Source organism: Symphodus melops (genome assembly GCF_947650265.1).
Source record: "Symphodus melops genome assembly, chromosome: 5".
Lineage (NCBI taxonomy): Eukaryota > Metazoa > Chordata > Actinopteri > Labriformes > Labridae > Symphodus > Symphodus melops.
In genome coordinates, this window is record NC_136695.1 from 10,652,572 (window position 1) to 10,796,750 (window position 144,179).

The window sequence follows — 144,179 nt, forward strand, 5'->3', positions numbered from 1 at the left end:
GTGAAGGGGTTGGAATGAGGGTCTGAGGAAAACGGTGGATTGAAAGAACAAGATCATGGACACAAGCCGCTGAAATTAGTTTCTCCCAATGGGTGGCTGGACTAAGAGTTTACAGAAGAGCAGTTTTTTCTTTGCATCGACAGGAGCCAGTTGAGGTGGTTGCAGCATCCGATTAGGATGCCACCTTGTTGCCTCCTCACTTTGGATATCTCCCTGGCATGTCAAACTGGTAGGAGACTGCAAGGTAAACCCAGAGTTTGCTGGATGGATTATTACTTCTGGAATAGGAATGCTTTGAGATCTCCAAGAGGTATTAGGACACATTGCTGGGTGAAGAGACTTCTGGGTAAACTTGCTTAGCCTGCTGCCATCAAAATGGATAAGTGGAAGAAAATTGATGAATGGATTGATGGATTTAACCAAAGTGCAGAGACAACATTTGTTTCAAGTTAAGCAAGATATTGTGACCAACAATCGTGATCCGTGAGGCCTGATTATAAGTTAGAATTAAGGTCCTGACCTTGCATTGACCAGAAGTCCAATTGACCGTATTTGAACAGAAACATTTTTCTTTGACGTCACATTTAGATGGAAAGATAAATTACATTATCTGGGCTGCACACAGTTGAATTTGAGAGCCTAATCATTTGTTTACTGTTTTCCAGACACTGAAAAGACTTATTCAAATTTGGAAATCCATTTACATTCAAAAGTAAAATATCACAGAAGAAACAACTTGCTGCTATTACACAACCATTAATTTAGCCAATTCCAAGCTAATGTCTCTGTTCTATTTAACAGTAATGGTAATAGTGAATCATTACATGCCAACATTACCATTACCGTTCTCAGCATTGTCTAACATTTACTTTAATGGAATGTGTTTTTTAAACTTGAAATGTTTTCTTCACGTTTCCTGTCCTTAATATACCAGCTCCCTGCAACAGTAAGAATCCTCACCTGAGCAGCTGAAAAATAGCTTCTGTGTGAAAATGGTATAGAGTCACAATTCTTATATAAACTATTACTGCATCAGAGAAAGAAGTTGATGGGAGATGTTCTGAGGAAGTGTATGCTAGTAAACCTCAACGATAAGCTCAATGACACTAAAAGGTTCTTTAGGGCTAATGGAGACCAGAATGTGGGCAACACTTCATGTAGCCTTGAGGATGTTTTTTTTAAATGCGCAGATTTAAAAAAATGAAACTAAAAAAAATTATTATTTATTTATTTACTATAAAGGAAATAAACTACAAAAAAAGGATGACTTAAACCTTTAAAACTTCTTAGTTTTTTGATGAGAAACCATGAGGAGAAGAATAAGATTGAGAATTATGATAGGCTGATAAGTTGGTACAATAGCATTGTTAATGAGCTATCATAAACATATGATGCTATGGCCCCCCTTCTCTTCTCTGTTTACACCACCTCACTTGGTGTATTCATGGCATTACAGTCTGTGCTAATATTTCGTCATGCTTTACTAATATTTCTGAACACTACCTTTGACTCAAACATTGATCCTTATCATCCCAGCCAGTCCCTTAATGCAACCACAGATCACACGTCCTGGAGCAGTGTGAGTGGGCCTCACAGTGTGCTTAGTCCAACCTTCACACAGAGCCCTAATTTTACCAAATCCAAATTATACTCCTTTGTATCCCCCAAAAGTCACTGCTAAATGAATTGTAGCTTTGTAGAATTTCAGAGTAGGTTTGCACTACATTTGCAGGGACTCAAGTTATCCTTGCCTTCTACATAATTAAAGTCTGCTTTGCAACAGTTTGGTCAGTATCCATGGAAAAACATCAATTGTAATTAGGGGGTACATCAGCATGGGGCTGATAGTGTTTTCCTTCGCATGGAAACCGTCTAAGGCTGAAATCACAGAGAAAGTGAAGGGGCAGCTGTCAGTCTGGTTCAGATGAAATGACATGGATGGAACAAGGAACTCTCTGGGAGGTTAAGGTTCTGCTGTTGCACTGTCTTGGGCTGCTGCCTGCATACATGGAGGGCTGAGCAGTCAGCGGTCAGTTTTGAACACTGGTTGTCTTCTTTTTTGGACCTCTAGGCCTTGTAACACTATGATAATATACAGTGAAAGTTATAGTTGCATTTTGTGCGATGCAAAACAGGAAAGAGCGATATCGTTTTATATGATATAAGCATGAATGAGGTGAAATGATAGGGTTTATTTCTGAGTACTGAAGAAACCAAAACCTCTCATGGTACGGTGCCATGCAGTTTCCACTCATTCAAAATAACAGGAAAACTGTTGACCTATAGAAGACCCTCAGGTGTCTTTATTACGTCTTTGGGGGAAAATAACATGCTGGACTCCAGAGGCGTGGCAAAAAGTGTGCAGGTCAGTATCCACACCAGTGACACTGTTATTATGACTGACCTAAGTAAATATTCTACATGGCGAAAATGGGAATTAAAGATAAAAAGGAGGATAAAAAAACGACAGATGTATAATTACATCAGGGCCAGGCCCTTTGAAGCCAAATCACCCAGTTCTGCTGAGGTCACATAAGGATACAAAGTACTGCAGTGCTAGCAAAGCATAGTGCTGTATATTCAAGTTCTCATAACAGTAAACACATAATAATTTCCCAGAGATGAGTCAATAGGCACAAACATCGTGTCAGTAATGGCTGGTGTTCATCTCGGAACATCTGTGAATGAACAACCAGGGGCTACAGCGCAGCATCTAGCTAAATAACGGCAACATGAAATACTGTCTTCATATCTTCCTTCAATTGATCTCTGGGTAAAATGTTTCCTGTGGGAGGTGAAAGCAGAGGGCGATGCTGTGTCTCTCAGCATGTCTGGTGAGTAATAAGAATGAGTGATACAGAGTGAGTCATGCTAGTTGCTGAAACTGTGTTTCCCCTGGATTTTCTGGGTTGATTCTCCAACACATAATGAGGGTACAAAAAAACCGATTTGATTTCAAAAACACGGTTATCATGATTTACTGCTGTCTAAGAGAACTGCTTTGTCTCAAGGAGTCTTCAATGTAGTGATGCAAATTTGATGGTATCGAATCATGTTGCAATTTGGTGCAGAGATGAGACAGTTTATAAGTCAGGGATTTGCCATCTGTGGTTTAAAATTTTCCTCTGTTGTCTTTAATTTGTGACCTTACAGATCAAATGATGAATTGTAGAACTAGCTAAGCAAGTTGATCTGACACAGTATGTTCCCGCCAGCGGCTCGGTATACAGATCGAAATGATTGCTACAAATTCCCTTCAGCTCCTGATTATTTCCTGGATCTCACCTGAACTCTTAAACACCGGCTGTTTGGCGTCCAGCTCAGTGGAATGTGGCGAGAATCAATTAAGGGAAACCTGGAAGAGTCACACAGAAATCTATGAGAAGGTCTAGGAAAAAAAGCTATTAAATTAAATCATAAAGCATATTTTCACTTTACCCTCTCAGCTGGTGGCAACAATGATTGGGTTTAGAGAATATTGAAAGCTGTCCCTGCTTTAATAAGCAACATATTTTAGGGTATTGGTTTATGTAAAAGCTTTTGTATTATTGCTGAATTCAACACAAATCTTAAGTAATTGTGTGTGTGTGTGTGTGTGTGTGTGTGTGTGTGTGTGTGTGTGTGTGTGTGTGTCAAGATGAAATGTTAGTTCTCTCACAATCAAAATAACCTACACATAAAAATCCCATAAACAATGGAAAGAAGTTAGAGTATGTTTAAAGACAAACTCATCACAGAGATAGACAAAGAACTGGGTTAAAAGTTTAGAGTGGCTCAAGTGTATTGAGACGTGTCAAACTGGATATGTGGAGATAAGAACCAGCATTCAACCAGAGTAACCCTGATGAATTGGTGGAGAAACACAAACACAATAAATAACTGGAATGAAGTGAAAGTAAGATGGATGGGACCGACGGGAGAGGCAAAACAGAACAGAAAAGTCAATGGGTTTAATCTATGACTCATAACATGTGCAGATATATTTAGAAGGGACTATTATTTCTGTGAAGAAAATACAAAATAAGGTGGCGCCACTTCAGTCAAATCATTTACCTTCTTTTTTCTGTCTTTTTTTCCTACGTTAACAAACACAATGTTATACATGACAATGAAAAAGTTGAGTTTGTCTTTCAAAAATTACATTCAGAAATGTTCATCTGCTTCTATTTTCATTCTTTCAGCAAAGAGAACTTGACGAACTGGCGAGCTTCACGTTGTCTGGTTCAGCCAGTTCCTTTTCTTCAATGAACAATTTCAAGCAAATCTGTTCCCATTCAAGTGTAATAAAACCAATCAGTTCAACCGGCCAACATCTCCAGAGGCACTGAACTCATCTTTCCCTGGTGTCTTTCTCAAAGAAAATGCCCTGAAGCTTCATGAAATCTATTTATTTATTTAGAGACTGGGACAGAGCACATCAATGAGCAGAAACATGTAAATATGCCAGATTGTAACCATGGGCTAATTTCCATCTGTATTTCCTTGGCAGGTTGGTGGTACACATAACCACAAGAAATAAACCAAACAACAAGCAATGACAAAACAACATAAAGTGTGCATTAGATGACAGAGACATATACAGGTACAAATGTAAAAAGTCATAGAGTTAGAGAAGCTGATTGTACATACATGCTCAATGAATGGTAAATGTTAAATGAACTTGATCTTTTGTAGCACTTATTTAATCTTCTGACAACTCAAAGCCCTTTTGCATTACATGTGACACTCATTCACACACTTATGGCAGGGATTTCAATGTAAATCCATCAGAAGTAATTAATTCCATTCATTTACACTTAGGGTTTGGTTAAGTGTCCTGCCCAAGGACACATCAGACATGTTGCAGCAGGAGCTGGGGATCAAATCCCCAAACTTCCTTTTGAGAGACAGTTGACCCGACCAACTGAGCCACAGAAAGGGTACTGTAGACGTTAAACTGCTGCCTCCTCTTCGATTCCAGTATAAGGCATAAGAATTATTTTATTCTTGGTGCTGCAGAGAAAACAGTATAAAAAAATAAATAAAAAAAAACAGGCTGGAGAGTTGTACAGAAGAAAAGTCTCTGTGATTGATAACATACTAATGCTAATCTTGTTAAAATGTTTATTGCCAAACATACGATTTATCATCAAAGTGTTAAGAGAAGCATGCAAAATAAATATGGGTAAAATATTTTAAAGAGTTTAATAGTACAATATGTTAGCTTAAAAATGTAGGCTGGTGAAAGTAAGTTTAGTGATTTGACTTCCCCCTCTATCCCTTTGCTGGATTCTTCTCTCTAGATCATGTGTGGGGCCAGTGGGCAGCAATCCTATGAGAAGAACCAATGCACTGAATGAAACTCAGCACTGAGTACAACTGAAGGGGCCCTCCTGGTAGGTTAAGGTTTAGGATGAAGGGATGATCAGTGGATGGTTCTCACACGACTAATACAGACTGATACGTGTGCGTGTGTGTTTATAACACGTGGTTCGTTGCCTTTTCCCCAAATATTTGTCTTGGGTGTTGGGCTGGTCAGTGGCTGAGTGTCGGGGTCGTGAGAGAGAGGGTGTGTGTGCAGTCAGCCTTTGAAAAGAAGATCAGAGAGAGTTCTGGTCTAATTACTGATGTGTTTACACCTACACATCTGGGCCTCGCAGCCGTCTGCTGAGTGACGGGGAACATGAGAGCGTGTAATGCGACCAGTACAACACAGATTCATTCAGGCAGTGAAGAAAAATCCATGAAGGCCAAGAGGTTTAGTGACAGCTGATAAACATTGCAACAAAGAATTTATATGAAAATAAGAGATTACTTTGAAAAGTGTACTGTTTCAAATTTGAGAAATATTCTTGCTATTTATCAAGGAAATGCCACAGATTTGTTTTTAAAACCCTTTATTCTTGGAACGGAAGGTGCCCAGTCCAAACACTGATTAAATCCAACCGTGTGCAGAGGACATGTTTAGGAAATGAGAATATCAACCCAATTTTGGTTTGATCATAGCTGTAACAATTTCACTTTTCAAGATTTCTCAAATTGATAATTAAATGACATACAGTACATGTCAATGCTCTAACCATTCCCAGATCTATTCAGATTCAATTTGACTGACCTCTTATGCCTTTAGGATTAAATCACTGAATAGGCATGTAAACAGTAACTCTATGGACTGCATTTCTTGCAGCTGTCCAGAAAACACACAGAAATTTAAGAAAGAAAAGCCAAAAAAAGATCAGTTAAACAGCCACTTTTTCCAGAAGATAAAGAATTGATACATTTTGTTGTGCTTCATGTTTTGTAATTGTAATAATCCATCAATGTATATCATCAACTACTTACTTACACATCATTGTTCTGACTTGTGTGTGACTTTTATTTATTGGGTTTTGGTTTTATTCAATGCACATCTTCAGAATTTCTTTTAATAAAACATAAATTAATGTAAAATCATTTCCCAAATGATGTTGCAGAAGAAGTCGAGTCCTCTATGCTCATTAGTCGATGTCATATTAGGACTGCAGACAAGTGAATATGTAGATGGTTTCATTCACTTTTGACTTTCTAAGGGTTTCGCAGCAGGGAGCCAAGAAAAATATCTGCCCTCGCCGTATGCACACTTCCTGCACAGGCGTGCCTCTATGAATGACACAAACCACAAACAGCCATCTGTATTAAGACACAGCTTCCTCTTATCAACACAGCCACAGGGAGATTAAAATAGTCTGTTCCCAAAATGCCTATTACAATTATGCCTTAAATCACCCATGTCAACCATACTTAGGGGAACAAACACTTGTGTTAATTACAAGTAGTAACAATATTCAATATTTCAGCGAGGATCCATTATTCTTTGTGCAAGGACATGCCAAAAACATTTCCTTAAACTAAATCCTTACCAGACATTGTACCACAGCTATTCATAATGTGTGTACAATACAGCTGCATGACAATCAATGCCATCAGTAAAAGAAATTAACCTTTTTTTTTTTTTTCCTCCAGTTTTTGCAATAAGTGGGTTGTTTTACAGTATCTTAATTCTCACTGGGATGCCATATTGAAATGATCGGCATCGAGTTGGTGCCATGAAGACCTTGTCGGCTTCAGGCACCCATTGTTTCCGCCATTGTTCTCCCTGGTGACTTAAATAAAGAGAGTCTCCAAAGCCACACAGCTCTAAATATGTATTTCTGCTGTTCTAATTAGAGACCGTCTGTCAGGCGGGCACTGAGCCCAGGACGAGGAACAGCTAAATATACCAAAACAAAAACAAAACCTTCCAAACGGAAAATTATAAACATTTAGACAGAAAGTCATGGAAAAAATGCAAATCCAACTGAAAAAGTGACTTTTCGTGTGTTTGTTTGAAAGGAGGGGGAACACATGCAATAACATGCGTCAGTTTGGTCACAACCTTTGAAATGCAACTGTGTGGCTATCAGTAATTTTAGAAGGGGAGAAAGGTCTCACAAACAATGCAAAAGAAAGCAATAAAGAAAAATAAGACACAAAAGGAGTTATTCCTGGTACTTTACAACGTTGGTGGCCACAAAGTTCATCCACTTTATAACAATGTGTCCCAGCTCCCAGCTCCATTTGACATGTGATTTACTTTAAATTTGCAAGCATATACATTAAGCAAGCAACACTTATCAGCCTGAGCATTTCATTAACGCCTTGACGCCTGAATTTGTTTCCAAGTATTAATTTTTTTTCACATGTTTCTGATTTCAAGTAGATGCTATATTAAGATTCTATTTATTTGAAAATAGAACATAAATAGATATTACATAAAAATAGCACATCAAATGGATGTTGTTCTGTCTCCGACTGGTCCTATAACAATCTAATGCTTGTAAAAGTGTCCCAGGTATGTATTGAAAGTGCATTAACCGGCAGTGAAGGAATACGAATGCTATTTTGGCTGCATTTGGAGCGGACGACAATAGGCATCAAAACATTACAATTGTTTTTGAATATCAAATGAATGTCAATGTTACATACTCTTCTGTTTGTTTTTTTCTACATGTTCCACTGACTTGATGACCTTTTTTCTATCTTTGCAGCTACCGTTAATTTATCCTGACAGTGGTGAGTGAAACAACACAGTGAAGTTGAGGATCTTTAATCCAAAAGAGTAACAGAGTACATTTTCGGGGTTCGATTCATTGACTCTTCAAGCTTCATATTCAAATGTCTTTCTGAACAACACTCATCTCAAACAGCTCTTAAAGGTGTGCCTTTGGGGTGAGAGCGTGTTCAGATCACATAAGCTCATGATGAGCATAGTGCAGAAGCTTTTGATCAGTATTTATGGTTGTCTGTGTACATGCACAAAAAGTGAGTCCCTGTGGTCGGAGCACTAGTACAGCACTATAAAAGGGCAGTCCATTAAGACAGACATGAGATTATTATCGATTATTATTATCCAGAGGTTTGTTGCTTGGAGCAACACCTTTATATAATACTTAGTCATTAATACACTCAATTTTAAATAACTGATAAGTTCAGCTTTAGCAGCCTCCAGGGAGTATAATAAAAGGGGAAACTGCACAGATTCACATTTCTATAGCTACATCTGCTTTGCACAATTTATTTTAAAGAACTGAAATAGCTTGATATTTACTTTCCTAGATGTTGTTGTAACTTTGGCCAACACATTTTCAGAAAAGCAAGAAAAATAAACAAAGTGATTGAAAAGAGATTGAGGAGTGGTTGAGTAATTGTACACAGATGTGTTCTGCAATAAAAGCACAGACACATATTTTTGATTGCAGACAGCCACTTCGTCATTGGTGACGAATTTGCTGTAGCATAGGTAGCATAGTTGTATGTTGGAGTGCACAAACAGCCGCTTTTAGATGGAGCTCCAATTTATGGGGAGAGAGCACTTGTGTTGTGTTTTTAAGCACACGGCAGAAAAATATGTTTGTAGCATCTGATATCTTGCAGTTTATGGCATCAACTGCCATCGACTTTCTTTCTCAATCAGTTTGTTCAATTTATGTCCAATGCTATTTGTTTCTAAGTCCTTTATCAGCTATTATGACTTTAACAGTCATTTATGTTTACCATTTTGAGCCAAGCTTTACATGCTTAAGTGACATCGTAATTATCGCATTGATACCAAACTTTTAGTGTTTCCAAAATAAGCCCTACTCTGCTTCTGATTGGCTGGTAATGTTCGTTTGGCTGAGGGCAAGAGACGTATTACTCGCACATCATTGGTAAGCATATTAAACCACGTCTGCAAGAAATATAAAGACCCAAACTGTAACAATGACCCAAAATGTTATAAAAAATGCATTAAACCTGAAATGTCATAACTGGTGTAATAACATGCTGAGCCCAAAACGTAATAACTTTTTGCTCAAAATGTAACTAGTTGATACATTTTGGGTCAGTTATTTCATTATGGAGCAGGCAAAATAGTTTTCTCCCAACAATGTAATAATTGCATTACGTCAGGGAATGAGTCAACAATATATGGATTAAAAGGCTTATGCTTCAATGTAGAGTATAGCATCATACACAAATGCTCCGGTCCTCCAAATAACGTGCCAATCAGAGTGTTGTGGGCTGGACATGAGACTAAGTAGTGAGTGAAAACAGGATGGAGGGAGAGAAACAGTTAGAGCGGAGCCAAAGAGGCGCACTTTAATTAATTTGATCTGTGATCGGTATTCTTTAGCAAAAAAAGACCAAAGTGTAGCCTCAGTTCTTCTAGATCAAATAGCTTTATTGGTATAAAAGTGTGGCCAAGGCATCAAAATCAGTTTTTCCAAACATCACTACAAAATAATGCATGAGCATTAAACACAGATTGATAGATAGATCTTTAGCCAGAGTCCTTACACGGTCAAAAGGAGAGACCACATAACTCCAGTACTTGCTACCTTATACACTGGCTACCGATAAAACTAAGAATTGATTTTAAAAGATTTTGACTGTGTTTGAGTCTCACCTCTCTCAGAGCTCCTGTCAGCCAGTCAGCGATCTTAGGTCATCTTCCCAAAACCATCTGTCAATACCTACATCAAGGACAAAGTGCAATGGTGATCATGCCTTCTCCATTGCAGGACCAAAACTATGAACATTTTTACCTCCAACCATTCGTCTCTCACCTGCTACCGATGTGTTCAAAACCCGCCTTAAAACATAATCAATTGCTTTTAACGTTCAGTAACTTTGCTATTGCTATTTTTGAGTTAATTTGAGATATTACATAACAAAATGATGAGACCTGGGTGTGAAATTCCTTTCTGCTGGAGGAATCCCTAAGCAGCTAACCAGCTCCAGATGGAAATGTATACGACAAGCTTCTGAAGGAATTTGACAATGTATGATAAAGACAAAATTAGCAGAAGCATATCAGAATTTGTCAGGAATTCCTAAAATGTGAACCAAAGAATACCTCAAGGGAAACATATAACATCAGGAAAACATCAAGACTGCAACAAAAATGTCATTGAAAACATGAAGATGTCTTAGTGACAAAAAAACTGTTATTTTTGGATTTCCTTGTAAAAAACGCAATTGTTCAATAAATCCTCAGAAAAGGCATGTGCATTTATATTAGTCTCCAGTTTTTCTCCTGTAGAATCTTGCTCACAATCCTGTCTGTGAGTTGTACCAGAGGGGTAATTACTTAAGTCTTCCAGTGCGATCTCAGCTGTGACACAGGGCAGTCGATTTTCATCAATTTCACCGCCATTTCACCAGTTTCTCTCTCCCCTGCCTCTCTCCTGCTCAGAGGAAAGGGCTCTGACTCAGCGTCCAGGAAGGTGAAATGTTTTACTGTTCACACATTACCCCTTCACTGACCTCAGATGACTCCGCTCTTCCCTCCCTGCAAAATAGCGTTCCTTGAGATCCTTCAGCACCGCTGCTCAAAGGCACATCTGACACATCTGGGAACCAAGAGTGGATTAAGTGCTCTGTGTCTACAAGTGTTTCTGAAAAATGAGAGTGCGTCAAGGACTGAAGAATGGAAGTCATGCCACAAGCCCCGACTGGCATGTTCAAACCACAGAAATATGCGACTGGCGTGCTGTTATTTTTTGCAAAAGAGCAAATTTATGAGCTTGAGGGGAACAGTTTTGTTGACATCAAGCTGTGTTACGAATTAGTGAAATTGACATTGCAAGCTCCTGACTGAAAACAATTATAACAACATGCATGTATTGTTAACTGTATAGTACACCTTTTTCCTCTAGACATGTTTGAACTGTTAAACTTTACAATATGGAATTAGTTTCTTTCTCAGATGGAAACTTATTTCCTTTATCTGTTCGAAGTTCTGAAGTTTAAAAAAAAAAAAAAGAACAGCTTGTTCATCTGCAAATACAAATCATGGACATGTTAGTGCAGTCTAAACAGCATTTTGTGGAGAGAGATACCAGTAGTTTATAGTTGTCCTCCTTAGCCTGAGCTTTCCACAGATGCACATCAAAGTGTTGGATGAAGATGAAGCATATGGGATTCAAATTCTTCTATTTATCTTGAACTTTCCCTGGACCAGCTGCTGAGCATAGTCTGCCCTTAACGACCACACATGGATGATAGTATACTTAACACTTAAAGAATAATATAGTTAAAACCTGGCAGAACTTCATTCACTGACACAACAATTTGTTAACCTATAACTCCAGTCTGAAACTTGAACTTGTGCATAAAGTTCACACACAAAGGGAAACTCCCACTCTATCGTTTCACTGAGTTCAGATCATCAATCACCCGAGACAGAAGCTGTGTAAACTTCTTCTCTGTATGTTCTGGTTGAACCATCATTTGTCCAATAAAAATGTCAGGACAGGAAAATGAAGGAAAAACTGATTGATACTGTATCATATTTAATGCCACATGAATAGAATGTTGTTTCTTTAGGTTTGAAGGAATGTGCTCTGAACGACAGACTGTATCATTTTTTCTGATTTAATATCAAACAAAAGCCATTCAAATGTTTTAAGAGTTATTAAACAATGTAATTGTTACATTGTTATTGTTGTTATTAAACTTGTAATTTTCTGCAGATACACTTTTTGATAGTTTTGTTGAAAGTGTCTTTAGGTCCTGCTTAAAGTAATAATTCCTGTGCTCTGAAAGAGGAACAAAGAAAATCTGTCAGCTGCAGCAGTTGTAAGCTTTTAAAAACTATGACCAGTGTCTGCCATGAGGTACCAATCAGATGAACCAATCGTGCCTCCCTGCTCCTTCTCTACTCCACACTCAAAGCGAGTCACACTGCGAGTTTGTCGTTGGCTATTGTTAGCAGTAAAATAGTCACATTTGTTAAGTGTTATTATGATAACGTTTAGTGTTTACTTACCACTGAATGAGACGATGACGTTTCTACACAAATTCAAGTGATGAGCTGAGGTCCACTTCTTGAAGCAATGGCGCGTGCATGTAAGTGAGGGGCGTGGCTTTTAAGGGAGAGGATATGCTACTATAAAAACTCATGCTAGTTTTCGAAAAGTTAACATCCCTGCCTTTAAGAACAGATTTGTTTGTAAGCACTGTTTGTGAATGAGGCCCATTGTGAGTCGCCATGTTGTGAACAAAGAATCTTCAGTGTTTAGCCAGCTCTGCATTGTTCTTGAGACAGCCTGGCAAACAGCAGTGTGAAGGAGCCTCAAAACATAAGAAAGTAAAGCCATTAAAAGTAATACTGGGAAATATATATTTCAACTAAATATGCTTTATTTCAAAATTATGTGATACAAGAAGCAAAAAGCACTGACGTGGTTCCTTTGTGAGCACTGCACTAAAAGTTACTTCTGGTAACTGATCTATCTGACCCATAGAGCCCAGGTCTCAACCAGAACCAAAATTGTTTTCATTGTAATCAATATTGAAAAACTCCTTTTATTAATGATGTTCTCTTCTGCAAAATAGTCTGAAAGAGACAAAGACAAACATCATGGTTTATTCACAGGCAGATTTACACAGCTGTTTGTCATAAAGGGTGTAAATGTGTGAACCTGACATGCAGAGTGCCCACAATTGGAACTGGAAATTATTGTGTGGCCACACAGACAAGCAGAGTTTACATCAGGTTAGACTGACATACTGTGTCAGAATGAAAACCCCCCTCAAACTGACAGCAAAGCCAAATTACTTCTGCTAGACCACAGAAGTTTGTCTCTTCCCCAATGTTCAACCTTAGCAACCATTTGCTATACCTAAGATCTAAATTTGAAACACAGCAATAATATTATTTTTTAAGGTAAAAGATAAAAATATGCCAGAGAGAAATCTAAATAACAAGCTTACTTGTGTGTGAGGTGAGATGGTTTGAGAGTCAGAGAGGTAGATTCACATGTTTTGTTTTTATGCAGCAGTTGTTGAGTTCTCTGGAAAAGCTAAAAGAGGCAGCGGACCAAAACATGGAAACCCAAACAGTATACACTGTGCATATGGCATCAGTGAACTAATGCACAGTGCATGCTTAATGATTCTGCATCTGTGTGTGTGTGTGTGTGTGTGTGTGTGTGTTTGGACTCCTGAGCTCAGACTGTTTGCAGGTAAATGTTTGATAGGGTAATGAAGCTTTGGATAAACGGAACAAAACAGATGGTGTTCTTCATCCGTCCTTTGTGTTTCTAGGCAAAAATTGAAGCCTATGTTTCAAGTTAAAAACACATTACACAAGAGCATGTTGGCAATGACTGCCGATTGGGGTTGGATTTGTATGAGTAGCGTGACACTGACGCAACGTGATGTTTTCTAGAAAAGACATTGTAAAGAATTGACCACAAAAGGTACTGAACTCTGAGTCCTTCATCCAACAAAGCTTTAGTTCATGTTTCCCTTGGCAAAAGGAATTAAATTAAACATTTGGTTTAGCATTAGCATAAATTCACTCAGTGTTCCCTTAAGCTTTAAAAGAGTTTAGATCTGAACTAGATGTTAGTAAACCAGACATGCCGATCCCTGCTCTGGCTTAAAGAGCAACATATCAGCGCCTATCAAAGTGGAAGTGTCATTAATAATGAAGCCTATGCTAAAGTGTCAGTGCAGGTCCTCGAGTGTCCAAGAAAGTCCATTTAGACAGCTGAGTTAAACATGTTAACAGCCTGGTAGTTCAAGTCTTTATTGGCGCACACACAGGGTGCCCCGGGGAGTTTTCTTTCTCACACTTAAACAGAACAGACAGCTAGCCACCAGTGCAAGGAGATATTCACTGAGCGTGCTTCCAGCCTATTAACCAATGCTACATTGTCTATTCAAGTACTAACGTGTGTATTGCAACCTGTTTTTAGTAAAATAATGCATCATTTTCTACTAAGACAATACATAGCATAGTAAGCATTTTAAACGTGAGAGACACTGATGCAGCTATCTACTGCTGCAACATTTTATTCATTTAAATGACTGACAAAGCCAGTAACAGTCACAACTGCAGGTTTGTAAAAAATCTGTTAAATGGAAACTAAACTCTATTTTAAGGTGTGGTGCTCTAAGACTGAATTTAAAAACATCAATGTACCAGCTTGGAGAGCAGGGTACAGAGGGGTAAGACACGCCCACTCACTCCGTTTACACTCGTCCACTGATGAGTTATTGTAGAAATAGAAGCACCCATGTGTGCGACAATAAATATTTGAAATACCAGGCTTATTGATTCTGTGTGGATGATAACACCAGAATCAATAAGCTGATCAAAAAGGCTGGCTCTGCGATCGGCATTACCCCACAGTCACTTGAGGTTACCTTCGATAAGCCAAGGAGTTCATAAAGTCTCCTTATCAGATTTAAAGACACTTGTGCGACCCAGATGTCATTTGAAGCCAATGACTTTTCTCCTCCAGTCTCCTGTAGGCTATGACAACGGCAGTCCAGAGCTGTACCTGTAAAAAAGCTCTGGGTTTAATATGATTATGTCTAACTTGCTGTTGTCTTCTTATCAGTCAAAATGTATGTGCATTTTAAGAATTAGTTTTTTATTAGATTACTACAACAAGAAGAGTGCAAAGACCGCTCTCTAATGCTGAGCTGAAATGATCCGATACTAGTGATTTGTTATCATCATATTCAACTTTAGCATGGACACATTTATCCAGCCTGTGCATGTTAGAATTATCTGTCAAATATAAAATATCAAATGGCAGGACGAGAAGTTCAGTGGAAGCAGTCCAATGATTTTGTTATGGCGCTGTAAAACATGCCCCGACAACCATTAAAATTCACAACAGGCCATATTACAGGATAAGCGGTTCTATAATCATCAGTAATTTCTGGCAGTTTGGTTCAACATGCACCAGAGAATCCTCGCCCCCCCCTGTAGCTTCACGATGTGACCTGCCACCCTGGGTTTCTGCATTTCATGTAAATATAGCGTGTAATAACACACTGTCAGAGCATAGATGCTATTATGGCCTTCCTACCAAGCAGAGGTCATCTTTGCCACCCCGCCCTAAAGAGGGGGCGCCTCACCACCGTGGTTAAGGCCCTGCTTTCACCCAGACCAAAATGACAGACAGGATTTTTTATCTTAACATTTTGAGCTGGGTTTGTGGTGGAGAGAGCTGAGAATCCTATCTGAAACTTTACAAGGATTTAGCAGATACTCGTTGATTAGTGGAATCATTTTACATTTACTTTGAAGCAGACTAAATCTGGTCTCTTCTTCACTTGACCGTTGATTCGGGGTCCTACGTCCTGCACAGCGACCAAACATTATGACAGTTCTTACCCAAACAAGGTGAGCAGGAGTCAAACAAACAATTATGAAAAACAGTATTTTGCACGCAGACACATCCCGGACATCCCAGCTTTGAGCCAATCTAAGAAGACATTAACATATGTCTCCCTTTGAAAGTTTAGATTGTTATAGGCTGTGTATGTACTGCAAACACGGTCTGGTCATTGTTACAGTGATACACCGCAGTACACTTCTATCAAAACCATTCCAAATTCATTTATTTTGACATGCCACAACACGCTGTGAAGTGGTTTTATTTAGAGGCAGAGCGGATTACTTAGATAACTGAAAAACATCAGCGGTGCAGTTTTCTTCAACAGCACGCAAAGGCTTTCCAAACACTTTTGTAGGTTGTTTACGAAGGTGCATATGGGAAGCATTTAACATTTCACTTTTTGATCTGTATACTTTCAACAAATTTCTAAAAAAAAGAAGTACATATGGTGTAATGGTCATCTGGTTTTCCAAATGACTTTTACGTTCCTAACAATAGACTCTGTAATGTCTGGTTAAAATTCAAGCTTTCCTTTCAAGATGTTTTTGCTGTAGTGCAGTATTATACAAATAGTGCCTTGGGGAAAAGATCACTCCATTTATTGATTCGTCACACTTTGAAGTCATTTCTCCTTTCTCCTTAATTCCACACTGATAGCTTGAGTTCATGACACAAATTAAAAGCAAAGACCTGGAGGTGTGGGGGCCATCTGTCTTATGCCTCCACTGTAAACCTTTCATTAGAAAGCTGATTATTCTTCCCCCACAGGCTTAAAACTCCACGAGGAGTGAATAAGGCAGTAAAAGTGTACAAAGTGAGGAACTGAAATACTGAGCTGTTTCCAAAGCTGTTCAAAGTACATCCAAACACGTATTAATAATGCAGAGGCATCTGGCCTCAAATTCTTGGACGCCCTCCTCTCTACATTCAGTAGTCCAATATTGCTGTTAAACACCTGTAGCTAATACAGGATTTACACTGATAGTTGGTGGCGCCTGTACACCACGTTATTGAATCAATACTTTTGTAGGCACCAACTACAGAATCCATCAAGCACACAGGCGCAGAGAGCGCACACACGCGCTACATTTATATTTACAGGATACGATAGAGACTTAAGGACAAATGTTTTCTAAGAAAAACACCTTGAAAACCAGGACATATGGGCTACTACCTTAAATCATGACAGTCCCTAATGTGTACAAATAATATGAGCCAAAGCCTACCTTACGCAATGGTCTTCTTCCTGGCCTTTCTCCTTGAAAACTACTCCACCAAATCATTAAGATGCAGTTCTCTAATGAGTTCTTATCCATGTTTGTTCTTTGTTTTTAGCTGCTAACATTAACTTGGTTTCACATGTAAATAATGTTATTCCCTCTCTTTTTCCACTAACTAATGGCAGGTCACTTTACATCTACTTGTTGAAATTTCAACATATCAATTAAAAAACCCCCAAAACAATTAAGGTAAAGGCAACATGAGGCTACTGTTGGTGGGGTTTTGGAGGCCCCTAGTGGTCGGCGGCCCCGAGATGATCAGCCCGGTGGATAATCAGTGACTCCATAAAGAGCTGCAGGCTTATTTGCAGATTGTCAACTGGATATTATTGGAAAAAAATAAACAAATCAAGCAAATATACAGTTCTATATCACAACTGGGAACAAAAAAAAAGGTCATTTTGTGTTCACACAACAGAGAGAAAAACAGTTTCCATATGTTTGTTTATGTACGGTTAAAAAACTGCAAGAGACACCAAAACAACAACATAGTAAAACAGACAGAACATTGTCAGTACCTGAAGGTTTGTGTCAGGGGAAAACGCTAAAGAGGTTAACTAGTTGTGACAAATACCTCATAAGCTGATTAATTAAATGTCATGAAAATATAAACAGCCCATTTTTGAGGGGAAATCCAGCTGGAAATATCAATAATTGGTTTTAACATTGTACAGCTATATTCCATTCAGTCAACTTGGAGTTTCTCCTGAAGCTTGGAAAAACGTTGCAGTCATGATTAAATTAAAAGAGAAATGCAGCTGCTCCACAGACAGGGAATAATTGAACACCTGATGGAAATCCCAGGGCCCCCAGGATTTTCTGATTCACAGATTTAACAATCACATAAAACACATTTGGAAGAGTCATTTGATATGAATTCAAATCCGTAACACAGCGGCAAGAATCCCCCCATTTAAAATAAACAATGGATCAAATGATGATGTGTGATATGAGAGGGGTCTCTTGTAGCGATAGATGCTCAGAAAATCATAACTGACCCTTCTATCAGCTTGTTTTTTTCTCTAAGCATCTTTAAGCCCATTTTTTTGGTTTAATTTCCCTAAACTATATTTCTTGTAGTTCACTTCCACGATTACTATTTCCAGAAGAAACATGTAGCTTTTTTGAACAAAGACCTTTGATCAGGGGCGCTGTTAGCCTATTGGTTAGTGTGCTCTGTCCCATGTATGGAAGCTCGCCCTCCAAGCGAGCTTTGTAATACAACCTTTGGCATGTTTCCCGCATTTCCTAAAATGAAAGCATAGAGAGACAAAAAAAAAAAACGTGTGAGAAAAAAAAAAAAAAAATTTAAATAATAAACTCCCTTTATGGAAACTTTTAAAAACACACCAAATGTTAGAAATAGAAAACTATCTAGGAAATGTCCCTGTTATTTACACACAGTATAATGTGCAACAACAAATGAATGCTTGTGCTGGTTAGAAGCTGCTTGATGTGTAACATGGCAACAGCTGATATTACCCAATACAAATCAAACCACATGCAAAGGTTTCAAATGTAATTCAAAACTGATTCCTTCAGATCTGATTCAGTTTGAACATCTCTGTCACTTCAATGTGTCTACTGCATCACTCACACGACGTAGATCCGGCAAGCCGGAAGTTAACTTTGGTGAGTGGAAGAAAACAGTAAGAATCAAAACAACATGCAATAAAACAAGTCTGTGGACTGCTCTATATGATTGTTTGCGTCAGAAATGTGATCGTATTTGGGCGGCCGTCAGAACAAAGCCTTATTGTCAATTCAGTCGACCAAGTACAAAATATATACTGTGGTTTGATTCAAAAACATTTTGGGTTATAGACCATGATCATGTTACACCATCTACTCTTGTTTATTTAAAGGTAAGACTTTAACACTTGGGTTAGGAACCGGAGAGTCGTCGGTTTAAGTCCTGACGGTTGCACTTGCCAGTTAAATTGTGACACCGGATATCTTCATATACCTCATAGAGAAGACTATACTGAAGAAAAGAAAAACTCAAGACATTAAAAAATCCTATGACTCATATAATGTGTATTCTGCCATTATCTGCCATTGTCTGGGACATTGAATACTGAGACGTGTCAACTGGTTTTGATATGTTAAGTACTGACACACAGCCTAGACAGCCACCAGCCGGCTGCAAGAAAATAAAACACAGCTATACATCGGCATTTGACTTCTAAGAGGGTCCTCAAGAACGGTGGTCTATAGAAAACAGAGGTCATGTTTTGTTTTTTTAGCATTGCTGTTCTGACATTCAACAGCACAACATAATATTTCCACTTAAACCCAGGATCCGTTTCTCTCCACTTGCTTTCGCCGTTTAACTGCCACAAACAACTGATGAGACGCAATATGTCTATTCTTTAAACCCAAAGTATGAACTAAACAGGTAGGTCGCAGATGAACTGCACATCTGAAATGGCTGTAAAGCTGCAACTTTTTAAATGACAAAGAAAAAATAATCCTACTGACTGTTGGACCTGTATTAAAACTGACCTTCAGCTTGTGCAAAACCAATCCTCAAAAGTGATCTTCCACAGACATTTCTGATTCTTCAAAGGTTTTTTGACCGACTCTCCCAAGCCATTCTGAGGACTCACTTTTTATTTTACTGCCTCAAATGATGATAGTTTGTTTTTAATCAATCTCCTTAACTCTGTCACCATATTACACTAAAACCTGTGGAGGTTAGCACGTTACCTCCTAATTTTTTCATCATATTTTTCCGATGAAGGAATGGCCAAAACTTGAGCAGATTTTAATATGACAATAGTCTGCGTGTGATTCAACACGCAGAAAAGAAAACAGGATTCAAACAACGGTCCCGTTTGCTTCTATGACTCTTCTCACAAAAATGTGTGATCGTAAGGGAGAGAAAACAAATGTTTTTCAATCACAATTCAAGGACAATTCACTGCTAGAGATCTGAATATAAGCACAAACTTCCCACAGTGGACATGAAGTAAGATCTCTGGACATTTTACTATAGTATTGATATCCTTAAACAAAACAATGGGAAAAAAAGAAGTTGAGTTTAACAAGTTGAAAAAGATCTAGTTCATCAAGTCATGAAAAACATGTCCTGGTGTTGTAAAACTCAGACTTCATGATAACCATGAAGGACAACTTGTTTATGTTTAGCTACCAGAAGGATGCCATGAAATTCTTACAGACCGAAACCAAACCATGTGTTTTCACCAATTCTGATTACTTTATTTTCAATAAAAACCACAGATCCATTATATTATTAGAATAAAGGACAGTTTGTGTCAAACTAAATGAAGATTAGAGCCGAGCTGAACACATTCAATCAAAGAAACAGCACAAAGAAGCAGACAGTCACAAAAATTCAACCTACTAATCTCCACAGAATCCCACTCTTATTAAAGAGAAAATAAACCATGTTATGTGAATACATGAGTAGAGTTCTACCAAACAGAGTGAATCAAGGCGTTTTTGTCTTGCAAAAGAATAAGGTTCTCTGATCCAGAGGTTCTGTAACAGTCCATTCACCAGCAGACTTAAAGGACATGGAGTCCATCTGGATGCTACTTCCTGATTCGATGGTCAACAAAGTGTCTTTTCCTGGCTGTTTTCCACTGATTGGATGAATTGAGAGGAAAAGAAGAGTGTTTGGAGCTCATGGTGACCAGAAGTTGGCCCTGGAAGAGGAGAGAGGTTCAATCAGTAAAAGTGGATACCTTGGCGGTCCACAGCTGATGGCAGATGAGGAGGAAAAGTCGAGCTGCATGGAGAAGGGAAGCACTGAAGTGATGTGTTGGGATGGGGCAATGTGCTTTATCAATGCTACCTCTACCTCATTATTAACAGAAAAACAATACTTGGTTTTTCAAACAGAAACTGTTACGATGATGGGTTACTAAGGCAAAACCAGTAGGTGAAGTACAGGTCCATCGGGGACACGAGACTCGGTTTTCTTTGGCTTTATTAACTGTTAGAAATATTTGAGGTGTAAATAGTCAAGAAAGAAATATAACATAGGCTGAATTAATTTTTAATTACCGTAAATTCCGTACTATTGAGCGCACCTGGATATAAGCCGCACCGGCTAAAAATAAGTAAATAAATGTATTTGTACATATATAAGCCGCACTTGATTATAAGCCGCAGGTGTCCACGCTATAACAAGAGCTATTTACACAGACGTAGGCTACCGGTAACATCCGCAAATACTGTAGCGTCCGTACGGACGTTAAAGGACGACGAGAGCGTTCAAATAATAACTTTTAATAATCCGATCACTGTCGGCCGTGACCACGCCGTTTACAGCAGAGAGCAACACATAACTTGCCGTAACAATCCAACTCTCTCCCCCAGCGTTCTCTCATACAGCCACTCAACACGTTCTCGCTGGTGCATTCACTGACTCTCCACATAATCGGAATTATGAACACATTATCAACTACTGACTTTACAACATGAACCGTTACAATACGAAGCCTAGCCGACGGTGTCTGTAACACGGCTGATGAAAAAGATGACCGTAATATATTTCACAAGAAAAAGTCCATCCATTCACTGCCTCAGAATGACTTCATTACTCACTTCCTCAGTCTCTGTTGTCGCTGTCAGTGTCATCTTAACGTGCAGCAGCTCTGTTAGCTTCTTTGACAGCCAGGTCGATTGCCTTTAACTTGAAAGCTGCATCATATGTATTTCTCCGTGTGTTTTCCATCATGAGGGTGCGTGCATGAAGCGCAAAATGACTGATATTAAGATCCGACGTGACGAAGTCAAATGTTTTTGCGGCAGAAGCTCATTGTCCCCCATATAAAATCCATGCATTAGCCGCACCGGAGTAGAAGCCGCAGTGCTCGAAGTGTGAGAAAAAAGTAGCGGCTTATAGTCCGGAATTTACGGTAATTCAATATTTTAAGGTAACATTGTTACATTAATTTCTACACATTTCCATGTAATGTTGTATTTTCACATTTAATTCTCTGTGATGGTTAAAGTTGTTTTAATGACTTTTGAATATAGACAGAATGGGCGGAAACTATACCAGAGCATGCTAGACTTCCTGGGTGGCCAAAACCCTTTGCTTCTGATTGGCTAGTACTGTTGATTAGGAGGACAGCGAGAGGCTGCGTTATTCACATACAGTACCATTGGTAGGTGAACTCCTTTGACTCAGCCTTCCTAAACTGTTACTAAAACAAGTTCTATAAAATGTGTTACTCTTGGGTCAGTAATGCATTTCAAAGGTACTGCAGCATAAACATCGTCCTTTTAATGTGTATTTTAAAGGTATATTCGTACAGAACCAGTTGTGATATAGAAGAGTTGTCTGTGTAGTTTGAGATTTTTTACAATTTATTTCTTCAAACTCACTCTTTAGCTTTATGACCAGATATGCATCTTCTTCTTTAGGGAAGTTTTACATAAAACATGTTTGCCATAGTAAATAAAACAGACTTACTTCGATAGTAGGAATATAATTCAGATATATACAGTATATATAACAAAACACCTGAATGGGTCCCTGGAATGTGCAATGTCTGGATGATAATAATTGACATGTCTTAAACAGTATAATCAAGATAAGTAAAACAGAGTATAGGGAAATAAAACACTGAATGCAATTACATTGTCTCTCCAATGATGTATGGGTAATCATTTCTGATGGCACGTCATAGTTTCCTTGACTTCAAAAAAACATTACGGGAATACATAAAGCAGATTATAGGGCAATCGTTGACAGGTCTTAATATACAGTAAGTGTTTGAAAATGACATCAAATCTCTTGAAATAATAACCTTAAAGAACGCTTTTAGATCTTTCTCACCTGAAGGGGTTCAGTACTTGATCATCCTCTTGATCGCGTCGAAGCACTTCCACTTGTCTGGGATGTAGAAAGGCTCAAAGATGTGGGGGAAGGGAGTGTCGTACCCACAGACCCTACTGATGGGAGCCTCCAGGTTAAGGAAGCACTCCTCCTGCAAGAAAAACACAATAGAGAAGAAAACTACTCATTGAATACTGTCGGTCCTTAAACATCTTTCAATCAGACAGGAGAACCCATTTGACAGACTACAAGCGCCTGATTCTTTTAGTTTACCCTGAAATCATTTTAACTGCTTAAAAGAGATAGATTAATGGTTTCCTTTAATCTATCTCTTTTAAATGCTGAGGCATATCCCAAGTTTCTGACAAAACCAAGATACAACATATGGTATTGCTTTGAAAAATAAGTCATAGGAATGTTGGAATCTGTCAAACCACTTGACATCTAGATTGGATTTTAATTGCTGTATTAGATTTATATATTACAAACCTAAGCCATTCATTCAGGCTCCTCAGAGCAGGCAAGTGCAGGCAATTTGGCCAGAGAGCAAAACAAACCATGACTCGTGTCTCTATATTGGCTCTTGACCTCTTCCCACGGAGACAAAACAGAATCAAGTTGGTCAAAACAATCCAAATGGGACAAACCCCCTGATGAGTTACTGGGACCAGGCTCGCAGATTTGCAGGAACAGACCTGAAGTACCCTCTTTCAGTTTAAACCGACCTGCAAGCAACTGGAGCAAGCAAAAGAAAAGCATACTACTCCACACGGAGGAAGTTGCACAGCATCCCCTTAGTGTGTTGTCCAACGAGGAAGCATGGTTTGTCGTTGGCAAAGACACAGCACACGTGGTCACCCACATAGCGCTCCAAGTGCCAACCAGCAAACTACCTTCAGTGGAGCCATTTTCTAAGACTTTAAGTCGCGTTTGTTGTGTTTCACACAAGGCTTGTTTTTACATTTTGTTATTTGACATTTTTAGGAGACGAAAGCAGTCTGCATGAAGATTTGTTAATAAGAGCTTTCCTGCTGACCGGTCCTGGTTTAAAAACTCAAAAGATTGCAGGGAGGGAAGCTGAGTCTAGAATGATGCGGTTTTCTTGCATGGAGCAATTAATGAGAGGGAATACTATTTAAAACCTAGTCAAGGCTGTTTCTAGGCACAGTGATGATCTGTTTTGAACGCTCCGACCTTACATCAGCATTAAAACATGCTCACAATGACAGTGTTGGCAGTGTTACCTTTGGCAGATAAGCTAAAACATCAAAGTGGCTCATGGGAAAGCCTCCTTTCACACTGCACAGTACACAGGCGGAGAAATACAACACGTAATGGAGTAAAACTGTTTAACAGCTTTGAGATATTTCATCTGGATCAATGGTTAACTGAAAGATCAATAGATGCTGATGCCCCCAGAGCCATGTTGTGAGCATATAAAAACAATGGACTTCTTCCTGAGATGGAGACGTCACATAATAACGGTATATTGCAATGGGACATGGCTGAATGGGCTGGTAGTGTCTTATTTCATGTTTCGATCAAAAGTAAACAGAGCTTTGCAAGCAACCGAGGAACTACTGGACAAGGAACTAAAAGGCTCATCAGCCTGTCAGCTATGGCTCCCTATTCACGATATAGTCGACACGCCATTTTTTAGTGCTGTCCGATGTCTAAGTGAGTTTGATCATACCCTATGTAGTCCACTCAATGTATCCCACTAGGCACTGTGAGAAGTAGTGTGCAACCAATGGTGACTATCCGAGCAATTTATCATCAAGATCATGCATGTCCATTGTTGTGTTTGTGTAGGTCATTCCAGATGTGTTTGTTCACCACCTTATTTGCCTCTATGAAGGTTTATTCTCTGATGGGCCCACTGCCCAACAGAAATGTAGTTTTGCTTATGTAAATTATGTAATCTGAATAGTCAAAGACTTTTACGATGGGGGAGAGGCGTTTGACTCGTCTGCCCTAAGACAAGACGAGAGGAGCGACCAGCGTGAATACACAAGCACAATAAATTTGCACAATAAGTTTATATTTGGAGCGTTTTGGCTGAAATTGATGATCTGTTTAATAATGAGTAAAAGATCGTCAACGCTAGCTAAGGCAGTTTGACCATCTGTGAGCATAAATATAGTTTTGGTCCAAAACATTTTTAATTTAAGCTCAACTTCATGTTTTATATGCATTTGTTTTGTGTAAATGTTTTTTGAAAATAAACTCATCTAAAAGGTGTTTTAATTTTGCTGAGTGAGTGCACTATATAGTCCACTGCATTAAACTAAATAGTAGGACGTAGGGAATGAGTGAGTGATTTTGCACACGGCCTAGGTTTCCAATATATGCTGAAGACTCCCTTTCTTCCACACTGTAACCCAGTGGATGTGATGAAACACAATGAATTGTAAATGGACTTTTCCAGTCTTCTGACCACTCTAAGAGCTTTTACTTGACATGCCCATGGAAACTTGTGGGACATGGGGTTGCATTAGCTGGGGATCAAACCTTCTGGTTGAGGGATGACTAACTCCACCAAAGAGCTGCCCAAATGACCAATAAAACAAACATGCTTTAAGTGAGTATACATATAACAGAAATGTGTAACGCACAAAGTTAGACTTTCAAATTTCCTGCAATCTGAAAGAGGCCATCCTTCAAAAAGGATGATTGACGGGGTAAAAGGCGGTTAAAAGTTCGGAAAAGTTCCTGGTCCTTGATGAATATCCTTTCAGCAGCTTTAGTTGACAGAAACTAACTTTTTGTGCCAATGATGAACCTCATAAAAATGTAGCTCATATCAATCATCAGATTCATTTGGAATGGATTTGTCTGATTAAAAAAACAAAACAAGGGAAGAGGGAAAAGGTGGTTTCTCTAAAATCACTTCCATGAGAATGAAACTCAAAGAACCAGGAAGAGCTCCACTCACTGTTTTGTGCAGGGGTCTGTCCACTGTTAGAAGCTAGACTTCTGCACTGTGGGATTTACAGTCTGCTCCACCCAGCTAATGAATAGTGATTAGATCAAATGAATGTAGGCTGAACTACGACATCAAGATTTAGAAATATCTTTTTCCACTTCACTGCTTGTTTTTTTGCCTTCTATGTGAGTCTGACAAACAACCTCTGAGTGATTCAATGAAACAGGCTGTGGCAAATCCTGACAACTTCCACTCTTTAACTGGTGAAGTAAAAGCAGAGTCTTTCAAATACATCTCTGTTCATGTGCTGACAAATGTTCATAGCCTCAGGCTTTATACAGTGTGTTCAAAGTGAGTTTTAAATTGAAAAGGTATGAGAGTAGAGGAAAAAAAGCCAGCGGTTCTGGATTGCGTAAAGCTCTTTTCTTATTTAAGGTCTAGAATGAAGACTCTCTGTCTTCTGCTCATGTGTGATTCTTTTGGGTCAAGATCTTTAGAACTGGATATTAAAGGGGCCATATTATGCTTTTTCTGGTTTTATATGTTCTTTAGCGTGTTTTCCAGAAGTCTTGTGCATGTTTAGGAAAATCTATTTGCAAAAAAAGTCTGCGGAAACGCGGCTTCTCGATGTCCTCCTGTCAGCATTAGCAGTAGCCGGATGTAACGCTAGGCCCCCTCGTTGAAAATGGGTTTGTGAAATCACAAACCCGTGATGTCACTGATCCAAGTCCATTCGCTTGTTGTAGCAAGCACAAGCTCCCCTTGGGCTGACTGCAGCATTCCCAATAAGGTAAAAGGGGTGGGACATATCCGAGAACAATTATGACCAATTATGAGAGGGCAAATCAGCCGACAAATCAGATCAGACATGGCAGACGAGGGGACCGTTTTTTTTTTTTTTTTTTTTAACTCTTCTTGGGGGATTCTCAGCATTAGAAACACAGGCAGATGGGAGCAACAGTACATGAAAACAGACACCTTGAACATTAGAGATTGTGAATGTACTACAGTAGACAAATGTAATATATGAAGCCCAAAAAGGGCAGAATATGGGACCTCTAATTAAATAAACTGGGTCTGTACCCACAAGCTCACCAAAACAGTTAAATCATGTTTAAAGTTACATGACGATACATGCTGGAAGAGATTTGTCAAAAGGTAACATGAGTTGTCACTCATCCAAAGTTCATCTAATGATAACAGAAGCTTTGGCATGCTGAAGTTGAACAGGAACATACTTGAAGAGAGTGAGCCTTGAGCAAGGCTTGCTCTGGATGTCTTCCTCTTTGAATCAACAGGCAGGTTGGAGGCCTGCACAATATTCAAATCATGAGGTTCGGTCTTGTTCCACACATTTGCTTACATGCAGGCTTGACTGAAAATGATTTTTATAGTATTATCTGAAAGCCTGATTTGCTGTAACAGTCATTGACAAAGGTTTTTTAAACAGTGAATATTTCTGCATTCCTTACCAACTAACCACTCGTGTTGATGAAACTTACAATGAGATCATCTGTGTCTATCCAAATTCCAAACCCAAGATCTTTCTCACCAAACTACAGACAACCAGTCAGACATTATGGAGGGAGTTTGCCGGTTTGTCTAGGTCACATCTGTAATCTCCTCTAAATACATTTACTGGAAGTGGGAGCAAAGTACAGTAGTCTGACTGGCTGCCACCACAGCTGGACAGAGAATGGCCACACCACTCAGATTTCATTCAAATCAGTGTTTATCTTTTGAGAAGTGCATCATTATATGCAATAAACTTAAATGTCAGAATAAAAATATGTCAACATGGCAGTAGGAAACACATGCATCCTGCAGTGGTGCAGGATTTCAAAAATACTTCAAAGTGGGAGCTGCAGTGATGATATTGTGACTACTGTCACCAAAATCAGAGTTTGTCAGAAACACCAAAAGATTGGGGGTTATGGTAAGACAAGGGTAGAAAGGTCCAATGTACATCAGCCAGGGTTAGGGTTTGAAATGACATGGCTTCAACTACTTTCTTTTATACGTTTTTAAAGCTTCCTGAAATATGTTAAGCGTAAACTTACGGAACAGCATTTCTACTCAATTGCCTTGAAAATAACTGCACAGATTTTATTCTGTAATTATGTTTACTCTTAGTCATATAGGAAGGCTCCTAAATCTTGTTTGGGGATAATTGTACACAGCGGGTGTGTATTGTAACTAATGTCTTGTGTCCTGCTTGTCTTGTATACTGCTACTGGATGCCATGAATTACCCTCGGGATCAATAAAGTATCTATCTATCTATCTATCTATCTATCTATCTATCTATCTATCTATCTATCTATCTATCTATCTATCTATCTATCTATCTATCTATCTGCTATATTCAAATGTACATTTTAAGCATTTTGCACATGTAGGCAATAAAATACACGTCAACAAAAGTTGACAAGTTAAAAGTCTCTTAGGCTACAGAGGAACTAACAGGAAAGAGGAGCTGCAGAGCACCCTTATATAACCTTCATATAAACACTTACCCAACATGGTGGTATCTGTATCCAATTCCACAGTCTTATAAAGATGACCTCTTGTATAAACACCGTCCTTTGAAGCAGGTTTCATGGACCCCTTAGTGTACATGTGGAGTGACTACCATGATTTTTACAGTATGGCCTGATGCCCCAGGCCTTGGCCCTCTGCTTTTCATTCAGAATAACCTGAAAGGAAACTGGTAGACTGGTTCTGATTCAAATGGCAGAAACAATCTGAAGCAGTCAGGGTGGAGTGACTAGTCTTTGAACCATGTCCCAAATCTGAAGCATGATTCAGTGAGATAGGTTGGATGCTGGGAATAAGACAGTCATAATGGAAAGCACTAACAGTGGAACTTAAAGCATGTAATCCAAGGAAACCATGGCTAACTCTAAGACATCCTGCAGCATCTCGATGATCTGAGTGCACAGGATGTTCTGGACGAGAAGTCAAAACATATTGGGATTTAATATTACAAATAATTTATTATTAACTCTGATTGGTAATCCACATAAACTGTGAGAAGAATTCCCTTTCAGAGGCTCTGTAATGCATGGTTAAACAATGTGACCATTGCATGTTGTTCAAAGAGAATCTTTTAACAAACAAAATAACTAACAAAACCAGATCAAGGTTTTCTGTCCAACGAATGAATCATACTGCTGAGCCTTGAGAAAAATGTAGATCAATGCAATCAGGGAACAGACTAACAACTTACATCACCCGTACACAATGTGAGAAGATGGAAACATGAAAATGAAGGGGAATGACTCATCAGCCATACAAGCTCTGCTTGTCGGGGGGGGGGGGGGGGGGGGGGGGGGGCATGCACATTTTGAGGCGGGTTGTAGAATGAGGAGATTTGTTTTGCTCACAGAGAACAGAGTCATTCTTACTGGTAATCATTCATTCAGGTTGCCCAACATGGAGAAAACACTCAACATACTTAGAATTATCATATGAAGATGCAAAAATGGATGCAATGGCGATGACTTTTTATGAACCCATGTCCTAACCCGTAAAGAATTTGTCATGAGATGTCTCTTGTATGTCTTGGATTCAGTCTCAACGTTTTTTTGAATTGCCAGGAGGAAGCTATCATTCATGTGGTTCATTCAGGTGGTTAGAGTTAATGCCTTATCTACTATCTCAGATGAGTAACATGAACTACCTAAACACTGCAGCTACAACCACAATCAGTGAGAGTGAAGCTGCTGATCTTACACCAACTTCCTTTTTCTGTAGTTTTTACATTCAGCTTTGGACACAAATATTTTAGACCCATGCTTGTTTATATTTTGGACATTAGCACCATTCGGTCCTAAAGTCCTCAAGGCTTACCTTTGATAATGACAGACAGCTCTAAATATGTTCAAGAGGAAGAATTTAAAGAAATACCGTAAATTCCGGACTATAAGCCGCTACTTTTTTCTCACACTTCGAGCACTGCGGCTTCTACTCCGGTGCGGCTAATGCATGGATTTTTTATGGGGGACAATGAGCTTCTGCCGCAAAAACATTTGACTTCGTCACGTCGGATCTTAATATCAGTCATTTTGCGCTTCATGCACGCACCCTCATGATGGAAAACACACGGAGAAATACATATGATGCAGCTTTCAAGTTAAAGGCGATCGACCTGGCTGTCAAAGAAGCTAACAGAGCTGCTGCACGTTAAGATGACACTGACAGCGACAACAGAGACTGAGGAAGTGAGTAATGAAGTCATTCTGAGGCAGTGAATGGATGGACTTTTTCTTGTGAAATATATTACGGTCATCTTTTTCATCAGCCGTGTTACAGACACCGTCGGCTAGGCTTCGTATTGTAACGGTTCATGTTGTAAAGTCAGTAGTTGATAATGCGTTCATAATTCCGATTATGTGGAGAGTCAGTGAATGCACCAGCAAGAACGTGTGGAGCGGCTGTATGAGAGAACGCTGGGGGAGAGAGTTGGATTGTTACGGCAAGTTATGTGTTGCTCTCTGCTGTAAACGGCGTGGTCACGGCCGACAGTGATCGGGTTATTAAAAGTTATTATTTGAACGCTCTCGTCGTCCTTTAACGTCCGTACGGACGCTACAGTATTTGCGGATGTTACCGGTAGCCTACGTCTGTGTAAATAGCTCTTGTTATAGCGTGGACACCTGCGGCTTATAATCAAGTGCGGCTTATATATGTACAAATACATTTATTTACTTATTTTTAGCCGGTGCGGCTTATATCCAGGTGCGCTTAATAGTACGGAATTTACGGTAAGTGTTTTTTTTTCTCTTTGATTTCTATGGTAAGTCCTGAGTACTGTGTCACGCTGAAACAACCAGAGGAGCTTTTGAAACAAATAGCACAGCGGTCTGATAGAAATGTGAATATCGCAAACAATTAATTATTCTGTGCTATTGCTAATGATACATAAAGTGCTTTCAGTGAATTTCAATTAATAAATCATTTAACAAAACAGACCAGATTTTACAAAAATACCAAAAAAAAGAATCATATTGGGACCCCAATGTGACCGTCCTTAATCCAAACTATAAAAGCATGGGGCCCATTTCAGATCAAAGTGGATGCAACCTGCCTTTGTATTGAAAATGCACAAGAAATACAGTTTTTATTCATGCTTCTATTCACCCCTAATTTGACTGGAACAGTGAGGAAAAGCTCTGATGATATTTGGGGCATGTGAAGAGGAAGTGTATTGTTTACATGGGAGTCAGTGAAAAGTTCAGGGGTACAGCTTCTCTCCCTATTTGTTACCAGCAAAGTCAACAGTACAGTTACTTACACTAGAATTCAACTATCCCTTTCAACTTATGCTGTACCTTTACCTCACATACAGTAGCTCCCTCTGTGCCTGTCCCTTCAGCTCTACTGCATCCTGATGTGTAGGCGTGCCTCTGGTTTTAAAGTCACTGCTCTGGGGCAATCAGTGAAAGGCTATTCTGACTTTATTACAAGGTTGGTCTTTTATTGAAAAAGCCATTGCACCCTATTAAGTCCAATACCTTTGAAGACCTCCTTCCACCCCTGCGAGCTACAGATCCCCTTAAAAGCCTATTAAATACAGCATGTACCTTTACACAGAAAGCACACACTTACTTGTACTGTAGAGCTGATTTCAGCAGCAAAGCCTCCGGTTACTGGTGCCTCGTGACTGATGAGCAGACGTCCGGTTTTCACCACAGACTGTAAAGGATAGAAGGAAGAAAAAAAAGGAGACAAAATGATTAATAAAGGGTTTATTGTTCCTCTTCTAAATGATTCCAAGCAAGCTGTGCTGCTTCTTGACATGGTTGCTGTAACCAACAATATCAGATATTAACTGGATGCTCTTTTTTTTGTTCCGTAATGTTGGAACAAGCTGGCACCAGAATTTCCAACTGGGTTAAACAAGTTCTATGTTATCGTATTTTAACACTTGGCAAGTTGGTCAATTCATGCACATCAGGTTTTATCATCATGGAAAGATATTGGGAAAGGTAGACAAGATTCCGCCAAGAAGCAAAATGCTGTGACTCAGTAAGAATCACTGCTGGGTATCTTTCTTCAGATTTAAAGACCTGCAGAGACCGTGACAACTGGAGGAAACATGTTTAGGCTGCACATGTGCCAGGAAATGGGTGTTACCAAAGAAGTTTGGTGAAAAAACTGCCTGCTGTGGTTTTGTCTGATACTATTCTCTGGCTGCATGTGTGTGTAACTGTATAAAATAGATATAACTCCACTGTATGAGCTGTAGAGGGCTGATTTGGACTGGCACACAAGGCCTATGGGACAATCATGGACATTAGAGGTCTGTGACTCCAGAGGCATTTGCATTTGGGTTTTCTGTAACCTGACATTACTGTAGAAGGATGCCTCCGCTCCACCCGTTATCTACCACAGCACTAAACCGATACTATACTATAATCTCATCCACTGGCCACCGGTCCAGACCAAAGCTATGTCTGCTCTTTGCAACTTCAGCAAAGCTCTCCTATTTACTACACAGTTGTTGCATTTCTGCTTTGCTTCTATGAGTGTGAAATGAACACATCCGGATTCCACTTAAACATCAGCACTGACTTTTTAAGTCTTCATTTAGCCACCTGGGGCTAAATAGAAAACACCCCTCCTTCAAAACAAAACCACAAGGCGAGCCAAACAGCCGCCATTACTCATCCATAATTCAGCTAAAATTAAGAGTCATATGTCCCCACGGCATCGTGAACTACACCTGCTGCTTTTCCCTTCAAACAGGGCTACATAGTGTCAAACTCTGGGGAGGGACACTCTGGGGCTTGATGGTGATGCTAAACAGGCAAATGTTTGCATTCTGAGGTCCTGGGTTTGGCTGTGTAGCACTAAATAACTGTGGTAAACTGTACCACTATTACACTTATGTTAGGGGCTAAATGAATCTGCACTGTCACTATTGGACAGGAAAGCCTGAACAGGCCCAAACGCAAAAAGAGACAGAGAAGTCATCACACTAAATTTCCTTCAAGTTTCCTTTATCTGGGTAAGAGCAGCGTACAAAACAAAAGTGGATGCGTAGCAGCACTAGGCCCGATTGCAGACAGCGAGCGGAAAATAGTACGAATAAATACCAAAACAACCTGCCCAAACCGTCCTACTTTGCTGCCTCGCTTTTGTTGGCTGTCAAGTGTATTGATCCGACCCTAAAGGCTTGAGCTTGACATACTGCAGTCCATTGATTGGTCAAAAGAATAGTCACTTACTTTGCAACAGGGGTAATCAGGGACAATCACAAAATGCACTACGTTTGATTATTTAATGGATTTGAGAGTAATTTCAAGGCCTTTTCTGTGTCGTCAACCAATATCAGTGTGAGGAAATGCTCCATGGATGACCTCGAAGGTGCAGACCTCTACTGCACGTCCACCACTGTTCTTCTCTATTTAATGTGGGAAGTTCTTTTTCGACAGGCTACTGAACAAAACCAGACAGCTTGGTGGGGACGGAGCATCAGCCTGGTGGGTCACGCTTTAATAATTTGAGCTATCTAGCAGCTGAGATGCAAAATTATTGACTGTAACCTTAATATAGAAAAGCTAAATTCATTGCTCATTTTAGTTCACAGGGGATACATATCAACGCAATGCTCATCGGGTTGAGGGGAGTGAGTTCAGAGTGAAAAAAAAAAATCGCTGCTTATATGACACGTTGTTCAGGAATGTAGAAGATAATAGCAACACTGGAGGACAATAACAACAGTTGGCAATCTGCACTGTGAGGACGAATCAAACGAGGGGTTGAGAGGAGGGCGATGTCTTGATATGACATGTTGCTGTGAGCTTCGCCTTAGCGTGATGACTCATACAGGTGTGGTGCTGTCCAATCTTTTGCCCCGCCCTGAATCTGAACCCATTCCTCATCTTACACACATGCTCTACAAACTATGCCTGTGTGAACATAACTTTGAATTAACACTGTGACACTAGCATCACCCTAATATCCCTGCTGCTCAGTTCCCAGAGGGGACATTCATCATCGCACTCGCTGCATCAGGAATGCATTTCTCAGATGATTTCTGCACAAAAGAATCCTGCCACTCTCATACAATATCCTTTCAGACTCTTGGGGCCTCTGGAAAACTTCTGACCCAGATAATAGACTTGTCCCAAGTCCCTGTAGAGTAAACTTAAGTGACGGTCACTGGTTGCTATAAACTCGAGTAGAAAGCTATTCCAGAAGAATTGCTACATACCAGTGCATAAAATGACAAAGTGCTGAAAAGATGTCATGTCTGGGACAGCAAAGTGGCACCTCACAGCAGACAAGGGAGTAAGTCAAACACGTACAAGTCACAAGCAAATCTCAATTCCCAACTTGTAACAGTGCATGAGGTAATGCAGTCCATATGTAGAGACACAAGTTAGGACACTTCAGTAGGAGAGGAAATAAGGAATCATAAAGTATAAAAAATGTTTTAAACATTGTTTGAACTTCGTAAGATTCCTGCAGGTTGAAATACAGCTCCTGTCATTGCTGCACTTGCTCGACCGAAGCACTGTTATCATTTTTAAAGATCGATTGCCTCCATCCGAACAATTAGCAAAAGCCTAAGACATCAAATTGAATGAATTGTTTCGATTCAATTCACCATCTGAGGTGCAATGACACAGAAACAAAAAGAAGAAAGAAAAGTGCCCGCACAGAGTCGTTTTTACATCTCTGACTGTGACAGCGCTCTAAAGTCTACATAGTAATTGTGGCTGTACTCTCCAACCCAACAGCTTCCGGCTGCTGGATTGGTTTTCAGAAGACAGGACTGTTCACTCTCATGCGTGGTTTGACCGTTTTCTCTAAAGTCATCCAGTTCATCTTAGTTGCCCATGACAGCTACCTTTAAAGTTGGTCAAATTGGGACACGGAGTGGAGGCAAAGCAGTTCTTTTAAGGACAGCAGTGGAGGCACAGATAGTCAATCAGACACTATGAAGAGATGACAGATGAAAAGAAATACAAAGACATCCACCTGCAGACCCTGATGACTTTATTACTGAGTGGCTGTGACTAAAACCTCCTCCTCTTACCAAAATAAGAGCTATGAGAGGAGACTGTCTGGAGCAAATAGCAGACTTAAGGGTTTGAAAGTGACAGAGGAACAGAGCTGATATGGCAAAACAAAAAACGAGGAGAAGACATGTTAAGGAAAGACAGAGTGGAATTTGAGGCTTGACACTCTCTGCATGAGTCTCTCAAGTTTTAAATAGATGTTGATCTGCTACCAGGGTACTGTAGACCTTCAAAAGGGAATTCTTCAACACTTCAGAGAACAGCTTTGGTTGAATGGTTCATGTATTGTATATAACAATACTAGAATTTGGAGACTGATGACATGAGTGGAAAAGTGATATATGGTGCAAAGTCAGGGAAAACCAAACTGAACGGTAAAGGTATGATATATTTCATTTTTAAATATGTGATCTAAGTTAAATATTGTCACGTTGAATTTAATGCTGCACTTCATACTATTACTGGACATTTATTTGAGTAAGTTTCCTAACAGTTAAGCAGCTGAGAAAAAGATTCTCCATGAAAGCCAGGCTATAAATTAGTCAACTTCTCATTTACTGCCTAAATTGTCCCAGACAATAATTATATGACAAAACAGGAATACACCCGAGGCCTGTGCTCCATTTAAGTGCCAGCTAGGACACTGTGGCATCACCTCAATGCCACCAGTTTCATTCCAGTGGAGAGTGGACACCTGCCAATGTAAATCTGAAAAGATAGAGCTTGTAATGGCTCCATGCTGCAGCACGCTTCTCGATATATATTATGTCAGAAAACCTGCATTTGCAAATCAGAAGAAAAGGAGAGATTTAATAATGTAGTGTGGTAGTAAACAGAAACTATCTTTGCTAGAATGCACGAGCAATTGATTGCACTACTTTCCTACATGGTGGAATACTGTTCTGTATTTATCAAGGCAGCTTGCTTCGACGTTAAAATGCTGCCCAAGCTCTGGATCAGAGTGAAAACAAGACTCCTGGTTGGTGGCTGCTGGTGGTAGTTGGGCTGGGCAACAGCTCTGGTGGCTGCAGCTTTACTACTTATTGTGCTGCAGGGCTGTCATTAGCTGCCGGAGTCGTTCCACTGGCTGCAAGAGAAATGTCATGATTACTGCCATTCCCATACACACCCAAACCTAATGAGCAGCATGGAGCTCGTCTTCCTGCATTCGTCCCATTCCTTCAAACTTCAATCTTTTTTCCCTCCATCAGGATTCTTTCCTCCCTGACTCCATCGTTACACCGTCTTGTGGTTTTGTCCCTTACTTTTTCTCATCGCGTCGCCTTCTCTCCATCCTTTAAACCATCAATTTGATCCATCTCTGTTTTTACGAAGCCTGTGCTTTCAGTCCTTCAGTCCCCACTATGCGGCCTCACCACTCGGTGGCCAACCAATGACCTGGCATGGCCTCAGAGACTAAGGTCAGGACTGTCACTCTCCCATGGCATATAAACTCAAGACAGACGCACAAAGGCAAATGGGAGCGCCGCAAAGGAATACGCTCACACCACAGCTGCATATGCACGTGCATGTAGTGTGCTCACGTAACTACCACACAGGCAGACACGATTTATGTGTCCAGCAGCACATGTATCAAAAATAACATGGTTTTATTAACAAAGTCGAATATTCAATGGATATAAATGTATGACCGAGCACTGACTCTGTGCAGAGACGTGAATAAAACAGTGGATACTTGAAGCTTAACTAGCTTGTGGTGCTGGCTAAGTTGGTTGAGAATTTAAAAAAAAAAGAAAAAAAAGGGATAATGAAATACTATATCTGTCATGCCTTAACTGTACAGTATGCACACAAGGAACTCCAGCCTTCCAAATATATGATGCCTCCTCTTCCCTCAGGCCGTCCATCATAACGCGACACGAAGGGAAAGTTAAGTTCTGTGCCGCCACCGAGGAGTCATCCTTGCCGCTGGATCCGCTGGCTCTGCTCCCGTCTGTTGACCCTTTAATTGTGCGGCAACCACAGGGTCCTAACTCACGCAGCACCATGTGATCTCCGTGACAAATGAGAGTCGGGACGAGGCTCAACTACTCGCTGGGGCCTTTAAAGTGGTACTCTGCGATTAGCGGAGAGGGGTGAGTGCACGGCGAACTGGAGGCCTTGTAAAATCCCAGCGCTGAGAGGGGAACACAAACACTCGCTCACTGCGTCGGTGCCATACAATCACTCGCTCGCTCGCCGACGTACAGAGTCAGGGAATGGAGGACTGAGAGAGAGAGAGAGAGAGAGAGAGAGGGGAGAAAGTGTAGAACAGCCTTGGTGCTGGGCAGAGAGCCAAGCCATCCTCTGGAGCAGCCAGGATGCCAGAGGAGACCTCAGACAGAAATAACTCCAGACATCCCATAAAGACCCATTAAAACCAATTCATCTCAATTACTCCCCGACTCGCACACACAAAAAAAAAACACACTGTATACCTTTCTGCCCTGCATTCAGTCATTCCGCCTCTACAACCGTGTGTACAAACAGACGCACACACGGCTACTACTGCACACGCTCTAACTTGATGACAGCTCTTTGTGAGCTTCCCACTGGCTGCTGCATGTACGAGCACACAGAGAGGTAGTAAAAATCAATCTATCACTTTCAATGGCTCTATAAAATGGTGTATAACATAACAAAGGGGTGGTTTTTGTGAATGTAACATCATCTTGTAAAGAGGACTTTTGCTCAGCAGGATAACCTGCATAAAGTCAAATGATATAGAATTAAAAGTTAGTTGTCCAGAATCTTCAACTTGTGGCAACTTTTTTTTTTCTTTTTCAAAAAATAAAAAATGTTACGTTGAGGTGTTGGGTCAGGACGCTGGAGATTCTTGTGTGGGATGAACAGTTTAGCACAAGCATGGAATAAAGTGAGAATAATGACAAATTCCATCTACTCTCATTACTGCTGTTTTTTGTGTTATTGCGTTTCTTTAAATAAAACAGCATGGAGAAAAGTGTTGGTACATTTGCAGGGCCAGGCACATCAACACAAAACCATGAGGGATCAAGTCATTTAGCCAATTTATTACTTTTCAGGTCATGTACTGTCACAGACGTAAATAAATCCAGCCTAAGAACATTGTGCACCACATTCTGCCAAAAACTTCTTCAGCTGAGTTTAACTATCACTACTACGAGGGCTCCTGCGATTAGGGCGATCCCCTTGTGTTGAACTACTGGTAAATGATCTTGAATTAAATAAATAGATGGGCAAAGGTGTCAGATTTATAGAGGAGTAGGCAGAATGATTCTTCTTCAGATTGCCAATTCACTGAAGGTTGGAGCTCTGGAGGACCAACAAAAACCCTCCATCCATCCATCCATTTTCTGCCGCTTATCCAGGGCCGGGTCGTGTGGGCAGCAGTCTAAGCAGAGACTCCTAGACTTCCCTCGCCCCAGACACTTCCTCCAGCTTATCCGGTGGGACCCCAAGGCATTCAGTCTCCACGTCTCCAGCGTGTCCTGGGTCTACTCTGAGGCCTCCTCCCAGAGGCGTCCAGGGGTCATCCCCAACAGATGCCCGAACCACCTCAACTGACTCCTCTTGATCTGGAGGAGTAGCGGCTCTACTCCTGAACTCCTCAACCTATCTCTTCCAGGGTGCGCCCAGCCACCCTGCGGAGGAAGCCCATTTCAGCCACTTGTATTCGGGATCTTGTTCTTTCGTTCACGACTCAAAGCTCAAGAACATAGCTGAGGGTAGGAGCTTCGTTGTCGGGGGCTTTATGCCCCCAGTAGGGTCTCCCAAGGCAAATGCGTCTTAGGTGACCAAAAGCAGCAAAACCCATATGAAGGAAATAAAAACAAGGACCGAGAATATAAAAAATGTATGAGTGAAGTCAGTTTTCTTTGTTGAATAAAAATGTGACGCGCTGAGAGAACCTGAGGAAGCTAAAGGCGCGATGTCCCGTCACTATCAAGTGACAGTAAAGTCATTTTCTGTGTGACATGATTTATTTATTCTTCCACTGATAGCAGTACTATCTGACAGTGCTGTTGGGCCTTTTCCATGATGACAAGTTATCTTTCACTTGTACCGTTTGCATGTCATTGCCTCGTGAATACAAAAAAGGGAATGGTGTTGGAGAGGACATAAATGTTACGCCATGAAAGTATGAATCCAACTTTCCCAGGATAATAATGTCAGAAAATAAATGTCTCCTGCGAACGCAATGAAAACAAAGTGTTGAATCACGAAAATGAAAACAAATGAACGGTTCATTCCATTGTGTTGAAATGTAATGGATGTAAAGACATTAACAATGAAAAACAGCTGCTATAGCTGTGTCTCATAGGGATGCATTATAGTATCATATCTAGAACAGCAGAATGTCATTAAAGGCACCACAGGATAGAGAACTGTAAGAGGAAGTCCCTGCTGCAGCACTCCACACCGCTGGACCACAGGAAACATGTTTCATTGTCCCAGAATCCACAGCATTCCTGCAGGAGCAGAGAGAGACTGCAGCTGGCTCCCATCAAACAGTGAAAGAAAATACTTTTCAGAAAAGTTCAGCCTGTATGTAGTATGAGGGGGCTGCATATGAATATATACACAGTATGTGTATATATATATATATATAGCTATAGACTACCATCATTATACATTATATATCTGCAGCACAGACTGACAGGGACTTACAGTTTTTCAGATCTGCTTTTTTCAAGGTTTCTTTTTCTAAGGTCAAATCTGAGACTTCATCAATGAGCACTAAAACACAATCAGCTCAACTTATCCATAAAAGCGTTCCATATCCAAGGTCAGTTAGCTCATTACCTTGAAAATCTTCTTTACAATGCAGTCCATGATTTCACTTGGAGCAACAGAGATTTGTTTGATGATGCCACTCCTGTGAAGTGATCGCTGAACTCTAGTTTTATTAGTCTCGTCTGTGAAACAATGACTGTATCTATGTGCCTTTCTTTCTTTTTGTTGTGAGCCATCAAAGCTGAATACGGGGTCAGCTATTGGTCCACCTTTCTGTGATGTGGCGCTAACACAGCATGAAGTGTGCAAGGGACTCGAGTAGCGCCACTAATGGTGACAGCACGTGTCTAACTAGTGCAATGCTAGCAGTAACAAAACAAAAGAAAGTTAGTCACAAGGCGTCATAATCAACGCTAAGCCAGAGGTTTTAGGTTTAGGAAACGTTTACAGCAGTCATGTGAAAGGCTGGATGCAGTTTGTGCTTTACAAATGTATCAGCAGTCAAAAAGTAACAAAAAAAAGCTAAATAACAAGTAAAGAAATGTTACTGTGTTGGAAACAGACTTTCAAATTAATTTAGGAAAGGTAATTAATAACACATGAGTTAATCTGTTTTCGATTACTCTGAGTTGACGATTGGAATATTTAATTTTTTCTTTTGTTTCAGCTTATGTAACTGACTTCAGGATTTACGACTAAATTAAAAAAGACCTGGCGAATCCCCGGGCAGCAGATTATCTGCCCGGGGATATCTGTGTGTTATGTCTGAGCAGAGCTCTTGGATGTCTCTGTGCCCTTGTGACACTCGGCTTTTTCCACTCCTCTCCAGCGCTGCTATCGGCAGACCTCGATGATCTCAATCTGCCCACACCTCTGGCCAAAGCTGCTTCACTAAACTGTCCTCTCTCCAGTGGAAAACCGAAGACCTGGCCCACATTAGCTTTAAGCGATTCAATCATTAGCGTCTTTTGCTTTTATAGGGTTGTTACATAACAAAACAAAAAAAAAAAGAGTCTTAGATCATTATTATCGTGGTTATTATGTGGTGTTAAAGGAAGGCTAAACATCTACGCTTTATAAGATCTATCAGAGCTGGGGGCTCATATAAATTCTTTCATGTAGTAAGAAAGGGTCTCGCACCAGAGTGCGTGACACGGAAGAATTTCAGAACTCTCCAGTGCCTAGCTGTGGAATTGATGCCAGGAAGAAGAACAGAGAAGAAGTCAGTAGCAGACAGTTCTTGAAAACGACAAACGGGTGCAATCAAAAAGTGATTGTGTGACTAGAAGATTGAATCCATTTTAATTACTTGAAGGTCGACGACTCCTTCCAAGGATTACATTTCAGCAGTTTTGCATTACACAATATTTTTCACCAACGACACGATGAGGGGGAGAGGGAGGGAGGAATGGAGAGAGTCCGAAGAGCCCGGTGTTACCATGGTAATTATAGACGGGGGCTACAATAATAAGAATGTGGTGAGGGGGTCCAAACCTCTGGCCACGTCCTTCATGTGCCGTTTTGTTCTTCTTTGATTGTTTCCAGTATGTGCATGTGTGTCTGACAGCGGGCCAAAGATACAAGGATTGATGTGGTCGGCAAGTTAGCAGATCCGCGCGAGGACCCCTCAAACGAAAGGGAAACCCAAGCATGAGCGCGGTCCGTCTGTCTGCGTGCTAATCGCTAGCAGGCTGCCATCCCTGGCCTGACTCCAGACCACAGATTCAGATAAAGGCTGAGTCTGCTCAACATAACCCTGGTGGGTGTCAGATCTGCTCAGGTCTCACCAAGGCAGAGGCCAAAAAGCTTGTTCAATCGTAATATTCCGTCGTCCTCTACTTCATCACACATGTTGCTAAAGGTTCGAGTCATGCACAGATCACCTCTCTCAAAGATAAATTTAACTTTATAATGAAACTCGGAACATTAACTGAGCAGCTACGAGCACAAGCGGAACAGCACTGTGAGTGGAAACAATGATCCACATGTCAGTGAAAGTGATGTATGACATAAAAGCAATGCTCACTCAAATAAAGAAGAAAACGCCTAAGGATTTGTACGCCAACATTTAAGCTATTGTAGAGAGAAGTTATTATGAACGCCAATTTCATGAAGTTAACCATAGAGTATATTCAATATGAATTTGTGAGCAACCCTAGCTGGTGTGAGTCAGGATTTATTCATAAATGTCTGAGAATGACAGCCGAGTTCAGTCAGTTTGGGTAGTCCATTCTTACAGGAGTTCAGTGTTTATACAAAGCTGATCATAGTCATTTACTACCAAAAGCTGTAATCCCAAAATATATAATGTCAATATAGCGTGTAAATATAAACATATATATCAAATTAAATAACTGAGCCTGACTAAACAATAAATACGGTGTATTATAGGTTGATGTTTGCTTGTGTGGGAAGTGCCATCTTCTGGCAACATCCTGAAATTTAAAAAAAAAAAATCAAGGTTAGCAAATATATATTTTCAGAATTTCTCAATTTCCTGATCTGATGATAAGATCGTCATCTGATGGGTTCAGTGGAACACATCAGAAATCACAGTATCAAGAAAAATGGCAAAAATGGAATTTGGGGAGAACTTTTAACAGATTCTGGAAAACGTATAAAACAATTTCATAGGGCCCTAATGTTGAGAGACTGCAATCTGTCAAGGGCTGATATCACAGCAGAAGGAAGCAGGTCAACATCTGGAGGCCAGCTGCTGGTAGCTCGGAGTTGTTGTTCTAGTGTACATCATGATGGCACTGACAACTCCGAGGCTTTTTCGAAACACGGGGAACAGGCATTCATCTGGATGTTTCCTTGTCGGCTTGGTGCAGAGCTGGAAGTTGGATAAGAAGGGATGTCGCGAGGTCCAGACGCGGCCATATGCAACAGGCGAAATAGCATCAAGCAAGCATGCTCCTCGGAAGGATCTGCCAGCGGACTTGTTTCAACACATTTCCATGAAGCCGTTCAGAAAAAATAAAACCTGGCGTCACTGGGCACGTCTCAAACATTTTCTAAACTCGCCATGAACACAAGGACAATGAGGCTGCTCTGAGTGGAAGATGTCAAAGCAGAGTTTAGAATTGGTGGGATGAAAAAAAAAAAAAAGGCATCCAGACCAATCCAAATCCTAAATGTTAATTTGGCACTTTTCTCTGGCTTTTCTGCATAATTGAAACGTTTAAAAAGGTCTGTTGATTTTTTCCATTGACCATCTATACAAGGCTAAACGTTTCAAGTGTTGGTTTAGTCATAAGCTGACACCATCACCCTCATTTACTCTCCAACTTAGCTCTGGGTCTCTTGTGAGCAGAGTCAAAAAAATTCTTTCACCATATTACAAAAAGCCCGTCTGCCACATGTAGCAGATCAATCCCGTCATAACAGCGGGAGCGTAAAAAGCTCTGGCAGATTCTTGCCTTTAGGAAAAAAACGATCACCAAATTGATCACCACAATAATTCTGACAGTCAAACCTTACGAATGAGATCAAATTTTCCAAAACATGTTCAGGTTTAGAGGACTGAAGCTACAGTAGGCCTTATAGTTAGGGGCAGACACGTCTTGTTTGTTTTTTCCCACAGAAATCAACAGCCAGACTACTTCTTCAGTCACACCGACTACAGCTGGGGCGAAAGGAAAGAAACCGCTTACGTGTCTGATTTTAATCATAATCAGGAGACTGGTTCCATCCAAGTCAGGCAAATTTAGTTCTCAAATTCAGCAAATTAAATGTTTATTAAGGATCATCCCTTTAAACATAATTTGCAATATATTGTGTTGTATTTTTTTTTCCATCCCTCATTTGTGAACTGTTCTGCTGAAGTCTCAACTTCAAATCATTCACTCTGCATGATTATGGTAGGTGGCATTTAGACCTATAACCACTGCAGCTGTCAGGAGCACAACTTGCTGCTGAACTTGACATTGAGCAGAAATCATTGGTGGCTCAAATGGAGTCCATTTGCTTTCAAGCCTTCTTCCAGCTCAGTGGAAGTCAGACAAACATATGTGAGCGTCCCTGTGTGCTGCCTGACTGTCGCCTGCTTCACTGCGCTGTATTTACCTGGCTGTGGACACGCATTACAGCTTTAAACCATTAAGAGGGAGAGAGTGGATGTGTGTACGTGTATGTGTTGGGGGGGGGGGGATTGATAAGGACTTTTCATCTGTACTGTAAGTCAACAGACACAGAAGCAATCAGACAAATCACACAATGCCACCTGCGTCACTTCCACGAAACAGAGCAGATGTTGCAGCACAGTCTTCCTTAAGTGCTCCCCCCCCCGTCCCCCTCCCCCCCAACAACCCTGTGTTCCCAACTTCAGAAGTGCATTTTTGTGCTGGAAGATACTGGTGCTCTTGAGCGTTGCATTGTCCTTAAATGACTCATCCTGCATGTGTTTTTTAGAGGGTTGAAGAGGTTCAGCCAAATTGGTTGCATCACTACACGGGCTGAGATCCAGGCATCACAGAGACTTCAGCGGGACCAGAGACAATGTCAAGATAGAGACAATGTGCTCGAGGTAAACTGTTAGCAGGCACACCAGGGGCCGACAGGACACCTCACGTCCAGGGGAGAACAGCTCGGAGTTTGTTGCTTTGCCAAATCACAACATCCTTATTGAATGTAACAGTCAGCATTAGTGATAGCTCCTCTAATACAGGATCATGAAGTCATTCGCCGAGTCACCCGTGCACACGTCGTCAGAAGTCACAGGAGTTCAATCCGGCGAGCTGGATTACAGCAAAAACAACTGTTTTAAGGGAGTAAACTTTCTAGTGACATTACTGTCATATGGACGGCACTGATTCAAAAATGGATTTTGAGTCATGAATTGAAATTAGATCCTGAATCGACTCGTAACCCAAAAGAAATGAAATCTCATCGAATCGTGAGAGACCTTAAGATTCCCAGCGCTCCTGTCGACTCATGGACAACTTTCTCCACACTGTCGTATGGTAACAACACTTTTCATTTACAGCTGAAATTAGACCGCTGACGTACAGGACGGGATGCATGTTCTCAAAGTTTTAAAAAAATAATAAAAAGGTGCACATCTACTGTCGAGCATTTACTGTACTATAAATGCCCATCCTCAGACAGCTTACGTCTGGCATGTTTTATCAGGCTTTTCTGATGAGAAAGAAAAAAACTGGTTTGATGTGTCATAATTCTGACAGGAGTTTAACAATAGCTTTAAGTCACACGGCAAAGCGGCTGGTGTTGTACACAGACTTAATTAACCCTGAGAGGCTCTGTATTGGTCATGGTTCATTTGGCCTGCTGATGTATTTAGAAAAGATCTACAGTAGGTACGTCACTAAAGACAACAGAGTGAGTCTCACTCCATGTCTTCATGCTGCCAGGCGCACAAGAGTTCGAGCTGGTCTAAGCTGACCTTCACAAATGTGCAGATAAAGTTTTTCCAAGCTCACAGGGGTCGACTGTTTCATACTCCAAAGAGACTTTTTTGATGAATTATGACTTTTATGGGAGCAGATGGGCCTCACAGGCTAGAACAGACCGGCAACAAAAGGCATGCCCAAACTTTCTCCCTGGGCTTGAAATGAACTAAAATCTAAGAGACACATCCAAAAATATTACACAAGTGAAGGAATAATGAAACAAGAGGAGAAAATGACAGAGCTTTGGGCTCAGTAAGAAGCTAAGATGAAAACACAACAGAGGCTGTAAAAAGGACCAGCCTCTCATGCAGTTACCTTTTTGAAGATCATTAGTGGAGTGAAAGTTCATCTTTTAACACATCAACCAAAGACAATGAGGAAACACAAGTCAATAGCTCTTTTTCACAAAAGTGCCGTAACTATGCTCAGTCGTCATTTTCTAAATTCAGAATAATTCTGTGACGGCGTGATTAGTGTCTCAGTCTGTGAGCTCACATTTTGTTTTCAGCGATGCGGAAGCACGGCATGGCAAAAGCTTAACAATTATCAATTAAAGTCGGCAAAATGTATTCATTAATGATGAAACACTTCTGATCAGAAATTCAAAGTTTTGTTCTTCATAAAATATTGGAAATGCAAAAAACCTATTGAAACTAAAAATGTTCTTGTCGCCCAACAGACAGTTTGAAGTAATTATTTCCTCCAGAGAATCTTATAAAGCATCATCAAATCCAACACTAATGTGCAGTGGGATTATACCGCTGGTTCAGTATCCTTGCAGCACTCATCACAAGCTGAAATAAGTTCACCAGTGGTGGATATGTTAGAATTTCATGTGATGTTGGAATTTGTTGAGCTTCCCTTTGTGAAGAAGTAAACATCCATCGTGGATAAAGTCCAATGCATAATTTTTCATAACATTGTTTACTTTGGTTTGTGATACGCATGTCACCCCTAAAGCTGTTTTGTGTTTTTTTTTTTTTTAAAGGCATCTTTTTAACATCAGTCGATTGATGCGAGCAGGTTTGTCTCGGAGAACTAAAGACATCCTAAAGAGGTCCTCAGGGTATCTCTGGTGCGAGAGCTGCTGCCCAACAGTCGTACACAGGCACCACGTGTGATGCTGTTAGAAGTGCTTTCTGTTTGATGGACAGGCTTTGGTGAGCCACTCCGATTTGTCCCTGGTCAGACGCAAAATCTAAAAAGCTCGAGAACGAGGGCTGAATCAGCCGTTACAGAATCATTTTTGCTGGTGAATGGCAATGTCACAGCCAATGAAAACACATTTAGATTCATGAAGGCCTGGACAGGGCGGATGGTTAACTGATGGCTTTCATATGGAATCAGAAGCAAAAACTAAAAACAACAGGGGGTGAGGCAGACCACTTAATGAGGAATCAAAAAAGCTCTTTTGCTGCTTGTGCTCCCTAAATGAGCTTGTTACACAACTATATCTCCACATGGGCCCTGACCCTTGCACAACTTCCCACAGCATATCATCTGAGTCGTTGGTCTGGCAGAGGTAAACCAGCCATTTTGTTTATCCTTTAAAGATCAACTGTTGCATTTACTGGACCGCTCGAGACAGCAGGATAAAACAAAATACACACGTTCTCTATATTCACAGCAATTTCCACCCATGATCCCCTTTGTCAAAGACACTGCTGAATAAATTTAGATCCAAGTATAGCTGGTGGCTGCCAGAACGGATCTCACAGGAAACGGAAGATGGCATGTTCTTCCAGGACGATGCCTTAATGATCGCTCCTGCTCAAATGCACATCATTCCTCATATATTATAAACATCCTCGTTCAAAAAACAACATGCAGGCTGCGTATAAATGTGTTAGTCACATAACACACACACACACACACACAAGTGAGGCCAACCTTGTATGAAAGATATGCAGGGTAAATGTGACTCACAAGACATTTTAATTGGCTGCCAGCAGCCGGATGTGTCTGGAGCCTATCTCTCTGTCTGCACACTCAGCTCATCTGATGGCCAGTTAATAAGCGGTACAAAAGGCCGGCTTTACTGAGGTGTGTGTGTGTGTGTGTGTGTGTGTGTGTGTGTGTGTGTGTGTGTGTGTGTGTGTGTGTGTGTGTGTGTGTGTGTGTGTGTGTGTGTGTGTGTGTGTGTGTGTGTGTGTGTGAGAAAGAAAAGCTGCATAACAGGTGTCCAATCTTTTGAATAAGAAGCTGACATATAGGCTCTGGGCTCCCTCTCTCAGGCTAAGAATAGAACTGGTCCCAAGAATGTATTCATAAGAAGGTAAGATACTTTAAAAAAGGCTTTACTGACTCTTTATTGTTATATATATATCTTCTATGAAGAGAGAACACGTCAGCTATGTTGAGGTTTTTAAATCACAACATCTCTAAGTGCTTATGCTTATTTAAATCTAGGCTCTGGCTTTTAGGTTATTTTCCGGTACCTTCAGTTTTTTTTTTTCAAACTAGGGCTGAATTACCCATTTTGACATTTTTTAGTCGAGTGTCTGCAGAGCTGTGTACATTTCATTCAACAGCTTTCATTTGGATTGCGAACATGTCGAAACACTGTTAGATTGTTTTCTTTGGATTTATTTATTTGCACAGTCAAAGCTTATTTGATATTTGAAGCTTTCACCTAAATAAAGCTCAAACTGGAATAACCTTTGATTCTGACTGATGCACATCTGGTTATGTGCCTGTACAAATCGAATCAATTAAAAGATACAATAAAATATTTCAATAAAATTAGTCTGGATGAAAAGCACGGCTTGTGTCAGAATTAATTCTGTGCCTTGAATGAGATTTATTAATAGCTTTATTGAACAGGGATGTCTGTGTGTGTGTGTGTGTGTGTGTGTGTGTGGGGGGGGGGGGGGGGATACCAGTGTATCAGTTTAATGCCACAGGGACTTTAGGATGTGTGTATTAACAGTATGTATGGGTGTTGTGGGGATGTTGGTTGATCGTTCTTTATAAATGCACAGACATTTAAGAAAGCAAAAGGAGAGATGTTGATAATGAGCCTGAGGTGGCAGGTCTCTGAGTTTTGGCATTTGGCCCGCCAAGAAGTGCAAACGTCTCCCAGTAGTCGTTTTGATGGGGCAAAGAAACGAGTCACGTGAGCAGACCCCTCTCTTTGATCGAACTGTCACTGACTTCAGCTCAACTGGAGGAGTGAGTCCTTCAGCGGTTGCACAATACTTCAGTCTATGCCATTAGTTCCAATAGACTTCCTATTAAATTACTACCCTCATACCACAGTTTTGTCCCATGACTTAACTGTTGGTTCAAAGATTCGCTTGGCAGCAGGAGATGATGTGGTGCTTGCTGACAAAGTTAAATGTCTTACCAGAGAAGCATAAAAAAAAGGGTCAATAAATGTGTCAAATTAAAAAGCCGTTTGGCTATTCTGCGAAAAAAAAAAAAAAAAAAAAAAAACAAAGTTGGGAAGTTTTTTTTTTTTTTTTTGTAAGGGCAGTTGAAGAACATGGATAATGCAAAAAAATATTATTCAATCTCCCGATACTCGCCTGTGGAAAATAGCACAGGCTTACACTCTGCACTACTTCCCAAAGCGTTCCTTGCGTGATCCTTCTCTCATTTCAAAACAAATAAATATGGAGTAATCACAGCGAAGGGTTTTCCTTTCTCAGAGCGGTTCCAAACACACATCTTGTTTTGGAGAACACTGTAGCCTACATGAGGCTGAGGCAAAACAAACCATTTATCAAGCCTTACCAGTTGAGGAAGGAATTGTGTTTATCCAGCACCAAAGAAAAAAACCATAGTGCAGAGACGCACATTTTCACTGAACCACAATAAACACAATCACAGAAGGATTAGACCTGATTACTGGGGCATTTAGGTCTTCAATGGTAAAAACAGAAATGCTAAATTATCTACCGGAACATTTTTTATTTGGAAATACAAAAACGGCCATGCATTCTGTCAACAAAGATAAAAGAGGACATTAAAAAAAACTATTTAACAGCACTTAACATGGATCAGAAAGAAAAAGTACATGTATGAGTGGGAGATGTTTTTCATTACTTTGGACGGTGTGTGTTTTTGTCGTTGTTCACGTGTGTCTCTGTTACCTTACAAACGGTTTCTACATCCCAGGGCAGGATGGTCTGCAGGTCGATGAGCTCGCAGGACACTCCCAGTTTCTCTTGAGCCATACTGGCCACCTCCCTCATCACATGGACCTAAAGAGACAGACGTCTTCATCAATGAAAAATGTCTTCATCAATTTACGTTGTGCATCAGATGTATTTTCATTCAGGTCAGGTCTTTTGGGGAAGGAAACGAGAGGCACCCTTAAGTGTTTTTGTAAAGCTCTTATGAAAATCTTTCACATCTTTTATTCTTATCTCCTGAAGTCAACACTGTGCAGTACCTGTAGATTTTACCAATCATATTTGAAGCTTGGTCAGTTTGCAGTACAGCTGTCTGAAGACGACTACTTTTCTTTACTACACGCACTAATCTGAGAGTGCAGATAAAAAGCCAGTAATGTCTCGAAACTCTAACACACCTTTTAGTTTGACTATCTGACCACTACAACTTTGAGTTTTGTGGACTGATAGCCGTTAGCCAAAGGCCCAAATTACGGGATGTTGCCTCCAGAGGATCAATCGCAGAGAGCGGAGCTGGGCTGAAACGAGGTGGCAAATAAAGCTTGTACACACTTTAACTCACTGGCTCCTCCGTCCACCCTTCAACAATAATGCTGGCCTTAATGGAGGAGTTTTTTCCATCAATGCCCTCAGACCCCCTCCCATGCTGCAGGTATATTATGGCCTAGCTAAGCCTGTTAAAGTGGCTGTGTACTCTCAAAGCTGGGGATGACTCCTGGTGAGGTACAGGCGCTTTGATACCGAGCTGGAGAAAATACAATCTCATGGATGAATAGAGGGGCAACAATGGAAAGTGTGCAGCAGACATTTAGTGTGAACACATGGAGAGCTGAGAGCAGCCTGGATGTTGTGGAGATGTCGGAGCAGATAGAGCCACAGGCTGCCGGCTGAGCGACCCAGCTGGAACCAAAGGGGGCTCGAGTCAGATTTAAAGCTAATCCACTGCTTGCGTCTGTGGCTTTAAACGTCATTTAGTGGAGAGGACACTGGGCTGCTTTTTTCCCCCCTGTGGTCATGGAAAATGATCCAAACATAGATGAGGACTTAAAACTGCTCAGGTCGCCCACTAAGAGCCCGTTAATGATTCACGGGATCACCTACCTGTGTCCCCCAGGCAACCAGTGTGACATCACTTCCTTCCTGTAGGACCTCGGCCTGTGAGAGAGGGATGGTGTACGCCTCCACAGGAACCTGCTCCACTGAGGAGACAAAAAAAAAAAAAAGGATTAACAACCCACATTATTAACAACTCCTTCAGTGCTTTGCATGCAAACACATGCACATAAATGCAAGCTCACACAAAGCAAACAAGGGTTTGATCTGAACGCACTCAATCATTCTACCATGCAGCCCGAGGTTTTATGACCAGAGCTCGAAATGAAAGACTAGATGACAAGCTGCTGAGATGACTGAAAGTCAAAGAATACAAACTGGAACTCGAGAACATTTTCTCTGGACCATTTCGAACGCTCGTCCTTTCCAGAACCTCCTCTTTCAAAAAACCAGAGTACTATCAGCACAACTTTATGTATGACCTAATGATATCCTCTGCCAGCTGTAAGCCCAGAGCCCTGATCAAACTTGACAACAACACATTGGTGGGATGGGATATGAATCAGGGAAGGGGGCCACATAAACAGGACATGTGTCCAAAAAGAAGAGCCTCGCAGCCAGCGGTTCTTTAAAACATCGTCCAAAGCAAAGTGCTTTTAAGTATATGGTTTGAATAATAGTTAATAATGTCTTGGAAAAGTGAAGAACGGTCATGGAGACCATTATAACGCACAAGCTTATCATAAACTAGAACTGCCATCACTTTGAAACATGCTGCTTATTAGCAATATTTCTACTGCCAGGATAAAACTTGTAATCTTCGAATGTATTATTTTTACTCTCTTTGAATCTTATTCACCATCATGGCTTTGGATGGAATACACACAGATCACAGGATGGTTTACATGAGAGGGGAACTCAGGGCTAGCCAAACTGCTAACTGCATTCCCGTATGGCAAAGAAAGAGGTCAAATTTACAATTAGGCAGTAATTATACTCCAGGGAGACGCTGGGTTTCAGACCTTTATGGAAACCTTGAATGATTCCCATAATCCTTTCAAGCCACTAAGAAAAGACAAACTACCCATCCTGATGTCTCACTTAGTTAAAACAACACAACGACTGAATCATATGCAACTTTCAGACCAGACAGAAAATAGGCCGCTTGAGTGGAATAACGGCATTTTACAGTTAGAATTGAATTGTGAAAACGAGGTTATGGTTTAATAAGCGGACTCAGTGAGACACGTGTGTGGTGTCTATCAAAAGACAGGCCGCTGCAATTAAAAGACATGACTTCACGATCCAGGCAGAGCTCATTAGACACGTGTGGACTCGGCACGAGAGCAGGTTGGCTCTGTGACCCGAGGGATGGCTGTTCTCGAATAGCTACAAAAGTTCCCCTCAGAGTGTTTGTGGAGGACTGCAGCTCGGTTAGAACCTCAGCCATTACATCAATTACTCCCCATTAGAATTCAGTTTAGATACTTTAAAAGGGGGGTATATCAAAAATCAACTTTTACAGTGTTTTTGAACATTTATTTTGGAAAACCGAGTGTCTGTCAAACCACACAATTTGATATGAATCCATCCAGCCCTTTGTTTGCGGTCTGAATAAGTTAAAGAAAACAGAGAAAAGTGCTCATTTTAACATTTTCTCAACTTGTGGCATCACAAGTTGGATTGTGGTAAAGAAAGAAAAAAAAAAACTCTCCCCTCTTATCTCCGCCCATGGACACCCAGCCAAGAGCACATTTTGGTCTGCCATTTGTATTCTTGCTACAGAGTGATGTCTACCAGTAAAACTCAGAGAGGGCTCATTGTATTTAAAGAGACAAACAGAGAGCTGCTTTCTACAGGAACACAAACCTCCTCTGGTGCTTGATTCATGTTGGATTTGGACCAAAGCACAGATGGTTCATTCAGACCACTGGGGACTAATATGTCCCTTTAACTAACAAACTTTCGTCACCTTTTATTAACACTGTTACTGTCACTTTACAAGTATATAAATACAAGTGTAATGTTATGGCAGCATTACAACAGAAATTCTGCAGATAGAACCGACAAACGAGCAAAAAAAAAGCAGTAAAATGTAGGCTGGGTATCACCGCTGAATCAGTTTGATTCCAATACAGAAGGTTCTGAATCGATTCAAGGCACGAGTCGAATTTGCCTCGCATTTAAAACATGTGGAGTGAGTCTCTTCTCATTGTCGATCTAATGAGAACAGTCAAGAGTGAACCTGTGACTCTGCATGTCCTGCTGTCACATGCTAGGCCCTAGTTTATGCTTCCGCGTTGTGGCGACGCCGCAGCTAGGACCCCTGTGCGGACCCTACGCGCTGCGTCGAAACGAACCGCAAGGACTGTGATTGGTCCACTCAGAACATCATTTCCGGCAGTTGCTTTCCGGTCGCAACACAAGAAGGCCGCCATTTTTAAAAGTAGTGGGAAAATACGACCATCTCTACAAGTCATCATCAGTACCCTATAAAGACTGCCAAATGGCAAATAATTCCTGGAGGGAAAGATGAAAAAACATGGAATGCATGAAGAGATGGAAGAACCTCCACGACAACCACACAAAGACACGAGCCACACTCGACTGACTGACTGACCCGTATCTTATCACAGGCTTCAGAAATGGTCATTATAATGTTTGGCTTTTTCAGTCCATCTGGGAAACGTCAAATCACATAGCAAGGAAGACCACTGACATACAGCACATGATGCACTAACCTCATCACTCCCAAACAAAGGTTCATATCAAGTGAGCAACCAGGCAAACAAAAAAACCTGCCAAGAACTCGCATCGATCAGAAGGCATCATTTTTGTAGGATACCTACATTGCTGATCATTTGCTCTGAAATCGTGCTATACGTTGTCTAACACACGGTGCCAATTACAGTGACCACAGTAGAGTCACATCCACTAAACACAAGGATACTGAAGTAGCGGACAAAGCTCGAGAGTCTGCTGTAATGAGAAGATTTGCCTTTACGTGAACGCAGCGTGTAGTCCAACAGAATGACATCACACACTGAAGGACAGGAAACATCGAGATCATAGTGGTCGTGTGCAGCAGTAACAGTATCAACCTCACTCCCGCTCCGATTGGCTCGAGCTTAATTATGCAGCCGTGTTCTCACATCAGCCCATTCGGGTCACATACTTTGTCTGGCAGGTGGAAACTCCGAGCGGAAAACAAATGCGGCTGTGTGCGTTCACACATGCAGCTCCTCCGGGCGTTTTTTCAGGACATTTCTGATAGTCTGTAAGCCCTTAAAGTCGACAGGATTGGTCACAGCAAAACTTAAAAAAAAGCAGGATTCAAATCTGTGCAACTTGTTGTATTCAGTTAAACCATGCTAAGCACTGACAGATGGTGTAGTGTTAGCTACGCTGTGTGGTTCGATGTGCTTGAAGCACCTCTGTAGCTCTATAACGTCGTAGTCAGAGGAGAAATGGATCGCAGACAGTCATTAAACAAAACATCTTCACTAAAGCAGCTCATGTGCTAAAGAAGGGATTCAGTGATATCTTTATTTCAATTTTTTTTTTTAAATGCATTAATTTAAAATTAAAAGAAAAAAAATCAATACCATGGATATTGACCACAATATTCAGCTAAAATCATAAAATACATGTTTGAAATGAAGTAGTGTGAAGTCGTCACCTGCTTAACTACTTTCCAACAACTCAAACACAAATATGTCGACATCATCAGGATCTTCTCTGGCTGGTAAGATTGTAATATTTTATTCATAGTGACTGAAATCCACTTTGACTGTCCGTTCGAGTTCTTATTTTGCTACCTTTAAAAACACTTCATGAGATGTGAGGACTGGAGGACGTCCCTTTACGCCAACGACTGGTTTTGATATCAGATGGAACTGCAGCATGAGAGACGTATTGGACAATGATCACGAACGTGGAGCCACAATGGAAACATTCTTAGCGCTAATATTTCACAATCATCTGGCTCTTATCAAAGTTGGACACTAACAAACCTTGTGACAATCCGAGGCAGGACCAAATCTGTTAAGGGTCTGTCTTTCTTTCATGAGCCTAAACATCATATTCAAACTCTGTTTTAATCATGGATATTGTTTCCATGTAGCTTCGGCAGAAGTGTTTTGCAACGGGCGCCAACATGTGTTGGAAGGTTTCTTTGGACAAGGTTTGACACCTTGGCAAAAGCAGGCTGCACAGAGCCATACCAGCCTGGAGTGTCGTCGAGCTTCCACACACACAAACACACTGATGCTGCCTCTGCACAGTGAGGGGAAGGAGAGACGACTCACATGAGCACCGTCGACACTTCACAGCCCGTTTGGAAAGGTCTGCTTCACACTTGGGATCCTGCTGATCTCATGTTGTTTGAAGTGAGGAACATTGTTTGTTTGTTTTGCACGACTTCTCCAAAGGGAGAACATTTGCTTCTAATAATGAACGCAGGCGCACAGAATGAGAGCCAGTAAGGCATGATGTTGGAGGAGGAGGAGGAACATCACAGGGTGACAACTAATTAGTAGGCCTGTCCCCGTTTACTGATCGTCACAGTCAAACTGGATTCGTCAGTTTTTTACCTCGAGTCGACTTTTTTTTTTTTTTTGTGCTCATTGAAGTTTAACCACATCATTACACTGTTTGTCTTCTTGGCTTGGAATAACATTTCACTCTCTGATAGGGACTGGCCCTATCATTCTTCTCACTCATTAAGTCTGCATTAAAGTAACATTAGAACGATATTACACACGTCTAATCGAGCAGGCAAACAAGCTGACGACACTTTAAAGATTTACTGAAACCTCCTGATCATAATGACCCACCAAAAAGGGTCCCACACGATAAATCTGAGCTAATCTGATGACCTTTTAATGACACTTACACACAAAGGAGACTGATTTAAAGAAGTCAGAAGTGCATTAAACGCATTGATTTTTAAATCAAGATATACGATCTAGCTTACCTGCTGCTCTGTACAGGATCTTGGGCTCGAAGAATATGCAGGGGTTCTGGTCTGCGATGCAGGAGAGGAGCAGCCCCTTAGCCTGAACTGGACTCCGAGGTACCACAACCTGACGAGAAGGTGACACATGATCATGATCATGTTTGAACAAGCTGACTTCCATTATTACTTAAAGAAGTGGAATAATGTTTAATTACACATTTCTCAACATATGTTTCATCTGTGTGTCATAGTGAGGATCAAACTGACCAGCACATGCCTTCAACTGGATCCCATCCCACTATTACCCACTGTGTTTACAGTTCAGTCAAACTAGAAGGACAGGTATACATTTAACAGGACTCATGTTGTTCCATACAGGCTCCAGGGGAGAATGACCATCGATGGAAGTATATTTATCTCTCTTATGGTAGGTGGCAATATGCTCCCTTTTAACCTGTTACTGTTCAACCTTCTTCCAGTTGACCGATTACTCTATGTCATATACTGATTTGTCAAATCACTTTTCTCCTTCCACCCATAAACTTCAATACGTCTAACCCCTTCATCCTTTGTCCCTGTGTCTGTTTAGCAGATGGGGTTTATTTTCTAAGCTAGCACACGCCATGTGTATACTTTCCTCTTGTTTTCTACAAAACATTTTTGCTGTCTCACTTCTGGGTGAGAGACCGCATGCTCAGAAAACCCAGAGTTCAGTTGGACTAACATGTTTAAGTGTATTTTCCAGTGTAAGTCCAGTTTCAGTCCTGCTTACACATTAAACTGACTTTTTTTTATCATCAAATAAACGTACTGACTGTTTGCAAAAACTAAACAACAGACTTGTATTGTCTTCAGACTCTGGATGTTAACAATTATTCAATCAATTAATTGTCGTTTAGAGTTTAACTGATTAAAGTCGTTGACGATTTTACCAGCAGTCATATGTGTAATACCATTTTGTACCAAAGGTGGCGTCAGTCGCCTTTGTAGTTTTCCGGCGAGAGCCTCGTTGTTTTATTAACTGTTTGATTCAATGAATGAATGTTTCAAGTAGCTATTGTGCTGCTATAATGGAGTCAATCAAACAAACTGAGAAAAACATGGAGCTCATTAATAGATAATTTTTTCGTTAAAATGTTCAACCATCGGTGGAGGAAAATGACTGAACTGTTCATCCTTCCTTTATAGCTAAAACAAAGTTCTGACAAAACTTTGCCTTTCAATTTCTTGACTCTAATGCATTGACAATTCCACAATTTTAAGTTTTATATGGCATTTGTATTTTGTCAGCTTCACCTCTTTGTGCTATTCAGGTCAGGACCGGGGTCTCATGATAACACTGGGCCAACCCTGAATCCTTTCAGGCTGTGAGACTGTACTGACCCTCCGACTGTGAAAGCTGATAGTTCACATTAACATTCATCAGCCTGACCTTTGCTGAGAGACATGTTTTGTTTTGTTGTTTTGCTCTAAGTGAGCGTGGGTGAGCCGTAGCCCATCGTCACCGTCATCCCCCGTCTGTGCGCTGTGACAAACTCTGATGATTACATGTATGCTCAGTAGAATGAGGTTAGGTCTCGACATTTTAACATGATCTTGTTTACGTTGAGCACAAGCTGTTAAATCCATGTGAGCGGTCTGAAAGAATCATTTTACCTTACTTTACCGTGCCCTTTATACACATACGGACTAGAAGTAGCAAGTGCTCTGTTGCATTTTTACAAGCATGAAGCTCGTGCATTTATCGTTAAGTAGGACTTCTACACACTATTCAATTCATACGACTCAACAGTTACTGCACTGTCGAGAATGAAACAGTCCTCTTATAGCCAGATGTGTGTAAGCTGGTCTCGGTTAAATCAATGCAGAGACACTTCATCACATTTCAGTTCATTTAAGTCTTAATGTAAGAATACAAAGTTCTTTCCCTCACATCCCCCTTTAAAACCTCACACGTGTGTGTGTGTGTGTGTGTGTGTGTGTGTGTGTGTGTGTGTGTGTGTGTGTGTGTGTGTGTGTGGACTGTGCATAAACACAAAAATGTAAACTGTCCAGTAGTTAAATCAGGTACAAAGCCCTTCCTCTCAACAGTGCAGTGCTGGAAGAATTAGGAGCCTCCTGTTTGTCTCTGGTTCGATGTTTGTGTTTGAGTCTGAATGAACGCTTGTTGTGTCGTACTTTAACACTTTCTCCTCAACGTCCAAGTCAAATGCTGTCAGTGTAGTATCTGTTTCAATTCAAACGCTCCTCCTGTGTCTCGTCACGCTCGCCATCACTCTTTCACATGTTGGGAGACAACTGTTCATTTTACTCAAGACAAACCTTCAAATAGAGCCAGAGAGAAGCATCTTCATGCAGCGGTCGATGAATGTGGTTTGGAGGTTGATCTCGGGTACAATCATTTTACTGGTCGGTGCAGGTTGTACTTCAGTTCCTTCTAACAGGGTTGGTATTGAATCGGCTGCGTTCATTCTCAAATGACGAACTAGACAAGATGTTTTCTGAATTCTTTTATCGTACCTGCTGCAGTGCAAGTGATGGAATAATCTTCCTGCAGCCTTGTAACAAATACAATCAAACACAACACGGAGCAGCTGCTGTGATTGGATAAAATCAAAGCAGTGGAAACGGCCCTTTATTCAAGGCGTGCAATAATCCCCACTGCTGACCTTGATGCCCGGGCAGTGGGCGAAGAAGGCCTCCGGGCTTTGAGAGTGGTAAAGTGATCCGTGGCCGACGCACCCCCACGGAGCTCGGATGGTGAGGTTGCCGCAGTCAAACAGGTTGCCAGAGCGGTAGCGGTACTTTGCTGCTTCATTGACTATCTGGAAAGAGACAAGAAAAGGGACATTTAAAGATTAGCAAGATGAAGTTATCATTGATTTTCATGAAGCTGTAAGAAGACCCAGACAGCAGGTTTGATCAGAACATTTCACGGTTTTAACATATGTGCTGGATTAATAAAAGCCGAATTAGATACAGCTAAAAAGAGGAATTTTTGTTTCCTCAATTACGACCACACCAGCAGACTTTAGATTGAAGGTTTCATGAGAGACACCAGTCTCTTTCCGTTTTTCCTCTGGATGCTTTTAAAAACACTACTTTATTTTTAACGAGCACATTCACCTGGAGTGTTTGGTTTCTTTAACGTCTTTGACAGTTTTCTTACAGTGGGCTTTCTCCAGAAAAAGGTGTCCCAAGTTTTCCTCCCTGGGTCTCAGGTGGGCTGTTAGTTGAGCTTTAACAGCTCTCTAAGGTCAGTTTGGACTGCAGACTTTTAAGTGAGAGCACAGACGGAGAGAGAGGAGCCAACTCCAGGCTCAAAACACTTTTTTTTTTCTTTTTTTTTTTAGCGCCACTGCAGGAGCTTCGAAGTGTCTGTTTCCATTGTCACATATTCTGTTTGACATTACCTTGACAGAGAGTGGGACTCCCATTCATCATACGGAGGGCTTAAGTACACAAAGTGACACTAATGTTAACATGCATGTATGCTAACGCAGCAGCACAGGCCGCTCATCTGCCTGTTCCACCTCTTGACTTTAGGGGCTTGTTTCGTTTTCCAAGCGAGTTAGTAAAATATGACTAAATGAACAATTGGAGGTCTGTTTGTTAAAAACCTACATGGAACGAGGAATGCACTGTACAAATAAAGCAGAAGACAAGTCAGACAAATAAATAACATCACTCACATTTGTTGCTGCAAGGCGGGCTAAAGAAAATAAGTGATTTTCCTTCCTTTTTGTCTGGAGTGATCCTGTGGATATTGAATCTTGTAACTCATCCCTTCAACCCTCATATTATCTGTCCAACCAGTGCAGCTTGTCAGATGTAACATGTGGAGAGCCCCAAAGGATGCAAAACTCTCCCATAAATATGCCAGAGATGCTTCAATTGCAGTTGATTTTGGTGATCTGTGATTTCCAATCTTTACTTGGCCCGACCTGCAGAGACTGACTTTTGCAGTCAGTGGGGAGGCATGTTGTTGCGTCAGGTCGTGTGCAGTGTGCGGCGGCGGCGGATGCACTCGTGGCAATGACGGCGCGCGTTCCAGCATTTCATACCGGTTGGGTCGGTCGCACCGTATACTAACCGCCTGTCCTAACAGCACGTGATCCTGATTCTATCGCTTCCTAATGGAGCGTCCCAACTCAACACAACCACCATTTTTATTTTCCTCTCTGTTGCCGGCGTTGATGGACTGCCGCTCCTTTTCTCACCCAACAGGGCTTGTTAGCTCGTTGTAAAATAAGGAAGACATCGGTGCCTTAATAATATCCACATCTGGGATTGAAATGTTGCTAACGCTCACTGCAGGCCGTTTATTGACGGCTCCCAAATACAAAGCACCACACTTCAGTCTGTCCGCCTTCAATACTAAAGACCTGTCATAATGTCTGCAAGGGGAAAGTGAAATCCACAGAGGGGAGGATTATAGACTGAACAGATGCAGTGTGGACAGGCAGCGTGCAATAATGCTTTAAGTGTCTTTTGACATGTCACGTTTTTTTAAACAAATGATCCTTTAAAAGAATAAATCAATCCCATCCTCTCCATTTCAAATTCACACTCTTCAGCCCGACCATTGGGATGTAAGAGGGGTTGAATGTTATAGGGTTTTAATTGGCTAATTCACTGTGTTCTTCTCTCTCTGTCTTTCGTTTATGTTAAATAGATGTATCGACACAGGTTTCATCATGCTTCTGTTGAGGCAGAGAGGATGTACACCTTGTTGCCATGGAGTCATAGAGACCGTCAGAGGACTCATCCGGCGTCTTTTTGTATTTTCTTTGCATTCGATGGTTCTTTGAAAGACCTGAAGCTCTTATGATCACCTTCGCAAAGAATTTTCCTCCTCGAGCTTCAAGACAAAAAAAAACAAAAAAACACTGGCTATAATCAGATACCTGATTCCATTCCTAACTGTGTGATTGTCTATGCGTTCTGGGGTTACGACACTGAAGGAAGGATTTTTGATGTGAAAAGCAGATTTTTTTTAAAAAGGGACGTCCATGGACTTTAATCCAGCTATTGTCTCTTTAACCATTCACCCACAGAGAGCCGGTGGAAATGAGCTCTCTCCTCCTCCAACACATTAACATTGAAACTCTAAATGACTTTTGATTTTTTTCATATTTAGGAACTTTTGGTCTCCACAGCGTCAACACGTATTCTTCGGTGAGGCTGTTTTAGTTAGAAAGCTGCAGCGACCAGTTCATTATTTCATCAGCCATGACAGAACATTCGAGAAAAATCAAAAAATCAAAAAATCAGTGCAATAGAATTAATTAATGATGTTATGTGTATATGTGCAATAGAAGGAGTGTGTGCAGGAAATATAAATGAAGTGATGTATGTGTACTTTGTGCTGTTAGGAAGTTTACATTACATTACATTACATGTAAATACAGACGTTTGGATTGTGCTCCAACTTCTCTTATCCAAAGCACATTTCTCCTACGGGAGACAATAAAGCATCTAACTAACTTTATTTTTTTGCTGAATTTAGCCTTTTTTTAAAGAAGGAATAAAACAAGTTGTTTTACTCAGACTTCCCTAATAAGAGTATGTGAGTGTTCTTCTACCCCACACATACAAGTAAACTGAATTCTTTTGGATTTGGGAATATTTGGTCCAAGAAATTCAACGTCTCCATAATTATGCTCCTGTTGAAATACACACTGCAGTCATCGACCTCCCGTCCGGGTGTTTCCTCTGGAGAACATTGTTGGAGAACTTGATGGGATTCTCTGTGCATCCGATTCCCTCTCCTTACCAGAGCTGGCTCAGGAACAGCCACAAACAGTCTCAAACTACCCAAACATCCGCTCCCCTGCACCAACTCAGTCCTCCAAGCAGGTCTTGGCTGCCATGCCTGATCATAAGGATTTTTGCCACAGAGTCTCGTCTCTGCCAAACTCTGCCCTCTAGTCCAGGGCTCACTGAGGTCATCAAAAACCAAAAGGCCAGGACAGCAGAGAGACAGCGGCGTGAATCCAGAGAGTCCACTCACCTCAGCTGGTTTTTTAAGCTGGGAAAGATTTAAGCAGGTCTTTCGAGAGCACATATTATGAAAATGATGCTTTTCTGCTTTTACCTCACTCCTCAGACCACCTCCTCCTGCAACCTGCTCACACCAGACGTTTACCGTCAAGTCACTCGGCCTACAGGCACCAACCAACGGTGCTTGTTACAGACCATTTCCTCTACACTTCGATGGCAGTTATTCATCTCATTTACTCCTCTTCATCAATTGGTGTGTTCCTCATGGTGCTGAAGAGAGCTCGGGTCACCCTACTGCTCAAAACACCAACACTCAACCCGGTTCAGGTCGAAAGCCACAGACCGGTTTCACTTCTGCCTTTACTGTCAAAAATACTAAAGCACACAGTCTTTAATCAAGTCTGTGAGCTCCGCTCCAGAAATGATTAGTTGGACCCAAGTCCGTCAGGCTTTAAGCCTGAGACTGCCCTACTGTCAGGAACAGAACGGCTCAGTCCTCAATTCTCAAATCCTACTGTCCATAGTCTCTGAACTTGGCATCTCAGGATCTGCCTTCAGCTGGTCCGTGTCCCACCTCTCATGGACGTCTTTTCAGAGAGCCTTTCTCCTCAAGGTGCCCCGAGGCTCAGCACTCGGGCCCCTCTTCTCTTCTCCGTGTTCAGCACTCCCTCTGGACCAATCATCCTCTCGCATGGTCTTCTTGTGGTACATCACTATCCTGACTCTTGCCAGATGACACAAGAAGACTTTACACCAGACGGAAAATTGGATACATGGGCCTTACATGAATTTATATCATTGGCCAATCAGGTGCAGCCCAAGCAAGCAGACTAACAGCAGTGCTTCCCCGAGGTTTACAGCTTATGGGGGTGCACAGTGGTTAGTGCGTGCGCCCCATGTACGGAGGCTGTAGTCCTCTAAGGGACCTGGGTTTGAATCTGAACTGGGGCTCCTTTTCCTGCACATCATTTCCCATTATTTGTTTATTATTAACTTGACCTTCTAGGGGGTCGGGCTACCCCCCCTATAATAATGGTTGTGGAAAGACTGAGGACCCTTCCATTAGTTTGTGTCAGTACGGTGTCTATAGTGAACATTAGAGCGGAGTGAAAACGTGGCTGCTGCTCGTCTTACCTGGTCAAACGCGGGATAGATGTAGTCAGCGAACTGGATCTCAGCGATGGCTGTGGCACCAGCAACGGCTACACCGATACCAAATCCCACAATCCCCTGCTCACACAGAGGAGTGTTGAAGACTCTGTCCTTGCCTGCGGGGAAAGAGAGGAGGAAAGGTCTGAGGAAGCAAAAAAGCGTCACAGGGCGCAAAAAAAGAAGCTACTGGAGGACGCAGCTGACTTTTTTTTGTTTTTTTAAAATCAAGTTTCACAGATGTAAAAGTCTTCGTGAACTTTTACAGTTTCCGGCGTTGCAGCAAGCCGTCATTGCTTGGTTAGTGAACAGCTCAGTGTATATGATGATTTAATTAAGACCATAATTGTAGAGGGTGTCCTCTGAATAGCAGGCTGTTCTGAGAACAGAGTGAAGCCCAAATACTACACTTGAGTGATGAGACTGCAAAGACTCCTCTCTCTTAAAATGCCATGCGGGCCAGAAATAAATGAAGTGACAAGCTGATGAGTCCTCCTCGGCTGTAACTTACCAAAGCCGGGGATGCTTACACAACCCCCACAGACTTCAAAAACTGAAGCTCTTTTTCCACTCCCCACCCTGTAATTTGAAAAGAGAGCTGCAAAAAGCGGGAGTCTATATTTGGGCAGAGTGTTTTATTTTTGCTCTCATCTTTGTGTATTTGCCAATCTAACCTTTTTTTTTTTTTCCCTGTCATGCTGTCTGAAATTAAAGTATGCCCTTATGTGCCCTTTATGTGCGTGCTCACAAAGTTCAGGAAGCCACCCCAGCCCGTCAAGCCCTTCGGGAAAATGAACGACAAGTGATTAAAATGTAGAGCTGGACTGCTAAGAGAGAGGCGGACTTCAAACGCGCAGCTTCATGAGAAAGTGACAAATAACAGTTCAGGGCGTACGTCAGTGTGTTTTCGAAGCAATGAGTAGTTTGGTTGTTGTTTTCTTGTCCCAAGTTCACCGAGTCGTTTCTCATGAGCATGAAGTGAACGGGGGAGTGGATCTTTGTACACGTCTTGTTCCTCTGTCGGTCACACGAGTCAAGAATCCATCCTCACCAAGACATGAAGTTTGAGTCACTTTAACATCAGGGATGAAAACCATTCACCATACTGCGTTCACCATATGATTCTTTTACGATTTATTTTACAAAATGAGAGTGAAGACAAATTAGGACTAAAAAAAAAAAAAGGAAGAAAAAACAGCGATGCACCTTTTATTCTCTTTGGCTCTTGCACTCGTTTGAGCAAGCGGGGCTACAAACCCGCTTGTTAGTGTGGTTTGGCTTCGTAGCTACCATGGCAACGCCTTCCTGTTCCGACCAACCGCCTGACGCTCACCATTTTACCGCGATTCATTTTTCAGTGTGCCGATGTGAATCTTGACGACTTTGAATCGTTTCTGTTTGTTTTTTTTTAACTGCCTCACCGTTAATGTTTACGTCCCTATTTAACATCCTTTTGTCCTGACACAAATGCTGCTCTTATTGTAAAAGGCTTCACACACACACACACACACACGCGCACACACACACACACACGTCTTAGGAAGAGCTAACCAGAGCACAGGGTCAATGTGTGCTCTTGTTTTCGGAGAAACAGACGGAGCCAGCAGCCAGCGACGGGAGGACTGAGTCACCCAGGTGAATGCATCCGCCTTGTTTCAACAAAAAAAAAAAGCCATTCATATAGTGTGTCTACCCATTAACCTCTGTTCTGTGTAATAGCAGTGGGTGGCAGAGGTGTGCTGCATCCTTTCAGTAGTGAGAGGGCTACAAACAGCTTAGCGTTCATCACTGTACAAAAGGACGAGATGGAAAATAATGATCCCTCTCCAAAAGGTCAACACTCCTGACGTCAATGAAAACACAAAAATAAAGCTGCCTTCTGACGAAGACCACATTTCAGACTGAAAATGTACCAGATCAACTCCAATTAACTCAAACCAAACATACCACCTCAGCTAGTATACTATGAACATCATCATTACATACACTGAAAACAGTGATAAACATAGAACTGCTGTCCCTGCAGGTTTCTGAAATGCATTGAGTCGCAACCTGAATCTATCTGAGGACACACCGGGCTTCCTTTTCTTCTTTAAAAAAAAAAAAATCTTCCATGCAGCACCAACCTCAGATGAAAAACAGCCCCTGCTTTGTGGTTATATCTGCTCTCCGTGTGATTCCTGTTTATTGTCTGGCTGTCAGGTGCAGAATCAAACTGGACCTTCCAGCGTCTTCTAAAGGCCAAATCCTCCCTGACTTAAGACCACCAACAAGTCGAACCGGAGTCAAGTCATTGTTCTCTGCCAGTTCACACTTCAAAGTGAGTTGCTGAAGACGTTTTCTTGAATGGAAGAACCATATGAAACGTTTAGTAGATTGTTTTTTTTTATGGTTTCTATTAACAAACTGCACACCTACTGTCAGGGCTGGATTGGGAGAAAAACACTGGCTGCTAGAAACTGACCAAACCTGAGGCAGCAGTGGCGCCCTAATGCACCCACTGTTACACAATATTCAATTGATCAAAAGTATGAAAGAATGAGACACAGAAAGAGATCTTATGTTCAGTATTCATCTTCGTTTATCAAACTTTATATGGCAGATTTTATGGGTGTGTCTTTATGTATTGTCTTAAGCTAAGGCTTCTTTGTTTCCTGTTTGGATTCAAAAACTGATTTTGAAGGAGAGAAATTAACTCCCGTTTGATCCGACTCACGACAGTTAATGAACTACAACAAAAGAAGAAGAAAAAAAGAAGAAAATGTGTGATTGTCCCGTGTTGGAGCAGGAGGCGTTTGGGTCTGGGCTGATTCTTTGATCGTGGGAAGTTTGTCGGTCAACGTCATACCATGAACTGTGCAGCCATGCACGTTACAGTAGAAAGCATTAAGGCTCCAGTCATATCTTATACAATGAACGGTGGCTGAATTCCATTTAGCTGCGTTTGTGTACACTGGCACACGGTCACATTATGAACGTTTAATGAGTTGTGCTCTGCCACAGTGGAGAGATAAAATGTCTGCTGTGGATCTGTTAAAAAGATAATATCTGATTTCATGCTTCCTGCTGGACCAATAAAACACATTAAGAACAGAGCAGTGGAAGTGTTTGTCATAATAATGAAGAGACAATTGACCACCAGTCAGAAACACACTGACAGCGTTTTACACGTTTTGACACATACAAAGAAAAGACGTTAACAACATCCGTGTGATTAATTCACATGTTATTATGAGCATATCAAACAGCAGACTGTACACTGACAGAGATAGGCACTGACACATTATATCAGCTCATGTTTATGAGGAGAGTCTGCTGTAAAAGTCAGAGCCAACAGATCCTTCTGGTCCTCTGGGTGAACACTGAACACGAATACGACAACGTGAGGGAAGCATTCTTTACAGTCCTCTGCTGCCATCTAGTGGCAGAATCATGCAAGTTCATAAGAAGAGGAATATACTGATACCCTGGGTTGTTGTTTTTTTTTTATAATAAATTCAGCAGAGCAGGAGATGCTGTTCATTAAAAGGGATTCAAAAGGGGAGGAGCTTACCATATTTGTCTCTCAGGCCGACTGTGCATCGAAACACTCCACCGAAGGCGACGTCTTCCCCAAAGATCACTGCAGATAGAAACACCGGAGAGTCAGTATCACATGACTTTCTACTTCTTCAAGGAAAGTTTAAGGACTGTATCCATCTCAAACATTTTTGATCAATTTCTCAACCACCTCTCACCAATCCGAAGGAGGAATGAGGTTAAGGTTTTTGGTTGGCACCAATGCCGAGTCTGCTGGTAACGTAAGAGGTCTACAGATCCAATCTTAAACCTCAAATAAACTTCTTACACCTTCACTGTTTGTAATTATTATTTATTTTACGTTCACCTTTGTCTTATGTTACATGTTCGGAATAATCAAACTCATGTTTGCCCTCCTGAACATTTCAAACATGTCTGATATTATCAGGATGTCTACTTTTCAAACAGGAGGAGCTTGTTCTCCAAGCTGCTCCGAGCCAGCTCTGATGAAAGCTAGCATGTAACTGTTGCCAGGTCATTAACAAGTCTGTTATTAACTCTTACATGTTGTAACACAGACTTGTGTTCTTGTTCTTTTCTTCATGAAAAACATCTTCATAGCAGACGGTAATTCTCTCTGTTTCATTTGCATCCGTTTCCTACAGTGATCAGGTTTGATCTGACTAGGATCGTCTCAGTGAAGATAAATACACTGCACATCTAAATAAACCTTCTATAGCAGGTGAATGTTCCTGGGAGAAGGTAGGGGCACTTCTACATGTGGATCCCAGGAGGAGCAGATTTAACCGCTGACCTGTCTTTTAAGAAAACGACCAACTGCAGCACTCTTTGGGCTGACGCGTGCATTACATACAGAGGGCGCATGTTTGATTTAGATTCTGGACAATATCTACTCATTCTCCCCTGACGTGATTCAACCTCATTTTGTTGAACTGTATGTGATTCTTTTTTTTTGTTTAACTCCTGAAGAATGCGACACTTTTTAATCCGGTAGATGTCGCCGTTGAGCACCAGCATGAAACCGAAACGACGCCACGCGATGCTGATACGGCTCAGACAACATCACAGCCTGCAGGACTCGGGTGTCACATTGGAGACAGTCATGACTGTTTACAGTATTTTCAGATGATATCCTGGATGTCTGCTGTATATATGTGTATCTTTGTTGTTTATGTTTATCTTTTCTAGTCTTCTGACTACTCAAAGTGCTTTTACACCGCCTGTCGCACCTACCCGTTCACACACTGATGGAGGTCGTCACAGAGGTCGTCACAGAGGTCGTTATGTATATTGACCATCACGAGTGAGTGATCTCGTTCACACGGCCCTGATGCAGCAGGGGGAGACATTCGGGTGTCTCGTGTGAGACATTACATGGTCTTCCTGGAGCCACCAAATGGTCTGTGAGAACAGAGGTGCCAGAGAGCCACAGGAGGGCATCCTCCTTCTCAGACAGTACCATACAAATGTAAATAAAGATGTCATTTTATTATCATCAAAGAGCCACTGTCTCCACAAGGACAGGATATACCAACATCAAAGAATCATTGTAATGTAAAGATAATGTTTTATTACCATTTGTCACTGAAAGTAACTTCCCCTCTGTATAGTATGTAAGATAAGAGTTTGACAGAACGCTGCGGACTGCGGTCTCCTCTCCACGCTGCGTGTCATTAAAGAGATCTGATTCAAACGCTGAAATCTGAAGTTCCTCAGAGATTTGTCAACTCTCTACCTCACAAAGGAGAATTTCCATGACACTCGCCCGAGGACACATGGGACACGTTTCAGACAGGAGCTGGGGATACTATAACCTTATAACAAGCCCCTCTTTGTGACGTCTATTCTCTGTATATTTCCAGCTTGAAGCTCATCAAGAGAATGCCAAGAGTGTGCGAAGCAGTAATCAAAGCAAAAGGTGGCTACTTTGAAGAACCTAGAATATAAGACATATTTTTATATATAGTTTATCGTTTATAATTGTATATAATTCCACATGTGTTAGTTCATAGTTTTGATGCCTTCCGTGTGAATCTTCAATTTTCATAGGTCATGAAAATAAAGAAAACTCTTTGAATGAGAAGGTGTGTCCAAACTTTTGGTCTGTACTGTATACATATACATATATATACATACACATATATTTACATATACAGAATATACATATACATGGTTGTTTTTGTTTAAAAAGGTAAAAAGGAGAGTTCTAATTTTAAAAAAAGCTTGAAATGTCCACTACCTGTTACCTACCTGCAGTTGGATCGCTGGCGAGAGTGTTGTCCAAGGCACTGGTTACTGACTGGAACAAGTTCATCTTCTGGGTAGGACCTGAAAGGTTTCATGGGAAAAAAAAAAAAAGACGAGCAACATAGTTTTAGCCGGCAGCATGAAGTTGTAGTTGTCATTAAAAAAACATGCCACCTGATGCTAGAGTTGGAGACAATACCAGTCTATGACTAGAAGACAAGATATTTAAGGTCATAAGGTCCTCAGCCACCCCAACACTATATAACACATTTGCTTTGAGCTGGAGTTAACCAATGAGGCAGCAGCAGATAAAAATGATCACATCAGGGATGACTCACTCAGGAGTGTTTACCTCGGCTGTATTTTTAATTATGAACATCATTATTCACATCTCGGCTCAGAGTTTTAACACAGAGGGCTGTTTCCATGTTTCTGCTTCAGGGTCAAGTTGTAAAATCAAAATCACTTGTTATAGAACATTTTACTCCATGTGTACTATATGCGATTATGCGTTGTACAAAGATCTCATAGAATCTGTCATATAAAATGTATCTGAAATGTCTTAAAATACTACATCCACAGCCTATCGGGTGTTTTGTTTTCCATCATTTCTCACCGTCTGTACATGTGGGAATAGTCACCAAGGCTCTTTCTCACTAGATTCCATCTCTTTCTCAGCCTTGGGAGATGGTAAATCGTCACGTAGGGTCTTTTTCTCACACTAGGGGATAGATCGTGCCCTGCCAGGTGGGCAGTGGCTCTATGTGGCGATGGGGAGTGCTCTGTGTAGTGTGATGGAAATGTATAAGTGTGAGAGAGGGGTCTTTGAACGCTGATTCTGCCTTCGAATAAATGTTCATAGAGACCAGATCGATCTTGGTTTTTTTTGGGGGGTTTTTTAATAGATCTTCTCACTCTTTATTTTCACTCTTTGGTAATGGAAAAAATTCCACAACACACTGAAAACAAACGGGATAATTCCAGTGACAACACGTCAAGTTTAGAACTTGATTATTCCGACCTCTGAGCGAGGATCTTATTGGAATGCGAGATATTATTCCTTCTTTCCGGCTGAATGATCGCATTGTTGGGAAACTCTCATAATGAGGCATAGTGCAGCAGATCTGACATCCTGGTGGTTTAGTGGATTCATTTTAACAAGTGGCTGAATAAACGCTCCATGAAGTGGTCACAAAAAAAAAAAAAAAAAAAAAAAGGCCTGGAGTCTCATTTATGAAACAGCTCTGTAAAGGCATGCTTCAAATAATTCAGATGTATAAAACCGTTCGTCCAGCAGCCGCCTGGATCGGTCCCCATTCAACCAGAACCGCTCAATGCAAAGCACCTCATGAATGGAAATATAAACGAGCGTGCAGTTGAAAGGTTTCCAGCAGAAGAAAACAAACGTTCTGTCCTGAAGGTGGAGGTGCTCGTGAAGAGAGAGAGAGAGTCCATGTCGGTTGTTTGCTACAGCAGCGTCTTTCATCACAAACTAAAGAAACAGGAGAATCTGACGCTATGTTGTTTCTGCACTCCCGCACATGTATCACAACTGTCGGCCACATTTGATTGCGTCAAACTCTGTCTGCACTGTGACTCATTATGAAGATACTCAGGCCTCGTGTTTGTATGGGAGATGGCCTGACTTTTTTTGTTTCAACGCTACAGAAGTGCGAGGGAGTAACGAGAAGGTAAACCGTGACCTCTGTGACTCTGGGCGTCATGCGACCAACTCCACTTTACTGAAACTACAAATCACATTTGATAATAAAGGCTCAATGTTGGAAAATATTAATACAAACTGTCTGGAATGTTGTGTTAGTCTGTATTTGTCTATCAGGGGTTGAGTTAAGTTCCAGTCTCTCCCTCTGCACTCAGAGATAATGAAGGTGAGCCAACACTGAGTGAAGACGATGAAATATGGGGCAGACTCTTTATCTTTAATGTGTATATCAGTATAACAGTTACTTATGGAAAACTACATCTTTTAGAACTTGCCTCATGTTTCACAGGTTTATTATTTGAACAAACTCGTCCTCTGGTTTTTATCTGATCATCTCTGACTCGTCAGCTTGTTGAAGGAAACTCAAAGGATAGAAGTGCTGGCAGTTTGCAGTCATCAAAGGGCATTGCTATGGCGACAAGTTTAGATGTCTCGCCATTAAAGAGGACTTAGCGGCAGGTGTGCACACCGCTCTAAAGCATGCTAACAATCTGAACCTGTAGCATTTCATCAAGGGGGGCAAAGTCTCGCCTCAACATCTCAAACTGTTATTACCCAGCTGTCAATCATCTTTCTGATCTGTGTGTGTGTGTGTGTGTGTGCCTGATTGGAGTGTGTGACTGAAACACACAGCTGTAACTTTTGTACCGACGTCACGGCGCCTCCCACTGGCAACGTCGAGTAGTGTTGCTAAATCATTTCCCACAAAGTTAAAGGGATACTTCACCCATTTGCATGAAGCTGTGCATCATTAGAAACATGGTAGTAGTGTTGAATTGGATTCACGACCATTCAACACTACTACCATGTTTCTAATGATACACAGCTTCATGTAAATGGCTGAAGTATCCCTTAAAGACATCCTGCTAAATTTCACTTCAATGGCCAGAGATTGGGAGTAATCATTTTTGTGAAGCTGAAAAGGTTATGTCTAATGATTTGATCATGTTGACGCTTTTTTGGACCCATTTTGTAAAACCAACAGTAAAGGGGGCAATTTAAAAATGTGGAAAAATGGCAATTTCTGGGATTAACTTCTTCTTTTAGCTACAAGCATCAAATGGGAAAGATCATCTAACAGGGACTGACTATCTATTTATCTATATATGTTTTTTCTTATTAAAAGGAGAGTAAGTCATCCAGCTGTTGTCTTGCAATATAAGTGTTTGTTAAACAGACAGACGTTTGATTAGAGATTACTTCTGAACACATAAAAACAATGACGTTTAAATGTGTTCTCACTGCATGTTCTGTGTGTCTCCTGCAGGGATCACTACAGCAGGCAGCACACTTTGAGCCTGTGCCTCCACCTTGACATGCACTGAACTATACTGCTTCTATTATGTAACTTTATACAACAGTGATGTGGAAACTTTATCCTCAAATGGACATACATGGAGAGGACTTTCCGAGAGATGGGAGACATCTAACTTCTCATCTTTAAATTGTGTACTCAAAAACAACAACAGAAAACAGTGTCATTTGTCTGCTATAATGAATGTCTCCACGGGAGCTTGAAATTTTTAATTTGACAAGCGTTCACTCTAAACAGTCTGAGTCTTGAATGACAAACACTGGACAACATCATTCAGAAGGTCTCATGCCTCCTCGTTCAAACCCGTCGCATTTAAAGCTAATCTCAGTTAACTTTCAACTGTTTTAGTGTAAAGTTCGCTAACATTAGCCGGCTAGCAGTAAACTCACCGTATTGTGTCGGGACGGGGTCAGCTTGGAAGGTAAAGTGCGACGCATGTCTTCGTTGTGTTTTTGTATGGGAGCTGCAGGTCGGCGAAGTCTTAAGCAATGTGGCCCCAAAAGAGCTCGGAGCCCCGGTGCCAACATTGGAAATTGAAAGTTTGGAGTGTGCACCTCGGATGAAAAACCGTGCCACAGCCGCCATCACTGTTGTTAAGGCTGACAGGAAGGGCAAGATGAATCAAAGTGCGAAGATCGTCTATTAAGGTGAGAACATCCCCACTCGGTATGGTAGAAAGACACGAGTTTATGTTTATACTAATAATTATGCGAACTCAAACCGGACATCTTACATTTTTGTTTTATTTGGCTTATTTTCACTACATTTTAAGCCTTAGCAGAATTGACACAAGTGTTTTTGAATCATTATTATAAGTTGTATTCCTTGCAGTACTGGTTATGATATTGTACAATGGGGTAAATAAGTCGGCGTCAGCATGTGTTCGGGTCAATAATTCTAAGAATTTAAAGAAGTTTTTTTTTTTTTTTTTTTTTAAATTAATTAACGTTTTTCTTTGGTGAAAAAACAACACATATTGATAAAGACATTCGAAAAGGGCCCAGGAAAGGAAATGAACACTGATTCCCTGTGGTACCGATAAATAGCATCAGAGTGGTACCTCTTGTTTCTCTCTCTTCCTGCCAGCCTCTCGGTACAGAAAACGATATGATTGGTCTAAAAGGAGGGCGGTGTATGCGATGCAGTCAGAGCTCACAATGCAAGTGGGTACGCTTAGAGCCCTTGAAAGTCCTGTGACAAAGCCTACAATGGTAACAGAAGCCTACACAAGAGTCAGTGTTAAGAATAGCGAGAGACTCATAGATGTCAACAAGAAGCATAAATGTCAGGGAATTGAATTAATTGTATTTAACAAAGTAACAGATCAGTAACTTCCAAACCGTATGATCATACCTGAGTCTGACACTTCTTCTGTCACTCTGACATTACACTAAACCAAACAAGAATCAGTTGCTTTGGTATTAATTCCAATAAGACACGTGTATTCTGAAGTTAAGTTAGTGACAACACGATTCTTTAAAAAACCTAACTGAACCAAAAATCAATTCACACACTCACCATTTACACACAACTTTTTGTTTGTATTTCTATTTAATTATCATGTGTTTTGTAAAAAAAACAAAAAAACAAAACTGACGATTTAGAGCAGTATTTTTGATATATGTTTTTTTGTATTTCTCTAATTATTCGATTTGTGGGGGAAACCGGAGCGACCCCACATGGAGGGGAAAGGGGTATGGGATATTGGTGGGCAGGTTATTCGAGGGTTAATGATGGGTCAGAAGGATTTCTCTGAGGATTGGTGGGCTCTTACTTGTTCTTCTTCTAACTCTCTGGTTTTCTGAATGGCGTGTCGTAACTTGGCGTGTCGTAACTTGGCGTGTCGTAACTTTTTCCAGCATGAAGGCTCCTGTGAAGTTGTTGGTACCTCTTGAGCCTTGATATCCTCTCTCTCAGCCTTTAGCTCAGTGGAAAGATTGAAGCTGACTGGGGTCTTGAGTTTTTATTTTTTCAAGCTCTTTTATTTAAAACATCTCGTCAGCAAAAAGTTTCTGTTTGTTTTTCAGCGCCTCATTCTCTTTTTGGAGCTGTTTCATGATGCTGAGCCGAGTTTTCTGCTCTTCCAGCGGCTTCAAGAGATCTCTTTCCTTTTCAGATGAATGTTGCTGCTGGATGTTGATCTCCTCAGCCATCTTTTGACTGACAGCGCTCATTTCAACTCTCAGGTTTGAAATGACACACTGGTCCTCCATGGCTCTGTCTGCTTCAGACCGGACTTCCTGTTCAATTTCACTTTAAAGAATGTCTGCCTGATGTCGGACAGTCACAATCTCTGCATCATATCTTTCGCTGAGTTCGTGGTAGGAAACTTGGGTGCTCTCCTGTTTTTCTCTCAGAAGTTTGCTCTGCCCTTTTTCCATCTGGAGGTCAGCAGTAAACTTCTCCTGACTGGCTTTACGTTCCTCTTTCAGCACCTCATTCTCTTTTTGGAGCTGTTTCATGAGGGTGAGCTGAGTTTTCTGCTTTTCCAGGAGAGCCCTCTCTTTTTGACAGAATGCCTCATTTTCATCCCTCAGATTACTTGCTAGTCCTTCAACAACTTGTTCTCCAGAGACAGTATTTTCTTCTCAAGGTCAGGGTGATGGATATCAGCCTGCGGAGTGTCAGTGGGAGCCTCTTCGATTTCCTCTCCTTCACATCTCCTTTGCTGATTAAAGAACCCACCATCAGCCTCAAATACTCTTCTTGAAGAAGTTTCTTGGACATTTTCTTTACAGAGTCCTTCACCTCAGCTTTTAGATGAGTGATTTCAGGAGTGTCGACATCAGTGGAAGTTTGTGGCTCCTCTAGATCCACTTCTTGCTCAGAATCTTGTCTGATCAACTCTTCTGTCAAATAATTGCAAAACATGAATCTTTTCTTTTCCTTCTGGAAGCTTTCCATCTCTGTATTTGAGGGCTGTCACATCTCCCCCATGTGTACAGGAGAAGTCCTCCTGATGTTTGCATATGACTTTGGGCTCTTTTTCAGAGTTCTTCTCCCTTTGTCTCCCATTTCTTCTTTTGGGGCATTTTGATTGATTGGTTGAATCAGTGTTAAAAGTAATGTAGCTGGTAACAGTTTGCACTTCCAATCAACAGATGTGTCAATGGTATTGGTTATCACTAAGATTTCTCTTTGTCTATTTGTCTCACCTCTGACTGACTCGTTGCAAAAAGTGAACTGACTCAGCTGATAAAGATATGCCTATATATATATATATATATATATATATATATATATATATATATACTGGAAACATTGCCTTTCTTACACATTAAAGTTCCATTTCATTTTTGATTTGATTTGGAGTTCCACATTTGTTTATTTCTCCCAAAAGTAAAAAAATAAATAAATAATAATTTCAAATGTGAACAATAAATTAACAAAAAACGTACAAAAAGTTACTGTAAATCACCTAACCATGTTCATAAATAGAGGTTTTCTTCTTTCTTACAAACAATAGTGTACACAAAGTACACAGGACAAAGGTGAGGGCACAAATATAACTAACCCTCCAAGAACAGCAGTGGGCCAAAGCTGACCCAGAATAAAGGTCCGTTTACACATTTTCATTCAGTAAATTCATTATTATACATTTTTAATCAACTTGCTGGCTCGATGAGTTTAAAGTAGGTATCCAATAGGTGTCTAGGTTCGACAAATTTAATATGCAAGTTTTCATGAGTCTATTTTTTCTCGCCGCTCACATTAATGAGACAGACGTGAGATATTTAAAAGGACTTTAACTGTGCCTCACAGTACACAAGAGTCAGTGTTAAGAAAGGCTGAGGTCTAGGAGGCGCCTGCTCAAGGAACTTGGACTGTGAGACTGAAACTTTAAATTGAGACACATTTGTCTGTATGTACAAAATAAGAACAAACCGGACAAGGTTGGTGAACTAGGCAGCAAGATAACCGGGTAGCAAATGTGCTGCATTTGATAGATACATACCTGATAGACATTGAATTTCGCCATCAAGATCACGGCTGACCCTCTGCACCCCTTTTGGTCGGATTATGCACTCTTGACTTCAGGGTACAGAATGTCCAGGATGAGGACTAAAAGAGGCATTACATCGTTTGTACCCCGCAGCATCCAGCTGCTTAATAAGCTCTGATCATACAGAATGTATTTGACACTCTGCACTTTATTTAACTTGCTACTGGAATCCTTCTTTTAGTCATATGATGCTTTAGTGTGTTTTATGTGCTTGTATTCTTTTGTGCCGTCTTGTAAATGTTGGTTTGTGTAGTGTTTTATTCTCTATGCAAGGTAAATTCCCAGAGGGGCAATAATGGTTTCATTCATTTGAGAGATCACAATAGTCTTTTCTCTCTCTTTCAGCTAAGATCTTGGAATGAGCCTTTTTTTTTAGAAATATTAGAGATCTCATTGAATGAAGTGAGACTTTTGTTCTCAGGAGTTTCTTTAAGACAAATGGTGAAAATCTGTATGTACAACACGCACAGGATCCCCTGCAGTTTGCATACCAGGCAAAGGTGGGCGTGGACGATGCCATCCTCTATCTTCTACACAGGGCTTACTCTCATCTGGACAAAGGGAGCAGCGTGATGAGAATCATGTTCTTTGATTTCTCAAGCGCTTTCGACACCATCCATCCCCTCCTACTGAGAGACAAGCTGACCGAGATGAGGGTGGACTCGCACCTGGTGAGGTGGATCACGGACTACCTCACAGAGAGACCACAGTACGTCAGACTGAAGGACTGCACATCTGACACTGTGGTCAGCAGCACCGGAGCACCACAGGGGACCGTGCTCTCCCCCGTCCTGTTCACCCTGTACACCTCGGACTTCCAGTATAACTCTGAGCTCTGCCACATGCAGAAATACTCGGACGACACTGCAATAGTTGGTTGTGTCAGGGATGGACAGGAGGAGGAGTACAGGAGCCTGATCGAGGACTTCGTGACGTGGTGCAGTGCCAACCATCTGCAGCTAAACACCTCCAAGACCAAGGAGATGGTGGTGGACTTCCGAAGGAACAAACCACATCTAGAACCTGTTTCCATCGGCGGGGTCGATGTGGAGGTGGTCAGGACCTACGGGTATCTGGGGCTGCAGCTGGATGACAAGCTGGACTGGTCGCCTAACATGGACACTACCTGCAGGAAGGGACAGAGCCGTCTGTACTTCCTGAGAAGGCTGGGGTCCTTCAACATCTGCAAAAAGCTGCTGCAGATGTTCTACCAGTCTGTGGTGTCCAGCGTCCTCTTCTACGCCGTGGTGTGCTGGGGAGGAAGCTGCAAGAAGAGGGACGCAGCACGCCTGGACAGACTGGTGAGGAGGGCCGGCTCTGTGGTGGGCACAGAGCTGGACTCACTGGTGACAGTGGTAGAGAGGAGGTCTCTGGACAAAATGCTCTCCATCATGGACAACACACACCACCCTCTGCACAGCACCTTCACCGGCCAGAGGAGCATGTTCAGCGAAAGACTGCTGTCACAGTCGTGCTCCACGGACAGACTCAAGAACTCTTTCGTCCCCCTGGCAATAAGGCTGTATAACACTTCACTGTCACGGCAGGGAAGAAGCGCACGGTGATCCCTGGAATCTTTTTTCACTTTTTTCTCACTCCTCACCTGCACTGCTGACCTCAGAGTCAGCCTCCAGTTGGACACTTTAAATGCATATTGATAGTCACCTTACTGAGCACTGGTCACTTTAATGATAATCACCCTAGTCATGTCTGGTTTCATCCTACTGTTGTGTTATGCTACATCTGTAAGGGTTGACATGATCACCCTAATTAGGTCAAGTTTCACTCTATTGTCTCCAACACTTAATGCTAATCTGCCCATCAATAGTTGGGTACTTAACGATAATTACCCTAACCACTCCTGGTTTCACCATATTGTCTAGGACACTTAATGCAAATCACTGCTCCTTTAAGTTGGTGAACCAATTTACATTCCTGCATTGACTGTTTAACGACTGTACTCACACCTCTGGCATAAGCTCAAACACCTCTGTACATGCACATGTAACTAGTTTCTAAAGGTCAGCACTTTGTTTCTAAGGCTCTTTAACTGTTTACAGGTCTCTTTTAACCAACACATATTTTTCTCTCCTCACAGGTTATGTACATTATGCTATATTAGTTTTAAGTCTAACTGCTAATGCTAACTGCACAGGTTTAACATATAATTATGTTTATTCTTAGTCACATAGGGGCTGCTAAATCTGTTTGGGGGATTTGTATACAGAGGGGAGGGGGGACAGCGGGTGTGTATTGTAACTAATGTCTTGTGTCCTGCCTGTCTGTATACTGCTACTGGATGCCTTGAATTTCCCTCGGGATCAATAAAGTATCTATCTATCTATCTATCTATCTAATCTTCTTTTGGTCTTGATGTGACCTCTTAGACACATGTGAGACTTTAAATGTGATACTTAGGGTTAGTTTGTTGATAAAGGTACTTGTGGAGCCCTTTGCTAGATTTCAGAACTCACAGGATTTTAAACCCTCTGGTGGCAGATGCTGCTCTGGGAAATGCCAAACCAAACGACATCACTCATTTATATTTCAATATATAACAGCAATCGCAAAGAAAATTAATGTCACAAAGAAGCTTTCAAAAAAAACTCATAAAACAACTTTGACAAATAAATCAACAACGCACAAGGATACAGGATGTTTGACTAGCCTACATTTAATGTCGAAGGGTATATGTTACAAAAAGGCAATATAAAGACAGTGGTTTCAAGGAAGCAAATGTAGAAACATAGACTTGTTAGTAAAACTTAAACGAAAGAAAATAAAGTTACTGAATGGAAGTGTATTAAATGAGTCCACAAAGTAAAAGGCAAAGAAAATCCTCAGCATGTTTTCCAGGATTGCTAGTTTGACTTTGCACACTCAGCCACATCCAACTTCCTGCCACTGCTGCACATCTTTGCCAGGTTCTGTGAAGAACATGAAGTCAAATCTATCAGCCGAGAAACTCATGAATGAACAAAGAGTTTTATGACCAGTTCTTGTAAACTTACAGTGGCAGCTCTGACGATGCTGTTTGGAGACTGAAGGGCTGCGAGGTCTGTCAGGATCCTCTTGAGATCACTATTACATTGAGGTTCTGAAACAGGGTGGATTGTGTACATGTCAGCAGTGCAGGGTGAACAGACTCTGCATCTATAAAATGGGTTTGTGTTGTGTACCTGGCTCAGGGGATGGCTGAGGCTTCAGCTGCAGATACGGATGCTCCAGCAGCTCTGTGATGGAGATTCTCTCTCTGGGGTTTCGCACCAAGCACCTCTGGAACAACAAAATCATAAAAAAAAAAAAAAAAAACAGTCTGTTTTCATTTCATGAAGCTGCTGTCATATATTCATCAAAACCCTCTCTGTAGTAAAGATCACAGCCTCAGGTTTTTTTTTGTGGCTTTTCTTTACAAAGATATAATTTTGCAGCACTTAAAAAAAGAGACGCATGTTGCAAGACAAATCAAACTGTTAAAAACATCTGCATCTTTAGATTTTAAATATGATTCTCTTCATGTCCGTTTGTTGTGTCTTAATGTTCACGTATTCACGTAATCATTTAAAAAAAAAAAAAAAAAAAAATCAAATTCACTTCCTAAACATTTTATGAAGAGATAAAAAATATGCACGCTCTTCAAAAGTTGTGAAATTTAATACAACTCTAAAGGCAAGTGACTGATCAGGCTATTATTCTATAAAAAGGTAGATACTAAACATGTTACAAGTGTTCCCGTCACGAAGAGTTGAGTCATAACATCTCACCTTCAACACATCCTGCAGATCCTTCTCTGAGATGTCCGGAAATTCAATCACATGAGATGTGTCGATGATGGCGTGCAGCTTTGCAATCTGATTGGTGATGCTCTGGAACGGGGTTTTCCTGTAAGTCATGCAGTACAGGATACATCCGAGCGACCACACGTCCCCTTTGGGGCTGATCTTTGGAGTGAAAAAAACAACAACAACAACATAGAAAACAAGTAAGATTTTGACCTTGTGTCTTTACTGAAAAAAATATTTAATCAACTTGTTCCAAATACCTTGGAGCGTGCCTTTCCATGCTGGGACGAGGTGTCTTTGATGGCTTCAGGAGGCATATAGTTCAACGTCCCAACCTGTGTTCAACAAACAACCATGTATGAACACAAGGAGAGCCCTCTATCATCTCATCTATCTAATAATGTGTACAGCAACATCCGTTTAGTTTCTCCACAGAGTTCCATGTATCTAGAAGAACATCCATTTCTGATAATGCACATCACTCTGTTTTCATTCCTACACTGTGCACAGACATGAGAACTTAAATTCAGCCTATCAACGGGTGCGTCACATGTAAGGCTCAGACTGAAAGACTGTTCATCGCACTAATCTTACTTGTGAATCCTTCATAATGCTTGTTACATCCGGCTGGATTTTGTTCGCGATGCCAAAGTCGATCAACTTGAGCGAAGCATTCACGATGACAAAGTTCGCCGGCTTCAAGTCGCTGTGGACGATTCCTGAAGAGGCGAATAAAGAAAGGTGTAAGTGTATTTATAACGGTGACACATTCGGATGCCACGAAGTCAACAACAACACAGAGACTCTTCGGAGGAGCGTGGTGAGACAGATTACCATGCTTGTGGATGGTCTGGACGGCTTCCAGCATGTTCTTCCAGTAGAACTTCCTCTCCAGTGGATTCACAACTTTGCGGTTTCGTAACCAAGTGTTCAGATCCAAGTTTCCACACTCCATCAGCATGTAGATGTAGCTGTTTGTTATTTCACTGAAAACACACCGATACAGCCATTACTGTGTATTCTGCTGGTTTCTTCAGCTGTGCATGAACCGCTAAGTCGACGGGCGTATACTCACTAATCATACAGCTTAATAATTTGATCGCTGTACTGCTGCAGGTGGTTCAGGTGTTCAATCTCGTTTTTGTAACTCTCTATAGTTTGAGCGTCAGCTTCCAGGAGGTCGACATACTTCACAGCAAACAGCTGCTTTTTGTGGTCAAGGACCTGGTAGACCTTAAAGACACAGAAAACACAATCATTATGAAGAGATGGGATGAAAATAAATGAGATGGTTCACCATATGAAGTCCTTGTTCAGTCCTTACCTTGCTGGATCCACCTCGTCCAATCATCTTAAGTATGAAGAACTGCTTGCCCTTGATGGTGATGGATTCATTTGACAATGCAGTAAAAGAAGCCTAGAAGGAGATTAAACACGTTTAGCATGAGTTGAAAATAATTCCTTGTGTAGGTCTAAAAAAAAAAAAAGAAGAAGAAGAAGAAGAAGAAGGGCTTTGAGCATCTTAAACCACAGGAAACGAAGTAACAAGAAGTTCTACTGTTTTCTAAATATCCAGTAAATGGAATGTATTCATCTCTGCTCAAATCATTGGATCATTCACTAAAGCCTGGTTCACACGGCAGGATAATTAGGCTGATTTTGGCCCCGATTCTCCCGTTCCGATCATCATAAAATAATCTTATAAGATCCTCCTGCCGTGTGTGAGGTGTTCAGACTGCTCTCGTCTGCTCAGAAGAATGTCGGGACCGCTCCGATCTCAAATCAGGGATATTCAACATGTCGGATTGTTTTGGCCCGATGTCTGTGGTGTTTCCCCCCCAGAGGAGAAAAGCAGCACGAGCCTGTTGACTGTGACGTGGAGCCAATCAGAAAGTGAGGTGACGTAGTGGCGTGGAAACACCGGGAGCAAAACAACAACTACTCACCTCCATATCATCATGTAACAAGTACAGCTCATGCTCCCGTAGTCTCCGCTCTGTGACCGACGCCTCTTTTTAAAACGTGTTTTGCTTCCTCTTCGTGGAATCACGCTTGATCTCGGGGAGGTTTTGTGAGATTTCCCGTCTGATTGTTTGCGAGTGAAATCGGTTGGAGTGTGGTGTGTTAAAGTTGCCGTGTGGCCGCACACTACACACTGTACGACCAAAACTGTGAAACCTCCAATTATTTATCGCCATGTGTGAGGTCTCTAAAGTTTGGGAAATCGGCAGATAGATCCTGCCGTGTGAACCAGCCTTAAGTAGGACACAGAAGACACTCAAATTGTTTTTTTGGCATATTACAGAGGGACCGAGAACGATTAAAGCCGCTGAAACTTATCAGTGCTCTCATGGAAATGAGCAGATGAACTTCACCTGGTGATGTGGTGTAAGGACACTTTGATATCCTTGACATGAAAAGTATTTCAGAATTAGGATACACTACTTCCTGACTTTACCTGACACTGTTACAGCCTTTTTTCTTCAAAGTAAAATCAGTTTACAACCTAAAGCCAGGTTTGGAACTGCTTAAACGTGCCGTACCTGTGGAGTTTGAACAGAAGTGGACTGGTTTAGAGGTGTACATGGCTGCTGGATGGGTCGAGCTCGGTGTGCTGCCACTGCAGAGGAAGACACCTCAGGGCCTCTCTTCACAACAGGAGTGACAAAGCTGAGGGGGGAAAGATGAAGTCAGAGTGAATGAAGATAAAGAATTCTGTTTCAGACCTGCATATAGCAAAGTCAAGAGAATACCTGTGCGCAGGTGGATCTCTGTAGCTCTTGGGTGTCTGACAGACTGGTGGAGGGTTCAGTCTGGATGGAAGGTGGAGGGACGGAGTAGGGAGAGAGTCCAGCACACAGGGAGCAGCTCTAGGGTCTGGAGGTGTGGAGCGTTTATCCTAGAAAGGAATTGGTAAGAGTTAGGGTAAGCCAATGAATGGACTGCAGTGTTAGGCTCCACCTCTTAGGGTCGGGTCGATATACTTGTTGTATACTATCAAAGACTGGTGTGATGGTCAAATAGATGAATAAACAGGGACTCTAATGCAGAGACAATTTGACAAAAACTTCTTATTTGTCCAAGCTAATCTAAATGTTCAGGAGATATAGGTTTATGAGTGAGACACAAGAGTCAGTTTTAAATCTCAGTTTGTGCAAAAACTAAGCCACCTAGGCTAAAGCCAAAGGTAAAGGCTGTTCTGCAGTCCACTGGGAGTACTGTATCTGAGGAGCTATACCACCTACAGAGCAGATATTTTGCACACGTTCATTTCAGCCAGGTACCAACTTGTATACCGAATTTCAAAATCTGAGATGGTGAGGTGGAGCAGATTTCTAAAACTGAACCACTTGGCATGGAATGACCCCTAAGATGAATACTGGTTTCACATTGTAAAAACACATTGGAAAACAGGTCCTCTTCATGAATTTGGACAGATTAACAGCAAATTAAAATGTGTCAGCAAACCTCTGGAGAAACATGCCGGTTGACGAGTGCTGGCATCTTCCACTCTCTTAAAGACTCCTTGCTGACAGCTTTCAGCCTTTCACCTGATTGGCTCAAAGGAACCCGAGCAGGAAGCTGAGGCTCCTGGAGTCCCACACAAGTAGACGAACTTCCGGGAACATCTGTTCGCAAATCTGAATAAAAAAAAATAAAACTCAGGTTTCAGTGTGCATGCTCAAGTCTGTGCTTTATGAAGGACTTTGATGACTACTGTGTACCTGTGGAGTGTTCTTCCTCTCTGGTGGGGACGAGCTGTTTTAAGCCAGCCCTCAGGTTTCGTATGGCTGTCTCCAGGAGCTCTGCCGGCCTGGCACTTAATGCCTGAGCTTTGTGCAGAATGGAAGTCGCTTTGACCACATTACCTTATAAGAGAAAGAGAAAGAAAGGAATCACCATCCATAATGTGCACATCATCGACACAGGCGCTCCCTTCAATGACTGAAGAGTAGCACATGAACATATATGATATTACACATATAACAATTTGAATTTTCATATTTATGTTCTTAAAGGGATACTCCACCCATTTGCATGAAGCTGTGTATCATGCAAAATGAGGGCTGGATTCACGACCATTCAACACTACTACCATGTTTCTAATGATACAAAGCTTAATGCAAGTGGGTTGAGTATCCCTTTAAATGAAACAAAGCCAATACCTTGGGACACCTCAAACTGGGCATGTGCTATGTGGACAAAGGCAAAGCCTTTACAGTTTGATCTGGCCACTATAAAATGATCTTGTGCTTCATCAGAGTCTTCAATCCTTCAAAGGAACAAAAGAAAAACAAAGAAATTAGGGTTCACTGAATGTTTTAATAAATCAAGTCAAACATTGAGCTGAACATCCTGGTACGTTCGTCTTCATGTTTTCAGCCACTGAAAAGATGTTTGCAAAGAATTCAAATTTATAGAAGTAAATGAAGACATTAAATCCTCACATAAACACATGAAAGGTTTGTGACATATAATGATAGTCCTCTATAGAGACAAAATCCACATGGATGTATAAGGTGTCACTTTGTCATTGATTAAAAACAAATTTGATTACCCTCCTCAATAAATATGAAAACTTAATACTAATAAAACAAAACAAAAAATCTAAAAACATGACTCGTCTGTTGCCTTGTTATGAAGATGCATCCGATTACATTTCAGTCTATTTCATAAACTGCTTCAAACTGCTCACAGTAGTTTTTATGTGTTTGACATCTAACTGATCAATTGAGATGATCCTTGAAAAGTCATGGCAAAGGTAATTTCAGACAAGGCCCTCCGTTAACCATGCATGCCATTGAACAGGCAGTTTAAAACTAAAACCACACACTCCCAAAACTGTGACGCAGACTGATTATTTGAGCACGCACTCACCCCTTGAGTTCGGCATATCGGACCAGTATTCTGGCATAGGTGGCGTTTTTGCTGAATTGCCTTATTGGAAGCCTGGAGAAGATTTTGGAATAACAGTCCTTGAGTTTATTAAGAAGGTTGATGTCTGTGTGAGGGTTTCCTCTTCTCTCCAGGTTCATCAGATATGTCCAACATGACTCTGGGGAGTTTGTATTTACCACCTGGTCAAACCTGTACGTAACATCTGCTTGGAAAAAGAAACACAAACAAGGACATGACAACAGTTCACTCGGCTTGACTGAAGTTGCAGTGGCTGTTTATGTTTCAGGGTTGAACGCCATACCTTCCATTTTCAAGGTGTCCTTTGCGTCATGCGAGTGAAGATGTGTGGTGGTGGAGTCCACAGCTGCCTGCTCCTCCCAAGAGCAACGTTCAGGGCTGACGACGTGTGGCTGAGAACAAAGAAACGGAAGAGAAAGATGTTACAGAAGCTGAGTGTTTTTGTATCATACCCAACAGCAGAAGCGTATTTATACTCACTTGAACAGCTCTCTGGACAACATTTTTCTTTGTGGATGATAGTCCAAATACTGAGTTCATGTTCGAACCAGATGTTTGCCTGAGACAAAATAAAACACAAGCAGGTTAGAGTCCTCGTCGCAGCAAATTTAAATCTGACCGTGACACTTTGCTGCATGTCTTCTCCATCTTTCTCTTCCTAACATTTCTGTTCTCTCATCAGCTGTCCCATCTAATAAAAAGGCAAACTGTCACTTCTGTGCTTTGCAAACATCTTGGATTTCTGCAGCATCTTTCTCCCATCATGTCTTGTCTCATGAGTTCACCCCTTCCCTGCCATGATCCAACAGGGACAACTTCAGAGTGTGAGGAACATGGCTTCAGACGGTTTCAAACATGACAATGGAATATTGAAACGACAAAGTCTTCAGATGGTTTACCTCGAAACACACTGAAACATGTTTGTGAAAAAAAATATGTTACCTTGATAAACTGCTGTGAAGTGATGCATCACTCTTCTTTGAGGGCTTCTCATAAATGTAGCCTTCATCATCATCCTTTTCTGGGATCGAGAAAGGCACTATAGGAACTCTCACTGGCTGGAATACAAAAGACCAGTGAGAAACTTTAAAGCCTAAAACACAATTCGTTCCCAATTTTATTCCATTTTTTGGAAGAAATAAAAAATAGAACCCTCACCACGCCCACTGCTCTCTTTCGTTGAGACCCAGATCTCCAGCATGGTAGCTGGTCATCCGATGATCCGACTGAGGGCTCAGTCCTGCAGGGATAACATATATTACAATTCCTTCATTCAAACAGAGGCCTTACTATGCACAGGAAAAGTTGTTATTTCTTACCCTGAACCAAAAACGCTTGAAAGCTGAAGCTCGCCTGTCCCATCCGATATCCGGCTGACTTTTTGTGACTCTGAGCCTCTTCTGACAGAACTGTGCACATGACTGTTTGAAAAATCTGAGAGAGTGAAAACAGGAAATATTAAACAAAGAAAAAGCCACAATATTATATTTAAGAATGGTACTGTAACTTTTTTTTAAAAAATGTACATCAGTCAATTTACCCTAAAAATTCAACAATAACACAAACTCACATGATAGATTTTCCTTATCCTCAAAACAGACAAGCTGTGTTTTTCCTGTCTGCATGCTTTGTAAGGCTGCCTCCAGCAGTTCCTTTGGTTTGGCCCCCACTTCAATTGCATTCTGCAATATGTAAACGCCTCTTTTTGTGTTGCCTGGTAAGATGATAAGCAGACACTTTATAAGTAAACAAGATAACAAATCACGAGAGCACTGATGTGAAAGAAATCCCAAATAGTAAAATCTCTGTACCTTGGGAATGTTCAAACTGTGCATGTGCAATGTGAACAAATGCAAAGTTCTGGCTGTGAGATCTTGCCACATTGAAGTTCGATTCTGCCTCATTCACATCTTGAATTCTAAAACCAGAATAAAAACCCAACCATGATTTCATTTGGTATGCACACGAAAACCAGGCATATGTAATGTTGAATAAGTCTTGTTCCTTACGCTTTTAGCTCTGCAAATCTGACCAACATCCTGGCATAGCTCTCATTCTGACAATGTTTCCCCAGCGGCATATTGGAGAACACCCTGGTATAGAAGTCAACGAGTCTGGTGAGGTGGTTACGATCCATCTGAGGGTCCCCTTTCTTTTCCAGGTCCATCAAATATGAGTGGCATGATTCAGGTGAGTTTGATCCGATAACCTGGTTGATATTGTCTGTGTCATCTGAAAAGAGGTCCATCAGGTCATTATGGTGTAAAAGGACTCTGACATACTGGATATTTATCTAAAAGTGACTTCTGACATCTGTTTACCTTCATTGAGAAACTTTTTGATTTTGTTGAGCTTTTGATGAAGCATGGCCAGCTGCTGCTTTCTGTCTGTGTGCTCCTCTTCCTCCATCTGAAATTAAAGAGCAGATGGACTTAATCAACCCAGTTAAGGTTGTGCGTGATCTCTTGAAAAATGCATCTGCAAAGATCGCCAATGCTTCGCAAGACAACATGCATCAGTGTGTAAAAAGTACGTTTTTGTTAATAAGAAATGTGGAAACGTGTAAACAAACCAGCAAAAATGTGAAGACAGTCCAAAAACTGAACTGTAATATTTATCTAATACACTTATGCGTCTTAACTGTCTTGAATCATTAGGTAATTGGAACGGTTTCAGGGATAACCTGAGCATATTTTTCTTAAATTAATTGTCCTTCATTTAAGTATTTGCACTTACGTGTTTACAATCGCGGTTAGCTTAGCTTATTTAGCTCGCTGATATGTAAGCGTAGTTTGCTGTTAGAGATAATTCTTTTCACAAAGTTGTTCCCTAACAGTCTTGCATTCTCGTCTGAACTTACATCAACATAGAGGCGTATTCAATAAATAAACAAACACGTTCTCACCATTTTAGCGATGTTATTAATCCCTTTTCCCGAATACGACAGAAAAGAGGTTCGCCCTCAACTGCCAGATTTCAAATATCCCACTTCCGTAATACTCGTTTTTGATAGGCTAGTTTGTGATGACGACAAGACTTCGCGCAAAACGTAAATTTGACGCTACTAGTTTTAAAATAATTAAACGCACTATTTAGTATTTTGCATTTCTTTTTCACTAAACTTAAAACATTTATATCGACAAACAAAATGTGTTTTATGTAACTCAAACACTAGTGTTCCTTTGAGTTTTTCTATTGTCATTCTTGCAATTTTATTATAACACTTTGTTTTACCTCACCCTGGAGTATAATATTTCAGCATTTTTACGATAATAAACAATGTATGGATAAAGGACATCCATCAGGGTTACCTTTAATGTACAAAGCCTGTTGTTTTGATGTCTATTCCCGTTTACGTGTCTTCTTGAGGTAGTTCATTCATAGCGTTGATTAAATAGAAATATGACATACGTGTTTACAATGATGTTTGAAAGCATCACATTTCCGACGATACATGAACGCATCAGTACCACGCTGTACTTCCTGCTCACTGCTCCTCCTCCCAGTTCAAAGATGGCAGCCATGGGACAGAGATGAGAGACGACACAAATTAAGGAGTTTGGTCATGAAACCTCATCGGGATAAGCAGCTGTTACATGCCTGTCTTTGACATGACAACGATATATTTTGTATTCGCAGATGTGTTGTCCGTGCCATACATTTAAAGGTTTTAGAAATATCAGGATGTCCTGTGAGCTAAGCTAGCAAGGAAGGATCGGTTAGCCAATAAATGAACCTCTCTCTTCTTCTGCCATACAAGAAGAAAGCAGCTGTTTTGCATACAGTCTATTGACACAGTGCAAGGTGAGAATCTCTTTCTATAGTAATGGATGCAAATGTCCATATTTATAAAAGACGCGTGTCTTTAATTTACCAATTGCAATGGTGTTATAACTCAGCTTGATGTTTTGTTCCATTTATCTACTAATAGAAAAGAACCACTGATATTTAGTTATAATATTTACACTAAGTGTCATCATTAGCAAACTATTTACACATGCAAAAGATCATTACACATATGTTGGTGGTGGCTGCACAACTCTTGTGATTACAGGATAATTCAAACATTATGACTGGTTGTTGGTACGATACGATAGTAGCCTATATGTATGTTAAACAAATATTGTCATGACTGAGCTATTCCCGATTCCACAACTCCGTTAGAAAAGTGTTTCACATCCTCTTTCGTAGAACAGGGGCCACTCTTCCATCATTGTAAACCTGAATACTAATATGTTGTCCTTTTTGTTCCCCACTAGCCCAACATCATCATGGCCATCACTCAGTTCCGTCTTTTCAAGATCTGCACATGTCTAGCCAGCTTACTCTCTTTCTTTAAGAGGCTGATATGCAGGTGAGACTGAATGCTAACACTACTACACACTAGTGTGTCTTATTACAGTATTCTTAGAGCAACATTACTAAACAAATAGATATGACATATGGACGGGATACACAAAACATTTACATCACTGTCAGAACTGTATGCTTGTATTTGTCTGAAATCTGATTCAGAAATGTTTTTTGTTTCTTTTGCAAAGCAGTTTTGTGGAACTTCCTTGAACAGGGCTCCCAGGAGGAGGAGTTAGTTTAGATTATTTGTTTTTACCTAACAGACTGTAATGCCACAAAGGAATGTATTAACTTATGGTGGATCAATCTCTCTACATGAAAAACAGACGACTGTCGTGTGTGATAATGGTGTTCGCTAAGTTGCTGCGAATTAAAATGTATATCCTTTTGACATTTTCTGATGTTACTCTTTAGGAGTGGGAGGGGCCGCAAGCTCAGCGGTGATCAAATAACTCTCCCAACAACAGTGGATTTTTCCTCATCAGTACCGAAACAGGTCAGTACTGCGCCCAGTAACAGCATTTCAGCGTAGCTGTCAGTGTTCTGAAAAGAAAAAAAAACAATTGTAGTAATCATTTTACCTGAACTTTAGCTTCTGTCGTTGTACTCACAAACTGCTCTTGCGCGTGTATGCTGTATTTTATTGTGTTGTCTGCACAGCCAGAGATTGAGGAATGGAGCTCTTGGGATGAAGATGCTCCGACAAGTATTAAGATTGAAGGTGGAAATGGAAACGTCTCCCCGTCACCCAACGAGGAAGATGAAGAACCGGACTACTTCAAAGACATGGCTCCCACCATCAGGAAAACACAGAAGGTTTGCAGACAGCACAGCTGGTTTAGCACCAAAATGTTCATGACATACAAAACATCTGGAACCGATCATTTTCAAGTCGGTTCCTTTTATTACACGTCGCTCTGGCAGTGTTTCACAGTTTAAAAAAGTCTTTTTACTTGTGCTCAGACATCAAGGTCAATGTTAAGTGTTTTTTTTAATGTCCATTTCATCCCTCCGCATTTCCTCATCAATATCAACATACAGCAACTTCCTCCTGTGTGTGCTCAAGCTTGCCACATCAGTGCCAAAGTGTCTAACAGTTCCAGTTTTCTACAAGCGAGGATGTAAGCTGTGGTGGTGACTCAGATTTTGAGACACATCCTCAGTCCATCATCAATTTTGTTGCCCCAGATACTTTGTGAATCGATCCAAGCTTTCAGTCAAGGAATGCTGCAATGCAGAAGACCACTGCTTAACAGAATCTGACATTTCTGTTTCTAGATGGGAAACAATAAATAAACTCATGCATGTACAGCTGATGTAAATGTGAAAAAAAGAGTCGGCCAACTTTGTCCTCCTGCTTGTAATGTTTGTACAACGCTAGACAAAGCTTGTTACGATGCAGCTCTAAGGTGACGACATAGAGATGTGTGATGTATTTCTCATGTATGTCTACATTAAAAAAGGTGACAGATTAGTGAAATGAAGGACAGTAGTCCTAAAACTAGAATGTGCTGCTGTGATGTACAGCAGGTATCACAGTGTTTCCCACACACAGACGATTCTTCTAATCTAAATGCAGGAGAGCATGACATCATTGCAGTGTTCCTACTGCCGACATAAAGACGAACGTGACGTTTCTCGTGGATTCTCTCTCCAGTTCCACATTTAGAACGATGGTGGTGTTGTAATGCTTTACAAAAAGTGACGTAGTTAACGTGTATGACACAATCTGTGCTTTCCGTGTTGCAGATAGTGCTGAAGAAGAGGGAGCCTTTGAACTACCCGCTGACTGATGGCTCGGCAGGTTTCTCCAGCAGACTGGCAGCCTCTCAGGATATGATGACCTTCAGTCCACCCTCAGTAAGTTGTTTTAACCACCTGAAGCATCTGCTAGGTTTTCCAGAATGTTTATTGTGTTGGCCTGAGTTTCTTCTGGACAGGAGCGCCCAATGTAGAGCAGCTTTAAAAAAAATCCAACACATTGACCTAATTGATGTCAATGAGGAATTTTTTTGTTAGAAAAATCAAACTGGATACCCTTAAAGTGAAGGTAGTCAAAGTGGATACGGATGATTTGCAGGGTTCCCTGACTTCTGTATGTTCACTGTATAATAAATTGGTATAAATTATTGTTGTCATGGTTACTTGTCAGGCCAACGTGTCTGACAATTTCTTTAAAGGAAACGTTATCTACACATTCAAAGGACCAGAGATGTGTAAATCCTGATCTTTCCCTGAGCGAGACATTCAATCAAGTCTTCATACTCTGAGCTTTACTATCAAGGTGACGCTTGCTTTCCCAGTGAGCAATGATATGATTAACACAAATCCAGCAGCTAAAGACGAACGCTGTGTGAAATCCTCGTCCTCACACGACTCTCAGACCGTCTTTACTTAGCGCTTCAAGGAGACCGGCGTGTTCCTCCAGTTCTGTCCAAATACCTCTTCATACAGAATGCACATTGACACCACGAGCTGACTGTCTGCAGCAGCAGCAGCAGCGCTAACTAGGCATTACATAAAAGAACAACGGGAGGAAGTGGCACACCAAACACACTCAAGATTCAAAGATACAAAAAAGCTGAGGTCAGTAAATAAAAAGAATTCAGAATAACAGTAGAAATGTTAATGATAATACTATGACACATACTTTGGAACAGCAGTGTTCAGAAATATGAGGGTGGGAGCGACCGATATTGAGACCCGATTATCCAGTGTTCTGGCCTCAGCCACCTTTTGACATGCTGACTCAGCCGTCTTGATCAGTCGGTTTACATCTTTCACTGCGGTGCCCACTAACCTGCACACAACTGCAAAGATGATTGAGTTTAGGCGAAGCGCTCCAGTTTTACACCCAGGTTCTTTTTGATTGGACGGTCTCCCTCTGAAGTTCCACTGAAGCAGACAAGGGAAGGAGGCGTCTTATTCCTCCTTTGTCTTGTTCACACTCAGCTGTTTTTAATACTCCCTACACCACCTCATGAAGCGCTCCACCCGGGTCCCCATGCTCCTCCTGCTCATCTCTTAACGCACCCAACGGCGGCAGTGCCACAGTATTTATTCAGAGGACACGAGTTGGAGCTGTATTTGAAGTCGGATCTGTAGACAGGAAAGAGGAAAGGAGGTAGGATTGTTCTATGTGGGGCGCCAACATTACTCCACAGACTGACAAGCCAGCTCTCACACAAACTGTGGCTTGCCTGTGAGGTAGTCTATGATCCATGAGAGCAGGGGGGGCACCAGCATGTCCTCCAGCTTCACTTTCACTAGCATGGGCTTGATACTCGAGAGGACAAAGAACATGATCGGCACTGAAGTGTTGGCTCCACCCAGGGAGGAGCGTGCTCTCTGCGCCAGGTGCACGATTGTGTCACCAGCACCCACATGGGGTTGAAACGCAAACTGCAGAAGGTCTTGAGACGAGCATACAGCTGGTCTAAGGCGCTCTAAGAATTTGCATAGCACAGGAGACCCTTTGCCGTAGCTGAAGACCCTTGTTGCAGAGGGGCCTAAAAAGCTACACAGCTGGTAAGCAAAGACCAAGTGATGTTTGCACATCGGATTATGCGATCTCTTCAGCCTTTACAGTGAAGTGATTATTTACTCAGCTGAAAGAAGCGATTCTTAGTTTAACCCACGTTCTAAAATGAAAGCACTTGTAATAGAAATGTAATAATCGCGGGCCATCTGTCTGTACTGTAAACCCTCTCTTTGTACAGGCTGAACTGGGAGAAATGGATACCTGGCAGGAGGACTCAAACGCCTGGGAGGATGAGTCTGATGCGGCCTGGGAGGCAGAGGGGATGCTCAGGTAACATTTCAGAAAGGCTTATTATTATTATTACGACGTAAATTAGATTATCTCTTGTACCAGGGTGTCAGGATTTATCAGTTCTTTATCCATCACTAATAATTCACCAGCCCTGAATCTCACAGACTCTTGTTCCAATGGAAGACTTGTTAGAGGCTTCCTGGCCACTCAGTGAGCTGCCTCTGTTTTGCTATGTGAGGAGTGTAGGTTCAAAAAGTGACCAGCAGGTGGCAGTGTCAGCCATGGAGTAATTACACAAAAAGGAAGGCGTAGGATTTGACACCCCCTGCTGTCCCACCCTGCTTCCTTTGATGTGCACTGTAGTGACATCGCTTGTTTTCCCAACGTTTGTCTCGCCTTCATTTACCAGACAACAGAAGATGGCGGAAAGAGAAAAGCGGTCCATGGAGCAGCAAAGGAAGAAGATGGAGAAAGAGGTTCAGAGGATGATGAAGAAGGAACAAAAAATTGCGGTCAAGCTCTCGTAACACTTCAGAAATGCTCAGTGTTGAGCAGAAGAGATGATGATGAGGAGGGGGGGGGGCAAAGACTTTAAATAATTTGTTATTCTGTCTTTTAAGTTATCAAAACGACCAGGATGACCACCCGCACTACTCATCTGTAAGCAAACTCTCCTGTTTCTCCACCCTTTTTCCACCAGCAGCCACACGTGTGGGTTTTCTAGCTGCAGCAGTGTAAAGTGCATCTTTCTTAAGAGGGGATACCGCACCTGGTGTCATATTCTGGTGTAATTCTTGTCTTCAGGGGAAAACTGTATTCATATTATCTGGTTCATCTTGGTTGGCTGCAGCATTTAAAGACACCACACGGAGCTGATTCAAACTGTACGGTTGCAACAGAAAGTGATCTTTTTTTTTTTTATGTTTTCCCCCCAGTAACATCTGTAAATAAACAGGTACCTGTGCTACCTTTTCAGACACAATTTGGGCATACCATTCCTTGTCTTTGTCTTATTTATGAACTTTAATGGCAAAGGAGTGTAACTCGTAAGCATTACTGTACACACGGGATGTCTTGGTTTGCTTAATTGTTTTGTTTTTATTTTTATGTCTTGCATTGTCTAAAATCTATGCTTTTTTCTAATTCATGTTGCTTTATATTTCATGATCTCCCTGTACTGTGTGGCCTGTTGTACACTGGAAAATAGCATTAAAATGAAGGAGGGAGATATTCAATCTTAGTGTGTAATGATGACCACAGGTTCGAGTGTTGCTCGTCTAGCTTGCTGTGGGTTCCCATGGTAATCACATGGCTCCAGATATTACATTACGTCTTTTTCTTTGTCTCCTTCTGATACAGACACTATCCAGAGATCACACCAATGATTTACTTTTCTTCCACGGGCAGGGATGTTACTTTGCTCTTTAATAGTTGATTGGCTCAGTGAACAGGCGCAGTCCTTATAAAATATGGATCATGATCGCAGTGTAGTCTCAGACAGGATACCGAAGCTGATGCGGAGATGAGGATGAAACTCTTGCTTTTTTCTCGTCTGTAAACTCAAGGCTAAACGATGACGTTCACTGTTTTGAAAGAACATTCTGCTTCACATTCTTTTACTACCGGCCTCTGTTGGAGGATTGGTCACAGCGGCAAGCTGTTGTCATGGAAACATTGTCATGTGAAGAAAAGCCCTTGTAAATTAAAATGAATCGAAATGATACAGTATGGTGTCAGCTCTATAATGTCTGCTTCATGACTTGGGTGGATAATCTGAATGTTGCAGTTTTTTTCTGTTTTTGTTCATTGATGATTCTGAAGAAATACTGAATTAAATACCAAATCAAATGATACATTTCCACAGACGTGCTGATTCTCTTTAAACTTCATGGAGAAAAAAAAAACAACTTGCATGATCAAGTTGAAGACTTTATGAATGAAGGACACGTCAAACAACTCTTTACTGTGTTCTTTACAAAGGCACTCATCCCCACCTTTTTCATTGACAAACACTTCATGTTCTGTCCCTTTTTCCCAGTCAAGTTCTCCAAAAATGAATCACAGATAACCTCTGTTTTTCACTGAGATTAGATTTCATTACATTAGTCCTGTCTTGGTTGATTTCAAACGCTCCACAAGGTAGGAGAGATTGTTTTCCTGCTGTCTGCGTCCCACACCGATTAGAAAAACAAACATCTTTATACCTCTAGAGGTGAAACTTTGGGTCAAGGGTCACCTGCTGGATCAGAAACTTTAAACACATTATCTGATTTGTGTGAAATGAATAATTACAGATGGATGACGTATAATGAGGTATTCTAGCTGCGTGATTGAAACTGTCTATAGTGGGGGGGCTGCTCTCAGGATGACCGTAGCGGTTGGCCAATGTATACTGTTTTCCAAGACAGAAACAGGGACCTCACTTTGTATACAATGTGGGAGAAGTGTTCATGGTGTCTAGAGGAGGAATTTGATTTTATTTACCTGACTTTTCCTTTCCTCCCATCGTAAAGTCATGTTATTGTTGAAATCCAAGATGGACTGCATTGGGATGATTTTTGTACATCGAGTTACATTTCCGTCATCGTGAATTGTAAAAAATGCCTTTTTTCTCTAGGGCCATAAGAATTGGGTTAAAACCTATGATCAACCACCTTGAGACCTTTGACATTCTGCTTGCTTAAGCTATAACTAAGTGTGCCTTTTAGTAAATGTTAGCATGCCATGCTATGATGCCAGCATGCAAAAAGTAGATTGTGAACACGGCAACATTTTATATTTTAACCACCAGCATTTTAATTTTGTCAATATGGAGCTGTTCGCCATTAGGTAAAAGCACTATTGTACTTACAGTACAGCTTGTCTTGTCCAGATGTTCTGATGGCTTTTAACTTTAACTGACAATAGGCTATGATAACTCGTCTGACCCCAATTACAATGTCACCTCAATCTGCCAGAGGACACTGCCTGCCTGCCACAGCCACCCAGAGACTGGCCCACTTTCTAAAAGGGAAAATGCACGTCATTACACTTCAGAAAGAGAACACGCTGTGTGGGTGAAAAACTGGCCTGAAGGGCTTCACAATCTACTCTACTGATTGCACAACACTCTTGTTTGCAGCTGTTTGACTTCCATCCATTGCTGCCCACTCATTTAATCCAGCATCCGAAGACTAGTGTGAGGGATTAGAGCATCTGATGAATCATTAGTCTGTTGCCTTATAAACCCAGAGGTTATGGTTATGCAATTGACACTTCAACAGATGGTAATGGAAGTGGAGAAGTCAGATTATTCTTTTTTTTTTTTTGACATCTTTGAATATGGGTGTAAATCATGTAATGACTTAAGAAAATATTTATAGATCTCATGAGTAGAAGAACATCTGCTCTCGCCCTTTTTTTCTCCACCTGTGTAAAGATGTAGACCACTTTCACAGCTACTGTGAGATCACAGTAAAGTGGATCTAATGCACTGTCCGCTGTCAGTCCCACAACCCAAGGGATGCCTGAAAATACAGCCCAAGAAAGCTTTACGCAACACACGCTGTCAAGAGAACGCCGCTCGGTTGTGCGTTCATATTTTCCCTCTTATTAATTTATGTGAACATCTTGTGCAAGTGAATAAACCTGGCCCCGCCCCGTCTTTCCTTGTAAGTTCACAGAAGTCTTACATAAGCTAAACTTTTTATCCTATTCTTCCCTTCAGTTCAGTCCAGTCATTTGTTTCCTTAAAACTAACCTGCAAGGAGACCAGAGTTACAACATGAGCTGATTTTTTTTATTATCATGCTTTATTAATAAAGATACAAGGACATTTGATGTAAACCAACAGTATTGCACATAGCTCAGGCACATAACAAGTGTCAATTGCTTTGAAGCGTCAACTTATTTCTATGAACAATACACAGGCTTTAATGAATAAAGCTCTACTCCTGGGGAGGAACAAAAATATATACTTCTTCACAAAACAAGAAACGGTGAACTCACATTAAAGCTTTGGCTGAAGGTTTAAAGTTTCCTTTTGAACAATAACTCAAAAAAACAGTTGAATTCTCTGAACCCATCAAACAGGAACTAACATTCAATCTTTCGCCACCAACAAACCTCATTCTAACATAAATACCTTTGTTTCCAAACACAGGGACAACTAGGGACACCACAGGACGATGATATCACTTAACCATCTACCCAGATGATTAGCTTATACATGGAAATGATAGATAAATAAATAAATAACCCCTTTAAAATAATCCCTTTCATGTCACCATTTTGCTTCAACACATGGTAACTGTACAGTGCAAAGAAACAGTGTTGGAACCAAAAATAACTGCATTAAGTGTTCAACAAAACAGCAACTAATCTCGCAAATACTCTTGAGAAGATGCTTAAGTGCTTTCAGTTCAAAGTTAGGCATGTGCATGCGTGGTTGAAGCCTTTACACATCCGGCCTGTGAGAGACTTGACGAAGAGAGTGCAATCCCATGATGCAACAGCCCCTGATAAGCGCAGCAATGTTGTACACTGGAGCGCTTCCGTCCACGCCGTGTCGCGAGTAAAGCCAGGCCACAGTTGGCAGAACAGGGGCTGCCACCGCAACCAGATCCACAAAAAAGCTGTTGCTCCAGTAACGCTTTCCGACCACATCCAGACCGGGTGACAGAAGAGGCTCCTCCTCACCCACAACAAAGTCTAGCTCCTCCATGAACCGGCGGCTCTCTGCAGGTTCCGAGCAGCACACGCCGGAGTCGGTGGAGGTGTCGGGGCTCTCTGGGGAAGTAGGTGTTGGAATGTTTGGTGCCAGAGGTGTGGATTCGGGGAAATTGGCAGTGGAAGAGGAGGCAGGAAGGTTTGGGATGCCCAGCAGGTTGCTGGAAGCTGACAGAGCCGTGTCCCCCGCTGTTCCGTGAAACTTCAGCAGCTGGAAGAGCAGTGCCTGCAGGTCTGAAGATATGGGTATTATTTCGGTCTGGATTTCTTTATCTTCTGTGCTCTGCTCGAAAGGTGCGCTTATGGTGATGGTAGTGGAAACTGTATTTGGTCGATCCAGTGGCAGTGCAGCAGATTCATCAATCAACTGTACCTCTTCTGTTATGGCAGACACCCCAGGTCCAGACTCTGCCATCAGTTTACAACTAGAGTCCTGACTGAAATCCACTGCAGTGGACATGAGGACCTGCTCCAAAATGTCCTCTCTGTTGGCCATCTCATCGTTCACCAGCAGCCCACTGTCTGCCATCGCCTCTGCCCCTTGTTCTCCCAGCTCCAGTCCGACTTCCTCCCCCACCATCTTCTTCCCACCACTATCAGGGCTGTCGCACATGAAATCTAAGGTGCTGTCATCTTGGAGGTTGGAACCACTTTGGGCCAGCTCCATGCTTTGCAACAGGGACTCCAACTTCCTGTTTTGGATGTTGATGTCAATAAAGTACTTCTGGATACCTTTATCTTTCTCCATCAGGCTGCTCTTCATGGTTTCCACCACCTGACGCAGCTGCTTGATCTCTTTGCGAGCCTCTTTGAGGGACAGCTGAGCCTCCACACGGTGACACTCCTCTTCAATCCAGTCTTCCCTCATTCTGCAGAGCTGGGACTTGAGCTCCTCAATCTCACTCTCCCTAACAGAGATACAATAAAGTGTTGAGTTACTTAAGGAGTAGCATCAGATTTTGAAAAGTAAACTCATTTGTATCTGGCGAGTTAAACACTGGATAGTAATCAGATTATTATTACTCCTATTTTAGAGATAACTAAAAAAGTGTCCCCCTGATATCAGGGACATTTAAATGATAAAAGCAGCAGGAGAGTTTTAATAATTGAAACATTAAAACAACGCTGCAGAGAGCATTAGTGACCTTGCTACTGTGAAAAAGTAGAGCAAAATAATCCAACGCAAAAACCAACAACCTCAAAATGACAACACAGTCACCCTCTTTGTTTGATTCTGGACACACAGCTGAACATGTATAGACAAAGGTAAAACCACAGCCAATTGCAAATTACCAGAGATTATATCAAACCCATACAATGAATGAAATATAAAAATTCGACAGAGTTAAGACACATTATATTTCTTACAGAAGTAGTGGCAATATTAAGCGGCAGTTAAAATCCTGAGAGTGAAAGTTAAGACAAAAAAACATGAAGCCATTAATCTACAACTATTGCCATGCTAGCTCTTGCACATAAAAAGCCTACCCAACCCTTAAAATTCAGTCAGACTGCACCCCTAAAGCTAACAAAATGAGTTCAAGTCATACAAGCAGCAGATCGTCTAGTGAGCTTTGAAAAGAGCTAACAGCACAATTTGATTGCCATTTGATTAGTCAAGCCTTCACTCTCCTTTCTTCAGTTTGCTAAGAATGCTAAGCTAACTGTTTATCATTTCATGCTGCAAATGCACTCCTTGCAAATGCACTACAACCATCAAATCTCTGATGATGATGTACAGCAGAGCAATTAAACTTGTAGACTTGACGGCAACAAGGTTGTGTCACGTTTTTTGTTGTTGTTTTTTTTAAAGTCGTTTAGTTTTAATAAAAAAATACAAAATACTATGGTTTCTGTTTTTAATCTAGATTCATTTTTGGGTTTTTTGCAATAGGATAGTAGATATGCAGGAAATCAGGGAGTGACATAGGCCTCTCACTTGGAAGGCTATAGGGTCCATACATGGAGCGCGACCTAACAGCTCGGTCGCCTGCACCCCTGAATGTTATCGTTTTTTAAATGAATTGCGTAATCTAAAACCATTTAGTGTACCTCTTCAATTACACGCAGCAGAGCAGATCAAGTACATGCTTCAAATGAATTCTTGTGATTGTAGAGTGCATATTTCTGTAGTTGTAACAAGCATCATGCTGTTTTTATCTTATGTAATAGACATTTTCCAGTAGTTTCACTTCACACTCCACTGGAGGATGTTAACGGTTGAGCAGAGCTGGCATTCCCCCCCTCCCCCCCTGATACAACCACTATCATTCTACCTTAAAAAATAAAACGCAGACCAACAGACACAATTTTAGTGGAGACTGTGCTGCTTAAACTCAACTAACCTGTCATGGCATCTGTTATCAGACTCCAGCAGTTTGGTCTTCAGGTGTCTGATGGCCACCTCCTTCTGCTGTAGAGGAGTGAGATACTGCTCGGGGTTTGGTGGTCTGATGCCATGGTTGTCTCCACAGGAGTGGTATCGACCCAGGTTCGATCTTCTGCTGACCACAGAGACATGTATGATGATGAAAGGCAACTTGTACCCCCTCCCTCTTCCCTCTTCCGTTAAAACCAACACTATCAATCAGTTCCCAACAAGACGTTTCGAAGCAACAGCAGAAAACAAACCAATTTGACTTTTAAACATAAAATGGCTCCCTGCAGACAGCAATTTGTAAGACTAAGAGTGCTGTTCGGGCAGATGCTCTGTGAAGCCTGGAATTACTGTCTGACACAGGATTACTGGCATGTTGACTAGAGGGGAAAAACCCAGAAAAGGGCTGGTTATCTAAATACAAGCAGAGTTGACAAAAGAAATCACCTTAGAAGATAACCCCTTAATCTAGAAGCTAATTGCATTAGCATTTAAACGACCCCTGCATGTCCCATGATCAGTGTTTTATCATGCTCAAAGGGAACTGATAAAAAGGATTTGTGCTTTTTTTTTTTTCTACAGAGGATGAGTGGGTGGATTTGGACAATATGCAAAGCAGCATGTAAGCCCCTCTCTTTCCCTAGCCCAATATCCTAGCAACCTTACATACTTGAAGCTTTGATGCAAGCACTTGGCATCCCAGCCAGAAATAGAAACAGCCCAGGAGAAGGTAGCATGTGAGAGGCAACGATGTCAGAGGAAATGTCTTAAAGTGACGAGAGAGGAATTTCATGGGAGCTGTAAACATGAGATAAGAAAGGACAGATTCTGCTGCTGCACAAAAACTAGAAAGGCTTTGGCTTGAATGTTAGTCACTTACTCTGCTGAGAGAAGATGTTTTGGTTAAATGTTATGCAAATATATAGCCCATTCACAATGATTCAAAACACTGTTGCACTTGAGGCTATAGAATTAATAAATTAATTTTGCATATCTGACATTTGTTTCACCCTGCAGCTCCACTAACCCATGGTGAAATCATTTCATCCAATTACAATTTGGCTGCAACAGGTAGGGTCACTGTCTGGGCACCGGAGATTTGCTTTAATCCTACCCACAGCCAAATCATGACCGGTATAATCCCAGAGGGATGTGAGAGGGGAAATGATAAAACAGTCTGAGCCTAATCCAGCCCACCCCTATCATCATCATTATGCTGCACCTTCCCTGAACCACAAAACAAATCTCACTAGTCTCCGAAATCGTCATGTTTCTCCGACCAAAGGGTGGATTTGCTATGAATCCTCAAGGAAAAAAGGTTGAACATGATCCACAACTTCATAACCATGGTATTTACTTTGTGGTTTTGAATAATGAATCATCTTTAAAGCCTTGATTAGTACCTGGATGTAGGGCTGGAGTTGCAGCTGCTGCTGTTGGTTGCCGAGTCGGCTCTGGGAGGAGTCCTGCAGGGAGCGTAGAGTTCTGCATCCCGGTTTGCTAGAAGGCTCCCCGCTGGTTTGAACACTGGGAGTGGTCTTATGTGGGCGCCTCGACTTAAGAAAAGGAACACATTATAAGACAATGAAAAACATGTACTTCTTTAACAAAAACAGAAGAATTAATGGAAAGTCTAGCTACAAGTTGAACACTCTGAAGGAGACTAGAAGTTTCCCAGTATTAGCAAGCAGTAAGCTACTGATGAAACACTGTTACCTGCGTGATGGAGCTTTCTTTCCAGCTGAACTAAAATTGAGGCTCTGCCTGGCCTTCAGGCTGCCTGTGCTGCTGGAGGAGCTGAAGTCTGCCTCACTACCTGCAGGATGAACCATCAATGTGTTTAGATTATAATAATACTTGAAGCCACACTAAAAGAACTTGTAAAAGATTATATAAAAGATAAAAATTCTTATTAAACGTAGACAAACTTTGAGGAAGAACAATACATGGTAGCTCTATTCAGTACACCCAAGTGTTTTAAAGATAAACCCTTGTAAAGTTTAAGAAATAACTGGTAGTGCCCTTTAGCCAACTTAATATCTCTAACTTGGCTTCTTAGACAATATATTTAAACAATTCATAGTTAAACATGTCATGTCTGTCAACTGACTGAATCTCTGATCACCAGAGAGCAGTGCCTTTAACAAATACTCAGCTTCTTTCATGAGCCTCCCCCATAAATCTAAATCATTGTTAGACTCAGTTTGAAGATAAACCACTTATATAATCCTAAATACCATTAACTCTCCACACTGGTCATGACCCCACTGTCATGAGATGTAATACTATCTGCACACTAAGATAGCCTACTGAGCATAAAAGATGGAAACACAAAACTATAACTCAAATAATTCCCAAAAACTATTTCTGTGTTGGTTTTTAATTCAAAGTCATACCTGAGTAGCATCTCTTGCGGTCAAACAAAACCATTGTGATGTGTCCAGTGATGACTGTGACAAATAAAATACTTGAAAACTAAGTGATCCTCCACAACTTGGTGAGTCAAATGAGGGTCAGTGCACATTCAATCAGTGTAGTAACCTCCTGCTAATCAGTCTAATTGGATAAGCTGCTGGAACTGCTTTCCCACCACCAATCAGCTTCCTTCTTCATTTTGAATCATCACCAGGCAGTTCTTCCTGCTCCTTCAGAATAAATTAAGATGGTCTTTTTTTTTCTTTCAGCAGGAACACTGGAGTGCACTGCTGATTGTGTTAATATGTGTAAGTGGCAGCTGCACGGCTGTAGCTTCTTATTTCGCTTTTAGATATTAGAGTGCTATTGATGTTTCACAAGGGAAACTCTCAGCAGGAATGTGTGTAGGAAGAGAACAATTAACTCCAGTTATTATTCTGCTTTTAGTAAAGCAGCTGCTTCCCAACTTGTGTTAACATACCAGGGAATGTGCTCACTGCTGACATATGACAAAAACACAGGTATTGTACTTTAGTCTGTAGGGATTTACTGGCATGCAGAAGTATATGAGTTTGCTAAGCTTGTGCATGCACTGTAACATAAAAGGCACTATAAGACTTGCACAAGAAGATTTTCAAACAGTATAGTATGTGATTATATTAGTGCAGCCCTGAGGTGAAGATTTAAAATGTGCTATATCTTTCTTTGGAATTTACTGAGAAAAAACAAACAAATACAAAACAGTCTCTTCATCTTTCCATTATTTTGTTTGTATCCCTCTTTACCTCTGGCTTTCATGGCCGATCTCATCTCCCTCTTGTGTCTCTGGGTGCTCCTTGGTTCGCCGCTTCCCTCGGCCATCACCCTCACTCTCTTCACTTTGGTCTTGCGCTCCGGCAGTTTGGGAGAGCTGCGGTCACTCTGCTCTGAGCCTGACGGGGTTTTGGAGGGGGACACAGACTGACTAGTGGGGCAGCCGGTGTCATCTATTGTAAACAGGCACACAGACAGTAATAGCCAAAACAGACAGCGCGGGGCAGGAAGCTAGAGCTCAAGGTTCAGCCTGGGCGTTATCTGTCTGATAGCACAACAGCTTTCACAATAACTCCTCACTTTTCACAGAGTAGTCTACACATGCGTACTCCATGTACACGCAGACATTTCTTGCCATGCAGTCTTTCATTTGCTCTGTTTGTTAAGTAGGCCAATGTGGGTAAACATTAAATATACATAAGTGAATCTTATTTTGTAGTTGTATAATCCTGCATGCTAACTGCACTAATGTACACAGGTTTAATTGACTATACTTCTATGTCCCTGCAAATTTGTTTGCTAATCCACTACATCTAAATGTTGTGCTTCTTAGTTACTTAGTTATTTATCCAATTGCCTGCATTACTTTTTTGGTACATGCTCTACATGGTGCAGACACTTCAAAAATCTAAACCCCAAGAAGTTATGTGTCATTTATGAAATTAATGCAAGCCAGTAAATCTGCACACTCTAAAGAAGAGGGTTTTTTTTACATTTTGACAAAGCACATGACATTTTTCTTACTTTCAGGGAGATAACCCATTTCATACGTCCTATTTCTAAACATTCTTGCACTGCAGAAGTATTTCGGAAACAGACTGAAACAGCCCATCAAGAGTCTGAGATTATAGGATATGATCAGAAGAATATCATCATATGTAATAGTTCAAGTAACTTCACCTTTGAAACATGAAATTGTGCTCATATGTTAATGTCAATGCAAAAGCAATACTCTGTTAAATGTTTCAAACTGAGAGTTTAGTTTCTTGATTTATTTCATTAAAATGTAAATATTCATGTACTTTTTTCTCAATAAGAATCTTTAAAGGAAAAAAATATATTTAATTGTAACATTTATATTTATTTATTTATATTTGGACTGTGATTTTTTTTCTGCCACCCTTGCTGTCTTCACACATACAATTAAGGTTGTATTTGTACCCAAACAACAAAGCGAGATTGCAGCGTAATGCACCGACAGTCAGCTTGGAACAAAGTGTTTTTTTTTAGGTATAGGCTATGAACTCAGCTGTCCTCAGACTGACACTGTATCTCTTACCTGAACAAAAGCTGTTTGTGCTGATGGTCCTTTTGGAGTGGTCTGAACTCATGTCACACTCCTTTCCTTCCTCCTCTGAAAAAGGTGAATCGGACAAAGGTGAGCCTTTGTCTTTAGGTCTGTTGGGATGAAGGACCAAACGTGGGATGCGGCTGCGAGGACTTCCCTTCTCCGGTGACTTCTTTTCCTGTATAAAGCAATATCTGTCAGTGTGAGAATCAACTTTCCACAGATTTTTGTTCAGAATGGCACTATTTCAAGTTCAACAACCCCATTGACTTTATCTCAGCTGTTTTTCTTCTTAAGACAGTATTTAATTAACCTCATTTTTTGTTATAATGTTTTGAAAAACATTCTAGAAAGGACTTATTCACATCATACAGAAAGCCCTTACCAAAAGCATTGATACTAACCTCATATTCTTGGAATGGTCCCATTGTGCTTCACGTACTGTTCTCTCCTGAGAAGCCAAACAAAGGAAAAAACGAGGTGAGTCATTTTTCCATGGCCTGTGAATGTGTCAGCATCTTGATGTGGAGCTCAAGTTGTTTCCAACAAATGCCCTCTGTCTGCACGCTGCTACGTCACTAACTCATCTCACCACAGAAACACACACACGCAAATACACACATCCTGCCTGGTACAGATGGCACAAGAAGCCCAGAGCCAGACAATTCCGCACGTCATCGCTAAAAATACACAGACTCAGAACAGACATTTTACATCTTTCTGGCACTTCAAGAAATGGCAAATCATCCTCTGGGGAACATGAATGTTTATATATAAGTTCATAGCAATCCATTGAACAGCTGTTTAAATGTTCAGGTCTGGACCAGAGTGGACCAATGTACAGCCCCATATTGCCATATAGCTGATGCTGCTAGCATGGCTAAAAGTAGAAATCAGAAAAGCTCGCAATTTCATTTAAAGAAAAAAGAAAATTCTATTTACAGACTACAAAGACACAGTGAGAAAGAAGGATATGTCTCTCTTCTCGATCTTCTTTCTTCCATCAAATCCATTTTTGATCAAAATAATTAAATAAAACACAGTAAAAGATGGCAGGTGTCCCACTTCAGAACCTTCATCTGTTAAGCTAAATTTCAGTAACTTTCCTTATCAGCTTTTTGAGCCAGAACTGTTGGGCTGCTGCCAAAAGCGTTTCTTTCATTGAGCTATTAGAGATGACTGAGCAATATTGCATACACAAGTAGAGACCAAAGTAGAACTAAACTCTTATCTAACACAGAACTTTTGGTTGGGCACACACACTTTAAAAGAAAGTAGCATATTTTATTTAGACTTTAACACTAAATAATGCAGAATTTCTGTAACGCTTGAATCAACTTCATACAATCACTTCACTTCCCTCCTCGTCTGTTTTTTTTTTCTCCTCGCATAGTCGTTGCCTGAGGGGGTTAGTTGCGTAAGTGCATTCGTGTTTCCCCTCGTTTTTGAATCTGATGATGTAATTGACCCCTAGGTCTGTGTTGCTGTCGCATCAGTGAATCTGAACCTGTCTTCTTCTTCCTTCCTCGTTTTCTCTCCTCTACAGATATCAGTGTTGCCCTGATTTCAACTCAGCCCCAGCCCCCCAAAAAACCCATCATCAACAGAACCCAGAGCGATATCACCTATTTATTTCCTACTTAAGCCACATTTCATGAGCATCCCAAGACTAAGCCCTGCATTTTTTTCCCCTAACCATTAAGGCCCAAAGAGGGTTACAAAAATAGAGCAGAGAGTCATGGGAATCAATCTCCACCTCCTTTAATCAGCCACAAAAATAGATTGGATTCTGAGTGGCTTTTGTCATCTTGCCTGCAGTTTCACATTCATATTTCAGTATCCACAGCATCACCATATTGCAGCAAGGCGCAGCCTGCCTGGCACACTGGCACAGCAGAATTTGATTATCGGCATCAAGCAGGGCAAAGCAGCCAGAGAAAAGCCCTAGCAACAGTCTTAGCAACCGAGCTGCATGAACGTCTCAGGCTAGATGGGACCAATTATGAGTAAATTTGGAGAGAGTGAAGGCTTCTGCCGCTCATCCTGATACGCTGTCCTTCACTGAGAGAATATATCTGGAGGGTGCTGAGGTGATGTGTGGGTGTTCACTATTCAGCTGTTTAACTGTTTTTCTCTGGCTGAATGAATAGTCTGTATTTCAGCCATTAAGTCGAAGCTCATGGAGCTTCTGTATACAGTCAAGCATGCTCCACTGGCTTACATTTTAGATGCTTGGAGCAGATGATATTTTAGAAACCATCTCAAATATGTTGATTTTCAACAGATTTTCTTACGATGAGTGGATGGATGGATATATGGATGATTGGATGGACAGATGGTTTCGAACATTTCTAATGAAATCTGTTGGATAGTTTAAAATGGTGGGGAGTTGGAAACAAAAAAAAAGATTTGAGGTAAATTAATACGGGGAAACATGTTTCAATAGAAATGTTTCTTGATCAGTTTCTTAAGTTATGAACTGAGTTCAGAAATTAATGCAAATAAATTCAAATAGAGAATTTGAAAACATCGGAACATTCAGAAGAACAAGTAAAGGATAAGTTGTCAAGAGCTAAACTCGTCAAACTCATACAAACTCATACTATTTGTCCCAGTGTTATTTTCCCTTTGCAAAAGACCCTTCAATTAATAGATACAAATAATTGTGAGGTGATACAGTGGCATATAAATACCCTTGAATGCTGCGCTACCTGTGCTAAAATTGAATGTTTGTATCCTCACTGTGATGGGACTTTGCTTGGTTTTATTATATTTGCCCTTGTTCTGGTTCTGAAACAGCCCCTGTAAATCAGCATTATGCATTCACTCTTCTGATCCATCGCTGAGAATCTGCTCGACTCCAGACAAGAGTAGATTGGCTAACGGCTGATGGACAGGTTAAGTTTTACCTTGGTTGCATACACAGGAGTTTCAGCTCTTTTCGAAATGACCAACAGCTAAACTATTTGTGTCAGGGACACACTCTCTGCTCATGCAATGAAGAGTGTCCTGATCACATTTTAACAGATGCTTTAGGAAAAAACGACTGGATGTGGGAGATGATGCGTACATGACTGGTAAACAAGTCTTTAAGCCTGCAGTTAGGCTTTTTTCTCATCCAGATGGTCTACAGCATGGAGTGGGCGTGAATAATAAAGTCCCTTAATCCTTCCCCATCTATGTGCTCTCTAATATTGATGCGTTTGGACTCAAGGGAAGCTGTTCATTGCAATTTGAAACAAGCACAATAGACTTAGTTTATTCAGAAGACATGATGATAAATGAAATACAAATAGTTTTATTTGAGAGATGAAGACATTTGAGTCTCAAATGAACTCAAGTAACAGATATTTTATTCTATTATAAGACATGACGGGACAAAACATGACACAACATGACACGGCATAACATGATATGATACAACAACATATAATACACTTTTCTGTCCCTATATGACATTCACAAATCCACGTAAAACACACAAATGATAGCAACATAAGTGAAGTATATCATGAACATGATAAAGCTAAAAAGATAAAAGCCATAAGCTTGACACTGCAAGCAACCCCTCTTTTTTTTTATCACATAGTAGTATATTGGAAAATGTATCTAATAGATTTCATTCTCTTCTCAGGATGTTATTCAAAACACTTGCTCTGAAGTTTAACACCTTTTGCATCATCATTCTTCCTGCATGATGTCATCACTGATGATCACTTTTGTTTTAGTCTTCCAGAGAACATAAAGTACCAACACCAGAATTCATGACATGTGTTACTGACACTGAAGGGTTATTAGACTCGTACCATACAGACAAACACTCATAGGAGCTTTGTAAAGCCCTGGTGAAATCGATTTCACATCATTTTTAATACTTAGAAGAGTCTAAAAATAGGCCTGTATAAAACTCTCCTTCTAAACTATAACATCTTCGGCAAAATAAACAAAACAAAATAAACAAAACAAAAAAACAACCGTTCTTCAAATAAGCCCCTGCTCTAATCAAAGAACCCTTGAAAGTGTGTCCCATGTGGTCGCATGTTTACATGCTTGTCTTTGTTTTCCTCATTTGAGTCCAATGCTAGTGGAATTTTTTTAATGCAAATTTAGAGACGTTCGTGCCCCAGTATCCCCTGACAGTGACAGCATCTTCTCCTTCCCACAATGCCTTTTTGGTTCACATTTTATTTTGTTGTATACAGCGGGTGGGTTGTTTTGTTTCATGCAGCAGCCCCACAGAAACTGGATGTTTTTCTCAGGCGCAGAGACGCCGCCGCCTCGACTACGACTCAGGATTTCACTAACGATGACCTACGAAGTCAACTTCGCCATAATCTTACCACATTTTACACAAAAGCAACCTTAACTTTTATATAACACGTGAGAATGTACATCTTTTGACAAAAGACTCGCTCCTGAACTTGTAAACATCCCCTCCTGACCTCACCTGCCCCCATCCCCTTGATTGTTCATTTTGTTTTTTTTGCCCTTTATAAATAATGGAATTGTTGACGTTCGTTTTCTTTCATAAAGGCATATTAAAAAAACAAGGCTCACCTGTGTGTCTGGTGATGGTTTTCCTCAAAATAGTGCGCATCAGTCGGTGAAGCACAAAGGGTCGTTCCTCTGCTGCTGCTCCGGCGGTGGCAGCCTGCGTTCTGCTGCTGCTGCGTGGATGTCGGGTGGAGAGAGTGCTGACTGAGGACACGCACGATTGGACAAGAAAATAGATCACTGACTGTGCACGCGCAATATGACGACCATCCCAAGTGAGTTACATAATGCATTCAAGACATTACTTAACCACTGAATGCTCCACTCTATAGCCATACGCTTAGGTTATATGATCTGACGTGTATATTCTGTATGCGTAAATCTAGAACAGGGTCAAATAACATGTAGGCCAAATACAATGATGATGATTTAGGCCACAGGTCCTTGTATATGAGAGGTTTCATATGTCCTAATTTACTGTATATAATTTATAAATATTGAAAAACGTTTCCAAGACCCGGAAAGATGTACGCAATTGATGCTTAAGGGTTCCTGCGTGGTTTTTGAAATATAATCTTCAGTTTCGTTTTTGACAGATTCACGTTATTACAAAGCCGGTTTGACGCGCATGACATAGCCTAAAAGCCAAATATACAGTATGTTGAACACACGCAGGAGATCTGTGTACTGTGTTGAACTACCTCTCAGTGTACGAGCCAGTTTGCTCTCCATGGTGCTGAAATCGGGAATGCAGCAGTTTCCTATGTCCTCAATAATATCCATTCATTAAAATTATGCCATGCAATAAAATCATTATGGTAAGAGCCTTAAAACTGCGCCATGAATCAAAGAAAGAAATAAGGAAGCAATCCGAATGTCAGTCAGTGTAGTCTGGAGGAATCAAATGCGATAATGTGACTGATGAAATACCCAAACATAAACGTGGTCTCGCATTCACAGCCGTCTATCATTACGCATGTTGGCTTGTGAAGACGCTCTGGGCACTCGGTGGTGCTGAATCATAATGTCAACATGCGATCTGTCAGCAGCAGCAGCAGCAGCAACAACAACAGCTTCTCTTCTTATCACTGAGGCCCTCTGCTGGATGATGACGGACTAGACGGCTTGACAATAACGTCCCCATGTGAGCTGAATCCGTTGTGTCCCTGCAATGTAGGCTATACACTTGGGCTGCACTCGTACGTTTCTTAATGTAATAATTTAATCAAAGATGCTTTTCTTTTCTTTCTTCTTTTTTTATTTTTATTTTTATTTTTTATTTACGAGGGACATGCCGTATGAGACGAAAACCAAATGCAACATATCGGCGAGTGCAAGAAATTCCCCTAAAATAGCACACTGTCTGCAAATCAATAGCATGTAAAACCATACGAACGGTATTAGGACTTCTTGATAGTACATGGTTCAGTTGGGCAAATGAGCAACATGTTTCAAATGATCAACATATTTCAAATGAGCAACATATTTCACGGTTTGAAATGTATATGACAATAAACTAATCAATAAATTTACAAATCTGTCCTTTTCCGATCTGTTGGTGGCTTTTGCTCCAGGAAAGCCCTGTGGTGCATACAGATGCCTGGTGATGTTTTAAATGTGTTACTGCATTTGAATGTTCACACTCGGAAATATAACCTGCAAGTTCAACCCCTGATATGCATGCTTTCCATAAACTAGTATGGCCAATACATGTTGCATTTTTATTGACTTTGAGATTAAATAAGCGATTTGTGTAATATCTGAGACGTGAAACCTATTCTTAAATTTGGATAGTTCAACACTTTGCTCTCAGAAAAAAAACGAAGGCTGATTAGGACTGATAAAGGATATTGAAAGAACAGATTATCCAACGGGACATGAACGCAGCATTTGTCATCGTCTCCGTACCTTCCTTACTCAAGCGCACATGGGAAACACTGGCTTGCAGTAAGTAGCAATGACCGCTAGAGATCAGTAGTGTCGTTTCAAAGTATTTGATAGGTCGACGCCAATGTTGAATATTTTGAGACTAACGTGAGCAAACCTCAAGGTGCTCAGTTTATGTAAGTACGTTTCTATTTCTCATGAGCTCAATTTTTCGTCCTCCCTTCTCACAGGAAACTGTCTTGTCCAACCAATACCTCAATATAATTACAAATCGAGCACTAAAAAGTGTCAAATTCAGTTTTAAATTATGTTTCTTTAAAATATCGAATTGCTTTACGAGTACCTGGTGCAAAACGACCATTTCAGCCTATCTGTGCGTAAAAATCTTATCTAATCTGATCTGAACTGTCCTTCAAAGCGTCAATGCTCTCAAATACTTAGTGATAAGCAGGACAATAACTTTGTTTCTGTAAAAAAAAAAGAAGAAAAAAAAGAAGTGAATTTAAATCGTTTTTGTCAACTTTAAACTAAGTAATAATCCAAACCACACGCTGCTCAGACGTGTGGTTTAATTTATTTCTCAGACAAAAGTGAGGAAAAAAATGAGGCATGATTTAATTTTATTGCAATTTAGCCAAACAATTAAAATGACGTAAAGTCTGAGATGGCACGTAAAACACAGCTAACACAAAATATCTATGGACGGCATGGACTGTTCAGCATTTGCCTGCTAAACCACAATTACTTTTCCAATGGCGGTACGTTGGTCTTTTATGCGCGTCCGTTTTGTGGTCTGTGACATGAAATCGTTTGGGAAGCCCTGCACTGAGCGACCATGTGGGCGTGTTTCCCTCGGCCCAACAGTCTCCGCTCTTGTGTTGAGTCCAGAGCGCAAAACGCACTTCTGTCGGTGGGACCGAGGAGCGCAAAAGTAGCAGCTCTCCGACCCTGACGCGCACACCATCTCCGACTCCGGCGGCCCCCTGAATCCATCTTCACTGAGCTTGAAATAAAGAGCTTCTAAACATCTCCCGGTGACTCCTCCAGCCATGGACGCATCTCGACTAGTGACGCTATATCTGGGCCTGCTGCTTGTTTTCCTTGGGAATATACCGTGTTTCCAATCTGCTGCTATCATCGCTCCCTCTGCGCCGAGGAGAAACAGGGGAGCCAGGATCTCTCATCAGGACGGACAAAGGTCATCCAAATACCTGAAAGACATCTTTACGTCTTCGCATCCTATCGTTGGCCATCACAAAGAAGACCTGAAGGACGCTATCGTGCCACATGAATATATGCTCTCCATATACAGGACATACTCAGCTGCAGAGAAGCTCGGACTTAACGCAAGCTTTTTCCGCTCTTCTAAATCTGCCAACACCATAACAAGTTTTGTGGACAGAGGAACAGGTTGGTTTCAGTCTGCTGCAAACTCCATCGAGTTGCATAATTCTGTTGCAAAGTTTGTGCTCGGCTGACATGTCTTATATTCTCCTCGTGTGAAGAAAATCTTGCTAAAAACACAAAACTCAAAATAAAGGAAAAACAAATATACGGCGGCAACTTTTACGCACGTTTCGTAACAGGTAAAACGACGTGTTCGCGTTTTTTAAGGCGCACAAATTATACTAAATCACAACAAAGTTTGTGAAAAGACTTAAAAGCTCCGAAGTTAAATGTTGATGATTAACAATGTTTTCATTATAGTCTGATCTTTAAGCCGCACAGATGCCATACACGTAACTTTTTTTCCGAGTATTAAGTTATATTACGCTTAGATTAACCTCCGGGTAACACGACAGTAAAACACTAATTAAGGCGCTCTCTAAATTAAGGCTGTAAATCACTGTCAGTGCAAGCTGCAGCTTAACTACTCCGCTCCCAACCACCACGTGAATACGAGAAACTTTTCTTTGATATAAGATCACTTCGTTGTTGTTTCAATGTCTAATTTTTTGATGAAGCCTACGGACAAACACAAACATTGAACATTCAAAAGACGATCTCCATAAATCCTGGAACTTGAAACAGTTACATTTGTTACCATTATGAAGTTCAATTTGGCCCACTTGCTCTGACAAAGAGAGCTTGGGGCCATGGTAGAGCGGCTCGGTGTGAGAAGCAGGTGTTTGGGTCAGTTAACATGTGTTACCAAGCGACTTGACCAACTCGCATGGACAAACACGAACTGATAAACACTAACACATCCAACGCGCACACAAACACACACACGCTCGCACACGAGCGCGCGCGCAAATAACCCGAGTTAATCTTTGCTGGAGAAATAAAAGCTATCTATGTTTGCATTCCCTTCTGTCTCAAACACTACGAGTCTCAGAATGCGCGCTGCAAAAGACATCCATCAACACGAGATTTACGCTACAGAGTACGATGCTTAAAACACATTATCTTCCCTTTTGGGCTGCAATTAAATCTGTGTATAACACGTTTGTTTTCAAGATTGAAGTTATACAAAATTATACAATGATATATCAAAGGATAATACGCTTTCTCTAAATCAACCAGATTACATTAAAAAACAATTCCGTCTGTATCACCCCAAACTTTTTTCTTGACCAACATTTTTTTTTTAAGAATGACGTTAAAACTCAAGGCTCTTCGCTGTTGCCATTTCATGCAGTGTGAACTGATTTGATAGGAAAAACGCCTCACTTTCTCCTGTGATTTTGATGTGATGTGTCACTGGCTCTGACCCTGAGCTGTACCCTCTGAGAGCTGCTTGGCATCGAACGGCTGGTTGGAGTATTTGAACTCGGTGATCCAATTGAGTGTTCATGTCATAACATATCAAACACTGTCTATTCTCCCATAATGACCCAGCTCGGCCACGATGGGCACATAACCAAAAAAACAACGAGAGGAAAAAAATGGGAGAGCATTTTCTCCGCTGTGAAGTGGTTCGTATTTTTTTCTCCCTGCAGAACCTCCCTTTGCGACCGCCACTTTAATTACGGAAAATTATTTTTTCTTCCCGTTCTTTCAGCTCAAGCGTATTTGGTTTCTTTTGGGAATCCTCCCAGCATCCCCAAAGTGTTGCATTGCATTAACCTGCTGAATGAACCTGAGCTGAGAAGTTTCATTATTCAAATCAGGAAATAATACTCATGAGGCAGCTTTGTCGCCAGTAAAGTAACAGGTTGTGTCTTTAACGCATGAATTATCCATGCAGAGACATGTTTTTTAAGTGCGCAGCTATCTACAGGTGTTTTGGCTTCCACACTTTTGTAGGTAAATGAAGTTGGCTTATAAAACTAGGCAGGGTATTTCCTGGAGGTCACAAAGGCAAGATCAGAAAAGAATAACCCGAATCTGAAAATTACTTTTGGCACTTGGGGTAACTCATTAAAGCGCAGATGGCGCAGTCGGGCCTCTCTCCCTCTCCCTCTCTCCTTCTCCATCTCACTCTCTCTCTCCTTTTCTCCAACAGAGGCATAGATGATAAAAACATGTTTTTCATTTGTCAAAATACAAGATACAAGGTCAAACAAAAGTGCGCAGGGTGCAGTTTAAACCACGAAGTTTAATTCATCGCATTCCTCCCCAATTATCCACCGGCAGGCATCTTATGCTTTAAGGGAAAAACGTTTTAAACATAGTAATGAAATTAAGACAACTTTGTACTTTTTTTTTTAAAGTGTCAACATGAATATCTCTCAGTGGTCCAAACAGTCAGTCAGTCAGTTAGTCCGTGCAGGCGCGTTTGAAGCGGAATGTTGTCGTTGGCAGGATGGGATGAAATACAAGAGGGGAAGTGCTTTAATGAGGAAGTTGGGAATTCAGAACTGTTAATTATTTGGTGAACTTGTATTCGATTTGTTTGAGGTCTTATTAAAAAAAAAAAACGAAACCTAATTCAGACCATACGGCACAAATCCCTGAAACGAGTTCAAGGTTTCAATCTGCTTTTACTGCTGGACTCTGCACTCGGCAGGGCTCACGGAGGGAAAATGACAACTAGTCTCAAATACCTCCTTAAAAAGGAGTTTTAGGTGATAACACAGGGATAGAGAAATGTCACTGTGAATTTGGTTAAACAACGTTCAGACACAAAACAAGGGAATCACACTGTTTTTATTTAATAACAACACGAAAATAAGCTTTAGTAACACTTTTTGATTCAAACATTTTTTATTGATCTAAATAAATAGGTTAACATTTTGGCATCTACATTTTTACATACCACAACAAAAGTCATTGGGCCCTTTTCCTTTGATGAATTTTACTCTGGATTTTGCATTAAAGCAAACTGCTAACAGTTTTAGCGAAAACATCCCAACAAAAGGTTACATGTTGGAAATATGAGCATTATATCACTCGTAAAAATATAGTTTGAAGAAAAAATATAGAACAATACAGGGACTTTGTTGAAGTGGAATCAAACCAAGTAGATAAAATATATGCAGCTTGATCAAATATGATGAAAATAATTTACACTAATACAAAACGTTGCTTTCAAACACAGTAGAAAGTGCATTTAATTTATTTATTTTTATGGAAAAAAAAATAGTGTTTCGTGGACGCTGCCGCCTTTTCATGCATTGTTCCACACTTTTAGATTCCATTCTCATTGGATCGCCTCGGTAGAATATTAGCAGGCCTCCTGGGTCTGCAGCGGAGAATAATGCATTAATTGTGTATTGTTTCTTTGAGTGTACAGTATGTCGCCTTTTGGTCTTTTGTGTCTGGCAGCAACCAGGGGCCTTCATATCACTAGGCCCCTTGTTTTTTTTTTCATTCTTTTTTTGTTTTTTTTTCCTTTTTCCCCACAACTCTGCAAGACTTACCCAAAAAGAAAACATGTCTGAAGTTCTTACTGCTGCTCAGATTTAAGAGTTTCAGAGACTGCAGAGAGGGAAAAGTTCACTTCCACACCTGTCAAGGAGCTGGAAATTAATAATTAATCTGTCATGAAGTGAAACGAAGGCAGAATATTTTCCATTAAAGCATGCTGGCTTTTATTAAAAGTGGCATTGCATTTCATTTTGATTGGATTATTGTCATTGTAACGAATGTTTGCCTTACATACCTAACAGTCTATGAAGGCCATCACATTTCGTGTTGTGAGGACAAATGATTGGGATCTGATCGTTATGACATCGAGACATGAGATATGAGCACTGTGTGCTCTGAATAACGATGTGTTCAATTCCCAATCGTCGATTTGTCGTTATACGTTGTAAGCTTAAACCTAACAATTGTTGCTTTAGGATGTAATAATACGAACATTTTAAGGATGACACACATATTTGATCAATAACAAACATGATGTAAACTTGGAGTTTGTCACCTGTCAGTTTGTTTAAGCCAGCCTCAGGGTGAATTTTTCAAAAACAAGAGAAGCTGAGCGAGGGGAAAATGAGAGAGAGAGAGAGAGAGAGAGAGAGAGAGAGAGAGAGAGAGAGAGAGAGAGAGAGAGAGAGAGAGAGAGAGAGAGAGAGAAGGCCTCTGTGGATTGAGTCCCACTCCCACCCTCCCCCTCCCTCTGAACACTGTACACCCTAAGTGAATCTGACTGCAATTATTTTCTTCTTTTATCCTTGCAGACGATCTTTTGCACTCTCCTCTGCGAAGACAAAAGTATCTTTTTGATGTCTCAACCCTTTCAGACAAAGAGGAGCTGGTCGGGGCGGAATTAAGGATATTTAGGAGAGCGCGGGGGGATTTGCAGAGTCCCCTGCAGACCACGGGTCTGTACGACATCCAGCTCTACCCCTGTCGCTCCGACAGACTGCTGGACTCCAGGTCCCTTGACCCGCTGGACTCCACCAAGGCCGGCTGGGAGGTTATGGACGTGTGGGAAATGTTTAAAGCACACCAGCATCATCACCATCACCCCCAACATCATCATCATCATCATCCCCATCAGCAGGGGAACCAACTCTGTTTCCAGCTCCGCGTCACTCTTGGCAAATCAGACACCGAGGTGGACCTGAGGCAGCTGGGGATGGACCGGAGCGGCCGGTCCCAGCGGGAAAAGGCCATCCTGGTGGCCTACACGCGCTCTAAGAAGAGAGAGAACCTGTTCAACGAGATGAAGGAGAAGATCAAGTCTCGGAGGTCGGTGGGAGACAAGGAGGAGGTGGTGAAGGCAGCAGCAGAGGAGGGGGTGTCGTTGAGGGGGGTTAAAGGAGAAGGGCCCCGGCGGCGGCGGAGGACGGCGCTGAGTAACCGGCACGGAAAGAGGCACGGAAAAAAGTCTAAATCCAGGTGCAGCAAAAAGGCGCTGCACGTGAATTTCAAAGAGTTGGGCTGGGACGACTGGATCATCGCGCCCCTGGATTACGAGGCATATCACTGCGAGGGTGTGTGTGACTTCCCACTCAGGTCGCACCTCGAGCCGACCAACCACGCAATCATACAGACGCTAATGAACTCCATGGACCCGAATAGCACCCCGCCCAGCTGCTGCGTTCCCACCAAACTCAGCCCCATCAGCATCCTGTACATAGACTCAGGTAACAACGTAGTATACAAACAGTACGAGGACATGGTGGTGGAGCAGTGTGGGTGCAGGTAGCGGCCCTTTAGTTCATAAAAAAAACTTTAAAAGACTTAACATCAAATATGAGTCTTGGTGGGTCCCTGCTGATAGCTAAAGCCCTCAACGGTCTGAAATGCTTTGACGCATCACGCGCCTTGTCTTAATTCAAAAGGGATGCACGCAAAGGCAATTTTTGCTATTTATTCAGATTCAGCACAGTCACAATAATTCACACTCTTTGCCTTAAAGTGTTACGCCTCCAGTCCACGCAACAGGTCAGCGCTCATCAAACAGGCTTTTGTTTCCCAGAGTGAGACGTGTCCATATGGCACAGGAAGTGGGTACGAGGCGAGATGGGAGCCTGTTGTGATGGGAGCCCGACTGTGCACCTGTTCGTGCCGAGAGCAGAGGACAGCGCTTTGTTGCAGCTCTGCCGTGTGATCCTGCCTGCCAGGCCGGACTCTTTTGGGTCTGTGCATCCAGGCCATAATTGCCACCGTCCAGCTGGAGTCATTACAGACCCGAGCAAGTGCTTGTTTTCCAAAAAAAAAAAGGGGGTGCATATGTCATACCAAACACGCACTCTCACACAACCATGGACTGTTCTGAGCAGAGGAGATAAAATGGTGGTGACAGTAATGCCGTCAAGAGATTTTTTGCCGTACTGGAAACCAGTGGAGAGGCGTCGCGCGCCTCGGTGGACAGAAAGGACACACAGAAAGACTCGTGCCTGACTGGGCTTCCGTTGTTAAAAAATAAGCACATAACTGAGGCGAACTTTTTGCTCAAAAGTCAGCATCTTTACGAAATGCACTTCCACAACTGACTGCTCTAAGGACCGCGGTCAGGCAGAGAGTCCATCTTTCTGATGACGAAAATATAAGAAAAAGACTCGCAAACGAGACGATATTTAAATGCACATTAGCTTTGAATGCACTGCTGTTCATTATTTTTTTGAGTTGTAAATATTTGTACAGTAAAACTTTACAAAAGTGCAACGAATGGAGAAATGAGATAACTGCATTTCTTTGTAAATATACTAAATGCACTCAAATCGGTATAATTTCTATTCTATAATTATTTTATTATTTGTGATGTACAGAGTTTCATGATAATCATATATTTCGTACATTGATAAGAGTAATTTAAGGTGTATTCAAGTTTTTTTTTCGCAGAGGGTGGAAATACCATTATTAATGTCTACCTCATAATTGCATATCGGATCTGAGTTTTGAGGTGCATTCAGTTAGAGTGTAAAGAGCTTTTTCAATGATATATAAGATCATTTATTTACATATATTACTGGATAATATTCCACACCATTACTGTACAAATAAAATTCAAAACAAAGTCTGGTACTTCTGATGATTAATGCAAATCTTTTTGGCCTCATTTCATTTATTGAAAGTGTTGGTTAGCACCTCGAACTAAAGGAGAGACACACACAAATTACACAATCGCAGGCCACTCAGGGTATATGAGGCAATATATTTTCCTGATTCAATTTTTGGATTCATCACATGAAAAAAAAAATCACATTGCTGTTGTATTCTCTCTCAAATCCTTTATAGGACATTGTATTGTGTGAGTATCACTGGTATATCTATCCAGGCTAAGAACAAAACACATGTTTCTCATTCCTAGACAATCAATTTCCACACAATTAAACACACTATTCTTGTACAACCTGTTAGGAAATGCTTTACAGACTACGTTTTTTAACAGTGGGATCCAACAATGCAGAGCATATGGAACACTTGTATAGTACCTTTGCCTTCAGGTATGCTAATCTATTCTTCCCCTCTGTAAACAGTCTCTCATCATAGACAACAAATGTCATTACTCAGGGACAGTCTGCTTCAGGACCATGCCCCACACAAACCATGTACACATATGGTGACCATCCAAGCAGAAGGAAAAGGACTGACTGTCACTGATATGGCACTGAATGTACAAACCACAACTATTTCCCAATGAATTAGCCTGCTTGGGTCAAGTTTACTTAACACTTTAATGTTTCTCAATCTGTGGATGAAAAAAGTTTGAAAGAAGGGATTGCTTCCATATAGGCTATCGACCTTGGCCTGGAAACAATTAGGAAATTGCTTTGAAATGTTATATGTTGTCCAGGCTCTTGTACAGTATCATGTCACTCCCCACATGTTTGCTACGGGGAAACAGAGGATGCTAAGTGCACTCTTTAGCGGTCGCTGCAAATGACTGACACAACAAGCATTCCCCTAAGTATAACCAAATGGCCCTCCAGGCTAAATGTCTGGCACACCATCGCTGGGGTACTGCTGTCAGCCACACTATCCCTGCTGCACAAGTGCACCATGGGAGATACCTTGCAACAGTGAGGCTGTGCAGCTGATCATGGATTAGAAATACTGTAATGTTTCACAATCCAGTGTAAATTTCTTAGCAGCTTTCACGGTATCCTGTGGGATAAACGTTTACTTTTTGATTTATATTTATTTGACAAGTTCCCCGGTCTGGTGGGCACAGGCCTGGAGGTGAGATTGAATGTGAGGGGAACAGTTAAACGGTGATGAAAGGGAAAGGAATGCTTTGTTTACCCGCTTCAATCCCTCACTCTCAAGTTAAATGTTCCAATAAAGTTCTTCATCACAACTGGCTTATTGTCCCTAAGCTGCACACTGAAGCAGAGCGAGCAGAAGAAAGAGAGTTGTGTTTATTTGAGACTTGGTCCTAATATATTAGTCCAAGCAGTCTGAAATCGGCACAGAGATGGGTCCTTTTCATTTAGAGCACAAATAATCTTGACACCCCACATCTGTGCACAGAGGCTCCTCTTTAGAAATCTGTAAAACTGCACGAGTGAAGATCTACTAGGTGTTTTTGTGAGTGAAAAGCCCGGGAGCCTATCCAAGATATAAAAAAAAAAAGTCTTGGCTTGTACGGAGACATAAATGTTCCTCATACTTAACCTCTGCGTTATCAGAGATGTCCTCATCAGCGACAGGAAAGACATAAATCATGCTGATCTCCCAGACAGCAGGGACCTCTTAGCAAGCTGAAATCGTCTATCGCATTAAGGTGCATTAGAAACTTTGTCGTGGGAGCTTAGATCTTGTGTTTTGATTTGTTGAAAGGATAAAATTCAAATGTAGAGAGGGGAATCAACAAGAGGATTTTGATTTTTAAAGGCTACTGATCAAATCCATTAGGAACTATTTGTGTATTTAGGAATGCTACGAGCTGGTTTTCTTTCCTTTTTTTTAGTTGTATCTCCTTTTCTACTTTCTTTCAGTTTTCACAACTTTTGTTTGCAGATTATAATTCTTCCTTATTAAAGACTGACACCTTTCTCTGGCCATGCAGCCAAACCAAAGCAAGGTGCTGTTTCTCTGCATTAAAGAGATGCAGAATAAAACAAATCTGACAGGCTTACTTGTCTGCAGTGTTTGTGCATTTACACGCGACACCAACAATTTTTTTTTTCTCCGTATGCATTTGTTTCTGTGAGTGGACAGAAGGGTCACAGCATACACAGATGGACAGATGAGCAGTGCAGGAAAGCAGCAGATGCCTGAAGTGACCCTTACTGCCGCCTTCCATTGAACCACTGGCTTCAACACAAAGACAGGGTCGGCCCCGGACATTAAATACACTTGCTTGTGCCTAAATGCCAGAGGTCACTATTCTTTTTCTACTGTGATCCACTTGTACTTATTTTGACATAACAAAAAATGTGCTTTGTTGATTTTTTTTGGCTCACTTTCCAGGAACTGAAGCTCCAACTATGTGCTGTTTAAAAAAGGAGGTAGTTGCACTTGGCAGCTGCTGTTTAAGCAGAGACAGATAATAAACCCCACAGAGAGCAGCTTAAGTGTAACAAAAGACCAGGGTGTTTCCTATAAGGGGGCAGCTGCCCGTCTCTTCCTCCACCTCTTCTTCTTTGGTCCTGCAAAAAGCTGTCCCTCCCTCCTGTCAGACCATACGGTAAGAGGAAGAGAGCAGACACCTCCACTTCAACAAAGATAACCTGCTAATTGCATTAAATTCACTCCCAACTGGGCTCTTGAAACATGATGATGGAGCTAATGTAGCTTATTTCCACTGCAGTGAAAACTTTGCTGTAGTTTAAATTCATGGGAAACACAAATTGTACATCGGCCAAAAATGTCTTCAAAACTCAAAAAACACCAAACCATGAGTCAGTTTGATAGATCTGCTTGGAATACCTGTCCGGGGAAACTCACTTTTGTTCTGTTTATTTTCGAAAGGAATGTCTGAGGCTGCCCTTTCACCCCTCCTCATCCATTTACTGCCCCTGGTCTATGTTACACATGGTGACCCTGGTCCTCACCATCCCGGATTAACAAGTACACCTTTTGATTCTCCTGCAAATCTCTGCAGAAAGGAAGACTGCCTTTTTGTGTACTCAAAGTTCATCTTTTTTTGTTGTTGTTTAGTGTCTGTGTGTGTTTGTGTGAGGGTTCTGAATGAGCTGGAGTCTAAAGTAAATTTACTCAGTTAACTCTGACAATGCTTATGTTTGGGAGCAAGGCAAGGACATGACCTCGCTGCCAATTCACATCCGCGGAGGAGAGGGAGGGTCGTTGACCAACAGGGGCCAGACAAAGACATTCACTGGTCTGAACACCCAGACCTAAAACAAATGCTTTGAGTTGGAATTTTGCAGGGGAAATCAAGAGATTAAAAGCAGAGCAGTTCTAAAGTAGCCTTGAATATAATTTCAAGGCAAACCAGTAAGAAAAACACCCAGGTTCTTGACTCTAAAATAGGGAAGCGCAGGTTTCTCTCTCCTCATTCCCTCTCAATCAATTACCTTTAAATTTGTCTCTGCGATACATGAAACACCCACATTTATAAAGGGACCTGTGTGGTAAATAGAACTTTTGCTTCTGCTTTGTAAAACGAGACATGTAGGCAAACAAACATGGGTCAGGGGCAATGAGGCAGCAAGACAAGGATCTGCCTTGGGGAGGGGAGATGTTGGTGGGGTGGAGGGTTGGTGGGCTGCAGGAGGGCTTGATGGACAACTCCACAACTCGACAGAGGCAGAGCTTTCACTTAAAAATGGGGCCTGGCCTATCTCAAAAGGTCAGAGCCCAGAACCCCAAACACACTACATTAATCATGTGAAGCTGCGGCTTACCTGTCTAACGTTTCAACTGTGCCGTACAGTTAACCTCAATTATGCTTGATTACAAGGTGTGGAAGATGCAAAGGCCCAGGCTGGGCCGACCGCCCAAAGATCAGGCATCAATAATGCAATTTCAGATCAGATGAGCCTGTCCGTCACTGTGCAGAATGACTAAAGTGGCCCCGTTAGGTTCAGGGTCATGGCACAGCTGAAAGTAAAAGTTGTTGCCTTTTTTATGATCCTTAAATATTGATCTATAGACCTCAGGAGTGTACACACATATACATATGAGACACAAACACACACAAACACACACAAACACACACACACACACACACACCAAAGTGCTGTGTGGTGAACCAAAAAGAGCTAAAGGCTTCATGCTGTCCCAGCCCCCTTCTTGGTAATTGCCCCATTATGTGTTGGTGGCGGATGGAGCCATTACAGATGTTTTATGACGGGGCCATTTTCATTTTGTCTTCCCAATGAGGGACAGATTTATGGTGGGAGGTAGTCTTCCATTTAGGGGTAAAAACCCCTCACCACTGCATTCCCTGATACGCAAACACACATAGAAATGCATATGAGACTGCATATGAGACTGTCACAAGCATGAGCCGGTCCTGTCCTATGCCCTCCCAGCTCACTGCAGTACCCGCAACAGTTGGCAGCAGCCTATGAGATGAAAAAAAAATATTTAATGGCCCCATGGAATGAGGCGCACTTCCAAGCCAGTCGTCCCTCAGGTCCTCCAGGGGGCGGGGTTGGTTGGAGGTTGGTAAGGGAAGATCTCCTCAGCTTGTCCAAGGTCTATGGGAAGCAGTCAAGCCTCGAGCGAAACCAAGAGTGACACTTTCTCACCAAATGTTAGCCCTCGAAGAGGAACCATCATAAAGGGCAAAGTAAACACCCGTTAGCTTTTCAGAATTAATCTCTGTTCATTCGCAGGGGGAGTGTTTGAAGTGCTGAAGACTCTTTGGCTGTGCGGTTTCTTTCCAGAGGCTGTTTTGGTGTGGTTCCCCCATGTTCCCATTTGGAAATCAAATCTTTAGCTCGGTAGATTTTATGCCAAGAAAAATATTGGTCATAAATTGGTGCCTGAATAGGCAGTGTAATTATAGGGCTGTGGTCTGAAAATGTACCCTGCAACTCATGGCTGCAATTATTAAGGTTAACAATAGGGACACTGGGGTAGAGATCGTAAAGCTTCAAAGAGCTCATTTATTTTTTGACTCTTTAAACCGGCAGAGGGACACATTTAGAGATCTGAGTAGGTCCATTTCTGTGTCAGAAACAGTTTTCTTTTCGTACACATACTTTGGAAAGTTGTCAGGTGCAACTCTTTTAACAAACAAGGTCAGCAGTGGATCACTCATTATAAATCATTTACCCGAGGAGCACAAAGAGCTGGAGGGACTAGATAGCCCAGAGGACCCAGAGGTTTCGACTTAAAAACACGGACTTATCGTGTTACACGCACTGGCCAATGTGACATTTCTGACACCTCGCTCCTATCAGCCCTACCTGCCCATCCATGATTGATTTACTCATTGTTGTGGTCATCTCAAACAAGGCACCCTTATCCTCTCGTTCCTGATTATTTCTGTATTCGACCTCACTGAAAACCTGAACAATGTTACTCCAAACCGAACATTTTCAACCGCAGCTGTTTGAGCTACACCAGGAAATCTAACCTGGCTGGAAATCTCTGTGCGAGGATGTGGAGTTGAATGAATGATGTATGGCTGAGCATGTCCGAGGTTAGTTTCTGTCAATTCTCCCAAATACCGCTCTTTATTCACTACAACATAAATTCTCCCGCTCTGGCATGAGGAATGGAGTGAGGTTTGTTTGACCAGATGTAACTTTATCAGGGACTCTCTCTCCCCTGCTATTCTTGTGTCTCTCACATCTCCGAGTTCAGGCACAAAAAAGTGAGCTCTCACACAATATTTCTGTTTGCCGTTGTCTGACCTCTTTGTGAACTGCGGTAAAGTGAAAGGCACTTTCAGTGGAGGGGAATCGGATGGCAGTAACCATATGCCTTTCAACTGATACAAAGGTGGGAAAGGGGGAGGCCAGGGGTGTGTGTGTGTGTGTGTGTGTTCAGTAGGGTGTGTGTTGGAGGTGGTGGTGGGGGGGTTGCATGCTAGGGTGAAAAGGAAAGTGCCGTGCTGCATCTTTTTGTGTCGGTAAAGTGGTGACGGTTTAGGGTTAGGGGGTTTGGGGGGAAGAAAGGAGGGGTAGTTGGCTGGATGTGGTGCTGAACTCAAGACAACGTCCGGCTGACTGACTGCTGAGATGGAGCCCTCTTATATGGATGAGTGCAATGAGTAAACAGCATTCCTTTCTCTCTGTCTGACATCCTATTTTTGTCTCTCTTTCTCATCTTTCTTGAAGTCTATTCTATTTTAGCCAAAACACTTCATCTCCCAGTTTCAATCTGCTGTTTGGTGTCCACTAGAGCTTATCCTCATGTGCTTTGTTAGGTGATAAGTTTTGTGGTGGATTTTTGTTAACAAGGTTTGGCCCAACAATTGTGTTTTTCCTCTTTGTAGACAAAAGTTGCTTGCAAGTCCCTTAAACTAAAGTAATCCCTTCTAATATTTGATGAATCAACCAACTCATTTACAATTTTTTTTGACCCCACACTGAAGAAATAGTACAAACTAGAACATTTACTAACTGACATTTTGAGCAATTGACTGATCACTTTAACATCACCTAGTGGGGTTTTCACACATGCACAAAACTACTGAATTCCAGAATTCTTCAGATTGAGCTGCATGTGTGAATGCAAACGGCTGAATTCTTCACTCTTTACCCAAGATTTTTTCCTGACAGCCCACGTAAAAAATAAAGTTTCTAACTGAAGTAGAGTTAAGCGATATGATGCAACAGGAAATGTTCGACTTCATTCTCTTTTTCTGCTCACCAGTTTATAATGTTGGAATCTGTTTTTTTTGTATGCTACCTTTTTCTTTTTTTTCAGCGTGTCTTTAAATTAACGATGCACCCATGGGCGCATGTGTGAAAATAGCTTGACACGTAGCTTTTGCATAATACACTGGCATCTTCTGTCTTCTGCTGGATCTACATTGACTCTGGTCAATGCAGTATAAACAAAGATAAAGGTTTAAACTTGCACATTTGGGAAATCTTTAATCAGTTTCACTCAATCACTCAACAATTTTCTGTGGTGAAATTGTTTTGTTTTGTGCCGTCATTGCTTGATAAAAGTTTCTGAAGAAACTTTTTGTGTTTCTCCCACTTCATGAAAATATCATGCCGGGTATATGACAAAATGGCTAATTAATGTGTGGGCTCATTTGCATGCTTTGGTACAAAAATCTAATTTGGTCCAGCCAGGAATTCAATAAATTGCATAAAAGACATTCAGCACACAAATAATGATTGGGAATTCGTATGCTATAGAACTTAAAGAGTCATTGCAGATTTTTCATATTGAAAACATTTTTTTCTGTGTTCTTTCCTCAGCATACGTACTGTAATTATGTGTCTGGTCTGCACTGGTGTGTGCAGTAAGCATTTAAATGTATTTGTATCCTTCACTGACTTACATTGACTTTCTGTCCAATAATATCTACAGTGAACTCTTTAGAGTCACAGAATATGCTTTTGTACTGTCTCTCCCAAGAAATATTGAGTTATATACTACATTTTTAAAAACATGCCTTTTCTATTTAGTTTGCAGAATATTTATCAGTTATGTTAAATGTAGATTACATAATGGGATACAGAGGCAATATTTTGTGATAAAGTAGTAAATGAACAACAAATGCCTTATCAGTTGGAAATCCTTGCTTGAACAATGTTGATACACATACATCTTTAAATGATTTGCTGGCTTGTTACTATATAGCCAGTAATCTCTGCGTATGGTTACAGTAGATGTAGGGAGCCAATGTGTTTAGTAGGGAAGGAGGACAGACAGGAAGAAGGTTTGTTACAGAAGCGACATTAATCTATTCCTCTCGGCGCTCTTTGAAGAGCAGCAGCAGCTATGACAGGCTAAATGTTTCCAGATATGTCACATTTCCACAAAATCTGAAAGGGCTCTTGCGAGCACTCATCCTTTCATGTTTGATTGTGTGTTAGAGATCCTATGATAAACAGACGAGGGTGGTGGTTGGAGGGGAAAGGGGGTTGGGTGGAGAGGGGTTCTGGATGGGAGAGTACTCCAGTGCTCGGCCTGCTCTGCCACCGGATCCAGATGCTTTTTGCAAATTACCTCTTTGTCTACATAAGAGGGGTTCGAAATGCAAGTCAGAACTAAGATCCGGTTCAGACTTCTAGGATTGCAGGGGTATTGCACTGAATCTGATTAATCTGGAGCAAACTATTCCATCCACCCCTGTCACTCGTGCACTTATTGGCCCTAAAAATGCATATCCACCCTCAGACAGACATTGAACAGATGCTGCAAGGCTGCTGTGAACCATTACACATGTGAGATATAGCTCATCAACTTCAACTCAGAGCACAACTGGGAAGAGCAGGTACATTTAACATCACATGTCCTGTGGAAGTCGAGCTTCCTGTGAGAATTGGAAATGACTTAATGTAAGTAGAAATGCTAAGTCATTACACTGAAATATGTTGGCCGCATGAATACAAACAGATACGCAAAGCCGCACACACACACACTCTCTCTCTGTCTGTATTCCTGTCTCCATCTCTCTCCTCCTCATTCCTCCGAGTCTTTGTCTCCCTGTTTGTTAGTCCCGTCTTGCCGTCTTTTCTAGTGCTGCTTAAGTTTTCTGTGTCTCAACACTCTGTTCGAGAGTCATAAAATTCTTGTGGAGAAAACAGAGCACTTCCAGCTGAACTCTGGAGAAGAGGCAGTAAAGAGAATGTAAACTGAAGGAAAGAAAACCAAACGGAAAGGGAGGAAAAAGTGATGTTCTCATAAAAATAAAATAATAAAAATTCCTGAGCAGTAGTGAAACATCTTTTCAGCATATTTTAATAAAACCTCTTAACAAGAGTGAGCATTGATGGATACAGTTTCATGACAGAGTGCTGTTTAAATTGCAGCAGAGCCTCCCTTAGGCTTAATTCTAAAGTTTATGAATGAAAACTACAGAAGTGATGTAAAATATGAATAACATAAACACGTATCCTGTATCTTACTGTTTGCTAACCGAAAACATCAGTGCTCTTTGCCTGAATATTCAACCTCCAGGGACATTCGACTGCCTCTCTTAACATCCAGCTCATGCAGAAAAAAACACTTAAACATAGAAACAAAGCACACAGATGCAAAGCATTTGTGCTCAAGATCCTCCACCTCTGGGGAAGCTGGTGGCAGTCTTCTCATGGTGCGGTCACAGATCTCCTGGTGTGTTTGGTATGAGCCATTAGGAAGGGAAGGAGAAGGAGGAGGAGGAGAAGGAGGAGGAGGAGAAGGAGGAGGGTAAGAAGGGCATTCCTGATTTCCAGCCAGGCTGATCGGCAAAAGCCCGCTCCTCACCTGTCCCACAGAGGCACTGCTCGGTGCAGCCAGCAGGGTGTCCTGTGACTGGCATATCTCGTTAGCACAAGGAGGAGGGGATGAGCGAGGACGAAATTGAGAAAATGAGCCTGGAAGAGCAGAGTTGGTTTATTCTCAAGCCTGGAGCCTGTTAGCTTTAGTTTAAAAATAGGGGAGGAGTTGCGGAAAGGCATCATTTCAATACATGTGATGCAAAAAATCTACTAAGGAACCATAACTCATTAACAAAAGCCATGTGAGAGCCATTCCTTCCTTCATTGCAAAGCAATTTGAGACATAAAAGGACTCTCTTCCGGGGTAAAACCTTAACTCATAATTCATGGCGCGTTTAACCCATAACATACAGTGCTTCCTGCTGCTGGGTGGGATCACTGCTGGATCACAAAACTGGAGTCTGCAACGGTTAGATGAGACTGGTGCCTGAACATACATTCAAAATAAAAATGCATCATGTTTCATTTGATATTGCCTTGTCATGTACTGCTGTATTTGTTTAAATAATAGTCACACTTGTGCAGACTTTTATTTTCTTTTGACCTTATTGAAACACAATACATAATTCTGATTAGTTTCCTTTGTGAAAAGTGGATTCTTTAATAAAGTTGACAATAAAAATCAACCAGAAAATGTTAGGAGGAGAGATTGGGAAAGAGATGCTGCAAAGGGGAGAGGATGGACTGGTTGTATGGGATCATAATATTTACAGATAACATCAGCTACCTTCACAAAGTCTAACATTTTGTAACAGACCAGATATGCTGTCATGAAAAAATGTGTACAGCATTGTTTATGCACAAAGTAAAATAAAATAATAGTGATTAAATATTGATCGACTAATTTGGTGTTTGGAGGCTTAGCGCCCCTGACGTGCAAAGTACCTGAAAAAAAAGGGATTTGTGTTCATCTGTATCTGTCTAAACTGTGGGAACAAGCTACAGGTCACCTGCAGGAAACCCCCTCAAATCCAGACATCACATGCAGACTGCACACAGAAAGCAATGCCTTTCAAACTGTCTCTTCCAAAATATTCTCTCCTCTGCAGAATGTAATGGTTTGTCCTTGTCTGAAGAAGAGAGCCCCCTGATAGTCATAATACACACTCAGCCATGACTCTTTGGCTTCAGCTCCTGGACTCTAACTGAACTTGAGTGCATCTGTGCACAGTAAACTTTCATGTTTTCTGTTTAGTCTGGCTGCTAAATTCTACTAAAAGATTTTGAAACTTAATTCTTTTGTAAAGAAAAAATAGTACTTCCCTTAGACTGGGAACCACACCCAAACTATGTCCAATTGGGTGCAGAGAAAAGTGGACAATAAAACAGCAGAGGAAGGCATTGCATCTATTAATTGGTGTCAATAAATGCATTAATTTATAGACATGTCAATTTTATGAGCCTCTGACCAGTGCCAACACTTTCCACTTGCAGCGAGTTGGCCAAATAAAATGGCTTAACTGTTTATGATTGACTGCTCAGGAACAACAGTAAAAGTTTGACATTGTGCATTTTATGTGTATGTGTGTGTGTTAATACCATTTGAACATCTGCTCAGAAAGGTACCAACACAGATGGGTTTTTTTCTTTCTTAAATTTCACTTTTCGTAATACAAACAATACAAAACAGAAATCTATTATTTAGTTCTGAGATCTTTTCTCGTAAAAAAAAAAATTACATGAATTTTGAAAATTTGAAATTGATAACAGAGCCCCCCCTCCCCCGCCCCTCTACAGAAATGAGCGGGACTGTTGTGGTTGCCCGTTTGCTGATTTATTGCTCTTATATACTACTGTGTGTACTTAACTTGCCTCGGAAAACATGTGGATAGAAGTTACTGCGCCTTTCTTTTTTTTCACTCACACAGACCACATTGTGCTCTTCACCAATCATATCACAGGTCTCACAATGTCATTCGAGGTGGGAACCCTGTGTAGGGGGGTAGGTGGGGGTGGAGTTGAGTTGGGTGGGGAGTGTAGGAGTTAGTTCTTAGCCAGGCACTAGGCTGAATAAATAAACCCGGAAACATTAAAAGCCCTTTTCCCCTTCACCTTTGAACTTGTGCATTAGATTGTGTAAACATACATTGAGACGTTTAGACACAGCTTGTCCTGACACTGTGCTACACACTGCCATGGTTCTTCTTCCGCTTGACTGCACATCTACCCTCAGTGTGGGAGAGAAAAGAGTCAGGGATAAGCAGTCTAGTGAGAGTTGTTATACATAAGTTAAGAAAAAAGCCTCTCGAAGTGAATTTGTCAAATTTCCGTTCTAATAAAGAAGTTGCATTTATCTGACATTTCCAGATAAATCTCTTGTTTCAAGGTATTACAAAAAAAAGTGAACAAATTTGCAGCTGTAGTAGGAACATCACATTTTCTTGAAATAATGTGATATCCTCAAATGTAATTTTCCTTTTCTATATTTTATTAGCTTATAGGTCTTGAAGAAGTTTAATAATCCATGATAACACAAAGATTACTTTAAATTCACATTTGGTGCAAAAGTCTTTTGTTTTAATTAAAGTTTAAGCTGAGTAAATATTTTTGACTAATTAGGAAAAAACGATGACACATGATCATATACACATTGCTATCATATTGGGACTAAAACAACATTTTAATTAGGTTTTTTTGTTTCAGCTGAACACATGTTGTTTTATTACAGAAGTTGGTAAATGCTGTGTATGGGGTGAGACGATTTGTTCCACACAACAAAGAGAGCAAAATTGCCTTCTAAAAATGGAGGCATGTGCTCAGAGATGTTGGAGTAGGACATATAGGGTTAGCATTAGCATTAACTCAGCACATCTGTGATACATCTGAATAAAAGTAAACAGTAAACAGTTAAGTGGATTTAGACCATTAAATTTGCTACATGATTGTCTTTAAATCCGTCATGTGTCGTGAGGAAAACATAACACACAATGTAGGTTGGAATAAAAGCTGCATTTGTTGCTAATACATATTTTTGCACACGTTAGGTGTTAATACTATTTTATATATTTTTCCGTTTAAGTGAACTCAGTGATCACAGGCATTTCAACAGTGCCATACAAGAAGAGGATGAAGTTACTGTTGTGTACTTCTGAAGAACTACCTGGGTGGGCAGAGAGGAGAGGGTTTATAAATGGGCAGTCAAACACACACACACACACACACACACACACACACACACACACACACACACACACACACACACACACACACACACACACACACTAAGACTAAGTGTTTCAGCTTTGCAGGTCTGCATGCTGGGATCATATTCTTGTCCCTCTTGGAGACGAGTCTCTGTAAAGTGACTATTTGAACACAGTTTTTTTCTGCACCAGAGGATTATCAGACATGTCAATATGTAATCTTTACATAACAACATCAGTCTAAATACAAAACAGATAATCTTCTTCTCTGACAAATGATTCAATGACATTATACTTTATAATACCTGCACATGCCACTCTAACCTCCAAAATCGGATTCTCTCATTTGTTTGTCCTCAACAAAAAGTGTTTTCCCAGTGTGTCTGTACATCAGCTTTCTGTGCGCATGTGTGATTGTGCCCGTTGGTGTGTGTCAGCATGTTTGTGTACATATGACCTGCATTATCCTGCTTTACTCTGGTTACAGAGTCCTCTAGGATTTTTGAGTCAGGAGCTGTAGCCCTGAGGCGGACAGCAGGGGTTCCATACTTAGTTTCCTGTAAAAAATACCTCCGCACTCCACATCCTAATTAATGTGAAGGGCATGCCCAAGTTCCCTATAAAATCATACAAGACTATACCAATTTCCTGGTAGCTTGCTTGCTACATGTGCTTCTTGTTCTTCTGCATAAAAGTTTCCTTTGGTGCAAACCATGGAGATTTATCCATCACCACCAGCACCTACGCCCCCTACCTTTACTGTCCTCCTCTCTAGAATTTTCTTGCAGTAATATTTTCACATTATAACATGTTATACAGAGATTAGGCTTTGTGGCCCTTTAATTCTGGTATCAAAAAGCTCATGAGGAGGGACATCCAGGGCAACATGAGAGCACGCAGTAAAACCGGGTGAAGGAGGATTTAATTATTTGACATGGAAAGGAGAACATGAGGTGTTATGTGTGTTTTCCTGTATTTATGTTATGTGTGTTAGCATGTCGGGAATATGCAATTACGTTCCTGAGTAGGCACTGAGGTACAGTAAGGCAAAAAAACAGACTCATTCAAAATTATAAAGAAACACAGACACAGAGATTGCATGCATGGCTGCACCTCAACACTCAGAAGCAGTAACAAAGCAGTCTGTCTGATACTTAACAGATCCCTATAGACACACATGCAAGCAGACAGACACACACACACACACACACACACACACACACACACACACACACACAGACACACAAACAAACACAAGCACTAACTCACAAACAAAGACAGAAACACTAACAAAAAGCATACAGAGGCTCCATTATTGTTGTCAGTGTTCTATGTATTGGCTGGTAACTTTATGTGGATAATTGTATTACATGAATAATAATTTCAATAATTACAATCTCTAAAATGAAATAACAATATATTGGTCTTGGATGCGTCGTATGTGTTGTGGCACTGAACTCCTCACACCATGCACAAGATAAGACACGTGCACTGGATATTTAGCTTTTAATAAACTGAATTCGATAATTACATGCAAGCATCCCTGATTATATTTTTTATACATTTAAACTCAAACAGCAGGAAAAAAATCATATTGACAATCGGAGGTGGGACATAATTTAGTTAATATAGGTTCAACTTTAAGCAAATTTCATCGAAATTGTAAATGGACCTGGGCTTGAATATCGTTTTTCCAATCTTCTGACCTCTCAAAATACCACACTCACATCCTGAAAGCAGAGGCTTCTAAGTTAAGGTGTCCATTACTTTTAAATAAAAAAGTTGGGGGTCTGTCCCAAGGACATTTAGACACTGCTACTTCCAGTTGTCAGATGCCTGAGTCACAGGCATCCCTAAAGGCGTGTACATCATTTCATAGATTTGGGCCCAATTTTCCCTTCAGACAAATAAGAAAAGTTCAGATTTTTTAATGGGCCTAATGATTTTCTTGCCAGATTTTCCTGTGGTGTAATCTATGTAAATAGTGGTTTGATTTTCTCAGAGAATATTGAAGCCACACTGATTTAAAAATCTAACTGATTTAATTCTACACATTAAATATCTTCGATTCAAAATGTTGTTGTGTTGTGAGGGATTCAGAGTATAGTAGGACCATGGATTTTTAAGTGGAAGGAAATGATGGCTATTTGGGAGGCAAGCTGAGTTTAGATTTCAAACTGACCTCCTGTTCAAAAGGTTCATGACGTCGACTTCATCCATAGTTTTTTCTTTTTTGTTCATGAATTTGCACTATAAAGTTAAAGAGGCTTTAATTCTTCCAGTGCATCATCCGCCATGTTGGAATGTAATAACCCAAATACATCATATCTGTGAAGTCTGATGTTTGCGCCTGATTAAGGTGACATTGATAAAGTAGGTACAGTCCTTTGTTCTCTTAAGGATTTATTGAATTAAGAATAGTATAAATCAGAATGGAACTACATGACTTTAGATTGATTACCTGGATATTTAAGTTCTTCATTGAAGAGCAGCTGTGACATGACTAACATTTGCTCATGGTTTTTGCTTTTATGGCTGCTTTGGAAAAATCTATCCCCGCTCACTGAAGTCCTTTACACAGACCAGGTCCCACTTCAAGGAATGTGTGTGAGCCACCGCCGCTCATCCGATGACTGTCTACGGCTCGCCTGCAGCTTCTCTCCCTGATCACTCCCCAAAGACCCATTCAATCAAACCCCCATATTTTATAATTAACTTTAACTGATGACTTTATGCAACAGTTGTGTTTTACTGTCTCCTTTAAATGCCATTTGTCATCCAGCTTTGTGGGTTCGCATGGTGAGACACTCCCCTCGGCTGAGCCAGTAAGGTCCGACTGAGCCTGTTCTGGGCATGACCCTGCTAACCCCCCACCCCCAAACACACATACACCAACCCCACCATCTTTTTGTCTCTCTCAGGGTGTCTCATGACTGACCAAGACAGTTTTATTAGCCTCCGACTAACCCGGCAGGAAAGGGGGGGCATTTTCAAGGTCTTAGCAAACATGATGGCAGTCGAGGAAACAACTGGCAGAAACAAGAAGAGTTTTCCTGAGAGATTGATGACAGAGCAGAGGGAGGATTGATAAGCAAACATGGTGTGTGGGGATGAGGGAGTTGGGGGCCAGGGGACTTGAGGAAACAGTGTCTCAAGTGAATGAGAGGAAAAGGTGGAGATGCGCCTCATAAACTTTTTTTCAGCGTGCAAATTGTTTTTAACACCATGGTCAGCGAGAACCAAGGAAAAACTCCAGACTTTTGTTTCTGTCTAGGGTTTCTGCAAGTGCAACAGCCACGTACAGTATTTCTAGCAGAATAGTTGATAGTTTAAAACACTTTGTCAGCAACCAAGAAAAGACTGCAGAGAAAAAAAGGACTCAGTAGGGATATATGGGAGGAAAATTAATGTTCAATGCCTGTTATTTCCATACAAAAACAGAGCAGCCTTTACATGCAGATGTCATTCTACACAGTTACATGAGCCAAACAATAACCACTGCTGCCAAGCTGGCTGCTGCTTTTACCAGTTTGTCCCCAGAGGTCTGGGCAAGCAATGGTAGTCTCTGGATATCCTCCTCTATCCTCTTTTCTTTCCAGGTGCTTTTGGAGGTTCCAAGCGAGAAAAAAAAAAAAAGAAAAAAAAAAGAACACAGCATGAGCAGTCAAAGGTTAGATGTTCCAGAGGCCTTTAATCAAGAAATGTTCTCAATTTCCTCCCTGCGTGTTCCTCTTCTTGACCTCTGGTCCTCATAGTAAAGCTAGACGTGTACTGTAACACCCAGGATAACATGACTCTTTAATCTTCTGCTCCTCATTAGAATTACTAATATGTCTGTGGCTGACGAAAGGTGTGTGACCAGCTGCATGTGTGAGTGTGTAGGTGTGTGCATATGATTGCATGCATGCATATTTGGCAGCTTTGGGAGGGAATACTTGAATAACAGCCTAATAAATATCAGGGGTAGGTTTATTGGTTTTGAAGCATATTTGCCGTTTGTTGAGAAATACTAAACCGAGGAAGGTTCCTGGCAGAGTAGCAGGGTGGTGCTCTTTTCTGGGTTACCAAGAGCGCAGAGGAAATCTACTTTGACATTAACAGGCTGCTATAGGAAGTGTTTTTGGATTAAATTAGCATGGCATGAGAAGTTGACTGGCCTGAGCCAAGAGTGAGGGCACAAGTGTTACAAAGGTTGGAGTTAAAGGGTCCAGGGGGGCACTTTTGCCCTTTGTCAGGTTAAGATGATACCAGACCAGGGGATCAGATGGACAAGGTGTCGTGCACTGCAATCTACATAAATGGGTTTCATTATACCCCGGGCTGCAGGGCAGCAGGGTACGTCACTCGTCACAGATGACAGAGCTGGAAGGTGAATCATGGGATGGATGGACGCCGAGACTTGCAGGTTTTGAGATGCAGGGGAAACGTGGAGAAGGTTGGGGTATATGGGTTGGGTGGTGCTGGTTGTTCCATTAAAGCCTCTTTAAAACTCTATGGTTCTGGCAGCAAGTAAGAGTTCACCCAAGGGAGGGTGTGTGATGGGTGAGGGCACCGAGGCCCCTCTGCCAACAGAAAACCTTGCAGGAGACGTTCTCAGACATAATTTGAGAGTTATGTGGAGGGAAAAAAACTGCTTTTTTCTGTGCAACATAGTCTCTCCAGTGGCACACAATATCACCACAAGGCCTGTGTGAGGATCAGGTGGCTGTTAGGTGTACTGTGAGAGCCTCTTAAGCAGTGGTTCAGGAACTTGATAAACCTAAGGGGTCTTTACTTTACAGAAACATATACATAAAACTGCATTAACTGAAATGTTGCATATCTCTTGTAAAATCCTTCTGTACTGTTTTAAGCTTCAAAAAGTTATTCAAGCCAAACAAATCTCAGCAGAGGAAATAGTTCACTGACAATATTAACCATCCCTTGTCATAATGCAATACGGATGGTGTTCTGAGGCTGTTATAAGCAAAGACTGTTGCTATGGAGTGGTACATGCACATTTTTGTAACATTTTCACACAATGTTAACCATTTACAGAGAATTTTAGATTTTTTATTTTTTAGTGCATTTTAGTATTTAGAAGACAACCACTTGATTATATATATTCTAGTTTTGATACAAGACTTTTGATAGATAATCTATCATCATTTATATTTCTCAGCATTTAAAACCATTTACACTTAAAAAAACCCATCTAACATATGAATTAACATCACATTTTTATAGTGCAAACACCTCAACTTTAGTGGCTTTTTCTCAATATCAAATAGTTTTAATTCACAGTTAAATCACAGTCCCTCCTTTCTCACTCTTCAGATTAACCTTTTCATCTGCTGCCAGGGGGCTCTCAATCAAAAGAATAACATAAGATGAGTTTGATGCTAGTGGGGAATCATGGGAGTTCTTTACGCTACTACCGCCTGTGCTGGCAGCAAGACGAGTGGGAGAAACCAACCTGAGGAAGAGGACATATTTACTGAAAATGTATCCCAGTATAATTTACATGATAGCATCACATACAGCAACCGTACGACACATTTCAGTAGCAGCTCTCGTTAGGCAGCGGTCTTTGTTGATCATCAGGTGTTTCCTTGGCAACAATAAACACAACAGCCATTTTGACTCACTGTATTAATACTTTTATTTATATTTCTATACACTAACAATTAAAACAATTAATTGAATGCTTACATTTAAAATATATATATATAATTCCTAATTAAACCCCATGGTGAAACTAGGATCTCTCCTCTCACTGCTGCATACATTTAACAGACATACCCAGATGTTTTTACCTGCATAGTGCTGAGCTGATCCTGTGACCAGGTGGCTTCCTGACCGCCATAATTTATCGTTCTTTACATCCCGCAACTTGGAGAGAAACATTTTGGTTTTTCCTGAGAATTTTTAGAGGAATTTGGGAAATGTATCTCAGCTCTTTGTCCTTGAAAGAAGGCCACAAAACCTGGAATTTACAGGAAGGAAGTCACAGAAGCAAGGCTATCTGTTCTGGCCCCCTTCCTTCCTCCTCCTTTGTTTCCCGCTCTTTCTCATTCTGATAAAGGAAAGAAGGGATGATGGAGCATTGAATAATTGGAGCTCTAGGGTAGGGCTCTTTGAATATAGGTGCACGTGTGTGTGCGTGGACGTATGTTGCTGGAGAGTTAAGCGTTTCTGAGGCGGCAGTCTACCATCTCTGGCTGTCTCTCATCACACTGTTGACCCCCCAGGAAGCTTTAGATATCCGTCTGGCTTCATAATTCTCTTATCGAGCTAATCTGGGAGATAAGAAAGGGGGAGCTGAAAGTGTAAACCCAGCCCAGCGCACTGGAATCCAGTTGCAGCAGGTTCATTCTTTACCTGCCTGCCTGGGAGTCTTGTTAACTTTGTGTGTGCTGTGCCCATGTATGCATTGCACTGCACACAGACTGCCATAGCCTTTGTTTGTATGTGTGTGTGTCCCTCTATGGATTGTGTGTACAGCTCCCAACCCCCCCTGTACTGATATGGTTGCCCCCCACATGCAGGTCTGGTGGAGTATGATTGATCTGGGCAGAGGTAGTGGTCACATCCTGAACTGGAGTTGATTTCCTCTCCTCCCCAAATACAGACCTGGTGTTTATCATCAGCTCAGTGTCATGTTTGTATGTTTTCATAGATCAGTGTTGGAGGGTGGGAGTGGGTCTGAAGAGGAAGAGGAAAGGAAGAAAGAAAAAAGGAAAGTCTGAAATCAGAGAATGTTTCCCTCGTTGTCTTTACCTCTCACAGGAATAAATCTCAGACCAGACGGAGCGGATACAGCTACTCAGCGAAAGTGCTAATTAATTGATGTTGAAATTTTTGGATCAAAAGCGAGTTAAGCTTCTCTCTGGGTATATATCACTGTTTCTGTTTAATGTCAGTTGTTTTCTTTCTTTCTTTGAATTATACATCAAATGAAAACTGATATTTCTTTAGTTTGTTGAATCTTGAATTGACTTGAGCCTGCCGTCTTAAAGGAAGTTTCTAGTCTTGTGAGTACTCGATTGTACACCACAGGTCACCAATCAGACACTGATGGCAGAGGCTGACAAGTAAAGTGTCCATCAGAATTAACTAACCCATACCATATCCATTTGCACTAATCCATTCATACACACATTATCAAACAACAACTTGGGGTTCATTATCATGTAACTACAGGAGCTGAGGATCGAACAACTAGTCTTACAGTTAAAAGAAGACTGACCCATAGCAGCCCTTTGTTAAAGAAGGTAACATTTTTCAGTTTTATGACCAGTAAAAAAGACCTTTGGACCACTTTTTAAAACAATCCTTGAAGAGATTAAGGGAGAAACTCTGAGTTATTGTTGTTGTTCTGCTTCAGGCTGGTGTAAAACTGGAGGGGTAATAACAGTTAATATAAGATTTAACCTCTTTCTTTATTGATGGGTTACTCAAATCACTGTGTGTTCAAATGAAGGAGTCTTCCTTTATTATCATAAATCGTGTTCATGGTGCCTTATCAGTCCATATAGGCTCCATAGATCCATGTAAATATACATTACTCAATCATTAAGTTGCATAGCGCAGCATTGGAAATGAGATTGTTATTCAGCGACAGGGTGCAATGCATACTTAGTTAGTTTTCAAAAATCTTCAAGCTTCCCGTCGAGATCGCATGGGCCTATTTTGTCCTCTGAGCTTCATGGTAGATGTCGGAGAGAGACATCGTTGGTCCCTTCAATTAACAAAAACACCAACCGTTAGCAATATGGAGTTCGCTCTTGAGGGGTTGCTATGGTTGCTACTTCTACTTTCTACTTCTTAACTGGTTTGCAAAGCAACTCTCTGTGTTTTTTCTCACCTCCTGCATCTGACTGTGTACAATACACAAGTGTTCTTTGCATTGAACAATGTTACTGATGTGAACGCAGACCAGCAGGGGAGAGGGGAGGGGGGAGCAAACAGCCTCGGGCACAGTATGAAACGATCGTGCCTCATGTGAAAACATCCTTAGTTATAACTTTTTGATCCTAAATTACTAATTGTCAGTGCCAATATCAGTAATTATCACACCCACATTTTCCCATTCTTCTTGGTGACACCTCATATATTCCCTATATTGTTGTTTCTCTTCTTTAAATCCAGAATGCTTAAACATCTGATGATGGTGCACCCACAGACTAAAGTACTTTTAATGCAAATTTGAAAAATATTTGCTCGCAGAAATAATTGACAAAAAGCCACCTGGAAACAAAACCAACTGCACTGGGAGCAATGACTTGTTTTGTGGTGGGGGAATTCGGTATGACTGCAGGCTGCTTGATGTTTTCCTTTATGCATTCTTCGCACTCTTCCTGCCCTCTGTGTAATTTGCCAGAGTAGTTTCCTGTGCTTCACCTTTCTGAATCACTGGCTGGCTGCTCTGCCAAAAGCAGGATGACGTGGTTTTAGTAATAGATGGTTGCCTTTTGGGTAATTAATAATGAAAGGTGTAATTTAGATGCCCTTAGGTTTACAGGGCTCTAAATAAAGTTTCTTACTCCCATACTCCCTTGGGCAATGAGTCAGTATGTTCTCAACACTTTTTGCTTTGTATCATTCTGTTACATGTTGGTGGAAATTACCATACTTTTGAATATGTGCTTTATATTAAACCCTACTGATAACAGGGTGTAGTTTGACCCCCTGTGACCCCTCTTGAATTTCCCTAAGGATCAATAAAGCATCTATCTATCTATCTATCTATCTATCTATCTATCTATCTATCTATCTATCTATCTATCTATCTATCTATCTATCTATCTATCTATCTATCTATCTATCTATCTATCTATCTATCTATCTATCTATCTATCTATCTATCTATCTATCTATCTATCATCTATCTATCTCCTGAAATCTTCTCATATTCATGATTTACCAGCGACAATATGAACCTTTTTCCTCTGCACTGTCTCTTGGCCGAGCTTTAGATTATAGAGCAGACTGACTGGAGCTTCTCAGGGATATCACAGGAATCGAGTAATCGCATGGCATGACAAGATCGTGCCCTCTAATTATCCTCCTCCAATGTTGGCTTTGGCAGTTTTTTTTTCCCTGTCTGTATTTTGTCTCTCTACATATTTTTTTTTCTCTCAGTGCTGTGCTGTCACTGTCTCATCCCTTTCATCTGTGTTGTCAGCTGATTGTGGGATGGTGTGAATTGGAGGGTAGTGTGTTCATTGACCTAATGACATGCCATCACTTACACGCCACTCTCTTCTTCATGAAATGACTCTGCAAGCCGTCAGCCATGTCCCCACAGGCCAAACAGACAAACTATACACCTTCTCCCACCCTGACTCTATTTAATCTCTGTGATTCATACATGACAAGTCAAAGCACAAGTATTCACCTTTTGACTCAGGTGAACACCTACGTGTACAGTAAAGGAGGATTCACAGAAAGGGGATTACAAGTTTCATGTTGGAAAGTGATGATTTACAGAGCTCTTTTTTCTTAAAGCTGCAGAGGGAGTTTCACATGGAATTTTGTTTTACAAAATTGCTGAAAAAAAAGTAATTTGGTCATCTCACGAGCATTTAAATGATTAATGCTAAATATTGATAGCGAGCAGCTCAGGTTTTTTTTTAATAAGGGAAATGTGTAATGACATTAACAGATGATTTTTCTTGGTACAAAGCATCATTATTTATTTTCACCTTAATATTGGATATAGCTTCTAGCCCCATGTCCCAGCATTTATCATATCTTACCCTCTCTTTTCATTGCTCATGTGTCTTCTTGCAGCCTTGGTCCTCTTGATCTCAAACTAAGTTACCTGGGTTCCTATGTTACTTGAATTCTGATGTTTGGGTTGTGATGTTGGTCGGGTTTTTTTGTCATTATTGGTTATGTATCCCTTTGTCCTTTCTACTCACTATATAGTGCACTCACTCAGAAAAAATAAAAAACATTTCGGACACTACTCGCTCACTCGCCGGCAGCTGACAGTGAGTAAAGAATTGAATTTTTTAATCTCATTCATTAAATTTAGTAAATTATGAGTTTATGAGTTTTGGGTCCCTATGATCGATTGTTTTCTATTACTGTATTTTTTTCTGCTTGTACAATAAACTATTTTAATTTTGCGAAATATATATCTACATGTGCTGTATACACTTTTCTTACTGCGCTATATCTATCTCTCTCTCTCTCTCTCTCTCTCTCTCTCTCTCTCTCTCTCTCTCTCTCTCTCTATATATATATATATATATATATATATATATATATATATATATATATATATATATGTATATATATATATCTACCTACATGTGCTGTATACACTTTTCTTACTGCGCTATATCCATCTATTAGTTTCTTGTATGCATGTGTTTGGTATGATGCTGTGATGTCTGAATGCGTTCCACTTAAAGATAGTGTGTAGCTTGTAAACGTACACACCAAGCACTTCAGGTTCAACTCTTTAAAATACACTTTGCAGGTCATTTCCGAACCAGCCACAGGTTTTGGTACAAAGATCCAAATTGTAGAGAGTAAATATTACATTGTGATAAATGTTATTAAAAAGTGCTGACAGATCGCTAAACACTGTAATAGATCAATGTTGTAGGAATTACAATATCTTTCAAGACCAGAAACAGATATCTATCAGCTCATTTCTCAAGACTAAACTAGCTTGGACATACCACAAGGTTTTATCAATATTACTCACAGCCTGTCTTAAATATCCTCAAGTTATTGTTTCTGAAAGACAGCAGCTGATCTGGTTTTTCTTCTACATCCATATACTCTATAAATCAAGTCAGTATCTCCTTCAAATATCTGTTGTTTTGCATGATTTTGTGGTTGCTTTTCCAAGTTCAACTTCAAGAACTTTGGAAGCATTTTCCAGCACTTTTTAGCAGTGGCACATTGCTTATTACAATTGAACAATTCTGTGCATAAAACAACAGGATGGTGACCACACAAGGTGACAGAACTACAGTGCCACTAACAAACAGGTTGATGTGCTAAGCGGACTGTAAATATCTGACATGTAAGACAAATCTCCTCTTGTCCTATTAACTGCAGCAGCGAGCAGTGTTTACATTGCAGAGGAAGTCGATGGATGGTGAGGATTCAGGTATTAGTGGAACCTGAGGAAGCACTTAGAAAAAACTTCAGATTGTAAATGCCTAAAACCATTATGTTTATTTTACTGGCCCGTGATCCCTTTCATACTGTTAACCTATTCAGTTAGCCATAAGAGGGCTACTTGTGCATCGGTTTGCTAAAAATTTTAAGTCCAGCCATTGCCCATTTAAAAAAAAGCCTCCTCGTGGTACACTTTCATCTTCCACTCATTGTGTCTTCAGTGGTACAATCCAACACAGACTGACAGATCTCAGTCACACACTGAGACTGAGGAGTAAGCGAGGTGGAGCGGTGTTTACTTTATGTCATCAGAAAGCTGTTCAGTTAGATATCTATTTTGAGTGGAATACAATTCCGAGTTCAAGCACTTTTTAAACTTTGGCACACAACATTAAAATGGTTAGTAGTATTTTCAATTTTGAAACCTGCCACAAGTCTTTTACTTATTTTCAGGAACTTTCTAGCTTTTCCTTACTGTAGATTTTGATAGTTTCTCATCCTCTTGTCTCCTCTTAGATTTAGTTAGATTTATCAAATCTTTAATGTTTTAACCATAACTTCTTAGGTTTATGTTTGCGTTTATCTCCTCATCTTTGGGTGGCTGTATTGATCCCATGCCAGGAAACTTAAAATCTCACCTGAATTCATTACCTGTGTCAGAGCATTTTGTTCACTTTGCTATGCACTCTCGAAATCTAATGAATTCACGTCTAATGTTTATTATGGATGCTTTCCCCAATACTCACTTAATCAAGAATAATGTGATTCATGTCAGCCATATGTTTCTCATGAAGTTGAATCTTGAGGAATGTGCACTTTGGTGAGAAGCTGCTGTGATTTGTGAGGTGTGTGGTGGAAGGACAACAGGGGGAAGGGATCCTGCAGGGGGATTTCCCCCTTTGCACTACCACGATGCTCCCGACCTGTTTACCTACAGCAGCTCCCTCCTCCTTTTTTTCTCAGTTTTACACCCACTCACTTAGCCATGTGTTTTAGATGTAGTGTCTTTTTCTGTGTTTGTGCACAAGCATGCAGGCATGCAGTATTTGCTCTTGGCAGCTCCAATGTATATATGGCCAAACGTCTACATGTTTCCCAGGCTTTCAGGCCAAGCCTAGTCCCCACAGTGCGACCCCTGACACATGGGTCCCAGCCCATTTTGAGCTCATATAGGATGAGGCAATGCAGGACCTGGGGAGGTTAGCAGTAAGCAGACACTAGCCCGAGTGTGGACAGGCTCTCTCTTTCTCTGTCTGTCCGTCTCTCTCTCAGCTCCTTCTCCTCTCTCTGTCTTTCACCCAGACATATGGGGGGAAAGCATTACCTTGCTGACAGAGTTAGTTGGATTGGGACCCTGTCCTTCTCTTCCATCTCTCCCAGATGGTCAACACTTTGGACCACACAAAGAGAGAGAGTAAGAGGAAAGGAGGCTGTTAGTGAGTGAGGGAGTGCTGGTGATGATGAGACCTTGCTTGCTTGCCACACGCCTCAGTCCACACCGAGGGCCACGGAGCCTGGACCGCCGTGGCCCTCTAAGCTGCAGAGATGTCTCTGTTAAAGACTGTCTGATGCTAATGGCTTCCCCAGCTTCACAGCTGAGCTGCAAGGGATGGTCAGAGACCTAGCTGAAGCACAACAGAGTGCTCAGGGTGAAAGAGCATTGTAATAAAAGTGTCTCAATTGTATCCCTGACAGATGTGCAAGACTTTTGCATAATCAAAGTGTTCTCCTTCTTTCAGCTGAATAGGGATCTTTGCACATGAACTAAATTCAGATTTTTAGAAAAAATTAGAAATTAACTTTTTTCTGAGAGACACCTAAAGCCCAAAGATGATAATGATTCTGCTTTTTTTTTGTCACGCTTATTACTCACAATGCAAACAGTAGAAGATTAGGGAAAGAGCAGTGTTTCTGACTATACAGACCTGAAAGCTGGACATTTGACATCAAACAAAATCATGAGCAATGATAGCCACAGTTGTAGCCTACCAATGCAAATCAGAGGTGCTTTCATATTCTTGCAAGTCTGAGCGCAAAAGCTCTTATACTGAGTGATCTTGTGCATTTTGTTAACTCTAAGCTAGTTCTCCAAATAGAGGCTGTGATAAAATCTCTTCTTTCTCTCTCGCCATCTATAGATATTTGTGGGGTCTCCGGACATGGGGTTTGAAAACGGGATGGTCCTGGCCAAACACATGATATGGTCACCCTAACATGGGCTCTGACTTGCTGCTATGATTCTGTAGTGCCATTAAAATGGGCATAGTTTTAGCTCATTCAATGGATATGCCTACTACAACATACCATAGCAGAGATTAGTGCATCATCTTCATGACTTCCACACTTAACTTTATTTACTTAAATTTTTTTTCATCACTGAAATGTGACCTGGTCCTTAATAACAGTCTTCTGTCACATGTTTTATTCCTTCTTTTTTTTCCCAGATTTTTTTTGACTAAAGTATAAGAGACATCGATACATAGCTGTCCAAGTAGTCTGTATTGCAACTGAAAATCTGTTAGCACTGGGTATTGCTGTCTACACTCAATGTACCTGGCTTGTTAGCTAATATAGTAGCTTTATAGATATCATTTATTTGTGGCAGCCATTGACAGGGAGCTGGGAAAGAGCTGAGGAAATACACGCAATAAGAGCAGTCGTCGCAGGTTACCCAGTTTCTGTCGCTCACCAGCCTGAATCATTTCACCAGCTTTTGACACAGCCATGGGCACAAACTGTAAAGCTCTCAAACACTGCCTTTCTCCAACACCATCCTCTTGTCCAAATATTTTACGTTTTTGCTCCAAACTGCAACGTTTTGAATGCCAAAACGCTGAACTTGAAGCATCTAAAAGGCAGTCGGTAAAACAATGGGAGCCGTCAAGGATGTCAAGTTTATTATTTATACAGTCTTTAGTTTGCAGAACAGAACCAGTTCCAGTCTGCAGCATAGACCTTTATTTCAGTGGTGGATCTTT

At 41.1% G+C, this 144,179-nt stretch overlaps 5 protein-coding genes across 9 annotated transcripts; 2 read left to right on the top strand and 3 right to left on the bottom strand.

The window, feature by feature from the left end:
- Window positions 1–20,160: 20,160 nt before the first annotated feature.
- Window positions 20,161–71,619, bottom strand: bckdhb (branched chain keto acid dehydrogenase E1 subunit beta). The gene is made up of 11 exons (XM_079345118.1): window positions 71,372–71,619; window positions 67,948–68,025; window positions 65,711–65,779; window positions 62,143–62,276; window positions 57,675–57,830; window positions 55,024–55,132; window positions 50,097–50,194; window positions 48,954–49,064; window positions 31,311–31,397; window positions 22,776–22,926; window positions 20,161–20,631 (listed from the first exon to the last, which is right to left on the bottom strand). The coding sequence occupies exons 1-10, from the start codon at window positions 71,565–71,567 to the stop codon at window positions 22,786–22,788; spliced, it is 1,179 nt and encodes a 392-aa protein (XP_079201244.1). The 5' UTR covers window positions 71,568–71,619; the 3' UTR covers window positions 20,161–20,631; window positions 22,776–22,785.
- A 6,017-nt stretch (window positions 71,620–77,636) lies between these two features.
- Window positions 77,637–86,698, bottom strand: ttk (ttk protein kinase). Its single transcript, XM_079342876.1, has 25 exons — window positions 86,590–86,698; window positions 86,006–86,093; window positions 85,694–85,916; window positions 85,496–85,602; window positions 85,255–85,398; window positions 85,004–85,118; window positions 84,843–84,924; window positions 84,627–84,742; window positions 84,165–84,243; window positions 83,968–84,076; window positions 83,646–83,868; window positions 82,934–83,040; window positions 82,493–82,636; window positions 82,236–82,408; window positions 81,521–81,666; window positions 81,311–81,437; window positions 80,092–80,184; window positions 79,843–80,000; window positions 79,602–79,753; window positions 79,362–79,486; window positions 79,028–79,102; window positions 78,750–78,926; window positions 78,165–78,261; window positions 77,997–78,082; window positions 77,637–77,912 (listed from the first exon to the last, which is right to left on the bottom strand). Exons 1-25 carry the CDS (start codon window positions 86,590–86,592, stop codon window positions 77,847–77,849), a joined length of 3,015 nt encoding a protein of 1,004 aa, XP_079199002.1. The 5' UTR covers window positions 86,593–86,698; the 3' UTR covers window positions 77,637–77,846.
- A 462-nt stretch (window positions 86,699–87,160) lies between these two features.
- On the top strand, window positions 87,161–93,662 carry ebag9 (estrogen receptor binding site associated antigen 9). Its single transcript, XM_079345128.1, has 7 exons — window positions 87,161–87,488; window positions 87,944–88,038; window positions 88,452–88,533; window positions 88,698–88,853; window positions 89,787–89,897; window positions 91,757–91,848; window positions 92,219–93,662. Exons 2-7 carry the CDS (start codon window positions 87,956–87,958, stop codon window positions 92,334–92,336), a joined length of 642 nt encoding a protein of 213 aa, XP_079201254.1. The 5' UTR covers window positions 87,161–87,488; window positions 87,944–87,955; the 3' UTR covers window positions 92,337–93,662.
- A 2,215-nt stretch (window positions 93,663–95,877) lies between these two features.
- On the bottom strand, window positions 95,878–108,120 carry sybu (syntabulin (syntaxin-interacting)). 5 transcript variants are annotated; one of them, XM_079343383.1, is made up of 8 exons: window positions 107,967–108,120; window positions 103,814–103,860; window positions 103,401–103,587; window positions 102,094–102,240; window positions 100,610–100,709; window positions 100,297–100,449; window positions 98,862–99,020; window positions 95,878–97,424 (listed from the first exon to the last, which is right to left on the bottom strand). In XM_079343383.1, the coding sequence occupies exons 2-8, from the start codon at window positions 103,835–103,837 to the stop codon at window positions 96,245–96,247; spliced, it is 1,950 nt and encodes a 649-aa protein (XP_079199509.1). In that variant the 5' UTR covers window positions 103,838–103,860; window positions 107,967–108,120; the 3' UTR covers window positions 95,878–96,244. The 5 variants fall into 5 exon arrangements, with proteins under 5 accessions (XP_079199509.1, XP_079199508.1, XP_079199506.1 ...); XM_079343382.1 differs by having other exon boundaries at window positions 98,862–99,017; window positions 102,094–102,294; XM_079343380.1 differs by having other exon boundaries at window positions 102,094–102,294.
- Window positions 108,121–110,638: 2,518 nt separating this feature from the next.
- gdf6a (growth differentiation factor 6a) lies at window positions 110,639–117,614 on the top strand. Its single transcript, XM_079343385.1, has 2 exons — window positions 110,639–111,200; window positions 115,355–117,614. The coding sequence occupies exons 1-2, from the start codon at window positions 110,840–110,842 to the stop codon at window positions 116,326–116,328; spliced, it is 1,335 nt and encodes a 444-aa protein (XP_079199511.1). The 5' UTR covers window positions 110,639–110,839; the 3' UTR covers window positions 116,329–117,614.
- Window positions 117,615–144,179: the final 26,565 nt, after the last annotated feature.

Coding starts and splice junctions, on each gene's coding strand:
- gdf6a (XM_079343385.1), top strand. CDS start 110,840: ATGGACGCATCTCGACTAGTGACGCTATATCTGGGCCTGCTGCTTGTT. Junction 111,201..115,354: donor TTTTGTGGACAGAGGAACAG/GTTGGTTTCAGT, acceptor TTATCCTTGCAG/ACGATCTTTTGCACTCTCCT.
- bckdhb (XM_079345118.1), bottom strand. CDS start 71,567: ATGGCGGCTGTGGCACGGTTTTTCATCCGAGGTGCACACTCCAAACTT. Junction 68,026..71,371: donor CCCCGTCCCGACACAATACG/GTGAGTTTACTG, acceptor GAAACCTTTCAG/GTCCTACCCAGAAGATGAAC. Junction 62,277..65,710: donor CGGCCTGAGAGACAAATATG/GTAAGCTCCTCC, acceptor CTTTCCCCGCAG/GCAAGGACAGAGTCTTCAAC.
- ebag9 (XM_079345128.1), top strand. CDS start 87,956: ATGGCCATCACTCAGTTCCGTCTTTTCAAGATCTGCACATGTCTAGCC. Junction 89,898..91,756: donor TGACCTTCAGTCCACCCTCA/GTAAGTTGTTTT, acceptor CTCTTTGTACAG/GCTGAACTGGGAGAAATGGA. Junction 91,849..92,218: donor GAGGCAGAGGGGATGCTCAG/GTAACATTTCAG, acceptor TTCATTTACCAG/ACAACAGAAGATGGCGGAAA.
- sybu (XM_079343380.1), bottom strand. CDS start 103,837: ATGGGACCATTCCAAGAATATGAG. Junction 103,588..103,813: donor GACCATTCCAAGAATATGAG/GTTAGTATCAAT, acceptor TGCTTTATACAG/GAAAAGAAGTCACCGGAGAA. Junction 99,021..100,296: donor AACTCCAGCCCTACATCCAG/GTACTAATCAAG, acceptor CTCTGTGGTCAG/CAGAAGATCGAACCTGGGTC.
- ttk (XM_079342876.1), bottom strand. Junction 82,637..82,933: donor CCAGTTTGAGGTGTCCCAAG/GTATTGGCTTTG, acceptor TTCTCTTATAAG/GTAATGTGGTCAAAGCGACT. Junction 79,487..79,601: donor CCAGACCATCCACAAGCATG/GTAATCTGTCTC, acceptor TCGCCTCTTCAG/GAATCGTCCACAGCGACTTG.